At 34.6% G+C, this 144,179-nt stretch overlaps 5 protein-coding genes across 10 annotated transcripts; 2 read left to right on the top strand and 3 right to left on the bottom strand.

Moving 5' to 3' along the window:
• The first annotated feature begins 5,316 nt into the window (after positions 1–5,316).
• Positions 5,317–27,164, top strand: LOC105251674 (RB1-inducible coiled-coil protein 1). 2 transcript variants are annotated; one of them, XM_025413790.1, is made up of 10 exons: positions 5,317–7,359; positions 10,612–10,820; positions 16,119–16,407; positions 17,440–18,385; positions 18,476–18,687; positions 18,797–19,427; positions 20,400–21,149; positions 21,242–21,550; positions 22,057–22,917; positions 23,034–27,164. In XM_025413790.1, exons 1-10 carry the CDS (start codon positions 7,292–7,294, stop codon positions 23,151–23,153), a joined length of 4,395 nt encoding a protein of 1,464 aa, XP_025269575.1. In that variant the 5' UTR covers positions 5,317–7,291; the 3' UTR covers positions 23,154–27,164. The 2 variants fall into 2 exon arrangements, with proteins under 2 accessions (XP_025269575.1, XP_011256931.1); XM_011258629.3 differs by having other exon boundaries at positions 5,332–7,359; positions 18,797–18,917.
• Positions 27,165–27,378: 214 nt separating this feature from the next.
• LOC105251675 (transcription factor glial cells missing) lies at positions 27,379–38,051 on the bottom strand. 2 transcript variants are annotated; one of them, XM_025413791.1, is made up of 6 exons: positions 37,642–38,051; positions 32,325–32,412; positions 31,927–32,157; positions 31,316–31,585; positions 30,841–30,934; positions 27,379–29,283 (listed from the first exon to the last, which is right to left on the bottom strand). In XM_025413791.1, exons 1-6 carry the CDS (start codon positions 37,650–37,652, stop codon positions 27,935–27,937), a joined length of 2,043 nt encoding a protein of 680 aa, XP_025269576.1. In that variant the 5' UTR covers positions 37,653–38,051; the 3' UTR covers positions 27,379–27,934. The 2 variants fall into 2 exon arrangements, with proteins under 2 accessions (XP_025269576.1, XP_025269577.1); XM_025413792.1 differs by lacking the exon at positions 37,642–38,051 and adding an exon at positions 33,670–33,708.
• A 30,179-nt stretch (positions 38,052–68,230) lies between these two features.
• On the top strand, positions 68,231–69,919 carry LOC105251719 (meiotic recombination protein W68). The gene is made up of 4 exons (XM_020027653.2): positions 68,231–68,346; positions 68,488–68,981; positions 69,158–69,515; positions 69,622–69,919. The coding sequence occupies exons 1-4, from the start codon at positions 68,231–68,233 to the stop codon at positions 69,917–69,919; spliced, it is 1,266 nt and encodes a 421-aa protein (XP_019883212.2).
• A 4,177-nt stretch (positions 69,920–74,096) lies between these two features.
• LOC105251676 (dipeptidyl aminopeptidase-like protein 6) lies at positions 74,097–124,492 on the bottom strand. Of its 4 annotated transcripts, none has more exons than XM_011258633.3 (13): positions 123,779–124,492; positions 87,929–88,164; positions 80,647–80,753; positions 79,586–79,784; positions 78,949–79,023; positions 78,654–78,706; positions 77,466–78,011; positions 76,927–77,245; positions 76,578–76,756; positions 76,268–76,490; positions 75,743–76,187; positions 75,395–75,600; positions 74,097–75,316 (listed from the first exon to the last, which is right to left on the bottom strand). In XM_011258633.3, exons 2-13 carry the CDS (start codon positions 88,019–88,021, stop codon positions 75,215–75,217), a joined length of 2,547 nt encoding a protein of 848 aa, XP_011256935.1. In that variant the 5' UTR covers positions 88,022–88,164; positions 123,779–124,492; the 3' UTR covers positions 74,097–75,214. The 4 variants fall into 4 exon arrangements, with proteins under 4 accessions (XP_011256935.1, XP_025269401.1, XP_025269402.1 ...); XM_011258632.3 differs by having other exon boundaries at positions 75,215–75,316; positions 87,920–88,164; XM_025413616.1 differs by lacking the exon at positions 123,779–124,492 and having other exon boundaries at positions 87,920–88,021.
• A 7,539-nt stretch (positions 124,493–132,031) lies between these two features.
• Positions 132,032–141,281, bottom strand: LOC105251678 (venom dipeptidyl peptidase 4). Its single transcript, XM_011258635.3, has 14 exons — positions 141,049–141,281; positions 139,180–139,237; positions 138,779–139,008; positions 138,387–138,461; positions 138,265–138,317; positions 137,486–137,682; positions 137,136–137,305; positions 136,925–137,025; positions 136,546–136,794; positions 136,092–136,306; positions 134,497–134,779; positions 133,484–133,678; positions 133,224–133,384; positions 132,032–133,084 (listed from the first exon to the last, which is right to left on the bottom strand). Exons 1-14 carry the CDS (start codon positions 141,070–141,072, stop codon positions 132,768–132,770), a joined length of 2,328 nt encoding a protein of 775 aa, XP_011256937.1. The 5' UTR covers positions 141,073–141,281; the 3' UTR covers positions 132,032–132,767.
• Between the last annotated feature and the right edge of the window lie 2,898 nt (positions 141,282–144,179).

Below are 144,179 nucleotides of genomic sequence, written 5' to 3'. Positions count from 1 at the left end.
CACTTTTGTGTCACGTATCAAATCGGCATTGCGATTGCGATGTGTCTAATACATGCTGTCTATTACCGGTGTCAATGTCATTCAAGGAGTGAATGTCAAACGAAAGATGATTAGATTAGCGGGCAATAATGCGGTCGCATCGTATGCTCATAAAAAATTATTTCAATGAAAAATACGACAAGTCGACTACAAGTAACATATGTAAATATGGACACTTTTGTTTCGTTTAATCCAATCGACAAAAAGGTACAAAAACGTCAAAACATTTAATGCTTATTAGAGGCACAACGTGTACATAAGATTTATCGATTATTATTAACATAACATTGGTAGTTATTAATATATAATGTCAGTCAGGTATTTTTAAGATTACTAACATTTTTGTCACATCATGTCCAGATCGCGCATGTCAAGACTTACTCAAAACTTAATGTCTGATAGATAATTTGTAATTTGTGTTTGATATGCGAGCAAAAAATTAATTATGAGATTATAAAGTAACAATTTAATATATATAATATTCAATCAATCGAGATAAAGACATAGTTTTGAAATCTGTAACCAACAATCGATGCACAAATATTTAGACATGATGCGAAAGTGCGTAGTAACTTTAGATATTGAAAGATATGAATCTTTTAATGAAACTCGATGTACGTTAATATTGGTGAGATTTGTTGATTTTTATCGGTTCCTCTTTTACATTATATTTATTTATAAATTTTATAGATTTTTGAGATTTAAAAATCCTACCTCTTTAAGTGAATCTATAAAAAAAACTGAATACATTTTGTAGGTATCGTATTCGAAATGTACTAAAACGCATGCGAATAAATATTGATCGAAATTCACGATCCGTCATATGTCGGCGAATCGCGACTAATAAAAAAGTGAATGGCATTAATTAAGCAACGTTTCTGTACTTTGTATTTGCGACTCGACAAATCAATCGTTCAGCAATCGCTCAGCCGTTTTATCATGATGCTACGATCGGCGAGCAGATAATAATGTCGAGTGCCGAAAAGAGGAGCGCGCTTTAATTTTAGCAGATGGTAAAGTACCGCGTTCGTCATCGACCAAAGAATATTGTTGAATGATTGTGACGAAACGCAACTGAAGGAAACCAGTTCCGATCTTAACATCGTCTTAATTAGAGCGTCTAAATCTTACGTGAGATGACAAATGGCATATTAAATATATATATATATATATATATATATATATATATATATATATATCTTAAATAAATGTAGTTTTATACAACAGCACTTTTTTATAGTGCAGTTCATCATATTATAGATTCAAAATGTGCGTTTCGATCAAAGAAGGATGAAAAATCGTCTCTGCTAGAAATTGGCTCGATAAAACACGAGCGTAAGCGTAAGATTCGCCCGCAATTGTCTAATATCAATTTGAAAATTATCGAGATCGTCTCTCTGTTCCCCCCCCCCCTTTTCCCCCCACTTGTTCCCGAAAAAATAATCTCCGTATCCGCACGCTGCTTCTCAAATAAATTTGGCACGACGATCAGGAACGCAATTTACGAGTCGTATCAAATCGTAATCGCAATTCGGAGAAATGGGTTTAAAAGTGAGATATCGACGCTATGCGACATTCGTTATCTTTTATCTCTTTTAATTTTCCTTTTCTTTTTTCGCTACGGGAATCAACGATAAAAGACGCGGCCGATAAATTCAAACAAAAGTCGCTACGAGATAATGGCGTAATGAGAGAATCCAATAAGAAAGAGAGGCTAAAATATAAATTTAGATAGATAAAGAATGTACGTATTTTTGCAATCGTAATTGTAAATCGAATGTTGTTACAGAGACAAAATCTCAAATTACGAATTTCGACCGTTTTCTTTCTATAATGAAATGATTGCGCGATAAAAATATCACGTAGCACGTCGTCTATCATTGACTGTTGTTTTTTCGTTCTATTTCTTTTCGTACATATTTGTATAACACTATTTACAGAATAAAAAAGTAATCTTGCATTTTCTGGGTCATTAACCGCGCGATATCGATCGCGTCGATATCTCGTCTCGAGGAAACACCAGACAAGATATCGACCCCATTGCTCAATTTTTTTATCAAATTCATTTTTAATCTAAAGAGTAGAAACAACTTGTGCGTATAATTGTAAAATTTACGTATATATGTGCGTATATGTGTATTTACTATGTATCTATAGTATATGTATGTACCTAACTGTAAATTTGTATATAATTGTGCATAAAAAGGAAGCGAAATGTCAATTTTAATTACATTCTTGGGTGATTGCTACCAAAAGAAATGTCATCGAATACCTGTGTATGTGTGTGCATTACAATCGATAATACGATAAATTGTTGAAAGCCGAAATGTAGCACGTGTCAGAAAACAATTTTTATTTCAGCGACAACAATTGTCATATTCTCTAAAATGTTTGTAAATGTAAATTTACATTTTTCTTTGTCGAGTGGATTCCGATCTCTCTGTATACGATACAACTGTGTACATACGTCCAATCGTAAGATTTCGAGACGGTGATGGACAATTAGATAATATCTCGCAGCATATATACATATACGCACGCACACATATACAATACATGTACGCAATGACGCGTACGACGATGATGAAACGAGAGGGCGGCATGCGAGAGCGGCTACATACGTATTCGTATGTGTATATGTATAATATGAGCGCCACGCACGACGTGCACGTGCGTGATCTGACCTCGGTTTGTTCACGCACCTCCCGCATGACTCGCGTGCTACAAAAGCTGATGCGAGTCGAGACCTTCGTTCGGGAGGGGCAGAGAAAAAAGATAGAAGCGTGAAATCTCACCATGTATATACTTATCGTGTATGCGATCGCGTATCGCTGCCGTACTGATTTCGCGAGAACTGCTTTCATTTCCATCAGCGTAAAAGACGAGAAAACGCTCTTCTTCCATATGCGTCTTCTTTATCCTTCTTTTTCTCAATGACAAAAACAACCGAATCAATCGTGCGATCCGTTCGTTCGGATTCCTTATTTTTTCAAATTGCGATCCCCAAACAAAATAAAACATTATCAAATTTGTCTGTAAATTTTGCCTCGTTTTTGTCTTATCTCTCTCTATTTAATTGGACGAAAATTACTTACTTACTTAAAGAGAAGAAAGCATATTTACATTTATATTGGATTTCGCCTGTCAATTTACTCGCGTACAACTATCTTGATAAGAGTACTTGTACTTTAATGTAAAAATAGGCGAAATCATTATAAAGAGCCGAATAAAAGAACATTACATTTATAGGGACATAATCTAATTAATCCATTTCTTCTCTCGGCTCTTGAATTATTTCGCCTAGTTTCAAGTTTGTTCTTATCAACATTTGCTAAAGGAAATTTGATAATTCTATTATATGCCGAAACCTGTTTGGCTCCTGGCCAACCTTGATTTTTGAAGCAATCTTTCTCTACTTTTTCGTTACGGTGCCAACAATGTGCGTAAATATTCGTCATTACGCATACGTATATTCTTGGGCATCTAGAGAAACGATAAATTTTAAAGAGCGTTACGCATCTCCCCTTCCACGATCCAGCTGTATACATAAATCATCCGAATACATACATCTTGGTTTTTGAAGCAATCTTTCTCCACTTTTTTATTACGGTGCCAATGATGTATGCAAATATTCGTTATTGTATACGCATATTCTTCTCGGGCATCTAGAGAGATGACGATGAATTTTAAAGAGCGTTACGCATCTCCTTCCACGATCAATCTGTCAACATGATTCGAATACATGTATACATCTTTAGCCGAGAGAAAATTGATCGCATCAGAAATGTTGATATATTTACTATCGAGCGAGTTTTCTGTCGCCTCGACAGAATGCTCCGATGTCGTCAACCGTGCGATTGTGGAATTCATCATTCGGGGATGACGAAACATGACGGTTCGTTGCGAATAGATTGGTTTTGCGTTTTTTGTTTCAGTCAACGCACTAGCCGGGACATGCCTCTAAACTTGAAACTGATTCTACGCGAGGCGAGAGAAACTGAGAAACTGAATTCAAATCAAACGAAACGTATCGTATATAAATATATATATAAGAATATAAGAGATGGATGGAGAAGGAAAGTCTTTTACATATATATTTTTAATCAATTTATAATTTCTTGTAAATTCTGTCTGTAATGTGAAATCCAACATGCGAGAACGCTCTCCTTCTCAAAAGGGGGAAATGCTCGTTGACGATGACGGAAAATTACGGCGCGCTCTCCCTCGAGGACGAATCGATCGAAATTGATATCGCTCCTGGAGGGGCCAATCTTGATTCGACACATTTACGCGCCGGATAAAAAATTCGCGGCTCGATCACGCTTATCTGCTATTCCGGCGTAGAATGGCATCGCCAAAATATAACGACTCACCTTGGGGGAATTTTACGAAACGCGCGATCAGTGCGAGTATACCTGTGCGCGTGTGTTTAAAAGTCTGACAGTGAGTCATAACTTTATCGATGACCCTTGTCGCGAAACTCGCGTCGCTTATACCAAATAATTGTCTATCGAATTTACGCGCCCCTTTTACGCATCGTAAATCGTAAATCTTTTCGGAAGCATCCGGAACACGCGTTGCAAACGCGTCGCGTAATCTCCGACGTATGGACGGACAAGTTATACAAACTGATAAATCATTCGTCCGTATTTTACTTTCTCGAAAAGAAAATGATGTCGCTACGTCGGCGAGAGAATCGTTCTCTCGACGTCTCGACAGGATTGCACTTTTACATGCGCAGTTCTTCTAATACGCACACATTTAGCACAAGCTCGACATCCTTATCAGCTGCCACGTGCTGCATGTGCAATTACAACGCCAAGTCCATCAAGATCGGCCTCTACTGCGTCGCTCGACTATTCGCGACGCAATAAACTACATTTACAGATTCGAATTAAAATTCGAATGTGCGTCTAGACTCATTGTATTCTAATTAGTCGCGGCATCGAGTGCGTCGCGATCGCTAAATTCTGCCGCATTAATCCAATAATATACATATATATGTATATATATATATATATATATACATATATATGTATATTATTATATATATATAGTATATATATATATATATATACTATATATATATATATATAGTATATATATATATATATATATATATATATATATATATATATACGTTTTACCCGAGGTAATTTCATCTCGGTCGTCCTTGACTCGCGTGTAAAAAAATAACTATTTTCGTGTAAATTTGCGGAATACCCTCTCTCGGTTTTTTCAAGTCGGAAATAGAAGGTCTTTTATCGTTGGAAAGATGTAATCTGATGTAATAAATAGTCATACGGAAAAACCGCGATCGCGCGCTCATTTCTCGTGCAAAGTCTCGCAGCGTTTGTCGTCGTTTATAAATCGAGCGTGCACGTGTTGGCTTTTTGATATCAAACTTGGAAAATGAGAGAAATGGTATATTTACGTAAAAGAGCGAAAAGAGATGTGATGGAACGAGAGAAAATTTCGTCCAATATCATACGTTCGCCGTCACTGGCGAAGCGCTCGCGCTTCGTCAAACGTCAAGAACACCGCGATGTGGCACGTGCGCGCGTGCGCGATCGGGATCTCTCTCCCCACCATTGGCCGTTCCGTCCGCCGTGCTCGGCTGTGTTCGGCTCGCCGCTCGACGGTAAACAGCTGGCGACGCTCCGCGTTAGTTGGTGCGCAACGTCGAACGGGGCTGCGCGGAGTTGGGCCGTCTCTCTCTCTCCTACCTGCTCTAATCTTTCCTTTTCGCGTCTAATTATATATTCTCGACCGACGCATTCTTGGCCGCTGTCCAACTACTAGTCTCTGGCCGTTCGCCTATATCGACGAGAGGAAACGGAGCGAGCTGCGTCGTTGTGGAAAGCGGAGTCTCTTTGTTCGGTGCGACGCGAAGGTTCTGCGCATAGACTGTGCGACGACGGAGGCGCAGCATCGTAGCATCGTTTGTGCGTCGTGGGTGCGCGTGTGTGTGCGTGTGCGTGTCGCTCGAGGTACTTTCGTCGCCCCTCGTGCGTAAGACGGGACGGGATAGCCAAGAATAGGCGGCTATTAATATTAAATCTACATTGTGCATCGTCCTATAAATCGTAGCGTAAATTTGCCACCAACGTCTTTGTGATCGTCGCCAACGTGAACGACAGTGTCGCTCGTGTCGAGGAAAGAGGAAGACGGAGAAGCGCGAGCGCGAGTGCGAGAGCGAGAGAGCGGGATCGCAGTCGCAGTCGTGGAACGCGGCGCGCGAGTGCTTTGTTTTGTCGAGCAGCTGATTCGAGGCGGCTACGTGACGGTAAACGCGATACGCACGGCGTTCGCCGCGACCCGCGACGCCAGAGGAATCGGCCGCCAGGCGCGCGCGCGTTTTCCGGAAAAGTTACGTCGCGTCGACGCTGGGAAAAGCGCGTCGTCGATCGAGTCGATACGTCGTCCTGGCTCCGCTGTCACGAATCGATCGTCGACGACGGCTCCACGGACTCGGAGGACGAGAGGAGGCGGTCGAGGAGGTAAAAAACGAAACGTATCGATATTTGTTCGATGGATCTAACCTAACCTCGTAAGCCCCGAAACTCGCTTTCTCTCTCGAACTTTCGCTCTCTTTTCGAGGAGATGCGAAGGATTTTGCACGCCTGCCGCGATGTTAAATGTCCGATGCGTTTGTAGAACGATCGTGCTCGATAAAGACGACGCGATTCGCAAGCTGCATCGCGCCAAGATTATAACCTGAGGTACGTACGAGGTCTACGAGGCGACGCGATCGACCGGTGTTTCTCGCCTCTGTAGGTAGAAGCGGGAGCGAGTTTGGAACAAAGAACAAGGTCCCGTTTTTTACTCCGACCCGCACTTTTTCCAAGAATCTTCCGCGATCGTAAAGGGGAGCAAAGGGGAGACGGAATTTCTCTCTCGACGATCGAGAGTCGAAACCTTGAAAAAGATTCTCGGGCAGTTACGAAAGCTAGGAAAGCCCGATTAAAATTTCAAGTCGTCGAGAAATCTGGATGATATCGCGCGACCCGGGACGTAGCGGGATTTCGTCTCGAGAGCAACGTCGAGAATCGCGTTGATCGATGCGGCATAGTCTCGGGGGGGCCGTCCTCGCGAACGATCAAGAACGTGGGGTACGGCCCCGATCGAGCTGACTAGGGGAACCGTCGAGGCCGCGGGCCTCCCCTGCCGCTGACGGGGCCCGTGCCGAGAAGGAAGGCGAATACATCGAGATAAACACACTTCTGTCGTTGGCTACTTGACCGGCTCCACGATGCTCTACATCTTCCACGTTGATACCGGCACTACCATCACCTTCGACATCAAGCTGGCTCTAGAAAGGTAATTTATACTGTAGATTTTATCATGTTACAGATTGTTTGACAATGTATTTCTCATTATCTAATAGCGTAGTTTGAAATGAATAGAGAGAGAGAGAGAGAGAGAGAGAGAGAGAGAGAGAGAGAGAGGAGAGAGAGAGAGAGAGAGAGAGAGAGAGAGAGAGAGAAGAAAGACCAATGTATAAATCTGAAAGATACATTTACAAAGTATGCGTGCGTGTATGCATGTACGATTTATTACTTTTGCTTGTCTCTTTTTCGGTCGCATCTTTGAGGTAAGAAATTATTTTGCTTTAGCGCGAATCCAAGAGAATCCGCCAAAAGTCAACAAGTTGCAAAAATGTGACACGTTGCGTTGAATTGTGCGCGCTTCTCCGAAAGTTTTTCGGAATTACGAGTAGCACCTCGTCCTAAATGACTGCATACTCGCGCCGAAAATAACATGTACGCACGCACACGTATATGTTGAAAGAAATGCGCGCGCGCAGTACACGTGGGTGTGAGTTGACGCGCACGAGTTTGACCCGATGATCGGAACTCGGCCAAGCTCTCCCTCTAATGCGTACGTAACACGCGCACATGATGCAAACTCTTTCGGCACCTTTGTTGCATTTTTAGTTGTCGATGCCGATTATAATGGTATTTCTTTTTAATAGACAATTAAATTTGACGTTTTGTTAGCAGGAATGTAAAATAATCGTAACTAGTTAAAAAAGAAAAAAAAATACATTGTTCATCTACGAGAAAGGATTATCACCATCGTTATCGATTGAGATCATTGACGAGAGGAATAACGAGGAGGAAAATAATCTTCAGCGGATGTAATGAAGAACAGATAAAATGATTGTATCGGCACATTAAATGCATCGGAAACGTTAAATCTCATTTCCGATAACGGTGCAACGCGCCACTTTTCTCTTTCTCTCTCTCTTTCTATATATATATATATATATATATATATATATATATATATATATATATACATGCATATATACTTTTGAGAATTATTCCCACGCGATTATGAAAATAATATTGGCCGGATGCACCGTCCGTTTTGTAACGTATCACGCATGCCGAATCAGGTTGCATGTACAAGCTCGGCCAAGCTTTTAATGCGCAGCGTTCCAAGAAAGACGGATTACGTTGCTCTCTCTTCATATTCTATCAACGTCCGAGATAAATTGAGCAAAAAATTGTCGACTAGATCCGAGAGAGGGAGAGGGGAGAAATTATGTCATGTACAATATAATTTAAACTAATGTCGCTTCCGACCGATAATTGCTACAGTTTCCAGCACTTGTGCTTTTATCGCGCAATTTCTCCGTCCTACTATTCCATCCAAGTCTCAATGTTTACTCCCGAGTTTATTTCGGATATGCTATTTGTGGATTAAGATAGAGAGACGGTCAACGGCCCCGTTTGTGTCGCAGCAATTAACGATCTGTGTCAATTCGCGAGGGCGCTCCTGCCCCCGACCCCGCCCCCGCTCTCGCCTCCCTTGCTTTTATTCATCGCGCCTGCTTAGTAATCGCGGCTGCGCGGCTAAGCGTGAATGAGTAAATACGCTGCGGCCTAATTGCAGCGTCACGATTAAACGCAAAACTAGATAATCCCGTCGTGAGATCGGTAATACGATGATCGGTACGGCAGCATTTATTTCGCTCGATTACGTCCGCTCTTGCTTCGCGTAATTAATAATATAAGGATACCGCGCGAAAGGAAATCAGACGCGCCAATAATCGACAACTTTTTATTATTAGCGCGACACGCAATTGGTGTAAATATCGGTATTTATTTTATTGATACAATCTCGGGAATGCGCGGGCGTTTTCTCCCGCTTGAGTCAAATATATTTGCAATTAGTATAATAGTAAAATTAATTAACAACAGCTACTTAACGATATATATGCGTGTATTATTTGCACAGTCGTTATAATTTTTCGTTGTAGTTTTACGCCCTATTACGCGAAATATAATCTCGTATATTGATTTTTTCGTTAGAAAGTTTTCTACCAATTTGCGCAATTTTCATAACAATGGGATTCTTTACATTACGTTCTCATCAATTATTGCGAAAAATGACTAAGGACTTTTTTTTTCTCTACTCGGTTTAATCTCGCTCTACTTGTAACTCTACACTTGAGAAATGATACGATATTACGTGGATGGACTATATAGGATAATCGATGTTGTAAAAGTTGAAAAGAGAACGATTGTACATGCAAGAAGGAAAAGAAATAAGATATAAAACTTGCTTTTCGTAATATAATGCTTTTTTAAATTTGATCCGACTCGAACGATGTATAACTGTTGATATCAAAATACGTCTCCGCATACGTAAAAGGAGAAAAATATGACGAGTGAATGTCGATCCGCGTTAACAAAATTGCAACAACGAACGTGTCGCGTGAAATTTGAGTCGCGGCACGAGCCATGACGTGCCCAGCTCGACGACACGCAGTCTCGAGAATCGGCGCGACGTGACGCGCGCGCGCGCGCGCAACTGAACGTATCGTAATCAGCTGTAGCGCAACTGCAAATGTGACTGGCGATATACCGCTCTTGCTCTTGCGCCTGTTCTCTCGCGCCAACGCGAAGCATTTGATCGATATATGGCGTGGCATAATCCGAAAACTTTAAATCGTTCGTTAACCGATGTTCGATTTATAGCGAGAAAAAGAATAGAATTACGAGAAATTGGAGGAAAGAGATATATTAGTATTGCGTGCTAGAAACATCAATTATTTCGAGAACACTCTCTACACACACAACTAATGGACATTTTACATCTCGAATAACGCGTTACGAAGAGCAGAATTTCGCTCCTCAATTTTAATCTTGGCAATGTAATGGAATCATTTTCATTCTTTTATAATTAATACGCATATTTCCTTTTACTCCGATGAAAAATATTCCTTCTTCATCCGTCAATTGACCTTGTGCGGGATATTAACGAGTAGCGCCAGTTTAAATATTCGCATGTATTGTCCGAGCATTGTGTCACTTGTTGAAATAAAACTAAACGCAATCGTTTCGCGAATTAACGACAATCTTTTATCGCGTTACACGAGAATAGCGAAAAATCTTGAAAAAAGTTGAAACTCTTTGACTTGAGAGAGATAATTATTTCGACAAAAAATATCTCAGCTGTATAAAGTTGAAAGAAAAAGTTTCTTTAAATCGTTATTTCGCGCATTTAAGAGCATAAATTATTACGCTTGTATTGGTGCGTAATTAATATTTTTCTGTGTAGCGTGAGCCAGCTGATGGAGGCGATCGAGAGGGAATGCGGCGTAGTAGCGACGCATCAGGTACTGCTTATGAGCGGAGGCGAGTGCCTAGAACCCAATGCACGTGTATGCTCTTACTCGGCTGGAACCGACACGAATCCGATCTATCTGTTTAGCAAGGCTGCCATTGAGAGTAGTCTTCCGCCTACACCGAGTATAGATTACGGTTCCGGTAAGTAACGAAAAAAAATCTCTTTTACTAGCGCATATATAAAAGTGATTTCACAATATTGCGCGCTGAAGCATCAGCTTGTGTAATTTTTACATGTATCGGTAACGACATGTTTGTTATGACAATCAAATTTTATTTTCAAATGTTATAGCATACATAATATTTTTTTCTCATTATTTTGTGCAATTCTTTATTATCGTCATTTTTGTAGACAAATTGTTTCAATAATAATGACATATATATTATCGCTCGTATAATATTTGTGATAATATTTAAATTAGCATCTATCTTGCATCAAATTAATTCTTATCGTAACGCAATTTTGTGAATTCACTCGAGATGCCCGATGATGACGTAAACTTAATTTTTAACATTATTATAAATGCGGATAATTAATTTTTTTAAGCCGAAAATTGTGGAATATCAGCTTCTCTCGTTGACAGTTGACATTGCTCGCTTCATCGACAGAAAATCATACGATAAAATGATAAATGATGAAAGTCTTTGTCTACTCGAAAAAGAAGAAATCGGAAATTATTATTAAAGAAATATCAAGAATTTAAGATCCAAAGTTAATTTTTTTTATGTATCGACATATGTCATCTTTTTTTTCGCAGTTTCTTCAAGTCTTTGTCATATAATGGAGAAAGAATGACCGACGCGATATATTTTTTTTTCCGATAGAAACGCATTTTTCCTCTCGTATTGATAATTATCTTTAATTTCTCAAAATTGGGTTTCGTAAAATATGCATTTATTTTATACTTTCTTTCGTTTATTCTTCTTTGTCTTGTACCGTTAGATTACCGTGTGCGCGCGAGTCGCTATATTACTGTACTCGTTCTCTCTTTTTCTCTAATTGCGCATATGTATCACAAGACACGAGAGATGCGATTTACAATTAATAGTAAATTATATAAACAATTATACTTGCATACTTGTCGCAAATTTCTACACTCGTGATTCGAGCGTAAATTAGACTCGCGCGAAACCAATGTGTAAAACGGTAACAGATACGCATTATGCATCTGGTAGAATCTTTACATCATCTTGTAAGCGAAGACTTGGCGCGATTGTCCGAGTTAGGTCATAGATGTTGCCACTGCGAAACTTTGACCCGTGGTGTTAACGAGTCCCATAATCAACTGTCTGACCTGATTCTATTATTTATTGGATAATCATCCGGTTCTCCTTTCCGGTTGAGCGTGAGTAATTGCATCTCGACGACTCGTGACAACACCAGCTCCCGTTGCATACAACACTAGAAACTAGGCCGGCTAAATAGACGGCATGACGCTTTTTCGCGAGTCGCAAAAATTAAATGTCATATTTGCCCAAGTTGCGACGAGTCGTGTCGAGAAAGTACTCGAAGCAACTTTAGTTCTACAGATCGTACTTCAAAATTTCTTCTCGTCGCGATATTGTGCGTTTGTCTCTGTCAAGAAGCGAAAACATAAGAGAGGTGAGATTGCAAAAAAAAGGTCTGTGAAATTATAGCCAAAATTTCTATAGTCGATTGCATTATGTCATGTAGACGGATGTGTAGTATGACATGTAAAAATTTATTAGATGCAAAGGTACAATTTTATAGACAAACAGATTCGATGATTGTGACTTTTTTATATCGAATTGTTGGCGTTTTTTGAACGAATACACACGATATAGATCATAGGTAGATTGTAATGTTTAAATATATACTTGTAAAAAATATTGAAATCATTAAAATTTATTATACAAAAAAAGTATCTCGAGAGATATTCAACTTTAAAAATTTAAAATTAAATTGAATTTAGAATTGTCAGTCTTTTCTCTACAAAGATGACATTGAGGCGGTCGTTGTTTTGAAATATCGCGTTACACTAAGCCCCTCGAATAGAATGGTTTATCGAGAATCGAAGATACCTCGTGACACATTGGAGTGGTCAGCTGACTAGAGGACTTTATAAGAGTGCTTCCGTCATCGATCGTAAAACATGACAAAAGTATCAGAATAGCTGCTTATCGTTGAATAGGCTTTGAACGTTATCTTTTCAATGTTGATGAATGATAGATTCTCGAACCAAATGATAGATTCTCGACCGTGACACAAAAACAAAACAAAAGACATAAAACGATTGTTTGTTTACGTAGCGATTTGTCAGTAATTCATAATTTGTGCGTGTGTGTGTGTGTGGGGTTCGCGCGCGATGAAAGGAATTTCTCTTACTGGCGCATCTTAATCAATCGCGATTAGATTTAATCCGAGAGTAATTTTTTCTTATCAATTATTAAATTATTAAATTCCCAATTAGCTGATTCTCGTTGGCAGGCGAATGAGATGCGAACAAAATTGCATTTTTCGCAATATGACTTTTATAATACTTTTGTAATGTAATATTTTACGAGCTCCATCTCTTCTAGCATTATAATTATCCTCAATTTTTCTCGATAAATTTCAATAAACAAAGTTTATTTTTCTCAACATTTATCTTTAATCAAACTTTATTTCTGATAAAACGCGATCCGCGCAAATTTACGAAACCTTGGATAGTATTTTGGCGAACTAATCAAAACTATCAAAAAATAAATAACATATGATTGAGTCGATGCCTACATTAAGCTATATATGTGCGCGTGTATATGAGTGTGCATGCGAGCAAGTGCATGAATAATGATCTAAATATCATAACGTTATAACAATATAGTCGATATATCCTTGCAGCTTTTGTACTTGTGTAACAAATATATTATTAAGACACGTAGCTTTTTTTTTTAATTTAGAAATATATTGCTAAATATACGTGCATTTAATGTAATTATCTGCGTGTGTGACGCGATATTTTCTTTTACAATTATACGATATGCACGTCTCGTTGCGATAGATAAGCCAAGGTTTTCTTGAAGATACTACTATTGCGTTGTACGGAAGCAATGCGAAAACAGTAATGCCCGATAGATGAACTTATGTTTTTAGTGTCAACATCTTGTCATGCTCCAACATGTTATGTAAATAATAATTACTATTTAGATTAAATAAGTTTTGTCAATAAATAAAAAGAGATCATTTGCAATCGTATGCTATGCGTTGGATAGATTGCACAGAATTATTCGACTTTTTTGTCTTTGATTATTTGTCACGTTCTTATTGTCTCGTATCATATATTATATTTTTATCATCGAGCAATATGCTCCTTGAAAATAGCGTCGTGATATTTCGCAATGGCACATCGATATAGCACAGCAGTAGCAGGATTAGAAAAATTATTGAATCTTTTTTTTTTTTATATCAAAATATATAAATAAAAGTGCGCTAATATTGTTTTGCGAAATATATTACACCTGCTCACATAGAAAGTTATAAAAACATTAAAATGTAATTGCAAATCTTACAATTAGTTCAAATATTGATGATATTAATGTGTTTATATTTAATGTTGACAAGAAATTCAAATATTGAATTTTTTTTCACTATTGATTTTTACTACGTAAGAAAATGGAAGATGATGAATGAGCATATTTTGTAATATGTATTATTTCTATTAAGAAATGAAGAAGAAAATTGTTAATGCATTTAAAATTTTTAAAAATTTATTTAAAAAAGATACGAAAAGAAAATATTATTATGCTATTATCGTGCTTATAATATTTTTTGTTACATTATATAATAAAAAGAAATACGAAGAAATATAATATAATGAAAATGAATACGAAAGGAATAGGAATTGTCAAAGTTATCCTTATAAATGATGCACAAATGATGAGCAAAATTGTAATAGATATTTTAACTGTCATACGCGAGATCAAAGAAATACATTGAGTGCTTTTTCATGTTTCTAATACGTCGTAAATCCGCCGCATTGTGCTCAGGGAGGAAATAGAAAAATGAATATGTGTATAAAGAATAATTAATCACCGTTAGGAATTATAATAAATTATAACTTTCAATTTCATATCCAAAAGATTCCTGATTATTAATCTGCACATTGCGCGTGTGCTTTATGAATAGTGCAAACGTTTCGATAAACACAATATAATAATTACATCCGGCATATATTTGTTCCTTGTTCGCGATATCCGTCGATGGCGATTCAACTTTCGAGTTTGATAATATTGCGGCATCTCGTGCTGATTGTTCAATTGTGCATAATGATATTTTTGCATTTGCAAATCAGTAGGGTCACTCGAACGGCGATATAGAGTTCGGCATCGGTCATACATAAGTATGTATGTGCATTATCATAGAATATGTGCGATAGAATATGCAAACTATGATCTAAATCTAGATATCATAAATGCATCGCAATTTTTTTCTCCTATTTTATAATATTTTTTATTCCGTTTATTCTGTCTGACGATAAATTTTTTTTGCGCTTTCTCCTGCGACTTTTTGCACGTGAATTAATCTCGCTCGTAATCTCGTTCTTATAATTCGCCTCTTAGATCTAACAGAATGACGTAAGATTACTGTAAAATATCGAAGCGATACACATCGCATCGACCTTGGAGTTTCATCGCGTGCCAAGATTACGCTCTTTGGCAAACTTCGTCGATCAATTATACACCTGCTACTCGATTTGCTTTTTGATTTCCGATTCAGTGCACCAAATTCCCGTTTTGTTGCGACAGACTCGTCAATTTCGCGTTATTATTGCGTAAGACATTTTTTTTTGTTTTTGACGCTTATAATGTATAATCAACAACAAGTTCGAATTTAAATTTACAGCCACTTGTACCTTTGTTTTACAAACCAGATATAGAGTCATGATGAATATCTCAATTTTATTTACGACTTGCCAAGTTGCACGCATCTCCAGATATTTAACAGATATTATGCGTCGATTCTCATTCAAGAATAGTATGTGATATATAACGTTAAGAAAAAAGAGAAAATTTTTGTTTCCGAAATTTAAACGGTTAATATATTGTATAATATATTAGGGGGGAGGGGACGGGAGACAAGCATAACTTTTTTTTAACATTCTCTCTTAAAAGGAATTGGATTAAAACGCGAAAAAATGTGTATTTTATTAGATACCTATAAATATAGATACCAATTTTTTATGCATATAATGTTTGCAATTTTTTCAAAAAAGTAGTGCATTATTTTATAAAATATAACGTATAATGCTTTGTGCTATTATTAAATTTTGCAAAATGTTAAAAAAACTTTCAAAAAGTGGAACCATTTATAACTTTTTATATTAATTGTAATAATAATAATTTCGTATATATTCCACAATTACAATTTCCATATATATTAATTACAATTTCAATATATATTATTAATTATAATTTACACACGTTAATTTTTTTTATCAGATGTGGATCTTCAGACCCAGATCGATGCTTCGCTGGCAATGCCGGCCACCTATCAGACTCTTTGTGCACGTGCCCATCTGGCTCAACAATGTTGTGGTCTGGCACGAGAACAGACAAGAATCTGCGAGAAGCTAGTTCATGATCAGCATCTTCAACAGCAGGGTTGGGCTGCGGTAGTTGCAAATCTCGAAGATATCACACAAATGTTTCAATCGCGAGCCGAGCAATTCCAACAAGCCTTTGTTTTGTATCTCGCTGAGAGGCAGCAACATACGGATCTCCTCGACAAGTAAGATTTTTCTATCGCATCTATCTCATTAATGCGAAGGCGAAGATGGTGAATGGGGGGAGAATCCTATATTTTATTCTTAATCCTGTGATTAAGTTTTTCATATCAATAAGTTGTAATTAATATATAGAAATTTCTCAATAGGTGTATTAATTAATCAACAAATTAAATGATAGATTAAATTATTATTATTTTATAACACGATGAGCATTATGAAATGCGATATACATATAAATTAAGATTCATTAAAGTCATTAAATCCAACATGTAGATGTTATAAAAGAATCTTCTTCTTTGAGATAAATTTATAGAAATAATGTCTTACGTTTATTTTGATTATCGTGCTATATAATAATTTATAATTTATAATCGCAAAATTCCAAATCCGACATTTATTGTAATTGACACAGTTACATTGAATGCTACGAATAAGTTGCAAAAATAAGTTGAAAAAATTTGTTGGTCTCTTTTATCCGATTTAGATTTAGTGCCGAATAAAATTGAGAGGGAGGAAAATACGATGAATAAAAATTAACAATAATAGAGGAGATTAACAATAGAGGAGATTAACAGATTTAGGGTGCATTACAAAGTGAATCAATTTTTCTCAATAAGAAGTTAAGTTAATGTAATAACATTGCTCTAAACAATTATTTTAGTTATAATGGGATATAATTGGTATTGAATCCACGCCTTAATTATCATAACTTTGATTATCATTATTAATCATCGCCATTTCAATTATCATTATTTATTGCTAATCGGTAATTAAATGTGACTACCACTTTAATTTTATTCAAAAATATGTGCATCGGAGTTGATAGTTTATATATGTGTTTGCCAAACATATATATATAGCCAAAAATACTCCTCATGACAATATCCCAATTTGTAAGCACATTGATTCAAGTTTTTAAATTCTTCTCTGAAAATGTTGTGCCTTCGCATGAATAAAATCAGATATTTAAATTGATGTTCTCCATATTATTAAGTGACAAAGATTAATGCGTGAAAAAACGAATTGTATTGCAGTTTTAGTGCCGATCTTGGTACTCTCGCAAAAATTCCTATTCTGCCGGCTTTGAGAGCCCAAGCGGAGGGCCTATTGAGTCCGGATGATCAACCCAGTCAATCTTCTGAGCCCGCTTCGGAGAATCCCGGGGAAATGCTTAGTCTGCTTCGATGGATCTCGGCTAAGGACAATCAGAGCAGCCTAGAACAAGTGGCGGATCAATGTTCGCGTGGTTTAGAGCAATTCGATGAACGATTGATGGAAGCTTTGAAAGCCGAAGTAAACGCGGCCATCGACAATGCCAACAAGCAAGACATGAAAGAAATTAAGGGCTTGGGCGAGAGACTGTTCGCCTTAGAACAGCTAATGGTGCAGACCAAGAGACTCGTTCACGAACAAGGCGAATTGGCTCAGGGTTTTTTACAGAATCAGAATCGCGCGAGTAATCTGGGCGATGCAAGCGTCCTACCCGATCTTTGCACTTCCCATCGGCGACAATTGCTCGTCATGTTGCAGAATCACAACCAGTTGCGCGATATCCGTCGCAGATGTACCAAGGCGAAGGAGGAGCTCTCGGTGAACATCTATCATCGTCTCAAATGGATAATGTATGTGGAAAATAAGATGGTAGAAGTGGGCAACAAGTTGATCATATATCACGAAAGCCTGAAACGATTGAGGAGACATCTGGAAGTACTCCAGCAGATTCATTTGGCTCCGGAAATGTATATAAGCGCGGTAATTGAAGTGGTAAGAAGGCGCACGTTCTCGCAAGCTTTTCTCGTATGGGCCAGCAATTTGGCTTGCCAGTTGTTGACAGTTCACAGCGAAGAGCTAGCACGTAGACGAGAGTTTCAGAGCAAATTCAACGGTCACTTTTTGAACACCCTCTTTCCGGGCCTGGAGGATACGCCGCCGCCTTTCGCGACGCAAGCACCTTCCGTTTTTGACAACGGACTGCCCAAGGTAAACTAAACTAGAATCTTTTCATTAATCATCGTTGAAATATATCGTACGCCTATCGTACAGTTTTTATTCTTTTTAATGCTTGATTAGCTGACCGCGGATGACATGGAATCATTGAGGTCACAGCTTCCGGACTTGGCATTAACCATCTCTACGCCCGATTTAAACAACATCACACATTTCTTTTTATCCAAAAGCTTTACCGAGGGCAGCAGCGACGATATTAAGGGAAAGGATGCTACATCGGTGAGCATTCCAGCGAAGGAACAAGAACGCGGTAGAGCGCCAATGTTGTCCGACAGGTAACAATCTTTGATAAAAAAAAAACGTTACGTTGCGTCATAGATAAAATATTAGATAGATAGATTATGTAAATATCGCAAGCATCACGATTATGCTATTGACTTTCAGAGGGGACTTTGAATCCGAAACAGATACAGAGGAGTTTGAAAAGATCGGTCAGGCCGGCGCTGACGCGACCAAGCCCGGCGTGTTCGAGAGTGCGAAACAGAAGCGGCAAAAGCAATTGGAGGTTGGTGCTTCACGAAGCGTGTCCCCCGCTTCGTCGACCTCGACTAACGTCTCCCCGTTAAATTCAAAAGTCGCGGATCTAACGACCCGTTCGTCCACGTCAAGCGAACCTGGTTCTTTCCAATTTCCCAGCCTGTCCGCCGTGAGTGAGCGCCCAGTGCAACTGAGTCCGCTGACTGAGTGCGTGGAGAATGGCGCTGTTGATTCCTCTGTCTGTTTGTTCCGTAACGGCGCGAGTGGCTTCTCAAACTATCGCGACGCTTTACCACTCGAGGAGCAGCATTCCTTGAGTCCGAATCCCTCCTCCTTGCCACGGTCCTCCGTCATGTGCGACGACCAGCAGCATCATTATCATCATCCGTTGTCCGGTAGCGGTGGTAGCAGTCCCTCTGTCGGCGTAGGCGCTACCGATTTTATGGGTACTGAGTTTTACATGGACGAATCTCTGCCGAGCAGTCTCAGTGAGCATCCTGCCGACGGCCAGCATCAGGCTATCATGTCCCTCCTTCAGGTACTGGACGACTTACAGCTCGCTAACAGACAACTCTTGTAGTCGTAAAACGTTCCATCAAGTACTGTCTTCGTCCTTTACCATTACCCCTATCATGCCTCTAAAATGTACAAATGTATGTTTTCTCTTTCTCTATCCTATCTCTGTTTATTCTTTTTTTCCTCCGTTCTGCATCGAAATATCGAAAATATTGTTCGATATTCCATTTACATGGATGTTCATGTTTATTCGCTTTTGTACTCGTGTTTATCTCTTATAATTTCCACATATTTTTTAATCGTTATCCTTATATTTGTTAGTGAGCTATTAAAATTGACTATATGCAATTTGATTCGTGATGGATGACATGAATATCGTATGTATCGCTTCTTGTATTTTGTAATCGCTCAAACCAATCGAATTAAATCTTAATGCGCTTTCAACTGATTTCTCTGTATCGCTTGCACAAATATAGTGGATTCAAATTTTAGACACGTGTGCGTCAAGTACGTGCATGCGCATATATATATATATATATATATATATATATATATATATGTATATGTGTGTGTGTGTGTGTGTGTGTATGTATGTATGTATGTATGTATATATATATATATATATATATATATATATATATATATATATATATATGCGTGCATCTTGATTTTTTACAGGATAGCTGGCGTCGCACTCGTTTCCTGATTCCTTGATCCACACGTGATTCCTTCAAAATTCCATTAAACTCATCTACGCAATCGCTTTCACAAAGACATTCGTTTTAAATTAAAATGATTGCAATTTTGCGTAATATTTGCAAATTTATACAAATCTAGTGTGAGTCAAAATTTAAAAGAAAGGATGAAATGTTTCTGCATTGCATAAATTTTTCTCGACTATGTGTGCACGCGCGTATACATAGTCGCGAATAATTCTATGAAATGTGAATTCTTGGATGTGTTTATTGGAATATCTCTGATATCGACATTTCAGGAAAATCTCGGTAATACTCGCGAGGAAGTGGAAAGGTTGCAATCCATTCTAAAAACTATGAAGATAGTTGTATGCGAAGAATTGAATTTCGTTCGGAAGGAATTGACGAGTCTGCGAGAGCGATCCAACAAGGACAAGAGCGGTTTCGCCGAGATGACGGAGCGCATGCGAGTGGCATTATCTTTATACTCGCGAGAATGCGATCGACGTCTTCAAGAGCGCGAGCAAGAATTGACGCTCGAGCATGAGTTTGAAATAACGGATGTCAAGAAGCTGATACAGAGCCACGAGGAAGAAATTTGCACGCTTAAGCATAATCTTCTAGAAAAGGAGACAGAATTAACGGAGCACGAACGACTGGTGGCCACAATGCGTCAAAAGCTGGAGGACGAACAGATTGAAAGAGGGAACTTACAGACTCGTCTACACCAGCAACTTGAGGATTATTCGAGAATATTGGAACAAGCGCGTATAGATAAGGAAGAGGCTATGAAGAAGGCGAATGATGAGAAGTTTCTCGAGATTACCTCTCTGACGAATTCCTTGACACAATGTCAGAAACGAATTCAAGAATTGGAAGAGAATCTAATCACTGCTCGCAACGATCAGGAGAGAATAATGAAAGAGGTGACTGATAAGTTCCAAATAGAATATAAGACGGAATTGGAAACCATTCGAAGTCGCTTCAAATTAATGGCCGCTTCCACCATGGAAAGGAGTCCTAGTGATTCTAGTTTAGAAAGGATCGAGGTAAATAATCAATCGTCATTTTATACTTATGCTATTGTTATGGAAAATAAAGCGGAGAAAAGTGCAAAAGATTATTATTTTGATTTTTTCAGCGGACAGATGTTATCGAGCTGGCGAATCACGAGGCGATTTTAGAGCAAGCAAAGGAAGATATGAAGGTAGAAAACGCCATGGCAGTTCGTACTGCTATAGAAAAGGAGAGGGCTGATTGCATGACAAAATTGGATAACGAATTAAAATTGGCAAAGGAAGTAGTTGAAGAGAAAAATAGAGAGATTGAGATGTACAGAGTAAGAACAGTTGCGTTGATCGAACAGGGCAAACGTTACAAGAATATGATGGATCGATTAATTGGAGAATTTGGATTGACATCGGATATACAGCAAACGATAAAAGAGAAGGTATCGTATCACGTAATTTGTACATGCGTCAAGTATAATTTTCAAAACGTGTTGAAGAATATAGGAAAAAATATATACTACTCACGAAAAAATGCGACAAAAAATTATCCATATTAATATATCTCCATCAGATTTATAATCCTCTAACAGGACACACATTTATTTTATTTATAGAGGAAAGAATTTTTGCATAAATGAATTTTACCTTTAAATGAATTTCATACGTACAAACAATATTATGATATACAAGTTAATTTGCAATATTTCTCTCGTTGGAAGTTTTGGCATAGTACTTAGATTTTCAGTTTTTAGAATATCGACAAGATTAATTTATATATCTTTATTTCGTACGTTTTCGTACATTTGTCTATTTTCTACGAGTGACTAATATAATCCAAGTTTTTCAATACTTGTTTTAAATTATTTTACATATTTTTATTTTGAATACTATATCTTTATATTTTTTCTTTTTACGATATCTTGATCTCTTATTTATGAAAACGTAGGTGAAAAATCTTGAAACAGACAAAACATGGTTGGAAAACAAAGAGACCGCGGAGAAGACAATGCAAACGGTCATGGAACAAAACAAAGATACCCTATACCCTCTGGAATCTGAAGCATGCAAGGATTTGACCTACAATCGGTTAGATGGCAGTCAAGTCGATCTGGAGAAAGTTTTCAAGGATCTAGAATCCGAAAAGTATGAAGATGAGGTCTCGGAATCAAAGAAAGTACGATTAGAGGCTAATGACGATGATTTGGCTCATCTATCGAGACGACTTGAGATTCTCGAGAACGATAACAAGAGACTGTCTTGCGAACTGAGTTCAATACGTGCGAGTAAAATGGTAGTCGAAGCTAAAGTAGAAGCGTTAATGACGGATAAAATTCGTTTAGAAATTGAGTTGCTGAAGGAACGAGCCAAGAGATTATTTAGTATCGACTCGTCATTGTTACCCTCCGAAAATCGTGATAGAGACATGAATGCATCGGTCGCGGTAGTTTCAGATTCTAATTCGAGTCGAGATGCAGCTACGAGTCCAGAACCAAGTCGACGATCATCTTCCAAATCCATATGCTTCCATCCTTCCCTTCCCTCTTATATACATAAAAAGGTCGCGGAAAAAGTGGCCAAGATGGTGCAACAGGGGATCGTCACCATTACCAGTTGCAATCCAGGTGATGTGGTACTCGTAGTCTGGGACACTGTTCATGGCAATTATGCAGTGTATCAGGAATCCTCGACTCTTTATTTTCTTCATTCAGACTACGTAGACGCACTGGACGCAGGAATGAATTCAAGCGGCTCTCGGAAATGCATTCTCGCCGAAGTGATCGATAAGGAATATTGTCACGCGAGAAAGGTAAGACTGCTATTAAATTCAATTCATGACAAGTTTACAGTCTGTATCGCCATGATATGGAACGAAGGATGTAATAATAGGGGGAAAAAAAAAACATTTTCTTGTTTTATTTTCAGCATGAAAATCGGTATCATGTCCCACGTGGCACGAAATTTTACAGAGTGCGCGCTAAACCGCGAGATGTACGCGCATTGACAGAGGAAACGGGTTCATTGTCAAAGAGTCAACTACCGTAAATTTCAGACTAAACGTCGAGAATCCCTTTGATTCTTGCCTAGTACAAGCGCTGTGATCGAGGATTTGCATCGGCAGGTCGCGTTTGTTACGAGACCAATTACCCGGGACGCAAATCCCGAACTTACGTCTCTGTAAACCATCCGGAAACCTCTAGGCTAAAACCTGCCAGAGCCTTTAGACGCATCCTTGACATCGATAAACATTGGGGTGATTATCCATAATGAAAGAGGAGGAGGTGTGTGCAAATTGGATAAACGTGAATTGAAGCAGAAGGATGCGCCGGCGTTTTTTATTGTGATATAAGTAATTTTTAAACGAGTGAAACATATTTGCCGAATGCTGTGGTTAACTGTGAAGCGTAAACGATATTTGTATTCTTTGACTTTTCTTTTTCTATAAATGAGAAAACAAAGAGATGTGAATGCCGTCAACGATTCTCTTTCAATAATTTAATAGGCTGACCAATAGAATGAAAGACAGAAAGAGAGAGAGAGAGAGAGAGAGAGAGAGAGAGAGAGAGAGAGAGAGAGAGAGAGAGAGAGAGAGAGATTGTTTAACTTCAATATTAAATGTACGATGCGAAAAGACGAAAGCAAGTCCCTCAGGCAACGTTCAGCTTTCTCTTTCCGCACTCCGATAATTATCTTTGCATTATACGAAACGAAAAAAACGTAATTGTAAGTTTTACAAAACCAGTATAGGAGAATGTGCGGTTTATGTATTATAAATACATGTATAATCGCATTAGGTAAATAATATATACATATGTAAACGTGTGTGTGCCCGCGCGCGTGTGTGTGTTGTGTGTATAAAATTATATATATAAAGATCACATAGTAAATACATACACACAACACACACCTACATATACACATTATTGTACGAAGCGTGCAATATCGAATATCTCACAGGTTCTAAAAGTGGGGCTAAAATTTTGTAAGGAAAAATTGTGTCTCGCGACTGTGTGTTGTGCAATTTCGCAACTATACCTAATATGTTAGGATATTTATACAAAGAGACCGTGCTATGCAACATTGTATATTTCCGACGATTCTTTTAACAATGCCTTGCGTAGTTTTTGTCGTGCGAGAATCGTCCTTTCACTTTTTTATATATTTTCAGATATATTCACTTTCACATTTCTCCCTCTTCTCTCATTATTCACTTTCGCAGTCTCTTAGTAAATATCAACGAGGTTAAGAGATACGTAAACGTAAGCCAATGTTTCTAACGAAATAAACAAAGGCTGCACAGTGTCGTTTCCAATTTACTTACTTTATAAGAAAATGTTAGTTTATAAGCAATGCCCGTCGGAAACTCGACTCCGAAAAAGAGACATGCTTTACGTAGGACAAATTTTAAAACTGTACACACGTAAGTGTATATGTATATATATATACCTTTTTCAATTGTTTGACCGGTGTCCACGCGAGTATACTCATCGCTTTTACATCAAGAGTCGCTTGCGCGGAGGATCGTTCGATTCGTAAAAGCTCTTTTAGTTGTATTATTTTGTATCGTTATAAATATTGTTAACTACTATTGTTTCTCGTGACGCGTAACTCATAGTACAGTACAGTACAATAGCTGTGATTGTTAGCTTCATGTTCTACTTCACTTCTACTTAGTCACTTCTACTTAATTAAATTAAATAATTCCTCACGAATGGCATCGAGCAACGATCCGTTCTTCGTAACCGAGAATACATAAGGGTGTATAAACGATATATTATTTTCCTTTTCATGAAAAGGAATGCAAATCTAATTTTGTCCATCTTCGAAGGGCGACGATCATTGTTCGCGACGATTTCAAATTGATGCAAATTCGGAATGTCCAGTTTGCAAACGGTTTGCAAAATATGCTGATACGTAAGATAAACTGTTCGATAGGATATTAAGTTATCTATGGAACTCCTCTTGAGAAAAGGACGTTTAGCGAATGCATAAAATAGTAGCTAATAATATTACTCTTTCGTCTTCAGTTCGCACGCGCATTCTACTCTGCACACATGTGCATAAGACAATGGGTTTTTAATACCTAGGAGACGGATGGATGAAGCTTCCTTCCTTTCTCAGAAACATCATTTCTCTCTTCACTATCGTTATTTGTCGTCCGAAATCGCATACGAAGGAAAAAGAATCTTCTACATTGAAATAATACCACTGTCACGTGTAGAAAAGGAAAATAATGACAATAGTAACACGTTTTACTGCCACCACGATGATGAAAAGTTCTTAAAATTTGAATTGTCGTACAATTGATCTTCGTATGTGATTTCCGCGTTAATTTAGCTACGATTCCTATTAGACCAAACTTGTATGCAAATTTGATAGCGGCAAAAAAATGATGATGCACTGAAACTCCAGACACGAGGCTCAAATATCACAATGCTTTCGACTGAATATTTTTCGGTTAAACTTTTGGGAGAGCGGGAGCGTTCTCTCTCTCTATTTTTTTTTTGTAAATATATTTTTATAAATTTACATTTATCAAAGACGTGTCTGTTAAAAACAAGCGAAAATTAATGATTTATTGCAATATATTTAGAAATACATAGCGACTTTATCGATATAAAAAACGAACACGGAGAAAAAGAGTAGATTGTGTTTTCCTTTTTTGCATGTACATATATATGCGACTCTATTATACTTTCAAATAGCTACATTTTGCTATTAAGATTTAAATTTAAATATATTCACATTTGAAGATTGACGAAAAACAAAATTATTCAAAAAGATACTCATCACTTTGAATGGAAAGAATGTTCTATTGCTATAAATATTTTGCTGTATAGATGTGTCCGCGCGTACGATATCGTGATTTTTTACTTGTACTGGACTTGCAACTCGAAGAGTGGCGAGAAACATTTAATATCAACAGACCGTCTTTCGACTCGTATTGTTTATTTTCACTAAGAATCTCAAAGCTCTATCTGTGTGCAACTTTGATGTAATTTTTTTGCATCATGTGAGATATAAGATAAAGCGCGATAGTGCTTTAAAATGCAATCGATTAACTTTAATTTCTTACTTTTAAAAGATATTAAACGAATTCTTTTTCCCAAAATGTGATTGTGCACGATTGCGTTAACTCTGACGAGATATCAATTAGTTTCAAAAATTATTATCTTATTTTGCTTTTATTAAATTAAGAATCTAAATCTATATCAAAGCGGTGCGCCAGTGTATCATGTAAATGTATTATTTATTGAAATATTTATATGCTCGATTAGAGAGTAATCGATTTTGCTTCATTGAAAGTTCTATTTTCAATCAATATTGAATGGCATTGATTAATATTGGTTAACTTGTAAAAAAAAGTAATCGAGTATCCAAAAGGAAAGGTTTCCAAGATACAAAATTGGCTATTATTAAGAACAAACATTCGAAAAAAACACAAGTATCAAATAGCATAAAGATGTCGCTTTTACATTTATAACGATTCCAATTTTTAACGAGATTTGTTTTTCTTGTATGCCTAAATATATAGCGGAAGATCTTTGATTTGGCTAAGTTTTTTAAATAATTGAAATTAATTAATAAGATAAATGTTTTAAAATTAAATTAAATTAAGGTTGTATTACGTGCGCGTGTGTGTGAACGCACATTCATCATGTGAAAGGGAGGGAGAGGGAGAGAATGCGTGCATACGTGTGTGTAAATAATATACGGAGGATTGTTTTAGAGGTAAATTTTAAGAAGACAAGAACGCGCGAGATCAGTTCGCGGCATCTCCGTTGATTTGCGACTAAAATTGACTTTAATTACTGAATTAGATTAAATTGGCGAAAAGATGCGAATGGAGTACGTGGTTGGATATTTAATTGAATATTTGATACTTTCGTAAAATTGAAAGAACTGCAGAAGAGCGAAATTAATTGTCGACTGGGGTAGATTTCGATGAAATTTAAGGATCATATAATAACTATAACTGTGTATAAAATAAATTCGGTTTCTTTATTCTGGTACTTTATTCGGGTACTTTATTCGGCTACTTTATCGGCTACTTAATTTAAACGGCAGGTTTAGATGCGATAGCAAATCATGTCCTTGGCATTTCGATTCTCGATGTCGAAGAGAATCGTTAGATTCCCATCAATACGTGCACAATTTCTCTCTCTTTTCTACTCATTTTTTTCCTCTCCCTCTCTCTCTCTCTCTTTCTCTCTCTCTGTCTCTCTCTTCCTAACTTTTTTTCCAACGACGCATCATTCAAAATTCTCGCTCTAACCAGCCTATAATCGCGCGGACAAGCGCTTTCCTTCCGTTATAACATCCGTTCCATTCGTGTATTCGTACCGTTACGTTTGCCGCTCGCGAACATTCTCATATTAATAATATTCTTCGTAAAAGTAAAAAAGGTATTGCGCATGTATAACGAAGAAAGTGTAACACATAAGTATCAATGATAGCAAAATAATACTGCATAATACATACACATAACAATGCGATCGTGAGAGTATCTGTTGCGAATAAATCAGTTGCAAATAAAGTCATGTGATCTTTTTTTAAATTGCGTTTTAATTTTGCTCTTTTTATTTTCCTGAAATCCTAGAAATTTGTATTTAAACTAATCAAAGACAATTCTTTAGGAAATATTTTGAAATGTAAATTGATTACAAGAAGCAAGTGACCGAGTCTACCATCTCCAAGAGAGAAAGAGCGAGAGAGAGAGAGAGAGAGAGAGAAAGACTGGCAACGCTATGTTTCATATTTATTTGTACAATTATTTGTACAAATATGTATAATATATCGAGTAGCGGCAGCGGATGTACTGTATTTTAATGATGAGTATAGCTGTGCGAGTCTTGGAGACATCCCGAAGGTAACAGATTCGACGTATCCTCATCCGCGGAACTGCACAGCATCCCGACTAGGGTGTAATCCACGAAAGGTGGCAAATCTAAGTCAGCGGCAATCTGATCGCCGTAATTGTTGACGGTCCCATGAGTGACTGGTCCGGCACTCGTCATCTGCGGCATCCGCTCAACGATCTCGCAAGTATAATGGCAACGATCGTTACTGGGATAGAAGTAAGTCTCGGGACTGTTTTGAGAGCGGACGGACGTTTCCGTCACGCCGGAATTATGGAATAGCCTCTCTACGATTTCCGGAGCCTCCTGATTGTCATAGTTACCTTGAAGTTTCTCATCCAAATTTAGTCTAGACGAGTTCTGATGAACGACGCGATTGTGCGATTGATTCTTGCTATCAGCGTGCTCAAACATATGATGATATCCATCGAAGGCATACGGTTTATCTTGTTCGGAATTGCAATTACGTCGTGCCGCATCGTGCTGATCCTCGTTCTTGGGCCTCTGATAGAGATTATATTCCATTCTACTTATAATCGGGGCTTGACCATTGTTCTTGTAGCATTCGACTTCTCTGCGCGAGGCCAACAGATCTTCATCCTTGACTTCAAAACCTTCCAAATGTAATCTGTTGTCTTGTTGATTCTGAGACCAATAAGACTGTTCTTGCTCGTCCTTTGCGCTTCCTTCGATGAAATTTTTTTGGCTTTGCGATCTAGAATAGCTCTGATAATTTAGAGTATCGTTTATAGATTGATTTTGACTCTTTTCTTGCAGAACGTAATGATGCATCGTTTTTTTAGACGAAAATTCATTGGAAACTTTCTCAGGTTCGAAACCGGTAAAATAAAATCCTGGGACCCTTTCATCCTGGGACAAACTTAGATGGCTGCTGCTGGAATCTTCGCTAAGAAACTGATTCCAATAAGTTTGATCGTGCTGCTTTATTTCGTATTTGATGGTACCGCTGCCGAGGTCGAGTAGAGTCGGTGGTGAACGAGCCGTATCCTGGGGATTTGCAGAAAAATCCGGTCTTAATGGTTGATCCAATTGAAAGATCTCTTCCGGTTGGAAAAGATCGCCTGTAAAGGGATCGCGTGGAAAATCGCCGTAAATCTCCTGGGAAACCTGATTCGGCAGACAGTAACCGACAATGTCCTCCTGCGGCGGAGCGTTCTGCATCCAGTAGGATCCGTCTGTAGAGGACAATTGTTGAGAATATACCGTTGTCTGATGATGATGAGACTGCGGGTAGGATGGTACGTTGGTTTGTAGCGAACATATGCACTCGAAGGGTGGACAGGAGCATGAATATCCTACAATGGAAGAAAGAAAAGTTTATATGATTTTTGCTATATATTCCTCGCAATTATTGGTAACTGGCAAAAGGATACTTCATTTCTCGCGCATTGGTAAAAATATTCTTATTACACTCAACGAAAATTTAACGGATCCTAGCGAATTTAATGTGGATCGTTATAGTGAGAAAAATTACAGAAAATCAAGTAAAGAAGGATTGTGATTTTTTTTTACATTTCTAGCAGTAATTTTTGAAATACATCAGAGCTAGCCAATCATAAGCTGTAGTTGAGGGTGCGTTTCAAAATTCTACCGTGGAGTAGACTAGTATTGACTAATCAGAACACAAGAAGCAAAAATCTCTTTATTTTGATTGGTCGATTAAACGTTACTTTACTTTGCGAGTAAGATTTCCGAACATACTTGAAATGGCGGCTCGTACGTGACGTAGTATTTGACGTGATATTCGCGCGCTTCACATATTCGCTAACGTTCGGAAAAATGCAGTGATTTTTAAAGTTTATTTTCTCCCGTTATATAAAATAAACAAATTGTGATTTGCACAAATAATAAAAAATTCCATTCGGTAGTGAAATGTGTTACATAGTCTAATAGTTTTTCAACGATATATATATGCATACTTAATTTTCGTAAAAATTAACTCCATTCGCTAGTGACGTAAATATCGAGGTTACAAGTTTCGAATATCATATTCATATTTGATATCGTACAAGTGTAACAAGTGTCAAAAGTGTCGCAAATCAAGTATCGAACAATTTTAAAATTAACATTTACATCTACACGAAACGATATATCTTGCATCTTTAATGCGAACATAAGTCATCAATCTGCTGTTGGCGGAATGGAGTCATTAAGAAAGCGACAACATTTGGTAATTGATTATTTGCTTGCAAAATTCAAATGTAAAGTTTTACATGTACATATATATATATATATATACCCTAGCGAAAATAAATATTCGGAGCGCAAGCCGAATGTAAGAAAGTGTAAAGGGCCGTCTACAATGGCCGTAGCATAAAGTTGTAAGGTTGTAAGCGAAATGAACCAAATTTATTTCCTAAGGCTACTATGTATGTTCTACGGCGGACGCGCAATCAGAATTCATTTCGCTTACAATCTTACAATCTTATGCTACGGCCATTGTAGACGATCCTTAATAGAAGCATGACCGAAGCTCCTAAGAAGCATAAATTAAAACGCCGAAGCTTAAACGAAGCGTTAAACGCCTAAGCTTCAAGCTTCGTTTAAGCTTCAGCGTTTCAATTTATGCTTCTTAGGAGCTTCGTTTACGCTTCTATTACACTTGCATACATTCGCTCCGAATATTCATTTTCGCTAGGGTATATATACATATATATGTAATAAATGTATTTTTTTAATTCTATATTTTTAATTATATTTCAATGTGTGATGGTTGATGCCATCTTGCGAGCATGCATCCTACTTTGTGAAAGTTTCCTGCCTTTTATATATATATATTTACACATCTAAATTAATGGCGCCAATGTCATGTACATTCTTCACTTTTGATTAAAAGTTATTGAAATAGTAACCTTTGTCAGAAATTAATGGTGGTGGCTGCGTTGTTCTCGATGGCTGCTCAAGTGTATCCGTGCTCGGTCTTTTAGTTCCTTTTAGTGACATTAACTGGAATGAAACATGTATATAATTAATGTGATATAATTCGCTTATATATATTTTAATTATAATTTATCTTTTTTTTTGTTGATTGTAGGAAGGTGTGGCCGGTGATTGCGGTATGCGAACGGAATCTCTTTGTTGCAGTAAGTCATTTTTTTCGTTTGTAGTTAAATTATTTTCAAATGTAACTAATGTTTCGTATATATACCGATTGTGTTGTAAATTAAACGACAACCCAAGTCGGAATAATTATTTACCGCCCGATATAATTAAAGAAAATATCATCGTCCGCGAGATTTTATTCATATATTGATAAAAAGAAATTACGAATTTTTCTACTTTTGGATTAATTTCGCGATCAAACGCGCGAAATGTCTTACAAATTACCTTGGTGCTTAGGGCGGTCTCTTTAGCCAAAAAAATCGCCAGCCCTCTGACTCTTCTGCCGGCACCCACGCTTCTTCTCGCCTCAGATGTGGACTTGGCTTCCGGTCGCGGATGATCGTGCTGTCCCTTGGCTTGAAAAAAAATCGCGTGGTCCGTGTGTCGCCAAAAATGCGTCACGGGATAACCGCAATGTCCACGACACGACAATATTTCTAAACGACCGGTACACTGTCTATTGGGGCACGGTTTGCCCTGTTGTTTCTTCCTCGCCTAGAAGAATCAAAGTAAATTACGAGGATATCAAAAATTCGATATTTTATATGTATATATTATTATTATATTCTCTCGATGCGCACTTAATACTTTAATTGAAAAATTTTGATGCATAGTGCTGTTCAATCATGCGAAATAGAGCCGCGCAAATAAATTATAGATACAATATATTTCCTCAGACATTTGTAAACATGATGAGTCGCGAACGAGCGGGTAAAGTTTTGAATCGCGAAATAAAATAAGAATAATAGCGCGCGAACTCGTGCAACTATCGCGCGACACATTGTACATCTATTATCGGATCGAGATTGAAATTTATCGTTCCGTCCGTTTTTTACCTTATCGCAAATCGCCGGTCGGAGGTGAACCCTTCCACCACCGGGCAGTACGCACTCCTGAGAGCATACCAGAACGCCCAAGCAACTCTTCTTAAGGATGCTCACATTATGATTGTTGGTGTTTCTCATTGCCCAGCCAGAGGCGTGTTTTCTCGCTTCTTCGCAATCTGGTCCGTAGACTCTCCTCACGTGTCCATCCGCCCATTCGCACCAAGGATCGTATTCTACTACCTGACGTAAAATTTCATTTTTGATATTTTAAGGATACTACTTGATTTTTATCCAATTTTCTTTGAATTTTCCAATTCGAGCGTTTGTCTTAAAAAATGAATATTTCGCGCGACGCGACTCATCTCGATCATGAACACCACATTGAAATATTGAAAAAAGAGATTTACCCTCGGTACATTCGAATCGTTTATGTCCCATTCTTGATGAGGATGTTGTTGTTGATTGCCGGCGACAGGCGGCGACCCCACGCGACTTCTACAAAGATAAAATGAAATTTATACCCCTGAAGGTGAAGATGAAGCACTTGTATGTTTTGTAATTTCATTTCTTTAAACTTTAAAATTTTTTTATATCGACTACTATCGTATTACTTTAGCAAATTGACATTTTTTACAAATGCGAATTGAACTGTTGCGACCGATCTTGAAATTCTACAGTTCTTTTTGCTTTTTAAGATTAAATTGTGATTTAATTGTTGTTCTATAATCCAAGAATTAATTTAACATTACGCAATTGTGATTGTGGCTGCCAACTGCAGGATAAAATCTTGACTTGTGGTATGTATATAGCCGTATCTAACAATGTGAAACTTGTGGAAGTTCATGGATAGCATAACGTGACATGAAGCGTTCTTTCAGAACTCATATCTTTATATTACTTTATATTACTTGAAAAGATCGATTTTTGACATAAAATTATTTCTAAAATTTCAATTTGTATGCGATCATGCATCTATTTTTGCCAGGAATTCATTCAGAAGATTTATTGCATCCGATATGTTCTATCTAATACAGATATTGTATTTATTAAATTTATATGTTCCAATCGATAATAATAGGGAATTGCGAACAAAAATTTTCTTCTTTATTTGTAAATTTCTTATTTCATCTTTATTCAAAAAGTCATTCTTTTAATACTAATTTTTTTACAAAGATTTAACATTAATCGTGAAAAGAATAGTGTGAAAAAGTATCGGCAGGAAATTAACTCCATCGCGTATATTAATAATAATGAATATTCGGTTAATTCGTCGCTTTTGTTATCCGATTTTGCAAACGATGCCAAATAAAAAAAATATATATATATACATACATATGAAACTGTTTATAAATTCTCTTGAAGAAGTTTACAAAATTGCACAAAGTAACAGCATGGTTAATGAGAGATAGATAGCGATTATCGTAAATAGTTTGAATGGTATTGATGAAATCGTTTGTGTCGCTTTTTCGCAAAAATATGTATTTACTAAGATTTAAAATACTATGCAAAAATAGAATAATTTAATTACAACAAATAATATTCACTTTACTTTGAGTAATAAAAGACATATTGACATGTACACATAACGAGTGTGATCGAATCTTTCGGCATTAGTTTGTCGATCCCCAAATTTGCAATTGAATTAATTTACTTGTCACGTATATTTATCGGGGATTACGAGACATTGCGTATTGGTTTTCGCGAATTTTTTCTATGGGATTACCACAGGTTACGCGTCGGATGTATACATACATTGTTTCCATCGCAAATCACGTTTGGACGTTAATAATCCTGAAACATCTACTCGGGAACGCTTGATCGCTCGGAGGTCCTGTCCTCAACAACGCGAACCATCTCGCGAACCATCTCTTTTTTACGTTGATGCGATGAGTGCTAGAAAACCGCGGTTTTAATTACCACAATTATAGCGATCGCTAATTGCGTAAAGCATGTGTTTATTAATATACTTTTTAACTCGATATGACAACGTGTCAGTTCGATGTTTGATATATATTATTGAAATATTTCATTCAGATTTTCAATAGCAAGTACTCGCATCACTATCCATGTTGATATAGAAACAACTAGGAATTGACTTTTTTTTATTATATATTATCGCACGCTTGTCTATATATATTTTACATATCTTTAATATTAACTCTCTCTTTTATTCACGCGCGCGTATTCTATTTATATAAAAAGTTTTACACAAATGTCACATTTTTATGTATATCAAGCATGCATGAAATATTTCACCTAAATAAATTTAAAGAGAAGAGTATCGATTTTAATTAATTATTATAGAAAAATAATTTAAAATAATGTGCAGTGACAGTTGCATACATCTCACGATTAGTTCAAAATGATATATCAATTCTCATAATTTATTAATCGATGATTATTGCTTAAAAAAAAGCGGTAGCTTTTTATTATAATTCCAACATTCTTTATCGATGTTTCGTTATGCATAGCGAGGAAAAGCAAACGCGTGTTTATTGTACATTACGTCAACACTTGTTTCTCTCTCTCTCTCTTTCGGTTTTGCTCTCGGAACGGTGTAAAATTGAGCTAAAGGGCACGAGAGGGAGGATGAGGACAGCGCTAACGGAGAAAAGAGCGAGCTTAGGTGAATGATTGCCCGGATCGGTGATAAAGTCATCGCCTTTAGCTCCAAGTAAGATGATACATCGGCGGACGATGGTGCGCCAAGATTGTCCAGAGTCGAAGACGTACGCACACGCGCGTGAACATACGCGTGCATCCTGGAGTACCGTGATCCCCGAGAGAAAGAGATAAAAAGAGGCGAAAGAGAATAAGAGAGGGAAAGAAAAAACGTCTTCGTCGCTCTTTCTCGATGGTATGGGTGCGTTGAGAATTTCAGATATTAAAGCAGATACGCGTCACGACAAGGCCACTAAAATATCACGAAGGGCATACTGAAGGAAGAAATTTCTCGGTCCGTCTTCGTTCGTTCTTCTTTCCTTCTTTACCTCTCTCATTTCTCGTTTCCTCCTATCTCTCCTGATTTCTCTCTCATTTTCTGTCTCTCCTCTCTTTTCTTCGTTCGTTACTGTCTGTGTTTCTGTCTTCTCGCTGCGTTTGGATCTTTCCGCGAGATTAGCTTGCGAGTTAATCTCGCGTTTCTAAACGAGTTAATTCTCCGTTTTTTTATTCGAGTTATTACTCTTGTCGTTATCCGAAAACATCACGTCGATACTTGTATTATATTATAAATAAAAAATTAACAAAATATTTTCTCGCGCCATTTTATCCAAGAATAAGAACAGTTAATTATTACGATAATTCTTAAATGAACCTTCAGGAACATACAAATATTGCATATATAGCTCATCGCTAAGAAAAAGAATAAAACTTTTTCTCGTCTGAATCAAAAATGAAAAATAGAAATAACAATGTTTGGTAAGCGATATAATTTCAATCGGTTTTTTAATCGTGTTTTTTATTTTAATTTCTCATTTTTGTTTTTCAGTTTTTCTTTGCTTTTCATAAAATATATTTTTGAGAAGATTGTTTAATCCAACTATAGACTACTCGAGAAAAATCACGTAGTGTTAAGAATGTCATAGTAATTTTTCCCATTAAAATCAAAATTCTACTTACTTGAATTAATTTTATCCTTATTTTTTTTTAATGTTTGTTTAGCTCAGACGATAGGATATGTAAAATAGATCGTATTTAAATTTACATTGTTTGATATACTCATGATATAATAAGATAGAAAATCAAAAGACGAAAATGAGGCGAAAAATATTTTTTAACCGATTTAAGAAGTATGTATAAAAGATCTATGTGTATATATTGTATACATATATGTGTTTGTGTGAAAAACTTATAATGACTCGTAATTAAACTTAAAATATTCTACAATTTCTTTAAAAATAGAAATATATATATATATGTAATTCGAAGAAAATATTTATAACAACTTTTTAAAATCCATTAAGAATTAATCAATCAGATTGATAAAACCAGTTAATGCGCTAATTACGTTTAGTTTTTTTATTTATACAATATCAAATCTAGTAGTATTTATTTATTAACACAAAGTCTTTACGCATAATTTTGAATAATAGAATTGCGAGAGATAGTGCAAAAAGCTTAATAAAATGCGTCGCAATTCAATGAAATGCGATAGAACTAAAGAAAACCGGTCGGGTTGAATTTTTGCAAATCTGTCTTTTTGCCAATTCCCATGCATCATTCCAGAGCAAACCACGCTGATTCTGAGAGAAAAGGCGAACAAATGGCCGACAAGAGCAAGAACGACGTAAATAAAATCAGTTTGACGCCAAATTTAGGGAAACACGTGAGTCGTTTTATGACCGTAGGATATTTATTCGCAATTAGTTTGCAATACTAAGTTTACAATGTTACATTATTGATGAATATATTAAAGTTATAACATTAAGCTCGCAAATTTTTGAGAACGTCACGCAAAAATTTAAAATAAGATTTTGATGAAATAAGATTTTTGATCTTTTAATCCGATATCGAGAGAGATTAATTATATATTTTTCATACATTTCTTATGATGATATCAGCCATAATAAATCATGAGATTCCTTCCAGAAGTACATAGCAAAAAATTTGACATTCGAAATCTGACATTCGAAATTGTTCCTTGTTAGCTAATATCGTTGAATTATACTACCGCGAATAAACTGTCAGCTTCCATTCGGCTGCCGCTGAATAAAAGGATTCACAAGAAGGAGCTCGCGAAGGGTACCGCAGGTTCAAAGGGTCCTTCTTTCGAAGCAGCGGACAGGAAGAGAACGTTCTTGAGATTTGAGATAAAAGGGGATCGCGTTTTACATTCGTTTAATCTGTCTTTGAGGTGTTGGTCTGTGATCAATGGCGAGGCGGCAATACATTCTTAATCGAGTATAATAGTTTTCACGAAGACGACTATCTTCTCTCTGATTTAGAATCCTTGACTATTCGTTTTACCTTGACTAGTAGAATAAACGTAGGGCTCGGAAGCCTATCTTAGACAATTTATTACTAATAATTATTCAATTAAGAATATTTTATTTGTTTTGGGAAATAGTATCCTTGTATTTTTATTACATCAATTTTCTAACCATTATTTCTAAAATATTTTAAAGACTTTTGTTGTTTAATCATCCTTATATTTTTCGAAAATATGAGTTATTTAAAGTGAAAGAGTATTAAAATTATTATTATTAAAAATTATTATAAAGGAAACTTTTAGTAAAATGATAAGCATCGAAGAAGCGCAACTTTTGCGCATTCGTACATGATTTGATAAAACGCGCATGTGTAAACGAGAAGGTTTATAGAACACCTTGCGTCCAATCAAGTTTCCGTGATACGCCCACGCTACCAATAGGAGATTCGCAAAACTCGCAAAACACTCATTGATTAGATACTAGCTCTCTCTCTCGCTATTTCTCTCTCTCTCTCTCTCTCTCTCTCTCTCTCCCCCCCTCTTCCCGAAATAAAAAAAAATTAATAACAAAATACGATCATTATCGATTCTTTATATTTGTCAAACTATTACAAAACATTTAATATCTCATTAGCTTTAGTCTTAATTTAAATTGTGAAAAAGTATAACCCAACATATATTTTACAATTATAACCATAATTTTATTATACAACAAATATAAATTTAAAATACATTGTTACCTTCATGTGATTAATAAAATCTCTTAATCTATAAGACCAATTATGGATACTTACAAAACTACCATAGTCGATGCTCTTTCGTATAATTGATGTCTCGGTGCTTTGATGCCGGTCACACGATAAATTATTCGCCGGTCGCCGGTCCCAGTCACACGATAAACTATTCGCGATCACTTACGAACGTTTCTTTATCACAATCGCGGAATACACCACCTTTCGATCACGGATGAAGCACGAGTTAATTCTGCATTTCACTATGATCTAGACACAATTTTTTGGAGCGAATCAAAGTCTTTGAACAAATTTCGATCTTCATGGAAAACAATCAGTTGTTCAAAATCTATCATGTTGACAGTCGACAGGTTCGTGTTGCCGCTTCTTAGGATAATGTTCAAACTGTCTTAGTGAAAAGTAAATCAGTCGAGATTTTTGTGGATGTTCGCGAAATAATTGATAGATTTTGACGTTTGCTCTAAGATGAACGGGACGACGCCGATGCGTACAGCGCAACGTTGCTGTATGAACTGGTGAGGTAAGCGTGCGAACTAGCTGGACACCAGGCATATTGTACCCAGCAAAATGCGAGTATATCTTGGTTGCCCCCATATGTCGGCAGGCACCGCCTATGGGAGTGGTCGTGGCTAACCAATCGCCGGCTGTTTCCCTTTCGAGGGTGCCTAATTGACGATATAACAACCCCTCTCGCAACCTACGGAGGAATCGATCACTAGAGGTTTCTCCCTGTGGCAACGAGATTTCTACCAAACATCGTGGTCCAAAATTCCACCGTTCAGTGATATATCGAAATTATTATTGAAAGTAATCGAAATTAATCGTTTTAAAAACTATTAAAAACTATTCCATTTCTGTTATATTTCTGATTTGGAATCCGAGAGAAATCTTAAATATTTAGAAGACAGAATTATTTTTGAGAAAATGAAAAGATTGATAAATATCATGTTTAAAATTTGAGAAATATATATTTCATGTTTAAATAATCTATTATTAGACAATATATATTAGACAATATTTATTTTTTAATATAGATGTTGAAAATTACCGATATCGTAGACTTTTCTTTACGTATTCATATTATATTATACTATATTTAAGTTTACGGATATATATGACAAGTGTGACGATGATTACGAATTGATTAATAATTACTATTACGAGTTATTAATTACGGAAAAATTATTTTTGATAAATGTTATGTGTTTTAATAGCTTATTATTAATACTTATTTTTTAATATAAGTATATGAAATTATCGATATCATGAAAAAATTACATGTTAATTGATTAATTGTATGATGATGGCTTAGTTCATCGATAATCAGCTGGCAAGAGGGTGTTCCTCCCAGGTACCTCCTATTTTCTACCTTCCCTTTGCCTCTTCCAACCCGAGGTACCCGCATCCAAGAAACGGCCCGTTACGCTTCGATCGAACTCGAACCACGACGCAAACATATCTGTCGAGGTGAACGCGTCCTCGGAATTGTAAAGTTGCGATTTCAACCCGGAAAGAGAACTTACGATAGACATACTCTATGCGAATGTATCGCTGCAACTTTTCCAAAGATAGTTGTTTAGTTTTCCTATGCATTGCGCAAGCATGCATTCTTCATTTTGCATTTGTTGATAGTTTTATGTAAATTACATAATGATATAATCATGTCAAGTTGCTTTCAGAATCTTTGTTTCACAGTTAGATGATATAAAAAGAAATTTTTTAAATTTCTATTCTTCTCGATTAAATTTTCGGCATGCTTTATAACAATGTCCCTTTTTTTATACTCTATTTTATTCGTATAAACGAGGTTTATCATATGCGACAATCGACTTCCGCACTTTGCTCGCACGTGCGATTTGATCGCATATTCTGACACGTGTGTATAGCGATGTATTTAGCTTTACTTCCTACCACGTGCACACAGATGCATATTGAGTTTCTATTTGAGCTTACGCTCTTTAGTTTTTTATATAATTTTTTTTTTATACTAGGCTAAAAGTGAGCAAGTTTGTCGCCGAGTTTTTAATGATCTTATTTTTTTCGATATTACCTATTAATGAATATAAGGAGATATTATATTAATATCGAAAGATACGAAAGAAGGTAAAATCAGTCGTAAAACGTAAAAAAATATAAATTTTTAGGAGGAATTTGCAGTAAGCTTTTTAAGATTGATTTCTGAAGATTGTAAAATCCTAAAACTTATATTTTATACCGAATGACGGTTCCTTATTTCCTCCCCTCTCTCTCTCTCTCTCTCTTTTGTAGATCCATTAAACATGGAAGGACCGGGAAATCAGACGAGGAGAAACGGCAGAGGGTAGTGACGGGGTTAGAGGGAGAAAGAGAGACAGTTCGAGGCTGTTTAAATACAGAGAGTGTGCAATCAGGAATGTTTGCTGCGAGTGAGTGAGCGAGCGAGCGAGCAAACGACTGAGCGGATCAAAGGATAAACGTTGATGGGTTGGGGTGGCTGATAGCGGACTGATTTGATTGTCGGCCTCCGCTATTGTCCCGAAACTGGCCTATTGTACGCCACCGGGACAGTACACTCTGGTTACTTGCACACAGGTACTGAGCGTGTACCGGCGAATGCGTTCCTGTGCATGACACTATCTCTCCGACGTTATGTTATGCTCCCTAGTTTCTACGTAATAAACGCGCCGTGAGATCGCGCGACCGCCCTTCCTCTCTCTTCTCTCGTCAAGTTTCCCGAGACAATTATTGTGAATTATTATGAAAGAAAGAAAAGATCGTGCCCATTAGTATTTTTACCAGTTCTTTCTGACAAGCTATTAATTCGCCTTGTCACTTTGTGAAATGTTCTTTATTGCGTGGAAGAAGAATGAGTTTTTAATACCTTCTACCTTCTCAAATATATAGACATACATACGTATGTACGAATATTTATGAATACACTCGTTACACGCACGCATATTCATATATATTTAAATATTTATGTTTAATAAAAATACAATGTCAATTCATTTAGCAAGTCGACAAGACACACAGTATAAGTAATAAGTTATTAAATTTTTATTTCTTTATTTTTCTCTTTATATTTTCTCCTTTGCTCAGTTTTTATACTTTTCATACTCGAGTTAATTTTGTAAGTAATTGCCAAATGGCAGTTTGTAGAATAATATGAAAAAGGACAAATTTTCGGGCTTATCCGTACATCTGCCTCGCATTTGCATACAATGCGAGTCGCGTGTTCTAGCCAGCAACATGTAGGAGGAGAGATTTCCCCTCTTTTAGACTTTTAAATATTCCGTCACCTGTCAACTGTAACATACGTACACACTTAAATATAATATTTATATTCAACGGTTTCTAATTCTTCAATATATTTACACGAATAATTTTGATCGGTTAAATAGAATATATATTTATTACTTTTTCATAAAACTAAACAATTTCGTTCATATATAAGATTTTTTTACATCTTTCTGACAAACTCGCACTTTGATGTACTTTCATTTACATTTCCGACGATCGCTCTTTTCAGCTCAGACTCTGAAAGCCAGATGATGAGAACAACGTCGGCAACCAGCTCACGTCTCTAGGCTCGTGCCGGCTGCTTCCGGTTTTTCAAAGCGATGCTGCCTTCTGGGATCGAGATCTGATCTGACGTGAACTCCATAATCCATTCAGCATGAGTCAATCCGCCTGCTGCTTTGTAAATCGGTTAGGATTACAAATTCATCCGGCAGTCGAGATTGCATTTCTACATTATACACAGACGCGAAATCATGTTTATTATATTTCCCGAGTCTCGATCAGAGACTTATGAGGGACTCTTAAGGCCATTCTACAATGGCCGTAGCATAAGGTTGTAAGGCGTAAGACTCAAGAAATTGACCAATCACAGTCAAGTATTAAGAGAATACTCGACTGTGATTGGTCAATTTCTTGAGTCTTACGTCTTACAACCTTATGCTACGGCCATTGTAGAATGGCCTTTAGGAGTTGAGGGGAAAAAGCAGTGTGCATGCTCGTTTTCATCCCACCACGAGACAAAAGAGAAAGACAGAGATACCCGGAATCATCTCTCTGTCCTTTAGATCTTTCAGGCTGCGTTCGCTTTGTACGCTTACGCGCTGTGAGCATCATTCTGTCTTTATTGCACATCGAATATCAAACGAAGATAGAGCGATGCTTTCAGCACTAAAAACCGTCAAAACGAACGCAGCCTCAACGTTGCCTCTTACGGTAGGGGGGTCAGCCTATTCTATGGCCGGTATTCATAGTCCGATCTTATATTTAAGATCATTTTAAGTTCATTTTTAGATAATCTGTAGCCAATAGAATAATACATACAATATTTAAAGATGAACTTAAGATGATCTTAAATATAAGAACGGACTATAAATACCGGCCTATAAATCTATGATCGAGACTCGCTCGTTCCCAAGCCTCTATTCTTGATAAGCGCTCCCGATGATCTAGAGTCTCGAGATCCAGTCTCGCTGTCGGGAACGAGCGGGAGTGAGAGCAGATTTGCACGCCTCTAATGAACACAATACTTGCTTATCGCTTACTTTGCATTTTGTTTTTGTCTTGGACAGCGATTTCCGCCGACGGAAGCTATGAAAACATTGTAGTCTTCATAATGTATTCTCAAAAAAAGCTGATATCTATTGTACTCGCGTTCAACCGATGTCACCCCTGAAAACGCGGTCTTCAGATTGAGAAAAAACTATCCCTCCTAATGTATCCCTATTGTTTCGTGACATATTCTTAGGTCCTCGAGTCACAGCGAGGAATTTTCATAATCGTTAGTTTATAATCATTTTTCACATTAGCAAGAAATGCGTGAAAAAGAATTAAGAAAGGGTTCTCTCGTTACAATTGAAGACAAATTGCTAAAAAACTTTCATAATTTTTTGAACATTGCACAACATTTTTATAAAGTGTCTGGAATGGTTTATATATAAAAAATTATCCTTAATTCGTGAGCTCTGCTTCCATTTAATTACGTAATTGATATAAACAGGTCTATGGTTCACACGGATAATACCTGCACCCCTCATCGTAATCTCTTTGTTTTCCCACATTTATTACATTGTATCGGAAATCTTATCTAGTATCGATGGGAATAAGATTCTAGTATGACAAACATATCTCGACATAAATAGTATATACTTAATTAACAAATACTTAATAACTTAAGTTAGTACAATTGAAAAGAAGAGAATAATGTCATATCGTATATAATAAATCAAATGTCATTTGGATTGTTATTTCAAATATAATATTTTCTTGAGTTTGCTTTTTGGACGATGTAGAAGAGATGTAGGGAGTTTTAAGATTTAAATGCCGCGTGTTAGGCGTTAGTTAGACCTTCCATCCAAGGATTCTCATTGTGTGCCAATTGAACCTTGTTTATAAGCCAGGGGGGGTGAGGTTTATAAGCCAGGAGGTAGTAGGTCTAATTGATTTAAATTAGAAGACCGAATAACGCACAGAGCGACGTGAAAAATTGTTATCGTCCAGTCGAATCTTTCCACTATACGGGAGCATTTATACATTTTTTACCTGTCTCTCGTCTCACATAAGTCACCATTCTACATTTTTTTAGATGAATTTCATCGTGCCCCACAGACTTTCATTAGGGCACCCGTATGCACTCAGCTGCAAATTCACGATTCATGATAGACATGTACATGTTATTTCATGGTTATAAGGCTATTTTATAGGTCAACTATCGTGCCTAGGATCTTTGATTTTTCGATTCCGATTGTGTGTGTTTTTCTTTTTCTTTATTCCTTGGTTTATTTTTTTGAAGAAAAAGAGAAAGAGTGGAAGGGCGGGAAAGAATAGACGTAGAGGTAAAGCAGATCAAAATATGTCTAATGTAAATACATGCAAATCTATGCAAAAATGTCATGATACAATTAATTCTCTAATACTTATGATATAATAATAATCAATGATAACTCAATATTTATTTATGGACTAGCTTCATTAAGTTTTAATTAGTAAACTGTATTAGTAATAATTTGTGCATAAATTAAAAACATTCTTCGATCCTTTACATTGTGTGATATAAATGATCTGATCTTGAGTATGAATTACACAATAAAGTAACATAATATTAAGCAACATTATAGAGATATTATTACATTATATATAATATAATATTCTTGTATAATAAATATAATGATTTAAGATAGGCCATTCATAAAATACTAATCCTACTATTAAAAATAGTCTCTTTCGTCGTTTTATTCGGATGCACGAGGACATTACGACGCAATAGTTTGCGCATAAATTAAAACGTTGTTCGACCCTTTATGTTGGTATCCTACGGGGAAGATCCGCCGCAACCGAAGCCAGGCACGCGCAGTTGATATAAATTTCAAAATTTTTAAAAATCACCCCTTTTGCGAGGTCTTTTTGGAGGCCAACGATCGCTACTCGTCAGTTTTATTAAATACGTGGACACATCGTGGAATATCGAAATGTTAAATATATTAGCTAGAATATATTATTCCACAAAATTGCATTCCAAAGTCTCGGAGCCGGCAGAAGGTACTTCTTCTATTTGTACTTTGTAAATCCCTGTAACTTTATACGATGGGTATCGCAAAAGGGGTTATCAACAAATGTGTTCAAACATATAGGGTGTCACCAGACGCGAAAGGGGAGCCAACTAAGACTAACCAACCCCTAGTGTCAATAATCAATTTTGTAATCCTTTCAGCGCGAGGGATCCGATCGATGATGTGCTTGTAACCGTTGAGAATCGATTTACAAATGACTTCTTAATTTAATAATCATAATCGGAATTTTACAAATTGGCATGTCCGATGCGAGAGAGTCATTAATATCTTTAATTCTACTTCAACTAATTGCCCAAGCACATTTATAATTTTACATTAAAATCTACATTTTATCTATATTTAATTGAGAAATTAAAAATTATTAAAACGCTTGCTGGTAAACACAATAATTATTAATGATACATTGAGTGCAGCACAATCAAATCAAATGTGCAAGAGTGCAACATTTGTATTTGTAACATTCCTTGAGAACGACAATAGCCTCTAACAAGCATTCTCATGATGGATCGTGGGCATTCTTCCTTTAAATGTAGGCACGAGCTACATTTCGACAAAGAAAAGCAGGAAACGTGCGATCATACGAAAAGATTCGAAATTTTGACACAAACCGATTTGAAAGTTACACCCACGATATTCGCGATAGACATTAAATTCAAACTGAAAGGTTACTGGCCAAACCAAACAAACATTGAGTTTTCAAAAATTATTGTCACCGCATCATCGCACATCTCGGAATGGGAAGTCCTGAAAATGATTGGTTCTCGAAAAGCTGAAATATCTCTAAAGAACCATCGAAGCCTTTTATTTTTCCATCGCTTTTGGCACGCGCTCTTTTTGAATAGGAACGCTTGACTTGATTCGCATCAGCTCTATGAATAGTCGATCGCAGTCTATTAAAGTGAAATGATTATCTTCCGCATTGACAGATCGAGCAGATTTCTGTAGAGAAGACGTGTGGCAAATACGGTTGCCTGTAATTCTATACGGGAGTAAGTCTAGCGAAAAAAGCACGATATAAAGATTTTTTCAATTCTTTTGTTAGTCAATATATACATATACATAAATTTTTAAAATATAAAAATTTACCTATATATAATATAATTTAATATAAATTAATTTTTAAACGAGTTATTGAGAACGTGAAATGTTTATAAAATCTAAGCCGAGAAAGAGAAACGGAGAGAGAGCATATTACATGTTATAAAAATTGTGATAAGTTATCGACGAGATATATATTAACAAAATATGTGAGATTTAAGGCATCTTCTTCTTAATGCAATAAAATATTGATTATTTATTTTTGAAATTAATTATTTATTCTATATCAATCAACATCTACACATTGTGAAAATATGTGTGAATGATGAAAAATTATACAGTATATATAGTCTGGAAGTATCCCATTATTTATGATTACTTGGCATTTTTAGCGTTAAGCATACGAAAAGAAAGACAAAAGATGTAAAATGAATTTCTTTTTTTTTTTTAATGCCAGAGCACTTCTCCTCATCTCCTCGCCCCTCGATGACGAACCGGCGCGAGGAGATGTGAAAAATTGCTTAACGCTTATACAATGGATGCTCGATTAATACTTACTATGTCTATGTGTATAATAATGTAATAATATTTAAAATATCATAGCGATTGGAAGAGTTCAACCGCTGTTACCGCGAAACCCGATCTCTATTAGAGATGTATTAAAAGCATCATAAAGAGGCTTGTCAAATGGCAATCATCCCCTATTATGTAACGTATCGCTCCCTTTCCTACGCTCCGTTGCCGTCGTGTGACTCGTGTGAACTCTGCGGAAAAGATAGGAAGATAGGTAGTGGAAATCTGGTCGAGAAATAATGCAGTGTGCGTGTATGTGTCGCGGCTTACGAAGAAGAGGTAAACTGATCAGTCATGTCATGCCTTATTGGCTCGTCAAGCTGCCCACATCGTACAATTAAAGCATTCGTTTTCACGTGGTGACCTTCTTGTCGCAGCCTCTCACGATATTTTTTCCAAATCCCCGGATTGATTCTAAACAATTTCTGATTCTTGTAATTTATAATTATTGTGCATTCGCAATGTGATAATTACAAAGGGAGAGAGAATTTAAGAGAATTAAGACAATTAATAAGAATTTATATTTTGTAAACTTATAAATTTCATTTCGCATTTTATAATTCTATGAAATTATTTGTAAGGAAGCGACGGAAGAAAAAATTTAGATTTAATTTTAATTTAATTTTAAATCGAAGGAGGGGTTTTTATAAACTCTAAGCGATATGAAAATCATATATCTGCTAAATAATAATTTGCGAGAAAGTGTCACTTCGCTGAACGGTGCTCATCGGTGTACAGCCTGTTATCAGGATATCGCCGTTTAACAGCGTAATGCATGACGGCGGAAAGACCACCTGGCGCACGCGACCACGTGTCGGACGTAGTGGACACGTGTCCGCCATGCATGTCCTTCGAAAAGCATCGCTCGTGCCATTCGCATATCTAGCCGTGGAAACGTCACTTTATGGCGTACTCCCTCAAAAATACGTATTATCGCCACGTATGTATGTATGCTATTGTCCCTCAACAATTAATTATCGTTGTTTTCCTGACTAATCTTAACGACAATTTCATTATAGTTATCGAAATCGCTCGGTAATTAGAATATTGCAGTCGTATACTAGATGCGATGCAAAATTTCGAAAACAAAATTTTTGAAAGGAGAAACGTCTTAATTCTAATTTAAAACGCGAAGAAAATAATCTGACGGATAATTGGACGTATATTATGAGCGATGGGGCTTAACGGCAAGCCTACGTTATAAGCGAACGCATCTTTCGGAGCGTCCAAATAAACCAATATTTTTCCCATGGATATACATAAGCGATTCTTACGGCGAGGGTGCACTTCACTGACAGCATGGGGATACGGGTGCGCCGCGTACATACCCCATGCTGCGCGGAGCAATACGCTACCAGTCCGAAAGCAACCCCATAAACATCCTGCGCTCTCTTTACTCGGACCTCGAGTGCGCTCGTGTGAATGTACTACTCGAGTGTCTCGCGAATCGAATCGTTACTGCTTTAACAAACTGTTAACAGCCGTACGGGACAATTTATGGAATAGCAAACAGCGCGATTAATCCGTCCGGCTCGCATCATGCAAATAATTGCCAATTTTACTTTTTCTTTTAACATTCTTTGACGATAAACTATTTTTAATGCCACTCGATTTTTTCGGGATAAATATAATTACGCGTGCCTCTTTCCGTGCAATTGTTAAATATGTACAATATATTTCAAGCGTTTAGGTTCGATTTTTGAGAGATAGTTGACGGGATTACAGAGGAAAAGTCAATAGTCAACGAAGGACAAGCAGATTAGTGACGGATTGATTCGCAGGGAGACGACTGGTGGGGGACATCGCGACTGAAATTCTCCGACTGACCTTCGATACGGATGCCAGCGGTACAAATGAACGGAATTAAGGGGCTTTTAGAGGCGTACGCGCGCGCACACCCGCTCGTCGCATTTAGCAGGGGTAGATAACTCCCGAGAGAATCACGAGGGGGCGAGAACGGAGCGGGAACGTTCGAGGGGTGCCCTTTGATTGGTGTGGGAAGATTCACCGCCAGTTAAGCTCTGCCACTGACTGCTCCTGCTAGGGAATTTCCCGACACGTAACACCCACAAAGGAAACGCAAAGGGTGGTCGTGTATACTATTCTCTAATTGACGATTACTATCCTACCGCTGCTATTTACCGACGTTGCTTTCCTAAAATTATTCCGCGAAACTTGGAGCTTCTACGACAGCGTGTCGATTTTCCGCAGTATCGCGAAGAAAAATTTCGCCGTTTAAAAATCTCATCATTTTTTTAAACTCTGCATTTGATCGTATTCTGCTTTTCCTGTTATTCGCGATACGATCTTTCGATTTGTCGATCATCACCAGGTCCGCAGCATTACCGATTCATTGGAGGTTAAATAATCGAGGGTTGCGCATCAAGTAGCGTTTATCCGGCGGGTGTCATAAACACGCCCCCTTCCGCCGTGGTCGTCTCCGTCGTAGTTCTCCATTGTCTTCTCGGTACAAAGCCACAAAGCGATCCCTGATGATGCAACGGTTCGGCTGAGAAATTGCAGCAAGTCGGACGGTCGCGGTTTAAGATGTTTGTCTTGCGGTAGCCAGGCCGAAATGACGTACTATTATTCTATACGTATCTATCTCAAGAGCAAGAACCCCTTTTGCGAACGAATGCGCGTTTCGGCGGATCTAATTGTAAGACTTCCACGTGGAGATGAGCGCTACTTGCTGAAGTTGAAAGACGTACCCACAAATTTAGAGCAAGGTCTTTAAAATACGATTCGATCCGGCGACGAACCATTCTTTCTCAATTCGTTTATTCTTCTTATTATTAAGTTGTTGTATATGTATCGCTATTATTAAGTTATGTATAGAGGCGTGCAAATCTGCTCCCGCTCGTTCCCGACTCGATGCTATATTAGATGGAGTGGGGGTAGAAATCTAGCAACATCCATCCATCTAATATCATCGAGCTCGCTCGTTCCCGAACCTCTATTCTCGATAGTGCAATGCTCTAATCTAGAGCCCGATAATCTAGAGTCTTGAGAATCCAGTCTCGCTGTCAGGAACGAGCGGAAGTGAGAGATTTGCACGCCTTACGTATACCCATCGCTTCACACGCTGACAATGAGATTCCTTTCTTCGACGAATTTAATTCGATGATTCCAATCCCGCATCGCGCAATATTCGATGCTCTATGACGTCGAATATCAGCAGCTGTTTAGACGACAGATTGCCATGCGATTTGAACGAATTTGGCAGAAACGCGATAGCCTTTCTCTATAATTGCTCGCTAATAATACTCGTATATCCCTGCTACGTTATTTTGTCGCGTCTGACCTCACGAGCGAGATATGACGCTCGATGTTCCGGAATTTGGCCGGCCATATGTGAATACGGGAGGTATCGTGAAGTGGCAAGCAGTTCGATTCATTCACCGTGAAGAATTTATTCACTGCCCGGTGGCTAATTGCTTAACCGTCACGATGTGCTCCGTGCTCGATGCGCTCTTTGAGGTTTCGTCGCCGCCTCTTCGCCTCTTCTTAGGTTCTTGTTCCTCCGTTACCGCCACTTCCGATCATTGGGATCGTGCTCGTCGTCAAACAATATCCTCTTTTGTTCCACCCTTTCGGTAGTTTCGAGAGCGCTCTCTTGAAAATTTGTTTCTCCTTCTTGCTTTTTTCTTATGATTTTAAGTATAAAACGATACTGGCATTATATCACTCGTTTTAATTGCGTGTAAGCGCGCACATATTACATACATGTACTTTATATAATATGAATAAAGTGTATAATTATAACAAATTTTTGTAGTAATAAGTACATCGTTGAAATGGACTACATCTAAAGATAAGAGACTAGCGACTCATCTCTAATGAAAGCAAATTAAGTTAGAAATTAAATCGAGTTTCATATCGTGTACATATTCATTTAATTCGTGCCTCTAATCGAACAGAAGGAGCCGCATTAAGAGGAGATGAATCATAGAGGTTAACGCGTCCACATCTCATTTTGCCTCTCTTCGCACCGTGAAGTAATTGCAGCCTGGATCAGGGAACGGCAATAGAGTGAGGAGGACGGGGCGGGGCAGAAGGGAAGAATAGATCCGGCGCGATACGTTTATTCCCTCGTGCCATGACGCAATTTGTGGAAATAACGATTGTACATAATTGCTCTTTTTTAGGGATGGCCTAAAAATTGCGTGCCGCGTAAAGCGGCGTTTTCACGCTACCGATGTAACTGAGGCCCCGACGGTTTTTCGAGAAATTAATTGTCTCATTCCGCTTATTCGTTCTCTGTTTGGAGCTATTTCTAATTACGTGATTTCGAATTAAATAATTTTGACCGGAATTTGCAAACGTGATTAAATTGGCGAGCGAATATTCTTTCGAACAATATCTCTCGCGAGGAATCACATTGGATGTGGTTTCTCCATGAAACCATATTGCCACCTCCGCATCTGCCGTAAATACCTCTCTAATTTATATCGTTTTAAACGCTCGAGACCCCCTTTGATGATGTGCGTAAAGCATCCGAAAAAAAATGGAATGAGAAACTGTGGCATACGTTTTCGTCGAGCTATGCGTAGGGTAAGTAGGGACGGCGCGATGGCACCAGTTGCTCGCAGCCATAATCGCTGCAATTACGTATGGAAATTCCTGATTCATCCCATCATGTTTGATAACAATCCTACTTTTCATGCGAATTACCAACGCTTCGCTGCTCACGAGCTAATTATCGTGTCTTCTAATTTCTTAAATCGTCGCACGACAAATTCGCGAAACGATAAATGTCGTTTACGTTTAAATCAAATAATCGATTAATTTATTATTCAATTACTAAGCGAAAGTACTGATCAATTTTTTAAATTTTCAATCCCTAATATACATACAATAAATATTGCGTGTGTGTACGCGCAGATTTTTCGCAGTGTATTTATCGTCGTAATTTTGTGTGCGTTTCGAGATAGAAACGATGCATCAATAGAAAGATGATCTTGAACGAGGCCTGAAAAGGGACCCCTCTCTCGAGGGATCTTTTATGCAAAGACATGTCTGTCGCGATGCTGCACGAGGCAGGGTTGAAAGTTTTAGGTTACCGCCGTGTGTGGCGCCTCAGGTGTCTTTGATCCTTTTCATAGGTAAATACGCGATTCGTAGCTTTCACAGTTGTGCGGTTTATCGCGAGAAATAGGACGTATATATTTTCGAGAAAAATTACTCGCAACATTTTCTACCGTTAAAGAATTAAAGTTTGTACAAACAATATATATAGTATCGGTATAATGTAATTTATTCTTTTTTGTTTATATTATTTTGTATATTTATTATTTATTTATTTATCTATTATTTATTATATATTTATTCTTTTTTGTTTACATATGTATATTTATCATTTTATAAACTTTATTTGGAGAAAGTCACCAATGGCCAGTATAAAGGCGAACGATCTCATTTATGTTAAAGGAACCAATGAATAATTATCAACTAGCAACACGCGAGGAAAATATCGCGTACTACAAAAGTTATAATTACAAATGTGCACGCGTTTCAGTTTCAACCGAGCAGGTGATGCACGAGGCGAAATAGATAATGGTTAAAGCAAATACGCGATAATTATAACATACGGGCTGATTATCTACCGCGAACTTTCCGTATTTAGCTTTTACCGCGCGAACGTTTCAGTATCGCTTATTTATTGGCAATATTTGTCTTGGCAATTCATCTTTGTGCTTTTCTCATATACAACGATAATATTAAATATATCCTTTTGGTATCCTTTGGTAAAAAAATGTATCAGTTTTATATCGCATAAAAATATATAAAATGTAATTTATTTGATTTCTCGGACGCATTTTTTATGCGTGAAACCGTTTTATGAATTGTACTAAAAATTTCAAACGACTCAATAATATAACTTTACGGAATAAAAAACATTAACTCTCGCATTTTGAGCGTCATCGAAATATCGTTTGGAAGCATAAACGTATCGAATATCATCGTGTATGGTGTGCATCTTTGTATTTGTGAATGATTGTACGCATCCACCCTTAGTTCATTAGCGTCAATAGAAAGCGATGGGACTTTCCTGCATATTTCGCGGCACGAGTTTACTTACATCTACGCCTGCTTCTCCGTATTAACGCAATATGCCTCGGAATACATTCGTTATGCTCTTGCAACATCATCCTCGTTTATTTTAGGGATCGCGTCCAATATACAGACGGAAACTACCCATATTCGATAATCCACATATGAGAGTAGTAATTTAATCGTCGTTGAAACGTTTCGATGCATTTTGAATTTAATGCGTTATATTTCAGTACCAATCGATCGACTTTCTATTTAGACCATCGTCATCGCACAATAATATACACCGAAATAAAATGTGGATCTTAGGGATGCGTACAGAGAATAAAATTTTTATAGCATTTATTACATTATCAAGAACATTTCTAACGTTTTCATCTCTTAATGATAATATTGCAAAAAATATTTCGAAATTATTAAGAATCAACGTCGAGTAATGTGACATGGATGTGATTTTCTTGGCATCAATTGATATTAAATTACGAAAAATTGCACTCGTCATTAACATTAGAATTGCAATTGTAATTAATGATTACTTACCGTAATTTTTTGTGCCAGAAAGACTTTAACGACTTTGCTAAATAATAGTCAACAGAACGATTATAATGTCGTGCTAGATATTATGTTATTACATTGTTGTATATTTTGCAGCGTTCATTTAATTGGGCGAGTGTGTGAAATAGTTATCACGTACGAATGTAAATGGTAATGGTAAAGCACATGAAAATCCGCTACTTTCTCGAATGCTAGATACAGCAGATGCAATGACGAATACTTTATCTCTGCAGCACCTGTCCGTACATTATAAGCTCAAGTAGATAGCTGCCTTTTTGCTTATAATGCGATTTTCTCGCGTCAACATCTGCCAAAGTTCTAGTCGACTCAATTGTTCGATTTTTAAGTTAGATTTTAAAAATTTGAATAATTGCATATTTTATTATATCACTTTAATTTTAATTTAATCTTGCAGTTGAAATTGTGTTGAAGGTTATCACATAATATTTTCTCACAGTTTTTATTTAATGCTCAAGTTATATATATTTAATTTTATCTTCTAATATATAAATTCTATAATATCTATAGAAATGTAATTATTGTATACACGTAACTGCAAAAATAATGTACGTGTATGTAGATTATCGCGTGTTTAATTTGAGAATCCTATCAAGTTGTTGGCTCTTTGTTAAAAGACGCGCGGGGAAATATATAAACGAGAAAGCAGGCACGTCTCTTTTAGCGTATTTAGCGCTGATATTCAATTTCGCACAATAAAGCGCTTTATGGGATATCCACTTACTCGAGGTACGTCGCGCGCGTGCCAAAATGAAAAAAACCACAAAATGGTGCCGCGAGCTCTTTGTACGGCCTTGTGACCCCCGACTTTTTTTTCGAAGACTTTTTTTCGATCAAATAGAACGTTGCTTCATTACGCTTCTTTCGTTTCCCATTCTTTTAATTTAAAGCGCGTTTTTTTGCAAATCAACGACGACGTCAAAGTGACACGAAATCATCAAAGCTTTACTAATATTTTCTCTAATCGCAGATCCAATCGTACGCATTTGTTGCTTTTTCCAAAAAGATGAATTCAACATTTAATAGTGATGAGAAGAGATGAAATCTTCCTTCTAACATCTCTTTCGCGAATAAGCGAAGGTGCAGGGCGCTCCTCAAGATTTATCTTGAGACGCGCATCATTCACGGCGCAAGGCGCGAGAGAACATTGCGGCGAACCGCGAGAGTCGTAAGGGCGAATCATTTGACGAGCGAAGCGCGCGCGCGGTCGTCATCGCCAAGTGGAAGCTCGTCGCGGCGGGAAAGCTTCTCATCTGACCCGTTCCGCATCCTTCTCCTCCTTCCTTTTTTCCCTTCGAGACCGTCTCGCGCCTCGGTTTTACGGTTTTCATATTTTTATATCCGTCGCGGCGATGGTGCCGGTGACACCGTGAGCAGGTGTCACCGGTACCGAGCAGGCTAGGCCCAGTGTGGTAGTCTATTTGCGTTGTCTGTCCCAGCCGCTTGCATACCCTGCGAGTTCGCGCGCGCGCGCGGGCGCGCGCGAGCATAAACGTCGTTTTGTGTATTTGAGACACGTCGGTGGAGAATCGCTCGATGCGGGCTCATTACCGGCACGAGCCAAAGCGCGCCATCGAGCTATCGCTCGCCTCGACGTGACAAGCTACCGTCTAGCAAATTGTTTCTAACTGACAGCGGACGCGTTCACCAACAGGCTAGGTGATGGTATCGCGTCGTATCGCGTCCTCGATGCGCGGACGCGCAATCTCCCGATATCTCTTCCCCCTTTCCGCGGTATCGTTCTTATAACGAATTCACGCAATGTCTCCGTGTAATCCGGGTCGATCGATCGGAAGAAACGGAAAGAAAAAGGTGGCATTCATTGATGTTTTAGAGCTCTAGAGAATGTAGCGTAATCGCGCTCATTCGTGATCGATTTTTATTCCACGAAGCAATCCACGTTTTGGAGCAAGCTCCAAATTCTTTGTTGTATAATCTGAGTGAGAGGATATTTTAAAGTTTATCGACAGGTAAATCGTGCTGTTTATCTCGTCAGTTTGCTGATGATCTAAAAACATCCCAAAGAACGGTAACCACAATTCGATAATAAATCTCGCAGATTTAATCGCCATCGTCGTGTTACAAGCGAATCGTAATGCAATTAAATACGATGAAACGTATATATACATATCGCAAAAATTTCTTTTACGAATTAAGACACATATAATTTATTTACGTATATCGTAACGATAATCTTTTTATTACGTATCTAGCACTATAATATTTATGTTATTTTCATTTCTACTTGTTATTTGCGCCGCGCTTCATCATTTATTATTTATTCCATTTTTTAATTACACGTTGTAAATTACTATAATAATTGTAATGACGCGGGTATCGACGATATGCGAAACCGGTTTGCGAATTAGATGTGGGTTAGGGATTCCAAGGCCGCCGCGCGACTAATTCCTCTCGATCCTTTGCTTTCGCGCATCTTTTTCTTCTCATTGTGCTTCGTCACGGCCGGCGTGCATTCACCATCTCCATCCCATCCCTCGTCCTCGGATCCGCGTGCGATCTCTCGATGTTTCTGCTACAACACCGGTTTGTGATGGTCGCGTGCCGAGGTACCCTCCGTATAAAGCGGATTCGACACTTTGAGCATTTTCCAGCTAGCGACACAGAGGACACAGTGTATCATTTCATCCTTGTTGGTTGCCGAATGTAAACAAGGATGAAATGATTCACTGTGTTAGACTGTGTCGCTAGCTGGAAAACGCCTTTTAATATTCATCTCTCGAAGGCGGCGAGGCAATCTTGTCGATAAACGACTTCGAATTTTTATACAAACAAATTTTCGGGCACGTAAAAGCAATTCTCATTGTATAGCATTAATTTTTCCTATAAACTGCATAGAGAGAGGTCTATATCTTTTTTCTTAAATGCATATTTTTTCAGCAATTTAATTTCATCATTTACCTGCAGATATAATATTACATCACACACATACACACACATATATTCGTGTCGTACACGCTGTCAAAAAGCTGCACGCATGTCGGAGGGATGTTTGATTATCTGATCAGGTTGAACCGCGGGAGGCGACCACCATCGTCTTTTCGGTTAACGCGCGATCGCAACCCCTTAGAAAATAAATAACGTGTAATCATTGGTGCCATCTGCGGCCGCTGTCGATCTAGAAGACACTCGCATCTGCTCGATTGAAAATTGATAGTGACATGATAACTTTGTCCTTGGACCATCAGTTTCTCGAGAGATAAGCCAATTCAATTTTTTCTTAATAAGAAGCAAGTAACTGAAATTAATGATACATTTTCAAGCCAATTTCATACGAATTTGTAATCATCTACGAGGTATAATGATCGAGAGAAATATAGGAGAAACAAGTAAATCAAGTAAAAACAAGTAAATCAATCAGGAACGACGAAATTCGAATCAATTGCATTTTAATAAAGCTATCTCAGAAGCCGAATAGTCATTCGACTTGAGCAGTTTAATTTAACTTTTAAATCGCGACGGTCGGCGTGATCATAAAAAATTTGTGTAATTATCGTTGATTGTATTTCGCAATTAAACGTCAATATCTTAATTACTAGTACTCGCAAACGATGCCCATAAAAAAGCAAAACTGGTTTTTACGTTGGCAAACGCGAAAATTTTATCAAAGATTGTCGTTACGGGCGTCTTCGTGCGTTCTGGAAATATTATAGGTCTCCAAATCATAGCTCCCGTGGATTTCGGATAATCGACGAACCATTTTGTACGGGTGACCACTAGATGGAATTTCATCAAAGGAGCCATGTAGAATCCGTGCAAGGAGATTCCCGCGGAGATATCGAGCGTCGAGATTGCAATAAATCAAACGCGCTAGTCGGACCTATCTTAGGGAGAAGAAGAAGAGAGGAAGATGGCGAGAGAAAGAGTCGGGAAGAGACAGAAAAGGCACGCTCTGTTGTGACGTTGGATGATAATTTGTCCGGGTGTTCCGGCAGTTTGCGAGATTTAGACACAAAGATTTTTCTACCTTTCACGCAATAGTTTCTCTGTGGGCTTCGGGGCAGGTTCTCTCAATAGTGGCAGGTTCTTTTTCGGAAATAATAAGTTTTGCATTTGTTTCTTTTCTAGTTTCTCTCTCTTTTTCTCTTTCTTTCTTTCTCATTTCGTTAAATATAATTACTATTCAAGGTAAAAATAATAATATGTAGAAACGACTCAAACTAGCGCAAATTAATTTTTTATTATTCAAACATACAACGTTTCGACCATTTGGTTGTAGTCCTTTTAAAGTATAACTGTAATCAAATAACGGTTTGAGTGAAAAAAGTAAAAAGGGAGAAGAAAATGATGAAAAAACAAAAAATAAAATAAAATAAAAAATAAAAAACTACATACATTTCAATAAAGATGGTCGATATTGTAGATAAGGAATGCAAGAAACTAGCACATGTCAAAAATTATTAGTTAAATTTGAAAGAGAGAAACGAAAGAGAACTGAAAACATTGTATCAGAGTCAAAATTCACATTACTAGATCTTTTATTATTTTGTTATATATGCTGTGTAGATTAGGTCAGTGTCTTTCTGTAGGTTAATAATATTGTTAAATTTCTTGATATAGAACATCTCAGCTATCTCTCTCTTTCGTACATTTTTCTCATTGTGTAAAATGTTGGGTTTCATCCAATCACAATCATGTCCCGAATCTGATTTATGTTTACTCACTACTGAGTGATTCGTGTTATGCAATTTAATATTGTTGCAATGTTCTTTAACTCTAGTACGCAAATGTCTTTTTGTCTGCCCAATATAAGACACATTACAGTCTTTATAATTCAATTTATGTACAACATTTGTTGTGTCCTCAATATGCAAGCTATCTACTGTGTCTTATATCTTATCGTTGTATGTTTGAATAATAAAGAATTAATTTGCGCTAGTTTGAGTCGTTTCTACATATTATTATTTTTTACCTTGAATTAATTTACTAGCGAGTTTTTAACATTGAGAATTTGATAATTACTATTATTACTATTTAATATAATCTACTATTATTGTAATTTTTTATTTATATAACTATTAGAATAAAAAGAATACTGTATTTGGCGGTTTATAGATTATTCAACAAGAAATTATTCGATAATGTTTTAACTATTATTCAATGACTTTTATCAAAAAAAATATATACTTGTGTATATAAATATATTTTAAATAGACAACGCAGATGAAAGTATCTCGAATATATATTTAATGTTTAATCTAACTAATTTACAACAGCTGGAAAGATGAATTCGCGATAATAAAGCAATAGCACGATATTATATTTATAGCTTCCTAACGCAATTATTAAATAACACCAGGTGAATCCTTACGCTTTATAAAAATGCTTGCAGACTGTGCTTGCGTGCATTTATTCTGCTCGCAGCACTTACCAGCGCGTGCACAAATGTGTCTAGAAAAATGTCGCAGCTGCAAAACGGACTTTAAAAAGAAAATTATGAAGAAGAGAAAAAGCGAAAGAGGAAGAAGAAGAGCATAAAGGTAGTCGTTCAAGACTGTCATGTTTATCATAAATAAAATGCAATTACAGCAATTAAATCTTGCATTATGAATTATTATATAATTATATGATTTGTGTTAGAGTTAGGTTTGTTATCCAATGTTTATTCATATTTGTTCCAACTGATTGCATATCAATTGCACTTTTACTTGTAGAAGAACACACTTAATTGTTTATAAGAGTACTACGAGATGTCTAATATAATTAATATTGTATATGTACAAATTATATATATATATATATATATATATATATATATATATACACATTATATTTAAAAAAATTATCTAAAACTTTACTAGGAAAAAAATTGACATATCTCCGGACTGAAAAATATCTCTTTTAGCAACGACGACTGTCATCGTGCTACGAAATCGAGTTGGCGAGAGAAGCTCTGTGTCGCGCTCGCTATCGTTTCGTTTTCATAGACCCAGTAATACTACCCCCATCGTTTCTTATCACGAGACTTCACGGATACCCGCGTGGCAGTAACTCGCGCGTAAAAAAAAAAAGATAAAGAGCAAGAGAGAGAGAGAAAGAGAGGGGGGGGGAGAAAGAGAGAAAAGCCATGCACTTGCCTTATCTGATTCCACGTTTCACGACAGATTAATGTGGGATCGAGCTGCGATCAAGCGAAGAAGTCACTATGCCTTTTATTGCTCGCGTGATGGATCACTAATATGGGATCCGCGCCACACGCACAAGGGACCAAACGACATTGTCCAAAATTCTTTCGATGCACACGACGCGACTTTCGATATCCTTTTCTCCGTTATCCCCACCTCCAAATCAAAAGAAATCTGAAAGAAGTGTCGTTGCTCTTTTTCGAACTCGCGGATTCCCAGGCGATTATATCTAGTACGAAGAGTTAGATGTAGACATCAGATGATTCATTCATTGTCCCTTACCCTATATTGGAGAATTTCTTTTTTCCCCTACTCCTTCTGTATCTTTCCGCTCTTCTTTATCGAAAGGACTTCCCTTTCGCTCCTCCCCTTCTCGTTGCGAAAGGTCAATGGCTTCAATTACAAAGCCCGAACTGAGGTTCTGAATGGAGATTTCAAGTTGAAACTAAAAAAGAGATAGACAGTCCTTCTCTTGGATATAAAAGTTGAATCTAAAAAAGAGATAGACAGTCCTTCTCTTGGATAGGTGGGCCAGCACGACCGCACTCTGAAAACTGGCTACAAAATGTTTTATTGTATCGAGAAAAGAGAAAAGAGAAAAGGGGATCGTTCTGGTGACTCTTTTTCTCACATTTGGTTCATCTTTGTTTTGATTGGTAGATGTTTTTCGCATTGCCACAATGGAATGTGAGGTGCTACACGAACGACCTGATTTCAGCACAAGTGTTATTGTGTGATTAGCGGCTGCTCTATCTTTATGAGTAATCTGAAATTTAGTTTAAAGATAAAGGAATTCTTATACATATTTTTACATTTATTTATTATTATTTACATTTTACTTTACGAAAATAATTTTTGGTAAATGTCTACTTTACGTCACAGCTCGAAAAATTTTTATTTTCAGATATGTTGTAGAGGACACATTCCTAAGTAATAGATCGTTTGAATTTTGCGGCGCTCTTTTTTTCTTTTCGTTCCTGAGATATGCAATTTTGAAGTTTTTTAATTACTTGTATTATCTTCTTGTTACTTTGTAAATATGTTTATATTTTTGTGTTTACATTTTCCGAGGTTATCTTTCTGAATAACTTCCAGAAGGTTTTAGCCGCTTATTGTTATTTATTAAATAGTTATTAACAAAAAAGTTTCAAGAATAGAATATAATTTTACTACATCATGTGTGTTTAAGAAGAAATATAGGCATACACACACACACACATACACACGCACACGGGAGTACAAGGAGGGACCTTCGGGGACCCCCCCTCCCGCAACCATCCTGCCGATAGGGGACGCACTGCAAAGAGTTTAATCATATATGAACATTCATGAATATATGCTGTAAGTTGTCCACCTGCGAGGTCCTAAACTATCGGCGGGGTGGTTGCGGGAGGAGAAGTCGAAGACCCCCCTTTGCACCCCCTGCGCGTGCGCGCGCGCGCGCGCGTGTGTGTACACATACATTTGTGATACTTTTTAATTGTATTAAATTGTATTATTAAATTCTTAGCGTCGTTGAAGTCACAACGAGCAAACGTAAATAAAAAAATATAAACACAACGGAAATATAATTTCAAACCGTGATGAGCAAATGTAAACAGAAAATGAATGAACACATAAATAGGATATAACGAAAAATATTACACAAATATGAAACTTCAAAATTGCATATCTCTAGGAACGAAAAGACTGCACCACAAAATTCAAACGGTGTATTATTTAGGAATGTATCCTTTACAACATATGAAAATAAAAATTTTTCGAGCTGTATGACGTAAAGTAAACATTCACCTAATTTTTGTTTCCATTATAAAAATAATTGAGAATTATAACAATTTTTGTTTGATACACAAGATCGATATACAATAGAAATAAAAATTTAAACATTTTATTACATTTGATTAATTTCTCAATGTAATGATGAAGAAACACATTAATAATATTTAAATTTTTACACATAAATACAATTATAAAAACTACATTTATTTGTGATATTGTAAGAAGAATGCATTTATTCATATTATTGAGTTAGTTAAGCCAATTATATATATAATGTATATTGATAAATGTGCATTATAAAGGAACGAATTGCACGCAATAGCAAAACGTAGAAATAAAGTAAATATAGTACAAAGAAATAAAAATTTCAAATGCTCAAATAAATTTGCTTTTCGTTCAAAACAACAGCAATAACATTTGTGAGCATAAATATTCCTTGGCAATCTGTTTATGCCACCTTGAGACAGTATCCACTTTTATAAACAATTTTTCGTCCATGCTTCCAAATCAAATGACTTTGTAATACAATTAGAGAATATATGATTTAGAAAAAGAATTCATGATGATATTTAATTCTAATTATTTTTTAAACTAAATTATGCATTTTAAATCAATTCTTTAATCTCGTGAGTAAAAGTTTTTAAATTTTAAAACGATAATTGCTTTTCTACCAGTACTACAATTTGCGATTGTTATTTCGTGTGTACACGAAAGACAAAATAAAAGAAAGACGAAATAAAAAGTCAAAGAAAAAGGTCAATAAGAGGCGCGATCATTACGAGCGTCAATGACATATATAAGTACACGCATATACGAATATGATCGAGATACAAAAATCAGCGAGGTCAGCCAAATGACGCTCAATCAATTGTTTATTCGTATAATTAATAATATAATGATAATTTGTATAATGAAACATTGCTATTATTACTAGTCTCTTTATAAATTTATATAAAATTCTTTAAAATCCTTTCGGTAAATTTTTATCTTTACAATTTATTTATCTCAATAAAAGGAGAAATATTAAGAAAATATTAATACTTCTTTTCTTATTTTATTTTAATAAATATTTGCTTTTGTGCAATCAAGCCCAACAGACTTTCGGCTGATTATCAAAATCTCGAGTGAATAATTTAAAAAAATGTTAATCATCGCTTTCATTGTTTATTAAAATATTATTAAGAAATAAAAATTAAGTTATTTGCATATTCTTTAACGAGTAAAAAAGATGAAAGGAAAAATTATGACTTTAACAATAAGCAAAAATCTTGCGGTTCTAACGATATATAAATATAAAAATTTATTTTTCTGTTTTATTACAAAGTGTATAAAATGATCTTCTTTGATTGTGGATATTGTCTATTCAAAAAACAGTCAGAAATGCAATATAGAATTTCTCGCATAAATTTGTTTTTTTTTTTTTCGAGAAAACACACAAAGATATTTGTCCCTTGTATTCCTTATAAATTGTATCCTTATACTTACGTCACGATGATGGCATGATACGAGAGTGACGTTGTTTGCGGCGCAATTTCGAAACTAGGAAAAATATCCTTTTGTGAAGTGAATCCAAACGACGTAGGCTTGCGCGTTTAAAAGGATTTTCATTGCGAATTGAAGGGTTCTGAACGGACCGTTTTTCACGGCCGTGAGTGCGGGCAGGTCACGCTTCCATTGTGTGAGAACTTAATGTCGTTACGTGGAGTCGCGATGTTATACGAGCGCATTATGCGCCGTTCGACAGGCAGCCTCGTGACCACAATACGTACGTTGCATCGATATTCATAGGGATAGACATTCTACCCCCTCCTCTCGAGCCTCCTGCTGAAGGCGCGTGCTCGTCCAGGTGATGCCAGACTAGCTGCCAGATCGCCGCTGTTGTTCATCCGTTTTTCTGTGTCGTCCGCTTCCTCTCGTTTATTTCTTCGTGCACGCCTACGAGAACATATGTTTATGAACAATGCTATTCTCCAACAGAGGAGCGTACTCTTGAAAAGCCAACAAATCTCGACGATTCGCGATTCGACAGCTCATCACCGTCAAATTCATCCTCGCTTTACCCCACATTTTGCCGTTTATCTCAATAATATTTTCAAAGTTTATATAATTTACTTCTAAATTTATTTAAATAAATTTAGGAAGGAATAGATAAATAGATACACAGGTACCTCTCTCGTTATATTTTTTTCTAGAATGTTAAATTTAAGTGGAAAAGAAGCGATCTGCAGCCACACGTGTGACAAAAGATTGCTGTTTCATTATCGTCATGTCGTTAGAGACAATCGAGAATTGGGATACTTCGCTGGTTTATCGGTGAATATACGCTCGTTATCGAGGTGCCAATGATCCGGAGGGTCGAACACCGATAGCTCTTTATCCCTCATCGTTAATCCCTTCTTAGGTCACGGTAAAGACCACCGCCCTTACAGATCGAGCGATCGCGACTCAATGGCCTTCGCGTTGCTCTTAATTGTTGGAAATTCCGAATTTCCTTATTGAGACGATTTTCTGATATATCAATAATTTAATTTCTCAGATACTCTGCATAAAATCTTACTAATCATGGATTACACGCTGCAAGTTGAAGATTAAAATAACATTTCCAGTATCGTGTAGCGCTTACGTGCTAATTTGAAAGATGAATAATTTCGCGAACGCGGAGATGATAGTGATACGAAGAAAATAAAACACACTGCGAAGAGTTACAAGTTGTTTTTAATCTTCATTAATCCGATGAAAAGTGCCGAAGCTCGGAACCTGCCCGAACGGTGAATGATAAGAATATATATATATATATATATATATATATATATATATATAAAATCTCGTGAGAGGTATGCAAGGCCGAAGAGATCGCGAACGAATCGGGCATTCCTTGAGGACGCATCTGCTCGCTTGGTAATCGCGAAAAATTCTGCGCGCGGAAAAAAGCCAGCAGCTGCAAACTGCCTCATCATGTGGCACATACATTGAACTTTTATTAGCTCGCGAACGGGACGCATAAACGTGCACTTTTACGCCTATTTTATACCTTTATATTAAAGCGTTGCATAATTGCATAATTGTTTTTTATATATAATTACAAATCATCAGCATTACAATGCATTGGGAGAATAAATCATTATAATATAATCCACAAAAAAATTACATAAATTGAAAACTGTCCAAATAAGTACATTTTAAATTAATTATGTAACGCCTTTTTATTATTCTGTAATAAATGTATATGCGTGCATAAATTGCACGCGCGTGCTCATATGTGTTTTTTTTATGTATATAATTAAGCATGTTTTTTATACCTGTATAATTAAGCATAATCCTCGTATAACGATATCAATGTTTAAATGATGCAAATAAAAATTGCAAGATTTAACGTCACAGTTTTTGTACAGCAAGGCGCGGATTCCAATAATTTGAATATGATATAAATGAAAATAATATAAATATAATTTCTAAACTGACCTGCAATTGACTAACTACTTTGCCATTACATATAAAATAATTGAATGCTTTATTAGCGCGTAGACAAGTCTCGATCGTAGGCGACGGAAGATGAACGGAAAGCGAGTCGATCGTGTGATCGATGATTTCTTTGTAAATTAAATTTTTTTTTCTGCCAAGAAATTTGCCAAAAAAATTGGAATAAAATTTATTTCAATTAATGAGGCGCACATATGACATAACAATCGCCATTTCACCGCAAATAGTATCAGTCAATAATTAATTTATGAACCAATTATTTTATTTTTTGATAAAAAAAATCTTATAAAATACATGTAGATTTTTTGATACACATGTGCATCAATATAATATTTTTCGGAAAATATCTTTAAAAATTATTTCTTTTGCAATTTTATTTATAGCATTATATATTATACCATTAATTGGTGATTGACTGATCAAATCACTTTCTCTCGTACAACTGATCTATAATTAACAGTCCAGTGACTGACACACATAAACACAGCTTGGACAACTTCGGTCCAAAACACATTACTGTCAAGTCGTTAACTTTTCATGATAACCTTCTGTTATTTTTTTCCATCCTTTGACATCCTTGAGATGTTACATTCGTTTCTTTTTCTTTTCAGAACGATCGTGAAAACATTTGACATATAATAAAGCATCGAATACACGCAAAGGTCTTACTTAGCCGGTTGATTAATAAATGTTACATTTAAAAAACAACAGTGTTCGTGTTAAGTGATTATTAACATCAAACTGACATGTGATATCTTTGGATGAAATTATTTTCTTTATCCACTGATTGGCTTGTAATCGGCGCATCTTTTCGAAAGATTTTAATTGACTCGAAAAGCCTTGCCGCGAAAAACGTAATTTCAAAGATATTTTATTCACGCATAGCTTTTAGAAAATAGTAGTTTAGAGAAAACAAATGAAATTCAAAGTTTTTGATGGGGCAGATCATTTAAATAGTGTCGCGTGATGGGAGACAATCATTTAAGTGAAAAACTTTCCCAAGCTCACATTTAAGTCAAGTACTTATCGCACATCAACCCTCTTTATAGTGTGTGAAACAGCGGTTGCTACAATAACGTCGTTAGATCCCTCGAAAACCGCGGCGCATTCAAGTAGTCTTTTCAAGTATACTTAGAATCAATCGACCATTCGCATCTGTGTTAGGAAAATTGGAAAATTACGCCAAATACCTCCAATCTGCAAAATTTAAGATTTTGTTCTGGTCTGCGCGCGCTCGGTAAAATTAAAATAAATATGAAAATACTTTTAAAATATTTTTTACTAATTTTCAAATAATGTAAATATGTTAAATATTGAAGGGAAATAAAAATTTGACTTATAGTCACCCTTCGAGTTTTACTGCTTCTAAATTTGTACGTTAGTCAATCCCTATTGCTTCGCAGTCGCGATCCCTCCTGTTTGGACAAATTCGATGTTATCTTTAAAAATCTGCCTTGTACACATGAAGAAGCAAATAAAGAAGAGATTCGATCTCTCCCGACGTCTTGATCAAAAACTTCGGTTACAATTTTCTGAATAGACTGGAGTTTTCTAAACATTGTCGATTCACTGCTCATCCGTAGCATTTACACGTAATCTTACATTTTTAAATAATATTCAAAAGGTATTTCAGGGATTTATGCTTTATTGAAGGTCAGGGATGTTCGAAATACGTCAAGCATTTATGCTTGATGCATTGAATTTCAAACATCCCTTCAATAAACCTTCAATAAACCTTCAATAAAAAGAAACTAGTTGACATGCGACAGGTATGTGACACATCAATCGATATTTAGATCGAATATTTTATTCAAATTCACCTAAATTCAAACCGAAGAAAGCTTTTAAAATCGAGAAAATTACCAGTATTGAAATTCATACAATTCCATATTTACCCATCTATGATTTCACCTCTTTCTTTTCTTCCATATATTTGTACCATTTAATGTATCGAAGTTCAATTAAGGAATTTTTGCACGGAAAGTTTCAATGCTCCCATCATATGCAATGAAACATTCCTATGTCTCTTTTTGAAAAAGTCTTGGACAATCTTTTGTACATTATTCTACTTATTAATCTGACGAAATACGTTTGTGTATTCAAAGATTTATAATTATTATAATTATATATCATATTTTTCATAATCTCTTTTCCGTCTTCAACTAACATTTGAAAAACATGCCAACGACGCGTGTTGGTTATATACGGGCTATTTGAGAGCTAGCGAGAGGGCATTCTTAGGGGTGTTTCTCCACTGTGCTCGTTGCACAATGTAACACTATCCCCTTTTGTAACAGCGCAACCTTGAAGTGTCTTTAATGCAAAACCGAGTGTGAGCATGCTTGCCGCCTTCTATTATTTTTTTTCATGAATATTCTCGTTATGAGCATCTAAGAGGCCGGAACTTTAAGATGGTATTTCACTTTTGTTCGCGTATATGGCTGACGCTTATTAATTTACATCGATATTCTTTAATTTAGCCAAAACTGTATTTCTGCAAGTTTATTATAAATTTATTCAAATTATAGTCAATTTATTTTCGTCAGATTATTTGTTATGAGTCTGGAAATATTTTGAATGTATCATCTCACAGTCGCTCGTTAGTATTCATTGTTCCCCATTTGCACAAACGTTTGCATCGACGCATGTCATAGACTAGGGAAATTTATATGGGATAGGGCTCTTCTAATGCTCATTATTTCATTTTATTTTACTTTCATCGCAGCTTTTTACCTAAATCGGTTTTTCATATAGACACTTTTTAAATATATTCCATTTGACGTTTAGTTAAAATAATAATGTAGACTGAATACTAATATTATCACACACGCGCGCGCGCGCGCGCGTGTGTGTGTGTGTGTGAGTGCATTCATGTATTAAATTTTTTCAAATATAATTATCGTTGTAATAAATTTCAAAGATTTCTCTTATAGATTTCAAAAACGTGAATCTTGTAACTTGAACTGTGGCTAATTGCCACGATCGTTCTCTTGTGCGGTTTTCCAGCCAAATGACGACGGATTCGCTAAATTTCGTTACAATCGAACGTTTTGCAGTAAGGGATGTATTTCGTACTCACAATAAGTCTCTGAAGTATCTTTAACGCGTACAGTAGCGCGCCATTCAATGGTCGGTGCTCACAAATACGCAGCGGGGTGTCCGGGCTCTCTCGAGATTCGCCACTTTGATATGAATGTCGGTGATCGAGAGAAAAATTAATGTCTACATGGCTACAAGCTCGAACGAGTCCTTGCAGCCAATACTTTACCTCACGTATCGGGACTTAATATGTTTATTGCTGTGAGAATGTCAGCCTCGGATAGGTACTAGATTTCTATCTGCCATCGCACCTTTTAACTCGGTCTCGTAACAACGACGAATGAGTGAAAAACGAATTCTCCTCTTTCATCTCTAACTGTAATGATGTATTTTTTTTCAGTGTCACCATTTTTTATACCGCCTTGTTACACTAGATGTTTGATATTTCCATTTATTTTATGCGACTTTATGCAAATTATATAAATGCTTCTTATGCAAAGCAAACAAAATCGATAAAAATTAATTGTTTGACAATAGATATTTCTTACTAATGGAATTAATTAAATTACTAAATGATTTTTTTTCGTAAAAATATTATATACATATAATTTACGCATATTTTTTATTACATCATGATAATATTTGAACACTTTAATTTAAATTTTAAATTAATTAATATCATAATCATCATCGGCATTTGTTATTCACTTTTTGTAAACTCACTTCATTTTCTTCTTGTATTTTCTTATCTTGTCATTTTACTGTAAAGAAACTTTGTAAGTCGTTTATGATCTTAAACTCACAAAAATAGTAATCTTTAAAAGCTAAGAATTTAATCTTTATCTTTTATATATTTATGTAAAACTATAATCTGTAAAGCTGCAAAAATGCAGCTTTGAAATATTTTTTTTAATAGTTGAATAGCAAATGTGACTGCAATAATAATAATTATTATTATAATTGTTAATAATAATAACAATAATTTATTATTGTTATTATTATTATTATTATTATTATTATTATTGTTATATTATAATAATAATTATTATTATTATTACTATACCTATAAGAAAAATTGTTTTTCTTTCTAGTTGTATCGATAGGAACGATTTCTGTACAAGTCTGTTGTGTACAAGCTAAAGTCATCTGTTAACAGAAAGAAGAACTAAAATTGAATTAATGAATCTGTAAAAGATATTACAGTTTCAATATCAGATAAATAATAATTTCATATACTTATCTCTTTTGCATTTTCTATTATTTATTTTTCTATAGAGCAATCCTGTACAAAAGAGTTGGATGATTTATTCTAAACTGTATGAAATATAATTTCGTTACTTAATTTGTTTAATTTATTTAAAGAGTATTTTTTTAAATTTAGATAAAATGCAAAACGCAAGTGAAATATTTCAGAGGCAAACAATTATATCAACTACCAAAAAATATATGAGTCTCGAGGAAATACGTATTGATATACCGATAGTCGACAATAAAGAATTCAGGTGAATCATCTTTTTTTCTAGCTGCTATTATTATATTTATATTCTATATATTATATATATTTGCAAATATATAAACTTAAATTCACATACATATAAACTTAAAACACATCATATCTGGCATTTCTTACATGCAACTTGCAGAATGGATTTAATCGCGCGCATCGAAACTGTTACATTAAAAATAATAAAGCAGATATCTGCTGGACAACTACCGTGTATATCGTTCTGCAGCAATCGAAACTCTGCTACAGAATCCAGTTTACTGAAAAAAAACGTTGGCGCAATATGCCAATCCAATCTTCAATCTAATGTATTGCCGAATGATTGTTTGTTTGACTTTATCGATAAACAAAACGCAGAAAACAGGGAACAGAGAAAAGAAAATAACTTTCAAAATTTAAAAAAGATGATTGTCGATTTTGCGATGAAAAACAGCAGAAATAAGTTTATTCTAATGATGATGATAATGTCCGAGGCCCATCGTTTGTTGTTAACAAACACAACCAAGACGAAACGATCATTTTACTATGATTTGAAGAATGAAATAACCAAACGTTTGATGCCTCATCAAAGATCTATCGATTGTGCAGTAAATAGTGTTGCTAATTTATTAGAATGCGCCCCATGGGATTTGAGTAAGTTTGTGAAATTGTATTTGCGTTTATTATTTAATTAAAAATTTAAGTGAAAAACCTCGCATAAATATTTACTAATATATAAATTAAAAAATATAAAAATTGTTTATATTAAATAATTTAATAATAAATACAAAAGGAAATGAAGAGAGATCGGTAACCAAAAATCTTTTCAGGATTGTTAGCAACGCCTAAAGGATTAGTGGCAGGAAATATGACGATCACCCTACTCGACAATCGAGTTATCGATTGTGCGATAGTAGGTGGTGTGCAGATCCCACAGATTACTTTAAATGTAACTTCAATTTGCGTGAAAGCCAACTTTGTGTTAGTTATTGAGAAAGATGCGATTTTTCAAAAATTACTTGAAGAAGACTGCTCTCGTATCTTAAAATGTATTCTAGTGACAGGAAAGGGCTATCCAGATTTAAATACCAGAATGTTGGTTAATATCCTATCTGAAAAGATGAGTCTACCGGTTTATATAATCGTAGACGCGGATCCTTTTGGCGTGGATATTATGTTACTTTATCGGTAATTTAATTCAAATCATTGTCGCTTTTTAGCGGAATTTTTTTCGGAAAATGTACATTCTTTATATAATTTTTTATTTTTGCAATGTTATATTGATTTGTTATAGCTTTGGCTCGTCGATACTTTGTAGACAAAATGAAAGCTTGGCTTGCCCTAATGCACGCTGGCTCGGAATCCATCCCTCGGAATCAATTATTTTCGGAGTGAAGACAATTTCGCTTACTAAGGTCGATTTCGTGAAATTGAAATCCATTGAAACCCGGACTTGCGTAAATGATACTATATTGAAGGAGTTGAATATATTGCGAAAAGGCAAGGCAGATATAGAGGCATTTTCCTTTACACAAAACTTTCTTACGACAACATATTTGCCTTACAAAATAAATAGCGAGAAATATATATAAAATAAAATATCCTTCTTTTTAATATTATCTAATATATTTAAAATAATCGTTCTTTCTTTCTATATAATTAGAAATTTTGTTATAAGCTTGACACAAAAATGTCTAGCTGAGATTAATTCTATAAAGTTATTATTGTTTCTTTTTATCAAAAAAAAAGAGAGAAAAAATTGTTAAATCTTTTATAATAAAAATATGTGTTATATATTTCAAACAGTATTCTCGCTTTAAATGTTGACTAATGCCTTTTCTGAAAAAAGTTTCATTGCTATTTCATGGCATCACAAACTATAGATATACGCACACTGTTATAAAACAAACTCATATATACTATATCTTTTTTTGTTAAAAAAAGTTATAATTTCTTAAATCTGCAATCTTTCGATATTTTAATTTTAACTTTTTGTGCTATTAAAAGTTGTCCATCAAAACTGTAACAAAAAGAAAGTAAATGATAAATAAATCAAGACTATTTTTCAGATAATATATATATATATAATGTAACAGTTTATTGAAAACACTTTATCCGCCCAATGTCCGGGCCGAGCCTCGCTGATATTAAAAAACGCAGAATCTTAATAACATGATTACTTCGTAGGTATTACGTGGTAAGATAACTTGGATATTATCCGCGAAATCGACGACATGTTATAAATTTATAAACAAATTAATTTTAATTATTCGAAAATTGTAATAAGAGAAAGAGAGATTTGAATTTTCTCTCGCTTTTTTTTCCAAATTTTGATCAATATTGTAATATCTAATTGTATCAAATGAAAGAAATAGCCATGAATACACACACACTTTACAAATATAAAAATATTACAAATATCGGAATAATACGTCTCTCCGATACCTGTTATATATAAGCATGCCAAAAAAATTATGCAAATAAACTACAATATACAATATCAAATCTCCTTGAAACATTTTATTAATTACCTTTTCCTTTGATATATTAACAAATTTTGTTTTTTTTAACAGATCAAAAGAGATATTTTTATTATAGTTTTTGCATATTATCACTTATTTTTTGACATCATCAAGTACATTGATATAAATTACTGATTAGTCGATTTCGTGGATAATTTTGGTGCAGTGAGGAGGGGGAGTCCGTGCGAATATCGCCAAAAATCTAATATAAATTACTTTCGTATCCATTCCGAGTCGAAAGCGAGAATCGATCAAGCACTCCAAACTACATCCATGACTATCATATCGAATGTAAATCGAGCATTTTGATGAAATAGATATAAAAAACAACCTTTCTAAACATTTCGAATTTCACACACGATTTCGAGCGGGCAATTCGTTTGGAATCATAAATCGTTGGAAAAAAAAGTCACTCGTCATCAAAAGGTCAATTTGTTTTCTGTCGCTAGTATGATCGATTGTCAAATGACGAAAATTTAATACTTATTAAAAAGAACTTCGATATAATCTCGAATATTGATAAAAATTCCAAAGTTATCTAGAATTTAAATTCGGAAAAAGCACCGAGACTATTCATTTTTTTCATTTTTTTTATGAGGAATCAGTGAAAACATGATTTAACGTTTTTTTTATATAGTCTAATTTCTAAATTATCGGAGATTGATGTATTTTGTTTGACAATCGACATTAGATCGATATATATATATATATATATATATATATATATATATATATATATAACGAATGTATATAATTCGCATGAATTTATTCATGCATTCGCACGGGCCCAATTCTTATATTTATTTCCGCATGAACTACCTGTTTTTTGTTTTTTTTTTGTTTTTTTTTTAATATGTTGCGTTGTGTGTAGATGTATGTGTATGTATTTTTGTGTACGCCCAATGATTATGAGTATATTTTTCTTTATCTTTATGCTTTTTTCCTCTTTAGCCTAATGGCGATAATATGTTTTACCAAAAGCTATGGATATTCTTACGCGCTGCTACCAAGGTTTTTTGTTGCGATTAATTTCATAACTCGCATGCTTGTTGCGTGTCTCTTTTTATGATAATATTTTTTCCATTGCCTTATGCTTATATTTAATTTGCCTCTCACTTTCTTCTGCCATTATTATGTTTAATAATTGATTGTAATTTTTTACATACGCACATACTCTCCCGCTTTCAATCATCTCATTCTCTCCATCTTTATTTCTTTTTTCCTCCTCCTTCCCTATTTCATTTCAATTTCAGTTAGTCGCTCTCTTTCTCACTCTCTCTCTCACACACATACACACACACTCACTCTCTCTCTCTCTCTCTCTCTCTCTCTCTCTCTCTCTCTCTCCCTCCCTCCCTCCCTCCCTCCCTTCCTCTTGCATTCAACAATTTGTATTTCAATCGCTCGTGTATATATTTATTCCGGAATAAATGGAAGCGATATTTAACGACAAACTTTTTCTTGCACTACAAACGGCCCTTCATTTGTCGCGAAATGGAGGAGTTTCGTCGAATAATGCTTGTTATATATTGTATGCAGTATTGCCCATTGATTTGAAAATTTATTACAAATATTTGTTAAAAAAGGAGATAGTGAAACAAACAAATTTAAACAAATTTTCGCTGACGACATTTTAAACTTGTCCAGCGAAGCAACAGAGAATTTTCCGAAGCCTCCATTAGGCGATATATTTTTGTACTTTCTACAGTCGACAGCGAGCACTTCATCTCGATCTCTCTAACGACCCTTTGCGTCTACTTTTATTCTCGCAAAATCTTTTCGGCCACGATAATTTGGTATACTAGACTTCGCACACACATCGCGATTTACGTTACACACAAACCATTGCGATCATTCACGAGTATTCATTAAAATTATTAAGTAGCTTTCTTTTCTCTCCATTTTTCTCTATTTATTATCGTTTGATTAGTTGCACTAGCCTTGATTGTCGGCATTTAAGGGCTGCTGATCATGCAGCATACATATAGCGACGTGCGACTCTTCCTTATTCGAACGCGCCTCTTCTCTAATTAACATTTATAAGGACTCGCAAAATTTTTTTTTTTCAAACGATTCGAAATTAGATGTACAAACGTGTCGTTTGAAATTAAATATATACATTGGTGTCTCGAACATTATCTACGATTTGATAAAGTTTCCACAAAATGAAACGTCAACGTGACGTCAAGAGGCAATGAAAGGTTTCGATTTTTGCATTCCAATTTCTGAAATATATATACGTGAAAGATATAATCTTAATAGTAAAGACCGGAAAGAAATATTTTCGAAACGTTTACGAATCCTGTTTAGTTTTCGACATTACGGTCAGATTTTTTTCCGAGTATTCGCTTCTCACAATAGATGGAACAGTAGTAGAAATGATTTATACATGTGACAATAAGCGTACGACGTCTCGTCATATTTCGTCTTCTGCAGTTCTGTCCAAAAACATGGCGAGGAAACGATACAATACTCGGAAGTCGCGTCCAATGTCGCGTCTGACCAATGATCAACAGCTAATCATGACGATTCCACGAGTAGATATATAATCGGCTGTTTAATACCTCATCGTTCATCCATTCGGGATCGATTAATTTATCTCGAAAAGATATACAACGAGTCTAACATCTGCACCTTCGATAAGATTCGAATTCACATATATGCTCTAAGTATATTTTTATAAATCTTGTCGAGAGAATTTCGGAGAAACAAACGTACGCACCGTACCGATTATACCGTTTGTTTCGTCTTTGAATCTCTCGCGACTTCTCTTAGGTATCAGCGCAAGACCTCGTCGAAGGAGCCTCACATTTCTCATAGGTGTATACGTATGTACAAATATCCAAAATTCAAATGGATTAGAGGGAAGGAGGAGGGGCGGGTCGAGATGGGAGGACGTAATGGTGGAACAACTTCTTCTCACGCGTCGGGATACGTATAGAACTAGGCGCCAAGCTGTACAACACAAAATTTACAGTAGCCCTCTGTCCGGATCCTATATATATATAATGGTAAATATGTCGATGCCTGTGGACGAACGTCACCGCATAGGCTTAGATACTTTTTTTTTTCCTCGTTTAAAATCGAGGAGGCACCAGTGACGTAGCTAAAAAGAAGAACATGAGACGCGGAAGCTTGCAAACTCTTTTCGAACAAACGTAATTTGATTTGAAACTTTCAATCCGGGTTTTCAATTCCGCCGTAAAAGTGTCGATTGCAGTTTGCGGAAGAATTTTTCCTCTTATCGAGATACGTTTTTCGCGCGTGTATACGTACTATAATTTGACAAACTCCGTGCAAAAATGAGATACAAAAAAGAAATGCAAGTTTGCAGACTTCCAATAAGCTCTGTACGTTAAAATCTTATTCGAATCGTAATAATCGCGTCTTTAGTCGCTCTATGAAATCTCAGGCTCTTTCTATATGAACGCCCTTAGGACTTGGAACACAGCAAAACGTTAATGACGAGCTTGCAAATTGCTCGACGTCGATTTCGCGACCTCATTCCTGTCGTTGCTGTGCTGTCGTTACGTCCAGGAATTTGCAAGCCGTCGATAAGCTCCGCACATAGTAATTCGGTCTGCACTTTTCGAACACGCATTTCGTCTTTTTCTTTCGCTTTTCGGAATTTGCCCAAAATCGATTTCACGGCAAATACGCGCGCTTATCTCTTCGACGTCACGACGATACATTATTATCGAACAAATCGCTCGCGCGAAACTGCAAATCTTTGCAAATGAGAGATTCATGTTCGATAACAATTTACATTATTTCACGAATTATCGAACTATATCGAATATCGAATCTACGTGAAAAGCGCGAGAGACGTCGTTCGATAATATACAAAAATACTGCCAAGCAGAAAAGAGGATTTATCGTTTCTCGTTTTCCTCAAATATCTTTCAGGATTCCTAAATTTCCTCGCGACTTGGCGATGCATATATATATCACTGAGGACTGCGCGTCCCGAGAGAAAAATGGATGAGTTCTCCAAGAGAAATCCCTAGATGAATGAAATACACACATTATAACGATATTGCTCGGTTACAAATGCCACTTTCTCCTTAATCTTTCAATGGAGTCGATTCCCATCTTTCTTCCGCGTAAATTCGCATATACGCCATTGCTTTTATCTCTTACGGATAGTCTTCTCGGATAAACGACCGCGTTTCTGCTTTTCTCTCGCTTCACGTTTTTATTCAGCGGCCTGATTTATTTTACGATTCAGGCTTTTTTTCAGGATGTCATCCTGCTCACGAGTGTAATTGCCGTGATTTCGAAAACAAGTGTTCGTTTCAACGTTCGTTTTGGATGTATCGGAAGTAGGCGCACTAGAGACAACAAAGAATTTTTCGGCTTGAGGCACTAGGAGGCATCCAGGGCGAGGCACTCGGCGAGGAAGTCCTCCATGGAACGATAAGCGTGTTCGAGCACCCCCGTCAGGGCGTGATCTTCGTCCGCGTAACTCTGTTTCCCAAAGAAGCGGCAAATTGAGCGATAATTATATTATAGCGTACGAAAATATTCCGCATTTCTTTCCCGTACCTGATATCTAAAGATGACTCCCGCTTCGGACAGAGCCTTAGCGAAGGCAACGCCGTGCATGTAAGGCGCAGTGAGGTCAGCTAGACCATGAAGGACATAAAGGCTGTGACTAGGTACTAATTTCGCTCGTTGCGTTAGATCAGCTTCCACGTAACCCTTATAGTTCTCAGCCGGAGCGCCGAGGACTCGTTCCGTAAATGCAGAATCTGCAGTCAAAGGGAGCGATTAGCGATTTACTAATTTTCTCTCTAAATCGAGCGTAACAATTTTTTAATTTGAGAGAGCATATTATAAATATTATATTTGGCATACAATTTATTTTTAACGAATTGTAAATCTTAAACGTACTGTAATACATCCAATCGGCAATTGGATTTACCGCAACGCCACACTTGAAGACATTCTCCTGATTTCCGAGCACCATAGCGGTCACGTATCCACCGTAGCCCCATCCCCAGACGCCGACTCTGGTGACGTCGAGATATTTATGCGTCTTCAAAAGATGTTTTAACACGGTAAGCTGATCCTGTACCTCGACACCGCCTATTTTTCTAAACAAATCCTTCTTCCCCTGACCTCGGGCGCCGCGTACGTCCAGTCTCACGTAGACAATGTCATTATGACTCGACATGTACGTTCCCCAATCTATCCGGAATTTATCGGTGACCGCCTCGCTACCGGGACGGCCGTTTACTTCAACGAGCACGGGGAACGCCGCATCCCTCAGCTCCTCCCGCCACGACGGAGGTAACAATAGCTGCACTTGCGCCCGCCAACCTTGAGGTAATGGCACCTGTAAATTATTTCGCGAATCAAATATACATGTATAGAATCAATGATGATTCAAGACTCGAGACATAGGCAGATATCCACCTCAAAGTTCCTTCTGGTAGGCAGTGCCAGTTCTGAAAGTTTGCCCGCACGTTGGATTCTCGTGTCGTATAACACGCGGACCATTCTGTGCGACGACGTCATGTGCACGCCAGCAAGAGGAAGGCCGGGACCCTCGCAATACAGCACGTAGTAACCTTGCCCATCGACATCCATCGGTGGACTGACAGAAGCACCGAAATGCGTGCAATTCGTGTAATAAAACCTGCAATCGATGTATTCGTATAAACATGCGCGATAAATTGTATCGATTTGGCACGTCGTATCTTTGGAACGAAAGAATCAAACTTGCCTACTGCTCCAAAGAGCTTCCCCAAGATCACACGTGACGCACAACGGCTCGAAATGACGAGGATCATCCGCAGTGGGATCTCGTACCACGTAAAGATGTCTCTGACCAGGTCTTTTCTCTCTGGTGCCTAAATAGTACACGAGATGCTTCTTGGTGTCCCATGCTAAGATCTCGCTTACCTGTTTTTTTTTTAATTTCTTTTTTTAGAAAAGGTTTTTGCTAAATTCTTATATACACATCTTATGTACGCATCTTTATATAATATTTTTATAATTATCTTTTATATATGTATATCTTTTTTTTCTTTTCCTCTCGTCTTTCTCATCGCGACAACCTCAAAATTGCTCACCTCGTAACGACCGTGAGAGAGTACCGCTATTCTCTGTTGCGTGAGTGTGATGTGCTTTATATGTGTGAAATGCTCCTTGTCGCCTTCCTGTACCGTGGCCAGCAATAAGAAGCTATCGCCATCCGGAGCAAAGAGAGGATGCGGTTGAGCATCCAGCCACAACCCTTCGGGCGCTCTTTCCGAGTGGGTTTCTTCGCATTCCCACGTAGGAGCGCGGCAGGCCGATATCAACGACAAATTTTGCATCCTTGTCATCCAGACGACAGCAATTTGCGAAGCGTTATCGCCGACCCAACCGGCTGATATCAGATAATAATCTCTGAAAATATTCCGCAGAAACGGATTTCATCAACATACATGGGATTGCAAAATAAAATTGGCAACATACATGGCATTGCAAAATAAAATTGGCTGCGATACACTCTGCCATATTTTTCAATCTTTATTAAATTTATTTCAGAGCGAACATTTAATTACTTCCTTACTTACTTATTGAGCAATTGACATAAGAAATTCTACAATTAAATAATTTAACATACTGTCCGTTCAAAGTCGACGGCGGCTTCAGTCTCGTTTTCGCTGATGTTGTGATGTTTCCGATGCCACTATAATTCGAACTCATATTCCCGAGATCCATCACCCACAATTCGACTTCTGGATTGGGCGAACCCGGTCTCGGATATCTAATTGATCTGGAAGGCGGGAAGGATTTGGATACGCCGAGAGTACTCGAACCGGTTCCGTCTTGACCTGGCTGCGTACCAAACCAAGGAAATTCCAATGCGCTCACTCTGGTATCGTTGAATGTGGCGTAAAGAATATGCGTGCCATCTGAACTGGGCCATGTCGCTTGCGGTTTCGGCAACACTTCTTCCTGATACAACCAGTCGGGGACGCCGTTGTAAATCACTCCGGGTACACCCGTATCGGTCAGACGAATGTCCTCTGTCGCAGGCCCCATTCTAAGATAAATGTCGTTTTCGGAGATCATGAGGAGACTCGATGTGTTGCCCAACCAAGTGGCATGTTGCAGTCGCGTTTGTGGTATACGTCGCGATGCTTGCAAATGAAGTGGCGTATGATGGCTATCGAGTGAGGGATCATAAAAACGAATTCATGATATTAATTGTATGCAAATATCCAAATTTTAATAGTGCGTTTTTAATACATATGAATATCATTTTTTAAAGATTAATTCAAAATATGATAATAAAAAGGTTTAAAAATTTTTTATAAAACATATGTTTTATCCGACTTTATTTTTAAATTTGTTCCGTTTGTGTGTAGTTCAATACTTGTCCTTACAAATTAAATTATTGTATCCAATATTATTCTATCACTAGTCTTATTTCAATTGCTAAATTTAATTTTCTTGTAATTTTACTTATATTGTCGTGTAAAGAGTTTACGGGGGGGGGAGGTGAAAACAATTTAAAGATTTACCAATTTATCAATAATCTATTAATTAATAACAGATTTGATAATGAGATTTGTATTCAAAATGATCAAGTATTTTTTTATATAAGCAAATAAGCGATTGTAATATAATTTATAAAAGAACAGATAAAACAAGACACAATTTTTTGATATACTCATATTCTTTACATTATATCTTTTTTAACTTTTAAAATATATATCGTGTATATCTCTGTACATATCTCTCTCTCAAAAAAACTTGAGAAATTAAGAACAATATCTCATACATTTTAATCATGATATGCACTTACTCATTTGTAACATCGTAAACGGTGTAGTGAGCAGTGAAAGTATTCCGAAAGACCTGCATAATAAATCACTAATTAATTATTTGTATCATATAAAATACAATAATCATATAAAAGTTTATAGCGTAAAAGATTAATGTTTCCTCGATAGCGATAATCGATCGCTAACTGCAACTAAACTGCGCTACACCGTATTACACGGCTGAACATTGCTGATAAGCAGATCGTAAAGTTAGAGTGCAGCTGCCGTCCGAAAAACTTTCCCCGAGAAGCTTCTGCGTAGCTCTAAGCTACTTACCGGTTTGACATTGTGCCTGAACAGTACATAACGTAGATCAGAACTGCACTCGTAACCTTGAACATTTAGTTGTCTCTGAAAGAAAGTTAAAAACATTTAGTTGTCTCTGAAAGAAAGTTAAAAAATTGATTATTATAAATAATTCTCCTGATTCTCCGAACCATAAATAAAATTTCCTTCCTTTTAATAATTCTACATGTTTTTTTAAATTATTAGCTTTATATTAATAGAAATTTAATATAAAAATTTAATCTGGAAAAGATGTATAGTAAATCAGTGCTATAAGAATTCATCTTTTGGTCATTAACTCGTTTGTTTGCCTCACAATTTATATTTTTAAAGTCTGATTTGCGAAAAATTTTATTGCAATTTCATTTATTGCATTTTATACCAAATTTTAACATATAAAATAAACATAGATTAATTAACGTATATAATTGTTTTATAATCTTTGCCTTTTATCTTAACGAGATAAATTTATAAAAGAAATTTATTACTATAGTGATATAATATCAGTTTGCATCTATATTAAATTTGTGGCTAGCATGTCGCCACAAATACCATGAGCAAGTTTATCGTTATGTAATTCAAGTGTAAAGGCCATGCAAACAGACTGTATGTGTACATATATACGTACAAGTGTATGATTAGAGACTAAAAGGGTCACGTTATTGTAGCGAGTGTCCAAGAGAGTAAGGGAACCATCATCAGCTTGGTAGACAAACTTTTCGTGAGATATCCAGGTTGGTGGTAACCTGTGTGGTGTCAGGTCATCACGAAGGCACTCGTCCAACGTAAGACGCCTGCCGCTCCAATATAAGAGCTCATCAACGTATCTGTAATTTTATTAATGAATAATTATCTGTTTCAAATTGTTACATATATAAACAAAAGTCATTATTGTAACTTTATGTATTTTCGGTATGGAATTATCACGGATAGGACAGAAGACGAAGGAATATTAAAAACGAATGATAATTAATGTATCTTGAGTAATAATTAGTGTGTATCTGAATAATTATTATATTGCGTGAGAGAGAAAAAGAGAAAAATTGAAAATATACATTTTTAAACATTATTGCGAAAAAAGATTATCTCTTTATACTCTGCATTATACTATCTGCTATGTAGAATAATAATTTGGTTCACTTTGTGTTAAAAGCATTATAACAAAAAATGTTTCGTAACTATCTTTTAAGATTCTTTCAAGAATCTTTTAAGATTGGAAAAAACAAATAGAACTGTATGTGCTATATATATTTAATTATGAGAAAAATTATCATTATATTATATGGGTAATGTAAGAAACAGTTCAAGAAAATCAAAATCAATAAAATGAGTGTAATCTAAATTTTGTACACAGTTACAGGAAGCATAACAAAATAATAAATAAAATATGTAAAAATCTTGTAATTGTCAAAACAAGTTTATTAATAAAGCAATTTATCAATTATTTATAAATTGATTGAATTATTTAGCTAGTTTTGACAAATAACTTTCCAATACTGTAAACTATCAGTATATTGTATAGACGCATAATATAGAAAATATGTATTTAAATTCCATATTATCAACACACATCAAATTTTGTAGCACTTTGAATTTGATTACGTATATATTCTCTAATTGACAATAACGTACAATAAATATATGAAATTAAAATATAAAAGAAAGAACCACCAAATATTATGAACTCACCCGAGGAGATAAATTGCCGTGACGATGCCAGCGATAACGAAGCCGATGACCAACAATGAGAAAATTATGCTCCGCCAATTGTGACCGCCCTCCGCATACGTTAAATCCTGTGGAAGAAGACATTCTCCTACGTAATTATCAGACGAACGATGAAATCGATCGACGAGTTATAATGCAGAAGCATACTAGTACAAGAGAGCATGCAGGTCACGAATACGGAGAGGAGACTTAGAGAATAATTAGGAAGATTTAACACATCGATGAAAAACCAGCAATCAAGATCAGAAGATCATACATTTATAATATCTTTATATACTGTGTTTTGCGCTACATTTATCGCGAGAAAAAAATGTAACGAGACTATACATATATATTGAAATCAAGATATTTTTATACATGTAAATATTCTCTACATATTTAGGATGTGATATTATATAATCGTATAATATTATTTATTATCGTAAAGCATATTAAGTTATATAACTTTAGAAAAAATATATGAGACTTTTTTTGTGTTTGATATATTGTTATATATTGTCATATATTACGTATTTCTTTCATTATAAAATGGATCGTTGTACGTGTTGCATAGTTTTTTTTGTTAATCAGCAATAGCAGCAACTATGTTGAAGTATGTCAGATGTATATAATGCTACTTGCTGTAGAATTCAATGTATTACGGACCTTGCAAGAAACACGTCAAAGTTTTGCTCGCGTAGCTGCGGCTTGGCTAGAATGCAAAGAAATTTTTTCATCGCCATCGAAATTTTGCGCACGAAACTTTATCGCGTGGATCACAATTTCCGGAGTAGAAATTCCTGTTTCTTTTTCCCCCCACGCACAATTCTTTCCCGTATCGACAACAATTTTTTTCGAGTAAATTATTTATTCGATCAGACCTTTTACATCAAAATTTGCCCGAAGTCTTATCAAATTGTAACAAAAATAATCGTGAATGATAACAATTCTACGTGAATTATTTTGCGACACAATTGCTGATACATTATAATCCCGAGATACAATTACTCGCGTATTTATACATATTTCATATGTCAACATTTTGCGAATTATGAGTATTATCGACAATGAAAATGTTTGTCACAGCCTATTATGAAGCTTCGCTTGTAAATTAATTAAAAAATTAATGCGGCACAGTTATTTATTCAGCTTGAAATTGTCCTTGCGAACCAGCGAAAATACAGTGTTCGACGTTACAGGAACAGATTTTATTCTCGTAGATTGTAAAAACGCTTTTGGGGTCGCGAAGTTCGATCGCGCTACCGTCCAGAATATCGCGGTTTTTGTTCGCTTTCATGAAATACGTCACTGGTTGCGTTATGCATATTGCATACGAATTATGCGCTTGCACAGTCCTTCTCTTGTCCACCAGTTATCGGTCCGGATAACACGTGCAGGCCGTGTAAATGAGAGTTGCGCATCAATTTCGTATTACGTGAGCTGTATAACGGACGGATCGTTATATATACCTTACCTGTTAGAATAGTTCGACGCGTGTTCTAAGCGAATGCAAACTCACTTTAGATAAACATAGAAACGCTACTTGCAATATCCATCGATGAGACTATTCTTAACTTTTGATCGACCCAATATCATCTTTCGAAACAAAAAAAAAATAAAGGATAATGCTTTGAGATGATTTTGATTTGATTATTGAATAATTAAATCATGTTGAAGTATTTTTGTCTAATTAATTTTCATTATAATTTACAGATTATCAACTTTATGTTAGAAAAAAATGCGTGTGCGTAAATATTTAGATTACAATAAACCTGATAAAATAATAATTGTTGCGCGTTCAATTTTCACACATTATCATCAATAGCGTCACGAAAATGGGAAAATATCTGCGATTGCCTAAGCTACCAATGGCGAAGCAAGGCATTTTCTATCTGGAATATAAAATGATATAATTTAAAATGATCATCTCGAAATAATCTTCCATCTTCCCTCGGATATCTGTCTTCGATAATGACTTTACTTTATACAACTGGAAACGATCGACTGCCGCTCCGATTGGCTGCCGTTATGCTACCATAATCGTTTTTGGACGACCTGTTTATCCGGATAAATAATTGTCGATCTCTTGTTCGAATAATTCCCCATTTCCTCGCAAATATCTTTTTCGAAATACGACTCATTCTTTTCTTCTTTTTGTTCCGTCGATCGATTTGTCGCTGCTTTGCATTCAAAACGCAGCGTGCACGCGAGTTATATGGAATGACTATATAAATTCGCCTCGAAACATTAGACTTTGCGAGTTGATATCTACATTTACATTATAATCTCGCTAACACATTATTTGACAAATACTCACACCATTTCGTACAATAATACTTTACAGACAAAGATATGTTTAATTTTTATGACACATGACTTTTGCACACATTTTCCCGTGTGAAAGAAATATCTGCAAAAATTTAGAAATATTAAAGAAACTATTATATACACGCGCAATTAATCGCAATTTATCGCATAATATGTCCCTGTTGCAAACGAAATTCGAAATTTGTTAAACAAAATGTACTCGTTTGCATATCGAATATACAACTAGACAAATCGAATACAACTGCAATTAATTCAAAGGAAATGTCTATGGAAACGATCGCGATAATTCGGCATGAGGATTTTTGAACATTCTATCGTGCTGTGTAGTGAGCTGCAACAATACGATAAATAAAGTTGTCACATACGAACTCGTTGAAATAGCCCATTTATCGCTGCACGTGTTTGCGGTTACAATATTTTCAATTTTGTTTCTCGAAATTTCACGTAGCATACGAGAAACATGCAGATTTGCTTTCGCATATAAAATTTTGACGACATATTTTTATCGTAATGCTTTTATATCCATAAAGCATTATATTTGTATCGGAGATATAGCGTATCATTGTCGACGCGATCAAACAATAATGTTTGCTTCTTTCCTCTGGCAATAAGCTGTCAATGGCAGTAACGAAATTTTTACAGTCTCCAGTTGCCGATGATCAAATGGCGTAAATTCCTTCGGGCTTTTTCAATATTTGTCGTGAGATCTGTACGATCGGTTACGAACTAAGGCGTCTCTGAAAATTTAATATGCCTCGGCGTGATTTTATCGTTTTGAATCTACCGCTTTGTCATCGGATAGCTAGATAGGTACATGTAGAGGTACATATAGACATGGAATATGAGCGTTATTACTGTTACAGCTTCGATAATGCTATACGATACTATCGATACAAAGTTTCGCCGCGACGTTTTCAATAAAGCTGTGCAATTACATGCGGACTGTGTGTGTGGGGTGCGGTTTTATATAAAATTGTACAATTTTTGCACAACGTATCATTAATAATTAACGGTTAACAATTTGTCATATTATTACAAAATGTCATTAATAACGGTTAACAATTTGTCATATTATTGCAAAATGTCATTAATAATTGAGTTGCAAATTTCGCGGCAAACAATTGGTACAATTATTAATAATAATGCAATTAGTACAACACAGTTATAAAAGTGAGAAAATTGGAACGTTGCGAGAAGCTCTATCAGTGCCAAATATCACATCGTTTTTACAAAAGTTGTCCGCACATTTATTATTCTACTTATTATATTCTGTTGAAGAATATTTTAAATATACTTGAAAATATTACAAACCCTTTAAATTATATAACGCGAAAGCTATTGCGAATTTTGTGCATATGTGTATGCGTGTAAGCAATTGCTCATATATGGACACAATTGTAATAGTAGAGAAAATTTGAAGCATAGCCGGGCAGTGACCAAATTGTTGATTAAAGCCCAAGTTTTAAAAGCGATAAAACTGATTGCGCTTATCTTCCGAAAGATTAACGGGGGTGTTAGCCATGGCTGCTTCTTCCTGTTTTTCGGTCCGTCGCGAAAGCAAAATCCGAAATTGGTTCCGTTACAGACAATTATCGATCACTATTTTGAATTCACAGCGGCACAAATAATAAATACGTTACACTCGACACTTATAATTAATTCATCCGTTTAGGAGACACAGATACGCTGACCGGACTGCTGAGCGCATTTCTGCCAAGAGTATTTCAGCCTATTGCCGCCCACATTTCAACTCTCCTTCTCTCTGTATATATTCTTCCTCTATATGTATATCTATATATTAATATACATACATATATATATAAAATAGTGAACGCTAATGCGCGCACGTCATATGCATATGCGTCAGTGCACCACGTGTCAAAATATCGCGCGGCTGATCGGCGACGACTGATGTTTCTCGCAATCGATCCGCGCCTCGCGAGAAACGATCGATGATGCGATAACGCGCGAACAATTCCGATTGGCAAATGTAAAGCGGGGACCACAGACTTTTGCCTAAGCCACATAAGCATAAGAAAATTGGTTGGTTCATTTTCTTATGTGTACACTTGTGGATCAATCAATTTCCTTATAGTTGTGTGCCTATGCAAAAGCTTGTGTCCCTGGCTTAATTCCGCAGATCGAATTTATGCGAACCTGACAATTTGTCCATTTTCCGAGACTAACAACGTTCGAAATTGTACCGAGGTTTTTTTAAAAGCAGGAGAGGATGTTTCTGTCATGTTCTTTTCACCCTTTTTATCTTACTCGAACAGGAAATTTAAATAGATGACATACACTATCCACCTAACAATTATCTGTTTTTAAATTATCAAATTATTAAAGTGGACATTAATTCTAAATGCATGTATTTGGTTGGAAATAATTTCGCGAAAGTTTTGACGTAATGACAAATGGAGCAAAGCGGTTTTAGATGTGACCGCAGTCTGAGAAACGGCAACTGCGAAACGGAAGTCAAAGGGAGGATTTCCCTACGTGTTGGCCGCGATACAATAACGGATCTAGAAAGTAGTATGTGTACTAAACTTACGGAAACTAGAGCCAGTTTCAACGCGGTGGTTTTCCTCAAGAGTATAATGGTTTTCCACCACGAGCGTCCATTCAAATTAAAGTGACGCCGAGCGTATTTTAACCGTTAAATATTTCAGGGAAACTCGTTTTCACATTTATCTTTGAGAATTTGCATTATCCTTCCTTTAGAATGACAACGCGCGCATTAATATATGTGGAGCGTTTCATAGTAGTTAGGTAACCATCGAAACGCTGAATATCGCCATTGATCGCAAAATGTTTCGGTACGTTGGACAAAGCGTCTTTAATCAAGACTCGAGTGACGTTTAATTCGAGTAACGTTTATTGAAGGTGACAGTTCGAGAGCCAATATCATACCCGAGTAGATAACGATGACTATTCGTAGAAATGAGCGAATAAAATGACATTGCTGGCATTTTACAGCAATGGTTTGCTAAGAATTGGCTAGATATGCTTTTTTTTTTATACGTATAGCATATGTGTGCACGTGCATGCGCATATCAAAAAGATAAAATGTAGTCGTTTCATTTTCTGTCCTTCTCACTCGTTAGCTACGGATTCGAGGCGCGTGTTATCAGATAATTCAATAATCAAGTTACTCTATGTTTGTGTATGTCGTTAGCTAACAGGAGTTTCCCGATTCTGTCGTCAGAGTCCCTCTGTTGCTATGTGCTTCTTGTTCTTGTCAATTCTGTCTTTCTATTTTTCGTTCGCCAACATGGCGAATGATAAATTTGTTTACTCTTAGGTATCGGCTGAATTCTACGAAAATCGCATACAAAACGAAACGATCGATGTATAATTTCTTATTAAAAAATTGTTGACGAATCAACTGATTAAAACTAGTTATCGATTAAATAAACTTTTTTTGTTTCTCATTAAGAATGAAACGTAATAGTTTTAATGAACGTAAACAGTCGTTTCGTGAAAATCATAGAATCAACTTTGTTCAACTTTGAGGGAATAGCCGGTTAATTTGAATATAATTAAACTATACACATTTTGCATGTTAACGTGAAGATAAAGAAAAGTAGATGAAATTTTAATAACATTTTGTTAGGACTCGTAAGTGCTCATAAACTAGAAGGAAAAAGCCATCAAACGGATAAAGAAAGTGTTTTACGTAACAAGACGGAACGTGCTTCGAAGAGACACTCATGCAGATTTTTCGGGGCATCATAAACACAATTCACTGTACGAGGAAAAATGTGACTTATATCTCTTTTATAATCACACAATTAATGAGCACACACTCTACATTTAATTCTCACTCTGTTATTTCGAATGATTGGGTTGATGTACGTTATTGCATGCCATGTTTCATGCTTGTGGAAACGTTGACGTCAACTTAATGAGACTTGATCATTTATTTAAACTCTAGTCAAGATGTTTTTTCGCATTTCATCATGGACAAACAACAAACATAACTGACGTTTCCTTTAACGTGGTCATTTGCAATTCAAAGTCCGAGTATCGATCGGATAATTATTCAAATATTACATGAATGTCGCAAGATAATTGTAAATTTCATCTTTTTCTAATTTTATCACAATTTTTTCTACAAAAAGACAGCAAGAAGATTAAATTTGTTACAAAAAAAAAACTGAATTTATAGAAACCTAACAGCGTAAATGTCTAGCGTCTATTGGCTCGCTATCTTATTATCGCACGATATTCGTTATAATACCGCGTATAGTTTGTGCACGACGTAACTACGCTATTTGAACTATTATACCGAGTGGTCGCTTATACAAGTACTGATACTCAACGACAAATAATTCTACTACACCTGTGGACATGTGCGCGAAGAGCTTTAATCTTCATACAGTCCTATATTAATATTATTAATATTTATTACACTTCTACCAAATGTCATTTTGAAACTTCTGTGGATGTTTGTGATTATTAAACCAAGTGCAACATACATGTCCACACATACATTTCACACTTGAACATTTATTACATTTCTATATTGAAGACACATTACATCTAAATGTGTCTACATCACATCTAATAAAGCTACTCTTGGGTACTCTATGAAAAGATTATCACAGGGGGCTTGGTATTAAACAGTCTAGTACATTGATAATTACTAACATTAACATTCAATTTTATCTAGATTTTTTTCAATCTAGCGTAAGAGATAGTGTCCAAAAATATTAACACACAGTGCAAGATGTTAATTCCTTTTTTTCTGTCGAAATCAACTTCAACTTTTTGTAAATGTTTAAATTAATAGCCGATACCACACTAGGGTGATTATTGACTTCCATCAAACATATATTTACATGCATTTAAACCTGATCGTAGTCCACGGAAGAAATATTCGACGATTGGGAAAGGGATCACTTATTGAGCCGGTTGAGCGATTTACCTCTTTTACCTGGGCTGATTTTGAACGGGGATCGGCGACCTGGACGGTCTCATCGGGAGGCAGCCGCCAGGAGTTCCTCTCAACGTTAACGCTGGCGTTCATAGCGGCCTCCTCCTCCGCCTCCCGTATCCTTCGTCGGTCTCAGCCACTTCGTCCTCGCGCGATCGCTTCCCCAAGGTCCCCGGGGTAACCCCCGGGCTACTCCTGGGGCCGAGGTTTTATTACACCAATCCACAGTTCTTCACCTAGCAAGGAAATGAGACTTAATAAATTTTTATGTACACGTTGTACGGTAAAATGTAAAGAAGCGAAAAAAATATATACGTTAAATCAATCTAACGATAAAATTACCGAATGAACTGATAAAAGTGGAATATTAAATTCAAGGAGATGGAATATTGAAGAATAATAGAGAGGAATGAAAAAGATAGGTCCTAAGTTCAAGAGTAGCAATTCAATCTGAGGTGAAACTCAATCTGAACTTTGGTACCGCGAGTTAAGCACTATATACAGAGCTAATAGCAAATTGATGAATTAAAACCGCGATCAAATTTTATTAAAATGTTGAAAGGATGAATTGCAGGAACGCTTTTATATTTGCAAATTAAAAATTGAAAAACGTAACAGGAAATTTTCAAATTTTTAAAAACAATCTGTGATTAATAAATATTTTACTCGAATTGAATTGAATTTTCTTCGATTCTTTCTTTATTCGAGAAAAGGGCAAATTAACGATCGCTTCAACGATCGATGACGTAATTTTTCCAAGGAATTTAATATCTTCCGCGATATGATTAGTCAACGCCCCAAATTCCACGAGAAAGTTGCAGCGTTTAACTCACGATTTGTGCAGAGAAAAAGAAACTTGATAATCTTGCTATTCCAGTTATTGTACACTTTTTTGTGCAACTAAGTTGCAGCGAGTATGTGTTCGGTAACTGGAACGAGATGAAGACGATAGAAACAGAAAGAGAAAGAAAGAAGTACCGATTTCGGTTACCGCAAATTTATGGGGCGTAAAAGAAATACAAAGACGTGGGAAGTAACGAGCAATATATAGAGGACAACCGATTAAAGTTTTCGCGTTCTTGCATTTCTATCGTTATGCGAATAATGTGCTAGAAATTGAGAAGAAAACTATCTGTGAAATTGTAACTGTCGTAGAATCTTATTCTAATGAGCAATAAAAATCATTTTATATCTTATCGTTAAATTTGAATTTTAATGATCATTTATTTACTCGTGAAAAATTAAGCACGAGTCAACATGATGATTGTCATAATCACTTTCGTTCATTTTCATGCGACTATTATTATTTAGAAATTAAAAACAAAATTATCTGTGAAATTGTAACTGTCGTAGAATCTTATTCTAATGAGCAGTAAAAATCATTTTATATCTTATCGGTAAATTAGAATTTTAATGATCATTTATTTACTCGTGAAAAATTAAGCACGAGTCAACATGACTTTGTCTCTCATTTTCATCCGACAATATTTAGAAATAATTTCTCTAAAAATTATAGACGATGCATACCTATTTCATCAAACAATCGTTAACATGTTTTTGACATAATGTAATTAATATATCGAATATATGTCGTCATATTTATATGCCATCAATCTTTTAAGTGTGTCTTTCTGTTCAATAATAACCTTAATTTAAACAAGACGTTTTCTCGATCATCAAAAATAAACAAGAATTATTAGCAAACATCGGTGCTCCAATAGGAGTGCGAAAAAAAGAAACAAGAAACTCCCGCAAGAAGAAGCGAAACAAAGGACATTGTCCCCGTCGTGGGTGATGCAGGGGTAGCATGCACCGTGCTAACTCCACGTGTGACGTCAGAAGAGTTACGTCAATGGTGCGGCGGACTGTGTTGTACAGCCTCGCAGCAATGGTGGAGATGGCTGCGTTGCAGAAGGGAGGTTGTCGACTAGTTGAAAGGTCGTGGAGGCAAAGGGGGTACGCGAGTATGATCGAGGAGGATTCGTGGGTGCTGCGCTGGACGGGGCTGACGTGAAATAAGGCCGATCACCCCGGATCCATCCCCGGATTTCATTCATCAGTCACAGTCGAGCGTGGCTCGTGCGAGCTATCGGGATTAATTTTCCGCGGTTGTGTCTGCATAGCGGAAAGGATAAAATCGAGCACGGCGCATCGATATCCGCGAACTTTCCAATTTGCCAAACTGGAACAAAATTTCTAAAAATGGCAATTACAGTGTGACGCAGTGGTCGCGCCAAGTGTATATTGATTATTGTGGGTAACGCGCTAAATTAATGGCTGTACAGTTAATAGTACGGAAAGGAAAATTATGCTTTATCCTCTACGAGAGACAGACGATATTTTGAACAGTCATGGAATAATACAATATGTATCTGAGATAAAAAAAAATTGTAATCAATCTTTTATATAATCATATATTTATTTTAATATAATTTGATTGAGCTTTGAGCCATGTGGATCGTCCTATATTTTTTTATTCCATTTATTTTATCGATATATATATGTTTATATCAAGTTATTATAAATCAATACTAGTTTTGCAATTATAAGAAATGCGCATCGAATCAAATTCTCTCTCGACGAGAGCCGTAATAGATCCGCAATTTCGCTAACAATAAGTTTATTTCTTTTAAACTTTTTACAGATATATCCTCTTTCGCTTACGAGCTACGTAACGTTAAATTGGCTCGTTAAATATTTCATACAATGTCCTTGAAATTTTCATTATTTGAGCGATTGACTATATATCGACCAAGTTTCGCACAATTGATTATCGAAACATAATTTATATTTCTCTGAAAAAAAAATTTAAAGTTTCTCGTATACGAAAATTTTTTTTCATAATAATTATATTGTTGTGCTAGATTATTAAATAACGAACGAAAGAGATGTATTAGATTGATGTATATTAGATTTAACAGTTTAATCGGCTTACAAATGAATGGGTGATTTCAGATTTTTCAATCCAATTGACATTATTCTTCTTTATGTATACCTGTAATATATAAATTTGCTTACTACGAAACATAAATATAGCGATTTTAATTTTGTTAATGACGCAAAATTTTGCAGTTTTTTTTGGTCGAGTGTATTACACTTTTTGAGGATGGGATCTATCTTTTCTTGCTACTGTTTGAAGCAGAATGATTATCCTCGAGCCGGAAGATCGAGCAATTACGCTTCTTCGTTCCTCAGGAAATTCTAAGCTCGGCAGTTCCTTTAATTTTGTCTCTTTGTCTGTTACATTTTTTGTAAGAAACGTAGATAGCGACGCTTTCATGAAGAAAATAACAGATGTTGCAAAAATCAATATGACCTGATCTCTCCAATAGCTTCTCTCTATTCTTTCCATATCATGTCGTTAATATCAAGTATTCTTCTCTCGAGACTCGCGAAAGAAGCAAAGTGTCAATCTATAAACTATCAACTAACAGGTAGTTTCTATATCGCATGACTCAACTATTTATCTATGCGTGTTTTAATTTTATCAAATTTTACGACGCAAAATTTATTCGATTAATTATTCTACAGCATTACTTTTATATTATTATTCATTCTTTTGTAGAAATTTACATGACATTATAACTAGACACAAACATTTTTTTTAATCTTTAATTTTATGTAAAATTGAGACACAATTAAAAAATTTAACTGTATATATTGTAAAGCTCATATTTTTTCAAATTTTTCATTATACGAAAAATGTATAGAGAGAATTATATAATTACATTGTAATGGGATCATGAAAAAATATTTTATTTCTTCTGTGTGTAAAATGATAATTCGGATAACATAATATCACACACAGTGTATGCGCGAATTAATATTTAATGATATAGTATTTTATATTTATCAGAAAAAAGCCGTGTGTTTATTTGTACAAGATATTACATGTATAAGCATAGAGAAAATTAGATCGAAATAAGATATTTGAATATAACGTCTTATTTGCGCCGCTTAAGATATTTCATTTTTTTATAAAGGTGGAATAAGATAGTACATTTTTTTTTAATTTTTCCTTATTTGAAAAGTTTTATTATATTAAGTTATATTTTTTTATTACATATTAATTTTTTTACCATTATATACTTCTATAAGTTCAAATATGTCCAAACTATTTCTCTTATTTCCATTCTTTTTCTTATTATTAATTTTAGTAAGTTTATTTCACACAATTACAGATTACATATCTCACATTCACGAGAAGAAATGTGTTTTTAGATAATAGTTTTACCATTCAATTTAATGTTTTTAATGTGTATAGTTTTATCATTAAATTTAATGTGTTTATAATGTGTGAAAATGTGCGTCCACTGGAGCTATATTTACAGTTTAGCGGTAGTAGAAACGTAATGCGTTTTTTAAATTAATATATGTATCGAAGCGTGCACGTAAATTAAATGAACTTATGAATACGAATATTATCTGCAAAAACGTATAAAAATTTCGATTTCATTTAGAGCTTGCCATTTTACTTATTTCGATAAACAGTTGCTATTGCTATCCATTTAGAGCTTGCCATTTTACTTATTTCGATAAACAGTTAATATATTTTATTCTGTTATTTAAAAAAACAATTTGAGAAACAACGTGTTTATTTCTAGAAGGGCTTGAGTCAATTTCGTCTCAAAGCAGTCTTGCTCGCTTGAATAGTAGAGATACGAAGGTACACATTTGCTTATGTGAATTACACGCATATGCTCTACCATGAACGACTGATATTATACGGCTCCGAAGTGTGTGTCATGAAATTGCTTTTGCAACCGCGAGCAAATATCTGACATGAGTTTAAGTACTGGAATTAAACACATGTATTTGCATAATTATAGTTTACATTTAGTCGTTAAAATTATTGATTTTAGCTTCATTTAAAGGCGGGATATGGTAACGTTTCATTATTGTTATTATTATCGATGCTTGAAAATTATATGTGATACGATACTATCATTAACTAAACATTATTATAAGGCCAAAGATGAAGATATTCAAAGATTCACTTTTTCTATAACAAGAATTCGTCACAAAAATTATGATCGAATCAAGATCGCAAACAAAATTTCTCGATTATATTGATCGCTGAATATCTATAATTTTATTCTAATTAAGTTGAATGAGGAGGATTTGCTATTATTTTCTCAAGGAAATCGAAGTCTCGTAAATAATATTGCACTCCTCGCGATACACGTGCATACGCATAGCGCATGTCGATTCCTCAAGCATAAAGTGAACTCTCTCAACTGCCAGTAATCAATGTCTGCTTACGCGGAAATGCAGTTTGAAAACAAAGCCATTTGTCTGTCCCTGAGCGAAAGGGATGAGCATCGCCAGCGCAAAAAACGATGACGAATGCGGTGGAATGAAGCTAGCTTGCACTTTGACGTCGATGATGATCCTGGATTCGCTCTTTTTTCCGCTAGAGGAAAAAGATGAACCGCACTGACAAATTGATGGTTCAATACCATCTGTATATTTCGTATATGTATGATGAATATTTTAATTAAAATTGGGCTCAAACTTTAGCAGCGAATTATCTGATGAATGATTTCTCTTCGATGAAAATTTCATTTCGCTCATGTCTCTTAGATATATCGCGGTATTAAATATCTCGGGTAATTCGAATTAAATTTTATAGCCCTTGTACATTAGAATATTGTTGGAGGAAAACCTACCTTAAATAAATGAAAATTATCAATTTACAATGTTAATTATCTTTATAGTTTCTTTTTCCTAAAGATAGGAAATTTTCACGTTTGAAAAAAACGATCTTATAGTTTGATGTGATTCTTACGAAGCATCTTGCACGTGTATACTATACATGGAACTCGTTCATCATACGCGATCAATCAATATGATGCATGCAACGATGTATCTTGAGTGCAGTTCGTGCAATAGATTGAGGAATAAGTTAAAAAAAAAACAACTACAAGGACACTGAAACGAGATCTCCAAGGTTGTGCAGAAGAATGACATTGATAAATGGCAAATAATGCCGTAATAAGTATCAATTTACATAATATAAATGCATTGAAATAATTGCGAAATACATTATACAATTATAAATCTTCTTATAATTACGACGAGGATGACGAATATTGTACATAATTTTATATTCTCTTAATTTTTTTACTATAATTATAAATTTGTTCGACTATTTTTTGCTGAAAATTATTTGATGATAAACAAAAGTTTAATCAGATGTTTTTAGATGAATTTAAAAATTAAAATAAATAAAAATAAAATAGGCAATAGAAGCTAACATTAAAGTTAAAATTTAAAAGTTAATGTAACATGTATAATAATAATTATGAATGAATGATAAAATAATCGACGTTAAGTGTACTTTTTATATATATAGAAGATATATACATAGAAGAATAAGCACAGAATTCTTTTTATTATCTTACAGTCGATTATGTACATAGAACGAAAGATTTATCGTTCGGTCTCGGAATCGAATCTAAAAAGGACAATTACTTAAGTATAATAGCTTTAGCTAATCGTTGCAAACAAAGCAAGGGTTGTACTGCAAAACATTTTAACCAATTGCTACGTAGAATTCATTACGATAAAATTATCTGATTTTGTTTCCGTTTCTGTGTCCATTTCCGTTTCCAATCTCGTCAACGAAGATGAATAGATTTTCCTATACACGTATTTTTCAAAAATCCACGTATATAAGACGGATGGAGGTATAAATCTGCAGTAATCGCGTTATTGAAGCTACCTGTTGTATCCATATTCGATGTAGCCGATCGATTTGCTTGAGAGCGATTTGCTCAACAAATACCGTATTAAGGCCTAGCATGATCCGATACCAATATATCGACATTCATCGGATACTCAATATTTGAATATATATATAAATATAGAGATAAATTTCTCGAATTTATATATATATATATACACAGGGTGTCAGGACAATCTCTTCCCAAAAAAGCTCTTGTAGCTCACTTCGAGAGCTTTTCACACTATAATAAAGTTCAACACTATAATAAAGTATTTTGAAGAATTCTCGAGGTGAGCTACAAGAGCTTTTTTTGGAAGAGATTGCCTTGACGCCCTATACTTGAGAGATTATTAGCGTATTTAGATAATGTAAACAATTCAAATCATTATTCAAATTTTTGAATAATACGCTAAATTCATAAGGGATTGGATATATAATCTAGATACAAGAAAATACTTGCGTATTCTTAGGATTCTGCGAACTCCGCCAAACTTAAGATTGTTATTCGTGTCAGGAAGGTCGACAAGAAGCAGAAACGCGCAAAGACGGCGACGCGCGTCTTTACGCGCGACACAGAAATAAAACGAGAGATGACCTGGCTCGTAACCAAGATGGTTAATCTCGCGCATCATGCCGAACCGATCCGTTCGATGCTTATACAAATCCGTGGAATATCTCGCCGTATATGTTGCATACATAGCTGCGTGCTGCAGCATGCAGCCATGTTTACAAATCGATTTTCTTTACATGCGTACGATATCTTTTTATCTCGTGTAGAATCAAACTTGCGATTTTATCTTATTGAGTGAGTTATTTTGAGGAATGTTTTAGTATAATGATTAGACAGAGAGGATTTTTCTCATAATCTATAATAATGTGAAAGATATTAATTCATTATTATTTTAATTATATATAATTATTTCATATATTTAATTATAATTAATTATTATAATATAAAGTACGATATCATGATTTCTAAAGTCAAGATGCTTCTTGTAACATAAATTAGGTAAATATGAAGGGATGAACCATAAATTATTCTTGCCGAAAGTTTAATTTCAGGAATAAATTTTCTACAGGTAAATACACGTACAAATTTGTGATAAATTTTATTAACTAATAATATTCAAATTTCTGAAATGACTGGCTTTTAAAATTGCATGATATAGTATGATACGTACGTCAACTCAAAACATCAAATTAATCGAAGCACTCTCAGCAATTGGGACGCATTAATTAAGCGTGAAATTTTAAGTCAGTAAAGAGAGTATCTAATGTAGAGAGAATATCTAACTGTGCATTATAACAATGAATCCCGTAAGACGCATTTTTTTCTCGAATTACATTATTTTCGGAGTTTCCAGAAAGAAATTGAAACAATTGCATTTTCGCTTACATATGTTCACCTTGCGGTTTATTATCGTTATTATTTTTTACCACGAAAAGATTTGGACAAATAAATTGGTACGATGTTTTTTGTCGTCATGTCCAGATAATTTAATCTCTTGCGCAATCACTCTTTGCAGGATTTTAACTTGAGCTCCTTGTGAAGCATCTATATTTCGAAAATGGTGATATTAGCTCGCGCGGCTCCTGTAGAAATCCATCTTAGTTTCGTTGCAGTTTAAATGTTTCGCGTTTTCGATAGACCGCCTACACGCGTAATTTATTCGCGATAACGCATCATGCAAAGTTTCATTCTTTCCCACAACGAGAGTTTGATCCTTTCTCAGAAACTTTGCGCTGTTCGTTTCCCAAAATCTTTCTCTTTATATTGCTTTCACTGAATGATCTTTTCCGGACATGACAGATAAGTTGATATTTTATATTTCTTTTCTTCAATTATCTCTATTACTTTATAATTATAGCTCAACTTTATGATACATACACAGTTTCTACAATGTGTGCGGGATACGGCAAATAAACATTTTGTTGGAACGGAATGCGCTATACAATATTTATGAATGTCTCTTAATTTAACCCTTTTTTTTATTCTACGCTGTTATGCCATATAATTGTAACAATAAATATCAGGGTATTCGGCCACGTAACAATTAAAACTGTTTATCATGTTTTTAACATGGCTGGTATTTAGTTTCTGCTCTTTAAAGTTAAATTATGCCGCATATACAGGACTGTTGTAGAAACGCATTCTTTTTTTAAAATTTGTTTTATCTTTCTTTTATTTTGATGTATTTAATTTTTCAAATATTATCAAAGAATAGTTTATATAACATTAATATTATATATGCGTGTATGCAACAATCTAATATATTTTGTCATTCAACAGCGGATATCGAATATTTTAGCCGACTTAAAACACATGATGTAATATGATGTTTATAGCTCCGTCGCATATATTTTATGACGACAGTCTTTTCCGTTTGTATTGGCCTGGGCAGAGATAGTCCTACCGTAACCCACCCTACATATTTACGATGTTTGACTTTTATAAGCACACGAAGTACGATGAATACGATCACGGAGGATTAAAGTTTCTTTCGATTTTAAATATGGCTTTTTGCCAGAGATCGTATCAGACATTGAAGGTCTTCCTTCTTTTTGTGGTCTTTCCATTTTGTCGACGAAAATCACGACCATAAGAAAATTAAAAATTTAGCAAAAATACACCCAATATAATGTGGAAATGACAAAGGTAGCAACAAAAATTAATTAGAGAAAATGCACGGTGTAATCCGCACGTAAATTCAGGAATAACTTCAAAAACTAGTTCAGGAATCTCTTTTTCACACACACGCACACACACTTATAGAATTCATCAAAACGGCGGATGTCTTTTTTCATGTTTCTTTTTCTAAATTTTCGAATCTTTTCAATAGCTGTGTCTATATCTCTGTGAGTTTATTCACGTAGAACGCATTTTTGGCTCGAAAATCAGTGCAAAATATATTTTGAATGAAATTGTCGAAATTGACTAAAGTAACTTCTTAATTGTCCTATTTTTCGATAAAATGCAATTTATTTTGCCAATAATGAGATTTACAAATTATGCCAAAATAATTGTTATATTGTGTAAAATATTATACTGACGTAGCATCCCAAAAGTTAATTCGAAAGAATAAATGAATTCTGTTCTTTGCATATTAATTAATTATAGAAATAAGCTTCGAATCGTTGCGATAATGAATATTCTTTTTGTAATAAATTTACCATTAAATACACGAATTTATATATTTGATTTTTGGAAATATAATTTAAAAGTAAAAATTAAATATTCTTTCTAAAAATGTATGTATCATCATTATTTTTAAAACAATTTAATTAATTTTTTTATTTTAGGATTAATTTTCCATAAAAAAGTTATTATTTCAATAATAAAGACAGAGAAAGTTTGGGCAATTAAATATTAATAAGTTAATTATATAAATTCCTTTTTGAATATGATGATATATCGAGGAGGAAAATGGAGAAAGCTAAAATTGCGAGAAAAAGGTTGTCGAGAAGAATACAAGCTTTCATATAAAATTTTGCTCTTTTGCATTCTTTTATTATCGTACTGCATAGAATATGAGCAAAGAAATGATAGTGAGAACCGGAGAAAGAGAGAGTGCAATGTACGAAAATGCACGCGATACAATGCCAGCAATGCTGAGGATTCTCAGATTTCCGCGGAATGCATCCCGCAAAACTCTTCGCTTGTGTGGAATTTTCTAAGCTCGCATACACACATGGTACTTGAGTGCCCATAATTTCGCGTCTGGAATTAATTTGTGATTTAAAAGGCGAGAAAACATGTACTAATGGAATGGATTTAGCTATTTACAATGTCTTTACCGGACAACAAGAGAATAGAGGATCCAAAATTGAATTAACATTGATTTAACTCAAAACTTATCATACATGCTAATTTCATGGAAAATATAATTGTTAATAATTATTATATTTGAACAATATTCAACAAAATAGAATAATTTGTTTATAACACAAAAAGATGATAACAACATTATATTTTCATATTTTCTATTTACACAATAATACGTTTTAGATAATCTCTTTGAAGATAAAAATATAAGATATATCTAAAAATTGAATAATTTTCTCTTTCTTTCTTTTTTTCTTGACGATAACATTTAAGGTCTATGCATGCAAAATTTTCTCGCAAAATGTTCCAAGAAAATAACATCATTTACATCAGAACAAAGTTACTTTCGGATAATAATTAATTTCTTTGTTTCGCAGCATATTCTGCAGGCAATAACGGACATTAGCACAAAATGTTTTTCTCTCATTTTTCTATTATTTAAAGTCTTTTGTGTTGCCTTTATGTACATTAATCTATAAAATTTTATTTATGCGAAAAAATTTATTAGTAATAAACAGATCTTTTTTTCTTATTCGCGAATTTTGATTGCTTAGATTAAGCATTGAACAAAACATTCAACAAGACAAAATTTAAAAAATTGATGAAATCAGAAGCGTTAATCTAATGTTGATCACAGATAATCGACCGTCTTTGATTGTCCTTTTCATTTTTCGATATTTCAAAAGCTATTTTTTTTGTAATGAGAAAACATTTTAAGTTTCCTGTACGTTATATTTAAGCGATCGATTAAAGAGTGGATGTCATCTTGTGCGCTGGAGAGTCCTCATTTATAATCGCTTTTATCATCTCAAGCTATTATGTATTTTCCAGTGCGATAGAATAATAATCTACAATTTATTGTCGACATTTATTATCCATATTTACGATAAAAATCAACGTCGTATGATTATCACGCTGTTATCAGAGATAGACTTATAATTGAATTGTCAAGATTAATTATTACGATATATATATTTACATATGTGTGTACGCGCTCTTCAAATTATTTGAGATAATTACAAGGAATTTATCTCACCGCTACCGTTTTCTATTTACCTCACAAAGTTGTCGCCAAAATTTACGCAATTCACGCTGAAATTTGCGTATGAATAAGATTTGCTTTTGATGATTTAAAATTCTTATAAAGTGTTGTTCTTCTTTCTTTCTGGCGCCTTTAGCCTTTTATTCTCGATGCCAATAATAGTATTGTCTTCATGAATATTAAAAAAATAAGAAGAGAAAGAGGGAGAGAAAGAGAGAATGGCAAAAGAAATAGAATGGCTAGCTTTATATATTTCCAAAAGAGAATACGCTGCATGCTAAATCAGTATTCTATATAAATTTACAGATCCGCTTGAGAAGTTGAGATTTATGGCTCCGGCATTTCTCGCGACGTAGCTATTCCGTTAGCGAAATCTGTGTGGATCGGATATTCCCTCGTGATTAGTAGGACTGATCGAATATGTCGCGCGACGTAATGAAGTGCCATATCGGTAACGGAAGACGTCGGTGGTTACGGGACAGCGAGCGAAGGATAATATCTGCGTTCGGAGTTTGAGCGCGGTCAGACGCGTGATTAATTGCCCGAGTCTCGAAACGCTGACTAAAGGCCAGTTCCGCAGGTTTGGCACGTCGACCGGCTCGCGAAATTAATAACGAGCAATGTAGATGAAAGGTAGGCTTAAGGAATTTCCTTCCGATACCACGCCCTCTACCTCTGTCCCCTGTTCACCCCGCCAACTGCAACCCCGATCTCCGAAGACTCGTCATCTGTCACGACTATGTGTCAGCGATTTCTACGGGGAATTATAATCTGATGCCTCGTTTCCCGGGACGAGAACACGAGAAAAGCGATTTTTTTCATCAATCATTTCACAAGCGATTACGCTAATAGTTAGTTAAAATATATATGTTAAAAAAAGTAAGATAAGTTTTCTGGAGAGAATTGTCTCAATTATATATTAAGATATTTTAAAATGTATCAATCTTATTATTTTATTTATGTCGAAAGCTAGCAGATATTTTAAATATAAAATTTTAATATAAATAAATATAAAAAAATATAAAATTAATATAAAAATTAAACAAATATAAAATTTCAATATACACATGTGGAAAGGCATAGCAGCCATGGATTTTGGATTTTTTTTTTGAGCAACTCATTATATTTTTAAAAGAAAACAGACTTACCAAAAAATTTTCTAATACTCTTGATAACTCGCATTGTACAATCTATATCTCTTCGACCGAGAAATAAACGATTTGATAATAATCTTCTTACAACGAATTTGTGTGCGAATTTTACCATCACCAGCTTATTCTCGAAATAACACAATAGCATGAACATGATAAAACCATTATTGGAGAAGAACGACGAGAAGTGGAATAATATTGAATCAAAAATTGTGAAATATAGTTAAATCGCACTAGCACTCACTTAACATAACACAATTTTAAAAACATATAAAAGACTTGAAGTATTCAAGAAAGAGTTAAAAGATAATTGGCTGTCATGCCAAGAACTAACACGTAATAAAACGAGTCATGAGTTTATCCTAACGATTCATAGTTAAATCTGACGACACATTGATCGATACATATTTATTATTCATTAAAACGTGGCTCGAATGATGTTTATCTTCGCGAAAAGCGATTAAGCAGATCTCACAGCCAGATATTAATAACTCAGATCGCATTCGTCGTCACGTGCTCTTGGGCTCTTCTAATAATATCTTGTCTATTCTTATCAAAATGCATTGCGGCAGGTTTACGAGCTTTCGCGACACTAAATATTATTAAACTATTAAACTAATTGCAAAATTATATTATTACTCGAGTTATAGCAACAGTAATACGACAGGAATAATAATATGTATCAATGTATACATATGTGTATGTAATAATGTAGAGTGTATTCATAAAATTCCTTTGTGGTTTTGAATGAATATAGTTTTTGAATAAATTGCGTTAGATGCAGGCATTATATTTCAATTTTTGTTGTGTATATGCGCGCACGTGTGTATGTGTCTGTGTGATTATACACATATATATATACACTAAACTAATAATGTATAAATTGATTGGAAATGATCCAATTGTTAGATAAACATTAGAACGTTCCAAGTTTCTTGCCATGCAGCAAACTCGTTTGCATACTTCCACCATATCTATGGCTGCTCTCAGATGCTATTTAAACTTTAAGTGACTTTGTGTTGAAGAGCTTTAAGCACGCTAATTGAAAACAACGAGTCACCAAAGCGCGGCCAAAACGCGGCCACAGGCGGGCTAACTATATGGCCGAGATGATTCGCATGTGGCCCATTTAAGCAGATCAGAATAGCATGAAAACGGCGATAAAAATTTTCAGAGGATTCTCCTCTATTCCACGCCATGTAAATCGCGAAAAAATTCCTCGTGATAAAAACATTAGACTGATGTCCCAAGGAGCAACTTTAAGTAAAATTTGTCCCACACGCAAACTCACACAAATTATTATTGTTAGGTAGATGCGCACAATCCAAAACTGCAATCCTTTTCTTTCTCCTTCATTATTAAACACTGATACGTCCGATCATCCACTGTTCTGAAAGCTCGATAGCTGAATCATTCGCTCGTAAAACTATATTGGATCGCATAAAAATACGCGCGCGTAAAAAATAATCTCACAATCAACATCGTTGGCAAGAGCAACACGATATCGTTGATATTTAAGATATTGTGTCGGAGAAAATATTCTCGAAGAAAACACAAAGCGCTCTCTCTTTTTAGCGTAACGAATCATAGACCGGAACTATAGAATATCGGCATGTTTCGTAAATTTTATAAATCGCAAATTTGTAAACCATTTCACTTGTGCAAAAATTGCATCTAAACGTTCGCAATAGATATTTTATTCTTTACGGAATCTCGATATAAATTCAACTTTGACGTACATTATAAAAGCATAGCAATGAACAGATTGAAAACTGATTCAATCATCCGTGTATTCAAACATTTTGAATATTTGTATCCGTTTTGAACGTCCATCCGCGATATATTCGAGCGAGTGATACAGTAGAAATAATCGTTGTAAGTCAGCCACAGGGCAGATCGCGAAGCATTGACTGATTGCAATTGCAACTGCATTGAAATTTCTCACGGTCGAGCACGTTCAGATCGACCCGAACAACATCGTCTTGACTTTTTGCGAAACTTGACCGATCGAAAGAATTCCCGGCTCCATGAAATTCATCGTTGTTACACATTTCCCTCTCATATTACTCCACTTTTATCAACTTAAAGCCACCCGAAAGTGGCTCTCACGCGCTGTGTGCAGAATTTTACAGATGTTTCTCACGATATTATATATCACGAATACATATAAAAATGTTATTTATAAAATTTCACATAAATTTTAATGCATATGTTTGTGTAATGATTCAATTTATGATAAAATTGTCAAACAATTATTTAAGTAATCGATTATTCGCAATTATTAATATTAATTTTTAATGTTTAATTTAATGTTTGCTTAATTGCTTTAATTACGTTGCAATCCCACAGTCCTATTAGAAAATGCATAAGTATATTATAATTTATATTAAATTTTATTAATATACTTTCATTTGCATTACATTGAGCATTTAACACATTAATAGCATGTTATCATCATTAATGATTTGATTATACTTGTTAATATCATTTATTGATATTAAAGCAGATTTATTTTCACACTATATTATAAAGATATAAATTTCAAGCAAATTTGTAACTTCTTGTTGAGAATGATAATTACATTAATATTGAAAAACTATTTCTAAGTGACTGTCCTCCAATATATATATTCTATATTGATTTAAATTTTTTTTCTTAAAAATCATAATGTACAGCTTTGATTTCCGTGCTAAATTATTTTTTTAGCAGATATTTTCGAAAATGAAACTTACATTAAGGAAAGGAAGAGCACACAATTTTTGCAATGTAATTAGAAGAACGTTGGTCTGATTCATTCGTTACTTCTTTTCGAATAGAATTCTAAAAGTGGCTTCGATATTGCGATTGAATAAACATTCCGTCTAGATTTTCCGTCTCATTTTCCGTTTCCTCTCTTTGCGTCGCTTTGTTTTTTCCTTTATTTTCTTTTTCTCTTCCTCTCTTTCCGATTTCTCATCTTAATCTCGAAAGCATAGAAAAATAAAAATTTGGAATGTTAAATTAAAAAAAAAGAAAAGAAAAGGAAAAGCATTAAACTTATTAAAAAAAAGCATTAAATAATTGGAATAAAATCTCTTTCTCTTTCATTTCTATTTTCTCTCTCATAAATTAGAACTGATCTACTGCGCATTCTACTTAATGTAGCATACCATTATTAGAAAATCAGCATCGTAAAACAAGTATATTTATGTAGCTGATATTCCTCAATTACACAAGATGCATTTCGCATCTCACGATTTTTGCAAAATAATGGATTGTAATGTAACAAATAACGTTCCGACATGTTTGTTTATTTTATTGACTTTGATCATTATAGCACATTATAAACTGTACAATTATTTACATATCTAAATAATAATAGAAACAAATAATAACGCTGTTAATCATTCAAACGTCAAATGCAAAATCAATCAAATTTATTGATCGCTTATCGGATAACGGATGACAATCGAAAACTTTTTATCCCGATTAGCGCGATTAACTAGCTAATTCGAATATATAATCTGAAGATATAATAGCAATGTAATAGAATATTTACAATTTTAATGAGATAATAATTTATATATCAATGTATCTTATTGGAACTTTACTTTTATTCTAATAGGATATAACATCAAATTTTATTCGTATAGAAGACAATGGATGTTTTGTGTTCTCATCGCTTTGGGATTTATCGAAACACCTCTAAAGCGCATCAAGAATTCAGCTGTGTACATGCTTTGATCGATAATTATTTTCCAAAATTAATGAAATTCATTATAATTAATGAAATTTGTGCTTATATAATTCATTGAAACATAATCTTTTAAACAATACAATATTATTTCAGAGAAATATTAAGCAACAATGGTATTGTTGAATATTTGTATATATTATACATTTCGATATTTTTAACATTAATATTTTTGGTCGAATTTTATTCAAGCGTATAGAGAGCAATAAATATATGTAGTAAAAGTAATAAAAAATATTTTTTTTTTATTTTACTACTAATACGAACAAGACAGGATTCCAAAATTTATTTCCGCAGAATATATCTAGCGATGTAATTGATCGCGAAAAATCTTTATTAAATTTAAGCAGCAAATTTTTTTAATAATATTAAATATCCGCTATATCCGCTATATCACGCAGGTACATGCGACATATATCGAGATAAAAAGTCCTCGCAATGCAATATCCTTCGATGTAACATCCATGATGTAGGCCAAGTGCCGAGCGACGTATATACTCTCAAGTTAATTTCAAGACATCTCGAAGATGGGCTTCATCTTTGCCACATGACGTCAGTTCTAATTCTCGCCTTCGTGCAATGTCGTTTTGAAATCGGATTTATCTTCCTTATCCTCTTTGTATTCTAAAGGAGATGCATTTATTCTGCGGTTGAGATGTGCGTGCCTCTCGAGAAGATCAATATATAAAGGAATCTCTTCTTTTTTCTCTTCTTCTTTTCCTTTTTCCTTTCTCGCATGACATATTTACTTAATTTAATTTAATTATTTATTTAAATATTCTGTTTAATCTTCAATCAATTTTACAAAATTTTATTTTATATTTTATTTGGAAAGGGAATATTTTTCTTCTCCTTTTGATTATCATTCCATTTCTCTATCGTATACACAATCTAAAAATTCTTTAAACGAATAGTTACTAATCTCTTCCTTAAAAGCAATTGCGTTGTTCTTCTTTCATTTTCTTCTAATTCAGAGTACGAAAAGATTAAAAAAAGAAAGAAAGCGAGCATTACATTTTTCATAATCATCAGCTGATCAATTAATGCTGCTCATAAAAGATTTATTTCTAATGTTTCTTCTTGAAATAATTTAAATATAATTTTGTTAAGTAAATAGGCTTTGTATAATAAATTGCTGGATGAAAAATACATCATCTTTTAATCCTATTTTTAGCTGATCCTTTTTTCTCTTTTTACAGTACATACATCTAGACAAAGGCTACACACGTATACACAGACAACGACTCCAAGAAGATAGTGACGATATCAAAATGGCAATCTCAACATGCAGATGACGAAGATAGAACGAGAACTCAGGTCAATCATGGCAGAGATCTTTCTTTCTCTTCCCTTCTCTTGTAACGCTCTATTCATTCCTTCTTCCTGCTCTTCTTCATTCTTCTGCGTAGAATATTCAATCGCTCATCCTCTCAACCAAGCGTGAATCCGAAATTTAAGCGAGCTCCTTCACAAAGTTTCACCCATTTGATTCAACTAAAAGCCATCCCTTTCTTTCGTTCTTTTCGGACCGGGTTTCAAATGTCGAATATTCTCATTCTTGACTTCAGGGAATCAACACACTTGGCTGATATTGCAGGCTAACTGCATTTTTTTTACGGTCTTTATTCAGATCGTTAACGATTCCACTTGGACTTAAAATCTGATATGCAAATCTCGTGCAATTAAAATGTCATAGTCTAATGGATAAAGAATAAAAACGTACTTCGTTATATTTATAATGGCCGAAAATTGAAGAGCGTAGTTTCATTAAAACTGAAAATTGAAACACGCGTGCATTCACTATTAAATTCTTGATAAAATTTCTCAGAAATTTTATCAATTTATATTACACAATCAGCAGCGACGAAAATTTAATTACAATATTCATAATCTTGAAAGTAATAACTGCCTAATCTTTCTTTTTATCTAAGTCTTTCTTAATAATTATTAACAACGTTATATATTTTGTCGAATATTTGTCGAGCTTTTCGATCAATTTTGCATCTGTGATTATTCAGTAAGCCAACAATTGGCAACATAAAACAATTATAGTACAGCGTGAGCAAATAATCGCTCTGATTATACGCATGATCGCATAGAGCATGCCTCGTTACACTAATAACTACATTATAGTGTATATGTATATTTAATCGAATATGAAAAATATGAAAAAAATTCCAAGAGCTGTACTCTCGCGTGAGACAATACGGCCGTCGGCTTTATAGTCGTCGGCAAAATGCTAATTATGCGACTGCCTTGCGCACGTCGGTATTGTTAATTGAAAACGTCGTTTTAACTCTGTTTACGAAACCACGATTATCGTTGCGCGTATTTTTTAATGACCCTCTCAAATATAAATTAGCCTTTTTTTTTCGAAAAATTTTGTCGTCGGGTTAATTACTTGTAGCATCTGCGCGCATATTTTAATACTCACATTATGTTTACCTATATAAATGCTAATGAAGAGTGCACGTTCATTCTTTTAAAATTATCTTCTAAAATTATGTTATTTGCGATAATTAAAGGTGCAAATGCGATAATTTTTCTCTCTTCCATTTTAGCTGAGGTCGCGTAATTTCGAAGTAGTTTTAATCCCTTTGAATAGAGCTATGCAATCAGCTTTCTCTACAGATCCTCGCCAGTCCTGTTGAATTTTTCTTCCAGCAATTGCGGATTTTCGTGGCTTGATGAAAAAGCGAATTCAGCACGATCGACCGAAGCTAGGCGAAAAAGGGGACAAGTGTTGATAAAACACATATTACGAGTATAGGCTAAAGGAATTTTGACCTAAATGTTCTTATCAAAAGGTATATTTCGTATGGATCACATCATCGGTGATATATAGCATCCTCTCTAATCACGGACGTTTTTTACGAATTATACCTCGATTCGTTTCGATAAAATCGTTTCGATCATCAAAAGTGCCCGAGGTACGATGAAAAAGGACCGTTCTAAAGGGATTTTTCGCCCAAAGATCCCTTTAGAATCTATTATTGATTTAAAGTTGACTATCTTGTAATATCAGTCATTTTTCCGATAACAAAATTATAATAGTTTAGTTACAAGAGATATAAAAAGTTCTCCTTTCAACAAAATATCTATTTCAAGGAATATTTCTTTGTTTTATATTTTTGCTCTTCTCTTTTTGAACTGATCTGTGTTCAGAAAATTGGCGAAAGTTCTCGAAAACAGATCACGAACAAATAAAATTGACAAGGTTTTCACAAAGTAGATATAAACAAAAATATTTTAGTAGTCAGACAAATAAAATTCGTGATGTTCTTTATATCTCATGACTCAGCATTGTGTTGTAATTTAACTGCTGACATAATTTTACTTCTCTCTTAATTATAGCTTTCGTATATATTTTACGCTGGTAATTTTTCCTTCGTAATAAGAACGCGAAACTGCGAGAATGAAGAAAGTACAGCACGCACAATTGCAACTGCTATTACTATTTTTCAATCTAAAAATATTATATTTGAAGCAAAATAATGAAAAATTTTTTCGTGTTGAGTTTTTCTCGCTTTTGTAACAACTTTTCAGTCTCTTTACATCATTCCTTGGATAATTTTCATTCTTGTCTCCCACTTTTTATTTAATACACCTTTTACACTTTGTTAAAATTGTCATCGTATTGAGTTTGAGTAGAAAAAGAATCTGTTTATTAATTTTTATGACTGGCAGCGACATGCGTATCACTAACATTTTATTTTTATTAACAAAATATATCGATACATTTATTCGTAATAATTTATTCAAGATTTGCTCTCAACGTGTCTCTCAACGTATAATTAGCTTATAAAATCTCTTCTACTCCAATCGCATAAGATTCTTGGATTTAATTCAAATCTGTTCATGATAAATGCAACTAATCGAATCAGAGAGTGTATAGAGTCGACTAAACAGAATTTCTCGTTGACATTGTCTGTCTTGACTCTCGCGCGTACGTTGTCGTGCATTAACAGAGTGGGTGGAAGAGTAGGTCGTTGGAAATGCGGCAAGCTTTCCGCATTAACGTATAGATACAAATTCACATAGCTTTTGAGAATGGAAGTGTAAGTAACTGAATAATGTGCATTTGCATCTGGTGGCGTGAACTCGGCACAAGGACCTCTCAGAAGCAGATGACTGCCGCTGCACCGCGTCCGACTTCTTGCGAATCCTATTTAATCATTCACAAGCGTGATATTACATGGCGATATTGCTTCTTTGCGGCTCATAATTTTGCACCTGAGTGCTTTTGGGGCACGAACATTTCCCAACGATAGAAACTGAATTTAAATTTATCTCCGACGTCTATTTTCACTTAAATCAATGATGTTGTCCACGGTACAAGTAGAGAAGAGTCCCAATGTCCAGCTACGAGATTCGAATTAAAAACGTAACGACTCGCTTGAAGCGAGAGATTAATGGATTCCTGCATGAATGAAACACCGAGTAGCTTTCGGCATTATTGGCTAACGCTACAATTGGTTTTATTTGGATGTATCGATACGCTCTTCTACGCCTCTACACGGGATTCTTTTCATCATCGAAAATTTCAATTTGTCGTGAAATTAACGAGAACTCCCCGAAAGGATTGATTGAGATTTGTGCCGAAAGTTTGCGCGAAATCCAGAGAGGCAACCATATTCCCTGTCTCTAAATGTATGAGGTAATATCGGATGTCACATTCGCTTACTATAGCTTACACGATATTGCTTACACTTTATTTACGTTGCGATTATCATTCGTTGCAACAGGCGTTTCTCATTATAAAAAAAAGAGAGGACGTGTCAAAAGTGTCATGAATAAATTCTTTTCATGAAGAAAAGAAAATTATAGATTTTTCTGCCTTAAATAATACAAAATAAACTGTTTTAATTTGACAACATGATTATTTATAAAACTAATGATTATTCAAAGCAAGTTTGACATAATATAAATCGTTGACATCGAGTTGCATGTACATTTAATCTAAAGTGTTTATATATCTTTATGGACAAGCGATATAAAGCGCGAGTTGTTTTTATATAATTTTATTTTTGTATTCCATAGTGTAGAGAGAGAAAAAGACATTACAGTAAAAAATTATCAAGTTATAAGGCCATGTGACATCGTTTCCATGAAAAGAGCTAAACCAAACTTTAATGGCACCTACAGTTAAAGATTAACGTAAGTACGTAGCGCTCGAAAACTTGGCTTTATATTCGCTATTTATGCAAATGTTCGCTAAAACGCGGAGAATGCAAAACTTAGCAAAACAGCTCCAGTAAAGCCACTTTCCGCATCTTATTGCAAGAACAAAAGTTCAATAGTTATTATAATTAAGAAATATATAAAGAGCAATGATTTCTCGTAAAAGGATAACAAGATATTAATATGATTTACGTAACATATTGGTTCCCCTTATTTGTAATACATTCTCTTGAATTATATTAATTATATGAATTATATTGTTTTTCTATTTATATATGTATTGAAAGTTATAAACTCTTGTTAGCCTCAAATCTTCGTTATATCTTAATATGTACATAAAATAGAAAAAAAAACAAAAGATTTTTCCGTTTTTCCATTTTTTCGTATTATAATTAATATAATCAAAGTCCAAATTAATATCATGGAATAAATACATGTACGTCTAGCATTATATACTGATGAATAATAATAAGAAGAAAGGGGAAAAGAAGGAAAGAAAGAGAGAGGAGACATGAAATGTTGAATGAATGAATGAGTAATCGATGAATGATGAATTTTTTAAATTTTTTGTTGCAAATTTTTTAACATCATGCGTATCTAAATATCAAATAAAACATACTTTTGGAAAACGTGGATAAAAGCAAAGTTATTTGAAATAAGATTTTGCTTCAGCCTTTGAACTTTATAATCAGGCAGCTATTGATGAGGCAAAGAACGAGGGGAGCCGACAAAATAAACTCATAGTTGAGTTCGGCGGCCAAATAGAGTAACTTAATTGTTTCTAACGTGCTGGTAATGGCTTAGCCGACGGCGTATTTTGCTAACTAAAGTTTCTCAAGCGCAGTTGAAGCCCGTTAGAGTAAGGATGTTAGTTTATTCACTGCGCGAGATATCAAAAGCCTATTAGTTTTCTCATATACCAATCTATTATATAATAACTAAATCAATTGCCTAGATATTATCAAGATGCCAAAAACTATCTATTCTATTTAATCTAAATTTTCGGGATAAAACAGTAATATTTCTACGATAAAAACAACTTTTTTTTAAATTTATTTCATAAATGTAAACAAAAATATTCGATAATCGTAAAATCGCAGATATCATAATCATCACTTTAGTTGTAGCACAAAATTTAAAGATAAAATTGCAATTCCACCTTCATATTGATATTCAAATTGATTATTAATGTAAAAAAGAATAAAGAAAGAAAGCAGAAAAAATACGATACATACATCATAGGCCATGTCTGCGCATGTGTAAGTGAGAAATGTATGAGTTAGTTTTAAAATAAATGTGTACATGTATGTGCGTGTGCTCGAAAAAATGATTGAGCCATAGTAGATGATGATTGAATTTTTGGTGGTCATATAAAACGATATAGCTGTAAGAAATGAAAAGAGATAAGTGTAATACTGTTAAAGTTTTAACAATTCTCTCCGAGTGAATCAAATCTAGTTAAAGACGAAAGAATACTTTTGCGCAAGTTTAATGAGTTCGTTTTGTGTTCGGGTGATATCGACGAATGCCACAGGTGCTCGCGCTCGCTGCGTCGAGATATTTCATCGTTGCATCCGCATCGAAAATTGCGAATATTTTTGCGGGACAAACACAGATAGGCACATAGAAATAAATGTTGTCGTAATGAATAATCTCCCTTGTGGAAAATGTTTAACGTTAATTCCCTTGAGTGCTCACTCATTTGAATCTTGAGTTTCGAATTTTGATGCGGTGTGTTTCATAATGTAGCTTTTCATTGAAAATGCAATCCTATTTTCCATAACAAAGAACTAACAATGAGAGCTATATTTAAAAAATCACATTGTATATAAATAATGGTGCAAAATAGCGAATTGTTTGTTTTGAATAAAGACTATATTTTTGACTAAAATTAACTATAATTGCTTTAAATTTTTGTTTATTTGGCATTTCAAAGAGCCAGCTTGCAGCAATGTTTTATGCATTGTGAAAATATCTCGGAATGTTTTGATCTCAATTTTATATGAATTTAAAATTGATATAAAATGTATATAAATTAGATGATAAATTATAGAAAGCATTTATGCGTATAGGTATATACAATTGATTGCTTCTAAATATGGTATCAAGGGAAAAATTCACTCGCGTATATATAATTATTAAAAATAACGCGATAATTTTGATGTTTAATATTAAGCTAAACATTTTTCGCGACGCTTCAGAGAGTCGTGTTTTCCAAATATATGAATATTAATTTATAATAAAATATAACGGAATGTTGTTTTCCGGACTGTAAATTTTTATTTGATGATTAAATTATAAAATTTTAAATAATAAATAATAAAAAAATATCGCGCTCTGGTAATCGGGTCAAAAAATGATATTAATGCCAGGAATATTAATGCCGCTCTTTCACATCGCATTGTAAATCACTGTATTCTTTTTACCATAATGTTGCGTGAAATTCTCTCCTCTTTCGTTAAAGTTCTCTGCTTTAGTATACATCGAGAGACCCTTTAGAGGAATGAATGTTTGTATAGGAAAGGCCTCTTTTTACTGTGCCCTGTTTTTGATGTTGAAAAGGTGTTTTTAACCATCGCTACCACCGCGCCAACCAATCTCGTAAGAGGCCGAGCTGTATGCTAATACAGCTTCCAGAAACTGTCGAAGAATTCACTTTAGGATTCATCGTAACTTTACATCGGGAATTGTCGTGCATGAATATATTTTCTTTCAATATCTTGGAAAATCAGCTCAATTGAACTCGCTTCCTTCGAAGCAATTCGTTTTGCACAATGTTGAAAAGATAACGGCTTATGAGATTGCATTATATAACGAAATGACATTGTGTTTTGAGAGAGACGCTCTCCTCGTATTTCTGCAATATTTGATTAATTTTATTTTAGAACAATTTTTATTTTAAGACAATTTTTTCATCTACTTATCTCTACTTTTTAATTTTGATATTTGCTTTTTTAGTGACATAGAATCTTAATTTGAATATCTCTCTCTCGTGAAAACATTCAAATTGATTCAATCGGATTCATAAGCTGCCACAATATTATAACGCAGCGAGTATCACGCATACGATCGATACTGCTGCGTTCGTGTCAGCTGACTTCACTAACTAATTCTCGATGCATATATCTCGATGCGGTATATACATGTATGGAAGATACGTATTCACGTAGGACAATTCGGGAAAAAATCTCAAAGGTCAAACTCGAAGTGAAATATTTCCGAATGTCAGCGGCATCGCTCGTTTAATGCGGTCCATATCGGGAAGCACGATTGAGACGCTTCGAAACTTTGGGATTAAGGGAAATATCGAATTAGCGATACATGTACAAGTCCCAACTACCACGTCGTTCTAACCATCGTCGTTTCTCTTGTTGTACCGCAACGCCGTTCAAACGAGCGGACTACTAATTATTCGGAAGCATTGTTGGAAGCAGTCTGCAGGTCTGTCGGTCTGTCCGTGAATACGCGGCAATACAACCGGCTAATTCGCGTCATGAATGTTAATCACTCGGGATTAATACGGAATAATGTGCCCAGGACTTCCTCCTTCGACCTTGCCCGTTTGTTCGGACAAGCTTACACGACGATAAACGCCACGGCTGACATTATTTTAACAGCTGTACCGGGAAAGCAAACTTTATTATGCAAGAGATGCCAACACGTGTGTGTCTTTCTCGATAACACAAGTTATGCTGGGGAAAAAATAATTGAAATAAGTGCATCACGATGCAGAAAATTGAAATATTAAAATCGTGATTAATAAAACATTGTATATATAAAGAAATATTATAATCGAGAGTACACCCATATTTTTAACGCGATATATATGATATTGTAAAGATACGAGGATAATATTTCAAGTTACAAAATTTCTTTTAACAAATGTATATAAAGAAATTAAAATTTTACACACTTTATTTGTGATAACATATAATGATGTATGCTTTTTCTTTCTAGTGCAAAATTACTAAAAGTCTCTATAATCTATCTTTTTTATAATTCTCAATTTTTTTAATTTTTTTATTCTCTTTTTTTTAGTTTATTATGAAAAGAAAAATTAGATATTTATGTGACATAATTCGTAAAATTTCTCCATCTCCAAATTATAAGTCAAAAATGATTAAAATGTTAACACTCACTTTGGTACAGTTAATGTAATACGCGCAACACGTTGATTGCAAAATATAATTATGTACTAATTATATCCATATAGAAATATAATATTGAAAATAGCAATATTGAAAATAACGAATAGCTGACATAATAATTATCGTTTGCTGATCTGACTAGATGTAATAAATCGTTAATTGAAAAATAATCATGGAAAAGAATCGCAGAATCAAACGTTTAAAGGTGACGAAAAACTGTGACGCGTTAACGTCGTTTATTAATGATCAATTTAAAATTTTTAGACCGTGCGAAATATATTCCACGTTTATTTTGTAGCGCGTCACATGAATATTTCGTAGTGACAACAAACTATCTGCCACGCGGCGCTCGTATTTTGCGGAGTCTAGCGACGCTGTTGTTTACATGCCGTGATCTTGTTGTCATTCGCACGGCAACGCTCGAACGGCAAGGTAGCGCGATTCGTGTGTGTATTTATACGTCGTGTGGTTATACGTATTGCGCACTCGTCTCACAATATGTTCAATATTTCGCGAATTAATATATCGCAACGAATCATTACGACACTGCATTTGACGCTCGTATTTTATAATATTTGCATTCCTTATGTTAGTCGCACGAGCGGCTCTAATCTCTTTATATTTGTTTTCGAGGAAAACGCGAAAAGTAGTATTTTTACACTCGATGTCCAATGACAATCACAATTAGCGATTATTATGCGCGTAATTGATTAACTCCCGCGATAAATGAGACGTAAGAGTATCCCAGCGACGGTTTCGAGTAACAAAAAGATGTAATATATATATATATATATATATATATATATATATATTCGACTATTTATCAATGACATACATGTTTTCCCGATTTAATTCTATCAATTATAAGCTGTCAACTCGACTCGCCGATAATAACCGATGTCGTTCTCGTGCTCTTTATATTCGTATTCTTCGAATCATTAACAGAACATGGTGAGTACGGTATAAATTGACCCCAAGTCGAGCGATGTTGCAACGCGTTTAATTACTAAGTCGTTTAATTACAGCCGTTATTAATCCCATAATTTTCAACCACACATCACGTAAATTCGCTGTTAAAATACATCGTTGTAATTTGTCAAGACGCATAATTTGCGGATTTATTCAAAGCTTACATCACGAGCGAATAGTGAGTAAATCTAATTATATTTTTTTGTAATATTATAATGAGCAATATTTATTTCTTTAATGTCGTTTTCAACTTACACATTTATTCGCTTATAACGTAAATATGATAAAGTTATCCTAAAATACGAGCGTATATCATTCGCGAGTTAGTAACAGAAATTAGCACTGCCGAGATGGGTAAGGGGTTGAAAGTTGACCGTGCGATTTTCAAATGAGCAAGTTGTAGTTTCATGCAAATGTAACTTTTATCCTCGTTCTATCAGTTTGAATAAAGTGCGTGTCGCGTGTGATTACCATCGGAAATGTCATACACAAAGTGCCGTCGATATTTTACTCATTGATATGTGCGCGATCGTTTTCGTGAACAGTGAATAATGAGTGTGAATATTGTAAAAGAACAATGACCACAAAAGAAGGTGATCACCTGAGAAAGCATCGGGCAATCATGAGGTAAGCAACTTTTATAATTTTTTTAATTTGTTACTTTTTATTCGTGAAATTAATTATTTGTTCATCTCGTATGTGTGATGTTGATCCGTTTTTTCCTCAACAATAGTTTTAAAATATTTATTATTTTTATATAGATACACGAGAAATATATTTCAATATTGTGCTTAAAGATTCATAATATATATTATTAATCTAAAAAATTTTAGATTTTTATTTATCACATTTTATAAAAATTATTTTTCGTAAATTATGCAATGTTTTTTTAGTAAAAAAAGTTTGTTAAAAACCAAATGCAAAATTTAATTACGTGGATTAACTACTTTTAGAAATATTCATTAATTCATTTGCCATTGTTTTATATATATGTATATAATTTGAATATATTTATATTTCAGATCCACATGAGGTCCACATTCAGCCCAACCGGTGAGTTAAATTATTTTTTCACTTTTTTGTACATTTATATAATTTATATATGCATATAATGTCTCGTGTAGACATATATATAAGACGTTATACAAACACACATATATAAGATAAATAATCTTCTTAATTAATTAAGATAAATAATATAAAAAAGAAAAAGAGAGAAAGGATTAATCTTTTTTCGATGCACAAAGCCTCAGTTAAAAAAAATAAATATAAAATTATAACGAATGCAGTTTAAAAAATATAAAATTATAATGATACCGAATGTAATAATAAGGAAAAAATGCTAATATTATTTGTCCTTATATATAATATTGCTTAATTTTATTTATCTTCTATTAAGTGAATATTGAAGCATTATCCAAAAGATATTAAGTGAAATAAGTAGACAACACTGCGAACACGAATAGAGAGAAGTGTAATAGGATTTGTGATTGCTTTGGTTAGTTTGCGGCTATGTATCGCCGAGATAGGCAACAACAAACTCGCTTAAAACGTAACGATAAAACTTCTCTCTTTCATTTTCTCCATTATAAAACCGAAATTAGTCTTGTGTAAATTTTTAAACATCAGACAATCTACACATATGAGAGAGAGAGAGAGAGAGAGAGAGAGAGAATCACTGCAAATGCTAAAATTTTATCGTGTGAGATTAAAGTAATCAAATGCGGCGAAGAAATAGCATTATATTCAATAATTCCTCAGGATGCTGTAAGAGAGAGAGAGTGCGATTAATTTGTCACGTGATTGTTTTTTCATCGCAGCAACGTAGAGACCGTCAAATCGATAAAATATCAATGTATATGTATGATGTATGTATATATGAATGATTATTTTATAACTCTAAATTTGATCTTTGAAACGACTTCTTCATTGCTCGTGAAACACAGTAATATATTATAATTATACATATACTGACTGACATATGACATGATGACACACACGTGACTGTTGCTTAGGAAATTGCGCTAGACATGCTGCTCTCTTAACGACTCTTTTCATAGTAAAACCTAACAATTTATATACATATCTTGATATATTAATGTTTTATAGATTTGATGATTTTGTCAAAATGAGACAGCACGTAGAAAAGACGCGTATAGAAGAAGTAGGCGCATGTAAACGGCACAAAAACGGTTGTCAAAAGATGTAGAATGGACATTCTGAATCCTTTTCACGACCGGGATGAAACTGTCGGACGGATCGATCGGAACGGGCGGTTGCCTTCTAGATTGCCGCTATTCCGCAGAGAAAATGATTTCCGGCATTGAAGCGCATCGTCACTTCGCAAGCGTGTCAACAAGGATCAGTATCGGTGAGAAGCGATTTCGCTCGAGGATAGACAGTGGTAAACTAGAATTTCTTGTCAAGGATACAATCGTGCGTACACATACAATGCTTTATTTTTCGACTTATTCTTCGCGATATAACGCAAAAAATTACGAAGACGCGTCATTTTATTTCTCTTAAATAATATTATAGTTTAGAGAAAGATTGCGGCTCGCATGAATATATTTCTCGTTGCATAAATATAGTAAACGTCAAACGATAAATGCAACAACTCGTGCTGGTATGTAATACATTGAAACTACGTGAAAGCGATAGGATATAAATTCCTTGTTCGGTCTCATATATAAAGGATGAAACCGTCGTGTCGTCGGCAGAATTCATTTACCTACCGCCTGAGCGTCGTGCATTCAACGCGAGAGTTTGCCGTAAACAAAACCATCCTTTCGCAATACTGAGACGGCACGTTTTGTTGGTCGTTGCTCTCTTTTTTTCTTTTTTCGTAAAATTGAAAGCAGCTTGGAGGACCGGGATCCGTTCGAATCCGGATCTCCGAGTTTTCGGCAATCTCGCAGAAATGCTCCAATTCGATTCATTTTCATTTATCTCTTTGGATTTCTCACAAAAACTTTTACTCTATCTTATCGAGTACATTTGTTTACTTTGCAGACGGAAAGATACTCAACGAATACAAATCGTTAATTCGTATATTTGGTTATAGAATTACTCTGATTAATGTTACATCAAATTGATAAACAGTATAGTTTGTCCATTTGTGATGAATTGGGATAAATGCAGTGGGAATACGCGAAAAATTATAGCCATCTGTTTGTCAATAAATATATCAAACATTATTCGAAAGAGTCATTTAATTTTACAAATTTATAAATTTGTTCGCCGATAGTAACAAGATAAATATCATGATGATAAAAAATAAAAGTTACGGAATATTTTCTCCCTTAGTAGCGAGAAATTTGACAAAAATGCGAAATATTGTATAAGCTTGTTTATCTCCCAACTTGTTTTTAATAATTCATTCAATATTGTCAAAAAAACAACATTAATAAAGCGGTAATAATTTATATTTCGTGTCGCGACGGAGAGTGCAAATGTTCGTTTGTTGCAAATAAAAATTCGATATTTTAATAAATTTGTTCCATATATGTGTACTCACACACGCTCTTTTAATTTTTACTTATTTTAATTATAAGAGGAAGAGAATACTATCGAGATATTATCCACGCAGATTAACGCGTTTAATTTGTCAATCGCGTTCAAGAAAGACTTATTTAATCGTTAGTAAGAAATGTGAGACAGAATTCAAATATTTCGAGCTCAATTATTTCGCAACATTGCATCCAATATATTTATTTCGTCGTTTAGAGGACAAAAATAATTTGCATTTTCATTAAAAAAATTCATGTATGCACAATCGAATCGCAATTGAGTCTAACTAATGAAGAGAAGTTTTCGCTTCATATCGTGTACGAGATGCATCATTACATAAAGGTATTCCGATAAAATGTCGCATTGCATTTCAAATATTAACGATCGCAGCGCAATTCTGGCAATTTTACATTTTAGCAATAACAGAATGAAGATTAATTTCTTTTAATACACGCACGTGGATTCTCGCGTATATAATTTAATATGTAAATGTACCTGGAGATTTTTCGTGTCACGATATGTACGATGTTTTCAAAGTTGAATTACAATGTAATACAATAAAGTGAGATTGCATGAAAAATATATCGATATAAACTACACTTGTTGGAAATCATAAAATAATGACCTAGATGAATGACAAAAAGGAATTGTTTCAATTAAAAAAGAATTGTTTCAAATAGGGCTTGGCTTTCGATCATGAAAAGATATAATTGACGATAATAATGCACATCATTAATATTTTAAATATATATTTGAACGAGAGAAGATTAATATGCGTGATATGTCGCGGCAATTTGCAGTAAATCATCGATAATTAAACGGTATTATGTTTTCGCGGATAGATTAACAGGACATGAATGATCGTTGTTGGTTTTCAAAAGGCAGTGCTTTATTCGGCTATCTGATTGGATATTTTCTCATCTCTTAACTTATCTCTATATTGCTCCTGCTCGAACATCCGGAAATATCCGTTTTCCCAGTTATCAATAGCTCTGAGATTTCGTCTCCATCCGATATCGGACTCCAAACCGCACTGATAATAATGATAATAATGATAATAATAATGATAATAATAATAATAATAATAATAATAATAATGATAATAATAATAATGATGATGATGATGATGATGATGATGATGATGATGATGATGATAATAATAATAAGAATAATAATACAAGAACACAGAGAAATGAGAGACTAGAGAATGCGCCATTTCCACGCTAAAATTATATCAGACCCAAGAAATAAAAATTAAAATTTACATTGAAATTATATCAAGTTAAAAAAAACAAAGTTATCATAAAAATAATATTTCTAAATATACTAAATTTGCAATAAAATTCTTGATACACAATTCAACAATCTTGTATCATGCTGTCGAAAATTTTATCGATTATTAATTCAAAAATTGAAAGAATTTATTTAATTAAATTAATTATTTATTTTTTTACCGGATCGCGGTTTCATAACGGCAAATTATTGTTCGCTCTTTTTTCGCGGTAAGTTTTTGCGCGTGTTTTAGATATTTCTGGGAGTTTTAATTCACTACGATTTCACCGTAGAAATTCCGTACTCCACGAATTTAAAATTAGTAAAAGAAAAACTCTTTCGGCCTGTTCGCTCGATATAGTGGTAAGGTCAGAATTTATATCTCCTGACATATTCGCGTGCATCTATCCTCAAATTTTAATTTGACCCATTGGCCCACTTCGTGATAAAAAATAGCGGCTAATTCAGTTAAATCGCTAAATCGAATATATTGACTCATGAAATTGAAATTAAAGATTTCTGCTTCTTGATATTCATGAAATTTCTATTTATTATTAGAAGTACATACCGCATTATTAGAGTACATACCGCTCCAAATTATCATTTGCACGAAAATACGTGAAAATTCCTAATATATACCGAGATATTTTTTGTAATGTGTAATATTAGCGATGCGATATCATTTTAGTAATTCTTTTTTTATTTACTTTATTTAAGAAATCCATTTTCATGACAAATGCAAAATTATTCCGGAATAAAAATAATAGAAATAATTTATTTTTACGTTATCCTTTACGGAAAATTGTGAAAAGTTAGGAAATACTCTTATAACGGGAAATTAATACATGTATAGATCGGAAATGACTGCCCGTACTTTATCGTTAGAAACGGCCAAATTCGCGAAAACGATTCTGTTAAAGGAAATTAGCGTGCCGCCGCGAGAAATTATGGCTCGGCAGTATTGGAATCTGACATTTTGATTCAATGTCCGATACGAAAGTAACTTTGTCAACCACACGCGGTTACTGAAGTTGAAAACTCGTGTCATTCGATTAACTGGGAATTTTAACGTAAGGCATTGTTATAATTTAGAGAGAATCAGATAGTTTATTAAATATATACGTGTATCTATAACATGATTATCAAAACATTATTATGATAAATTGATACATTCGTTACGAATTAACCAAATTTGCATTCGTAATTTTACATAAGTATCAATAAAACGGAACACACGTAATTTAATTCACTTGTATTAAAAACTTGTATAGAAAAAAAATAAAGTTTAAAAAGTAAAAATATATACTAAAATATTAATAAAGAAAAACAAAAAAGAAAGAAAGAAAGATAAAAGAAAATGAAGATTAATACAAAATTGGCGATATAAATATCTTGTGACAACAATCTTCACAATTTCATCTTTTGTTCGTAAGATACAAACAACCATTGTTTTAAATGAATAGGAAAAGAATAAAACATGCCTATCTGTGCAATCTCTTGGGAATCGCAAATTACAATGAAACTAGCAGATATTTTCTATTTTAAAAAGTCTTTTAAATACTCGTTTTATATCTCGACAAATGATACTTATACTACTCATGAATCTAAAATATTTACACCAACTATCAAGTGAAAACTCTTAAAGCATATAGGCAAAAAAAAATTGTAGGAAAAATTATTTTAATGTCACAAATAAAATGAACTATTTTTATATATTTTTTTACATATTTATATATTTATATATTTTATATATTTTATATATTTTTAACATATTTTAATTATTCATTTATTTCTTGTATAAAGAAAAATGGAGAACAAGATTTTTCCACTTATATTCCAAAATATTTCCTTTTTATAATGGCGAAATAAATCCTCGATATAGGGGAATCCAAATATATCGAGGAGAAGAAGAGTATATATTTTACGGATATTTATTTTGTTTCCTAAAATGTGTTATGCATTTGGAAAAATTCTAATTTACATGGCCACATTTTTCATGTTTCCGGAGATGTATAACTGTAGCATCATGTAATACGCGCGCGTTACATCCTATCAACGAAAATTCATCGATATTGAAACTATAGTATACCACCCAAAATTCCTAGAGTACACGGTAATAACGAACGGTTGACGTTCATGTTCTCGCACATTGTGTACGTTACATCGTGATTCATGCTTGGATTTCCAGTAATTAATGCGGTTCTCGTTGTTGCAAAAGCACCGTCGAGATGTATAAGCTGCACGTCAGCACTGCAAGAAGTTCGAAATTACACATTTTTCCACATTAATTGATTAAAATCAATCGTAAATTTTCTCAATTTTCAAATCTTGCAAAATACACAATAAAGAGAAAAAATATATAAAAGATAAATAAAATCGATGCTCTGTAGAATATCGTTTTAACATAGCATTTTAAATAATAGTCAAGATGCTCTTTTAACAGATTTTAAAAATATTTTGAGCTTAAAAATATTATGAGCTTTGGAAAATACACATAAAATAAAAAAAGTTACAAACGTGAACTTTTTTCAGAAGATACCTTGAAATATTTTGTAATCAATTTGTTTTTAATAATCGTCTTATATTTTTTTTACTTTTTAAAATATGTAAACAAAATACAAGATGTAACCAGATACAATTAAAATATTGTAGGAGCAAATTATTAATTAATGGAAATTTTTATTTTCTTTAGAATCACACATCTCTAAATTTATACATCAGTGCCAGAGTTTCTTTCGAAAGAATTAAAAAATGAATGTATTCTTCTTTTTCCCACAGATATCTTTTTTAAAGGAGAAAGAAAATCATTTTAAATAAATTTTATGTAAACTATTTAAAAAAAGAAAAGAGTAAAAAATGAAATCTCTAAAATTCTTTATTGAACATATAAGCGATTCCTTAATATTATATTTCTTCTACTAATTATATCGACAGATGCATTGGATTTTTGATTATTTGAAAAATTTATTCGTTTCTCGCAAAGAGAAAAAACTAATATATTGTATATTAAAGTAGAAAAATATTACAAAATGACATTCTTCCATAGATTCTTTCACATAATAATAATTATTTTAACTTTTATGGAGAATTTTTTTTAAATTTCTATGAAATTATAGATTAACCATCGATAATTTTCATGTAATTTTATATGAGTAGGATCGGGTTAGACATTAAGTCATCGAATATTTTCATCAGAAGATGGTAGTCGACAAAATGATCAAATTATGACATTTGACGAAAAAAACAAACTAGCAAGGAATTGATATTTGTAGTTGAGCAGTTTAGGATTGAATGTATGACACGTTACATATACAAAAAAAAATTATATATCATTGATATACTCCGAATATCAAAACAATCAGCAACGGTTATAGGAACATAAAATTAAATTATCTTGTAAATGTTTAATAATTACAAAAAATCTTGAAGGAAGAGAATTGGCGAGTCTATCAATTTTACGATCGTTTTATGTAATCGGATAGAAATATCTTGCGAGAATGTAACTCATCAAACGATTTCTATAAGAAGCCACGTATACGTCGGGACCAAGTTTTAAAGTAATCCGCTTGACTTTTCTCTTACGGCAAAGCTAGCACCTTCTAATCAGCAGCCGCGTGGAATCTGCTGCTTGAGTTGTCTTACGAGTAATCACGACTAAAGATCAACGAAAGTTATTAATTATGAAATAGATTTATTAAATAATGATAAATTAAGATTCCATAAATATACAACTCTAATAAGAGGATTCGTATTTATTTATTTTTTTATATAAAAATGAAGATGATGTCTCTTAAAGTACACATTATCTAAAGTATTTTTTTTAAATGCAAATTTTCGTTATTGGATAGGAAAGAGAGCCAACCATATTTGTTACAAATATTTTCATGGCATAAATAGCGATCGTTTTTATTTATTTATTTAAAGAAATAAATAAAAGCTTCTTACATCTGCAAAGAATCTCAAATTATCGTTGATAAGCATTATTACCGGGATAGATTTATTCGAGAAGATGATACAGGTGTTTATAAAATTTGTAAGTAATTCTCAAGCTACTTACAATTTTTAAAGGACGTCAGTTCTAAATCATTCATCGAATTCTTTACATCTATGCGGGCCAATGCCTGCTTGCGAGTACTTATTCCATTCAAGCAGTGTGGCCTACGTTGATTAGAGAGACACGTTCTCAATCTCTCAAAGAGAACCACTGTGATTTGGATCATGTCAATCCTAGATAATTGTATTTCCATCCCGTGTCAGAGTTTAGAAATCTTGCGAGTCCTATCGGGCTTCTTACCTCAACAAAAACCGACACGAGCAGGCAGCCTCGAAGGATAGGGAAACGGTAGCTGAACGATCCTGCTGGCTGCCTCGAGGGAAGCTCGCCCGGGCGGCATGGCTCCCACCTCTTCACCTCGATCCTCCTGGCCGCTGTTGCCCGGTGAAGGATGTCCTCCGTTCGTTAATTCCGAGCAACTTGTATCGTTCCACTATCACCCCCGTAGTGTACACCTTATGCGATACTCCTTTGTAGCCGCGCACCCCGCGTATCGTTCGTAACGCGAATAATTGTACCGACACTCTCCCGCGCCAGCGAGTCAAGCCGCGTTTTTCGAGAAGGCGACTTGACCGGATGTCGCACCACGTCGCGACGCGCCGGCTCTCATCGGATACGCGGATACGCCGTTCGTCGTTCCGCGATTCGTTCGATCCTCGACTCGACGAGAAGAGAAGACCGAGAAAGGGGAAGAAAGAGAGACGGAGATAGGGAAAGAAAGAGGGATGAAGAAGAGAGATACGCGCGACAGGACACGGTACGGAAGAAGAGCCTCGCGATCGGAAGAGACGTAATGTTGGATGATGACGGCGACGACGACGATATACCGTGCAGAGTCCGTATGACTGTCGACAGGATCAGAGACGGGGAGAGGAGAACACGGAGACCTGGGCACAGGCAGGACACGATGGCCCGGCCACTGCGCCGACACTGAGGCTACGCCGCAGCCTCGGCCTCCTGGTACTCCCTCTTCCTCGCTCTCTCGTTCGGTCTCATTCTTGCTCGAATCGTCTCTCTCTAGCTTCCCGTCTCTCTGTAACGCTCTTCCACCCCCGCCGCGAACCGCCCTCCCCTCCCTGCGTCGCCGTTGCTCGCGCGCTCTTTCTTTCGCAATCCCGCGGATGCGTGTGGATGGTGGATAAATTTGGAGAACCCTTTCAGCGTTTGTTTCGGGTTCTTTCTCCTTCCTCGTAACACATGTACACCCTCTCTTTTCGTGTTTACTTGTGTGCTCCGCGAGGATTTTCGAGAAATTATATTTTTTCTTCTTTTGAAGATCCTTCTTCCCTTTTTTCCTGTTGAGTTGTTCTCTTTTTATTTCACCCGACTTCTCCCTTTGCTGATTATATTTCTCATTTTCTCGCTTTTCCCTCAATCTCTCATTCCTCTTTGCATCCCTCTTTCGTCCCTCTCCTTCTCTTTCTCTCTCTCTCTCTCTTATACTCAATTCCCCCTCTTCTTCAATTCCTGTTCCTCTTCTGTCGTCTATTGAAAACTTTGTCGCGTATCTTCAGCCCCACCACTTTTGCGTCTACCATCTCTTTCTACTTCGCTCTTGCTTTTACCGATGCTTCCTCTCACTTTCTCTCAATTGATATCTACATCACTTTTTAGTCAGTATAGTCCTCTTTCTCTTTCTCTTTCTCTTTCTCTCTCGTATCGTTCATCCCCCTTTTCGTCGGATCTCTCGAATATTGCTCTCTGTCCATCCATCTCACACATCCTTTCTTCCGTAAATTTTCCATCTCTCTTTCTTTCTTTATCTTTGTCTGCTTTTCGTACATTCCTTTCCTCCCTCGCTCCTCCACTTGGATATCCCTTCGTCCCTCCGCGCTTTCCATCCTTCCCTTTCCTTCGCAACTCCCACTAGTTATATATGATTTCACCTCTTTCCCTTCCAGAATCTTCCATCCCTCTTCCATCTGTACCCCCACATTCTGAGTTTCATCCCTTTCGTTCACCCAGCGCGCTCCCCTCCATTCTTGCACTAGCGCGACGATCTCGCGTTCTTCACATCTGTCGCGTTCCACCACGAAAGTCAACCCTGTATCGTTAGAGGGTGCAGTTTTTCTTCATTCTATCGCTTACGATCTTATCGAGAAGCTTATATTCTTGAATCAAACAAAATAAAAACACTTGAACATTTATGTATACATGTTCTAAAACGAATTTGTTGGCGGGTGAGACAATAAATGCATTATTCGCAGCAAAGTAGCAAAAGCACGCGCATGTATAAGAAAGGGTGATGTGAGATTGTACATCTTCAAAGAAAAATAATAGATTATTAAAATATCGTACAATGACATCGTAATAATATGTCGCATAAATACCACTACATGTGAGGTAATTTTATTGAAGAATTACGCTGTGTAATTAGAATTGACGTGGAAAATTCGCATTATATGAAAGTGTTGGCGGTAATCGGGGAGCATATTTTCGCATGGACTTTAATGAATTAATTAAACGTAGTCGTGAACCAAACCCGGAAATAATATCGTCCAGTTTTTCACGTAACCGCAAATTGCGTTTCCTTGAAAATTGTAAAGTTTCAAGATGCAGGTCGACAAATGCTCTACCGTTCTTCATGCAGTCGCACCATCTTTCAGCATAAAATGTATCAAATCGCACGCCATTATTAATTCTTTTCCTTGCTCCTTCCCTTGTTTATTCCTTTCCTTCGCTTCATTATCGAATATTTTGAGTGCATATAGCTACACCCAACAATTAAAGATAAATATGTAATGCAATTCTGAGATTTATTTGATAATAACACTGAAAGAGACTCGATAATGAAAGTGTAAAGAGCAAATAGAATGAGTAAAAAGAGTAAAATTGCAGAAAGCGTTGATTTTAATCGATCATTAACCACGTTGTTTTATAATTTTCCAAATAACATGTTCATCGTTTCTGTTACATCGAGCGATCTCACAGTTTCATTTATACCGATTGTGAGTGATCCAATCTAGACAGCATTTTTATTTCGGACGAATCGACTTTCACGAGATTTATCTTATCCATCTTCTAGCTCAGAGATCTGTGCGCGATTTTCTCTTTTCTGCCCACCCTATTTCTTTCTTGTATTTTCCGCTTACCCCAAGCAACGCTGTGCTGAAGTAAACGTTTGCGGATAAGGGAAACAGAATTGAGTTCTCCGTGCTTATTTAACTGCAGAATGGGTGGAATTTTTCTAATAGAATTCGCATTACACGCTTCTCAGTGTATTTTATTTAAATAAATTGATAGAAACTGACGAGCAGCTCATATTCGAAAACGTCGCGATATCGCTTTCCTCTTTCCTACGTAAAAAGATAAACTATTGTTTAAAGATTCACGTTCGCAGAGATATAAAGAAGAGATTCGAATATAAGGCCGGGGCGTTATAAAATATTTCTCGTGATCTCGTCGTCGTACATCTTGTTATTCTACGCACCTTGTTCCCAAGGCTGCGCGCGGAGCTCGTATAAACGTCGCGTCTGTTCATTCCGTAAATTCATAAAGTAGCGAAGACAAACTCGACGTAGGGCGCACGCCATAAGTCGTGCGTACCAGTAATACCATAGTAAAAATGAGCCATGAAATTTTTGCGCGCTTCTAAAGAATTTAAACAATCTCGGAGCACGGAATTTCTTGTCGTCATCTTTTTCGGGTATCACCGACGAACGTTGGCAATCTTGGATAAATATACAGCGTTCGAAGGTCTTGACAACACGCGAGAACGTTATTATGATGCCATAATGGCGATGACGAAAATAGTAGAATGCATATTTCGGACGTATCCTTGCTGGTAGTCAGAAGGCTCGGCAAGATATTGCGTATTATCACGCGGTACCACCCAAGATCGTGTCGAGGTCGACGTAGTTTACAGTACGAGACCTCCCTTCATAGTCACGTAAAATGAAAAGCCACCGCAGTCTAACCTTATTCAAGGAATATCGATTGGCGGAACAAGAAACGTTGCATGCGCGTCCTTGACTCCGGAAACCTTTCCGTTTCAAGGGCCAGGGTCGGCAGGTAAGAGATTAATCGTTCAGGAAACTTTTCGCTCGCGATCATAAGACCTTGATTGTTTCTCGCAAGACACCTACTCGATCGTCAGATAAGTCACACGATAAGCTCTGCCAATTTTTCTTTCAAGAGAATTTTATTAATGCGCTTTATAACGACGCGAAATAACAGGCGACAGAATTTATTTGGATAAATTAAGCTAAAAGAGATGTTTCGAGTTTTCTGAAAATTAGGATAAAATCGAGTCTTCTGAAAATTAAGATAAAATGCGGATGAGAATACCTCTTAATTCTGTTTCCTTTATTTATTATTTGTTATTGCACATATACATGTACACATATGCGCGCACGGATACATGTATTTATCTCTCCTCCAAAAGTTTGCTTTAAAAAATAGTGTGTGTGTATGTACAGTCCAACCTGTGGTTAAGTGGGACCTGGATAAGAGGGAAATCTCTATTATTGAGACTATTTCTGAGATCCTAACATTTTTGCATCAAAAAACCTCTGTAAATAGGAATACCCAACCTCTTTAACCGAGGCTGATATTTAGCAATTCATAGCAATTATTATTTCTATAACTGAGACGATCCCCATAGAAAACCTCTGTAACTAAGATTATTATCGTTTTTCCATTGCAACGTTGTGTATGGCGTTATCGAAAATGACAGATATTTTTTGTGTAACGACATAGTGCTTATTTGCATAATAAGTTTATTTGAATACTTAATTTATGTACGTATTTTTATTTAATAATTACCTCTATAAGTGAAATATACGCGTTTCGAACCTAAATAATTGAGAAATTGGATAAGTGAGACACCTCTTTAAGTGGGGTCAAATGAGCTGTCCCTTGCGATCTCATTTAACCAGATTTGACTGTATATATTATTACTACTACACAATTTATTTCGGCGAGATAAAAAGTTTACCGTTTTCATCTCGATTTCGTGCATTTTGCAATCATAGAAATGATATCATAGATCGCTCTTGATAACGTTGCTATCCTCACGGGGTGAGTCTCACGTCCTACACGATAAATTTGAGAATGGCATCGAGCACACAAAGGACAATAACGAGCTCTCAAGAGGTCACACTGGCGGAAATTCGTCTCACGGGTTCGATCGAAATGCAGTTTCGATCTGCGGCAAATTCCAAGTAGATCCGGAACGGATGCGCGGTCGGTGAGAGAACTTTACCCCGGTGACATTTCAAGCGATGGCTGTAGGTCGATTATGCAACGATCATCGCGGTGGGAATTTCTGTATAAAATTTGAATTGTCTCGGGAATAACAGACATTTTAGGAAACATGTGTAACTACAATGAAAATGAAATATATTGATGCTGCAATAAACTAAATTATATTTTACCTCGATCTCCTTTATATGCAACAATGTAAAAAAATATAAAATCGGGGAAATAATTGACGAACAAATTGTAAATGTTATTATGGATAACTAATAATATGAAAAACCATTTAATACTACAGTAAACCTTTTAAAAAATAATTTGATAATTAATAATTTAAAAATTAAACTATATTGTACATCTTCTTCCTCTGTGTTACATAATCATATTTTTCCTTTTCGATTTAAATTAATAGTTTTTAATAATGTTTAATAATGGATACAAAATTTCAATAACGAAAATTTACACACCAAAACAATTTTTTTCAAAATCATATTGTCAATTTTTTTTCAAAATCGTATTGTTAAACGAAAAATAAACTGTACGCTATGTTTCGTTTTCCGAACGGCTTTGACACTTCCGCTTAACAATTGACTCTTTTCACAAAAGCCATTCGCACGCGTTACAGATAGGCAGAAATGGATTTTCTCCCCTCATTCTGTCTTCTCGCTTGTCAATCACATTTTTATTCAAAGGCGCATTAACGCAACATTTTCATAGTAACAAGAATCTTCAATAGCGAAACGAAGAGACATTCAATCGCTTACCATTTAAATCTGCATAGCTGTTCACTTTCTATGAATACCATTCGAAGGATAAATCGTATGGGCGCACTATTATTGATAATATTATCGATGAAGAAGAATAATTTTTCTTAAAGAAGAATAATTTTTCTTAGTTGATAAGTGCTGACATAAATTCGTTTAACATTCGGATTTGAATTAAATATCGCAATTTTTCGCGATTGTTATCGTCGTTATTTTTATTGTCGAAACACTTTCATCGGACTAAAATAGAGAAGAAAATTACTTTAAAGATATCAAATTAGATCATCGCTTCGTTCTCTTGTCGTTTCTCCCAGCCCACTTCTCGACTGCGCCACTTGTCTCCGTTCATTCCTTGCGAAACTTTTGGCGGGGGTAGGGTTGCATCTCATTATACTTGGACGGGTATACTCGCGCTCCATTTGTCTGGTGGTCGAAGATCGCTATCCGCGTCGCCGATAGCATTTACGGACCATGAAAAGCGGCTGGGCGGGATCGATGACGACGCGTGGCATTGTTTTTGCTCGCGAGAACTGCATGACCGCGACAATGGCTAGCACGCCAAACGCCTCCCACGCAACATCGTTTCTCTCCTACAGATTCCTCTAGTACGGAAAATAGGCTGCGTTCCTTTTGTTTAGGCTCTACTTGTCGCGAACCGAATGTAGTTTCCTCTGCTTCGGACTCGTCACAATTCAATCTTAAAAGCAAGTCTTACGAACTCTACTTTCGTGGGAATTTCTGCACTAGCGATAAATTTGCGATAAGTTTGTTCTCTTCTTCTTTTCTTTCATTTCAGTTATTTTATAATTTATTATGCAATTTCATCTTATTTCGTAATCTCTTTGAAATTATTTTATAATGAATTTCACAATCATAATTTTTTATCAATCGTTTAGAAAAGTTTAAAAACGTGACAAAATATTGTTAGTTAATCAATCAATCAGCATCTGAAGTTTGGATCGTTTCCAAGTATTTAAAATAGATGTAAGATTAAAAATTTCGACGAATCTATCTGACCATCACCATTCAAATGAAAAAGAATAATATCAAGACATATCTAAATAAATGGAATTGCTTATCATATTTTGTAGATTTGCGTGCCAAGGCAATCTCTCCAAAATGTTCTTCAGTTATTAAAGCACCATCGAAATCGGTATGCGTGCAAATGAGATATCATTTCATTTCACATCGAAATCAATGTTTTTGATATCTTTAATATTATCTCTTTAAAATCTCGGTGATTTGATTTGATCACATATGAGAGAATGAATGTCAATTTCGTGTTACGTCTGCCATTATTAACATTATTACGCGAGAGATACAAATTAACGTTGCATTAATATTGTGTATCGCGATAATAATAATAATATATTTCGTTTTATTATCTATATTTATCGATAATGAAATACTCGTTTTTAATCATCTTTATGCACACGCGCACACACGCACGCACAGACACACACACATTTACAAATGCTGCGGGAATAGTATAGTTAATAAAGATATTTATAAGAGAAAAATTGACGCATCAATGTTAATAAATTTAAGACTTCGATTAGGCAATGTCGAAAAAATAACGATTTGAAATTGACGATCCTCCATCGAATGTTCTTCTTAATCTTCACTGACCGAAAAGAGTCATGAACTCGGTGGAAACTCGCTTGGATGTTTGAACAAACATTTTTCTCCCAACTGTCGAACATTCCAGGTCAGCGAGCCAAGTTGCCTCGAAAATTCGCCCATCTTCGGCACACAAGATCCGCGGATACGATGGATAGGATGATTAAATTTTCCAAAAGTCCCTTTGCTCAGACTAACTGATCGAATTGGATAGGCGAACTACGTGAACAAAAACATGATTGTCAGAAGATGCAAGAGCAAAATGTGTATTGTGTATGGATATTCTGCCTTGTGCATAAAGGAATAACAGCAAAGAATAATTTGTTTTTTTTCTGATCGACAATATGAAAATCCAGGTCACTGGTATAACAAGATCGGTTTAAAATCTATAGGTGAAACCAGAAATGTAGCTGAATTTTGTCTAAAAAAAAATTGACAACGTTACATTATTTTGCTTACAGAATAATAATTATAACTATTACACTGAAAGATACATATACATCTAGTGAAATTTAATAATAAAACTTATATATATTTAATAATATTAAGAACAGATTCTCTTTGTATTTTTTGTATTCTATGAGGTTATAGATTTAATTTAATCTTCTTTAAAAACTTCTTCTTTAAACCAAATAAAAGGAACATATTTTAAACAATAAAAAATCGTGAAAGTATGATACGAGTAAAATTTACTCGTAAGCAGTAGAGTTTAAAGTCAGAAGCAATTAATAATTGTTAATTCTCTCTATTTATATTTGGCACTAATTTTAGGAACTTTGGCGTACTATTTACACGTAAAAAAGTTTTTAGATTTAGTTATCGAGGTTACGAAGAGTAGCGATTATATATGCTGGAATAAATTTAACAATATATATATATATATATATTAAATAAAATATAATATCGTTTCCTGTCATAAAAATGTTATATACAAACAAATTTAATCTTCTGACAAAGATATTGATGGCATCAATAAATAGTCGTTGCAAAAATGTAACTTTCTTTAAGACATTTATTTATATAATATAATTAAATAAATATATAACATATTTATACTACTATACAGGGTCTGATAAAACGTCCACCTTGTTTTTCTCGAAAACGGTAAGAGATAGGTAGAAGACATCCATTATAAAAGTTATAGGATAAGTAGGGGTACATACTTTGATGACCGTTCTCTTACCGTTTTCGAGAAAAAACACGGTGAACATTTTATCAGACTCACCCTGTATAATATGTTTCTACATGTTTATATAATATTTATTATATATGAATATAAAATTTTTCATTATTATTAAAACAAATCCTTTTTTTATATTTCGTCTATCTCAGACAAAAAAAATGATCAACACTCACTTTGCTCATAAATATACTTATTATCCCTTTTATTGCTGCCATCGATATCTTCAAGATTATATTGAAACAAGATCCGCCTTCAATTGTAACGACAAGCTCACATTATTAACATTAGTACAAGTATATTATGCGCTGTAAATTTTTCCACAAATTCGAATGTAATTATCTTAATAGATTTTAAATTCTCTCCTTCAACACTATTCTTCTTTTATATTACAAAAATCTGGCATTAGTACAATTGAATTTATTGCTACGAATAATTCTTTTCCAGTGAATCTAAAAACGAGTTTAGGTCAAGGAGCACTGCTCAAGCCAAAGCATTTGTTCCAAAATTTGTCCATCGTGTGATAGAAATGAGGGGACACGTGCTCGAGACTATGCGCCTCGTCCGTGTACGTGATCTGTTCGAACAGGATGTCATTATGTTCCAACGACTTGGCGAGCGCCATCGCTTGCTGGTAGTGCACGTTATCGTCCCCGGTACCATGTATTAACATATATTTTTTGCCTCTTATTCCTTCTACTTGTCGTGTGATGTCCGTGCGATTGTAACCGGCAAGATTGTCCTCGGGAGTCGGCAATCCCATAAATCGTTCCGTGTAAATAGAATCTGTAACAAATCAGATTTTGAAGAGATACGCCAATAATGCTCGATTATTAAATCAAAGAAAGATTGTTAAGATTAAAAGTTAGTAGATTATTTTTCCTCTCTCTTGTATTCATATTAAAAATGACGAATTTATAATAACCGTAATAAATCCATGAAGTTACAGGCGCAACAGATATGCCGCATTTGAACACAGAGGCTGTATCTGTTGCAAGTACCATGCCGCTGGTAAAACCACCGTAACTCCAACCCCATAAACCAGTCCTATTCGCATCGATCCACTTGTACTTGTTCTGTAGAGCTCTGAAACATGACGAAAAATATTTATGTCGGTGTTTGCAAAATGAAATTGCTCGAAAATGAAATAATAGCGTAATTACCAACAATGTATACATTACTCACTTAGTAACAGCGATTGTATCTTCGATCTCTACAGTTCCTATATTTCTATATATCTCGAAGAGCATCTTGCTGCCCTTGAAGGCTGAGCCTCGTCCGTCGATCCACGCGTAGATTACGTGTTTGTTAGTTGTTAGATAATACTCATAGTCGTATTTAACATTATCAGTGATCCTAACTGTGTTTGGACCGCCGTATCTGCGAAATAAATATTTTCAAATGATTATTTTTTTTTTAAACTAAAATTTTACACATACATATATATGTATATATTATTATACATAAGAAGCAAAGAGCTTCTTCGTGATAAATGACGCAATTTTATCCCACTTTATGCCACAAAGGAATAGTATAAATTTGTAAGTAAATTATGCACTCGATACGTGACAAATGCTTCTTAAAGAAAAAAAAGAGAAAAAATATAAGAGTCATTAAAGGTAATTGATCGTTGCGAAAGCAACTTTAACATGAATCGACCGAACAAACAGACTCGATCAAAGGTTATTCTAATTTTAAATGGAAATTGCGAATCGAGTCCTTTTGCATGCCGATCAATCATAGTATATGCCGGTGTAATTACACTGTTACGCCATTATTAACGATATGTATGTAGGCAGACATTGTTTTAATCAAACACTGTAATATCGATCTAATTTTTACAACTTTGCTCTTTTCAAAATTTATTATTTTTTATAAATAAAATTTTTCAAAATCTTGAAAATTAAACTTTTCACAATACGAAATATCATAAAGATTTTACATTCGAATTAAACGAAACGGAACATATAACATAATATTTATACACATATTTGATAATAAAATGATTTACTATTAAAATACATTTTTCCATAATATTGAATAATATATAATTACATTGAAAAAATTTAATTATTTTCACATTTTATGCGTAATATAGCAATAATAATTTAACGACAACGCTTTTATGTCCTCCGCGTAAAATCGAAATAATTGTAATTTTATTTTTTAAAAAAGTCAAAAAATCTGAGTATACTCACACATATACCAACAAGGGATATGATTTATTTTCATCGAAATTCGGCGGCAATAACAATCTGACTCTAGAATTATAGCCATTTACAGTTACACTGAAATCTCTTTGTTGCGGCATCAATCGTTGTGACAAAAGTTGTCTTATCAATGAATTAGTGTTCCAAGTCAAGATTGGCCGATGATTTCTGTCGTTAATTGTTATTGCAGTTGGATCAGGCCCGGAACAGGTGAAAGCATAATATGATCTGCGGCTTGAAAAAGCTGCAGTTGCATACGTGCATTTATTACCTGCAACATTTTAATCATTAGATTTTTTACCGGCATCTTTATAGCTAGTTATAGCTTCGTTATAGTTGCGAAAAATTTTTCGTTTTCTATTCGACATAATAAAAACATTCATTTACGGAAATCCTTTTCAATTCTCCTCATTTTGATGTTCACGTATTTAAAAATTTGGCTTTCATTTTCGGATAAATATATATAAGTATATACGTGCACATAAATAATAATGTGAGAGTAATATCGTAAACTAATATAAAACGTGCATAAAATTCTACTTACTGACACGATATAAACTCTATGAAACGAAAATATAAAAGGAGACATAAATTTCTGCACTTTCTATAATACTTTTCTCACTAGTAGTTGTAATAAATTTCAAACATCTATTTTAACGGATATATCGGCCGAACATATCGGATCTCTCATAGAGGTAGATTTTTCGGCCCAAATAGTCGAACGAATTAATCTCCTTTACGATAGCGCAGAGGAACGCAGATAACGCAGCTGCCGCCAATAGCCGGAAAAACTTGTGCAAAAAGTAATATTTCAGTCCCTCGTTTCACGCGACGTCTCGCGCATTAAGTTGAGATCTTCCAAATCTTCTCGCATAACAACGAGAAGATAAGTCGGTGCCAAGTTCATACGGGAAAATTTGAAAATTCTTATTTGAATTTGCAGACTTGGTGCATTTTCCGCGTGCTGTAGAAATATGAGAAGAGAATTGCGATCTTCGAAGGGAGTGTAGGGCGTAGGTCCTAAATTACATCATCGTCACTACTCGCGTTTGAAAGTTTTGCGTAAATCTTGCCGACACTATACATCCATGCACATATACGTTAAATATTCATGAGAGCGACTTGCAGCTTTCATCGGGTGAGATTACTCCCGATGGACTTTTGCGTTTTAATTGGAACATGTACCTACGTGCCTATGGAGAAATTATACGAGTGCTATCGATAATATGTTGCACAATTTCTCCTTCATCTATATCTGCTTAAACATTATTGATCTTGTTTAAAAATCGGACGCAAACTTAAATAAGAGGGACAATTGGAAATTAAAATTCACCAAGTCTCCGTGTTTTCCTTGTATATATGTAGGAAATATTTTACGAGAAATATCTTGAATAAAATATTCCCATGTTACTGAACGTTCTCGTGAAATATGTAAGGTTATCACATTGGCATATAGCGCAAGCTCATCACATTAAAAGCATGATGAGAAAAATGATAGACATCGCGTTTCTCCCCGTTTCCTCTCTCTTCCTCTCTCTCTCCACCCGATCGTATTCGCGACATTCGTGATTTCGAGTACTCACCTTCCGGCGTAAGTAGTTCGCAGGATATGCAAGTTGGTTTCTGGCTCGCATCCAAAGGTACCGAATACAAATTCCTCTGGGTCGGTTCACCCGGTGCTGTAGCGAGGTAGTAAACTTTGCCTCTAAGCGAATCGACGGCCAAAATGGAATGTACCTCGGAGGGACCGGGCGTTAGATCTACCGATGAAACGAATCGGCCACTTTCGAACTCATATCTGACGATATAACATAAATGTTGGATTACGAGAGAAAAATTGATAGAAATTGAATTGAAAAAATTTTTGATACATCTTCAAGTCAATAAAAATCATTAAAATCCAAATCATTTAAATTCCAGCAGATATCGAGGTGCATTAAAAATTTAAGTAATAAAAAATGGCACGAAATATTTTGAAAAAATTATATCTTTTCATTGACCCATGGAGATGGATTTGTCCAAGTTGTTTGGCTTTACCTGACTATATGTCGAAATTTACCGGCATTAGTGCCAGAATCCTTCCATTGTAACAGTAACGCATAATCACCGGCTCTTATGGGGCGATTTGGCTGAAGCCAACCCTCGATCTCCTCGTCGTGTAAAATCGGTTTACTAATACCCTGCGTATCATACATGATCAATAGAGATTGATTTTGCACGCGGTTTGTCCATGTCACGATTACATGTGTTGTGTCCCACCAACTTGCAGTAAATAAAATATTATCGCTGCGAAAGAAATTCAAGTAGAAATAAATTAATCAATCTCTTATCAATATAATATATGATTAATCTCTATTTAAAGATACGTGGACGAGAGAAACGCTCGTTATTAATATTAAAATTATTATAAACTTGCCTGCCAATCACATCAACGGGCGCTTCCAAAACAATTGCTTTCGATGATTGATTACTTAAATCGATTACTGACAAAAAAACTTCTGGATTAGGCGTACCTACCTGAAAATATATAGCTGAGAGATAATTGAATAATACTTTGAATATATAGATTTTAGAAAATTCTCCCCTTCCCCTTTCTCTCCCCCTTCTCTCTTGAAGTAAAATCTCACCTTGGGATATTTTAGCTTTACTTGAGTAGGATATTGATCCTCAAAAGAACCAGGAACACCGTAATAAAAGTATGCCATGTCTTTTACTACGGTATCGTTAAAAGTTGCAAAAGCTAGATACCGTCCATCCGGCGAATACCACATTGCGACTGCAGATCTAAGTACTTCCTCTGCAATTAACATTTACAATTACTCATGTTATTTATAATCTAGTGTTATTAATTATTTTATTAATATAGAAGCTCGTTTACTTCGTAATGCATAATTCTTTTTTTAACAAACATTATTTATTGTAAAGTATATTTATTTGTATATTTATGCTACATATTTATTTTTATTAAGATGATTACCTTCATATACCCAATCCGGAACTCCATTATAAATGACACCAAATTTACCGCTTTTCGTTAATCTACGAACTATAGTCTGCTCGTGATTGAAAATCATGTGATAGATATCGTTATCATGAACGTAAACCAAATCATTGCCGATCGGTGACCATAATGCCAATACGATAGGAGCTTCATCCGCGATTTCGCTATATGTACTGCAAATATATGGGAAATTTAATTAAAAATATTTCATTGTCGCAATAAAAAATAAAGAGCCGACAGGCGTAAGATGGAAAACAGGTGTAAGTGTTATATAAATTTTTATATTATTCTAACGTATAAACAGCTATGTCAACCCAACAGTTATGATTGCAAAGATAAATGTCTAAATTTTTCCATTTATTTTAATGACACACTTAAACTAAAAAATATACATTTAATATCGTATTGTTGTTTATGTATAATTTAAGACATCTTATATATTCTATACCGCGAAGAGAGAAGCAAATTAAAATTCTTAGATCCCAATAATGAGCGAATTATATTTAAAAGAGAAAGCGCCCAAAGACAAATATTAATGAATCTATTTATTATAAAGATAATTAAGTTGTCTCTATCTAAAATTTATGCATTTATTTTGTTATTTTTTTATTTAGAAGTATAAAATTTAAAAATTTGTCGTAAACCGCGCATTCAATTTTCATTCAATTTTCGCAATCAATTCGAAATTAATATTAATTATTAATATTTTCGCCAACATAAATATGTGTTATAAAAATATAAACGAATAAATTTACCTGCGGTTTACGTCGTATACTACATAATTTCTGACGGTCGTATGTCTGAATACCTGCGCAAATTATTTATCTTAGAATTATCCAAATTTAAACGAAAACATATTAAATAATTAATCACTCACTTGTTTAACATTGTAACCAAACAGAATGTATTGTTTGTCAGCCGAGAAGGTTGCCGACATAAATTTGTATGGTAGCTAAAACAGTTTTAACATTGAATTTTATTAAAAGCATGTATTATTTATAGATTATAGATATAAATATGGGGATAATATCCTGATCTATAATATAAATATAGCTGTTTTATTTTGAGAAGTATCAAAATAACATTATCTATATAAATTAATATAAAGAACTTGTTTCAAGTATTGAGAGAAAATTATATTTTTATAGCTAACTTTAGCAACTCGTAAAGTATATTTTATTCCATTTTTATCATAATATCTCGATGATAATGAAATATCAACAGGTTGAAGTCTCTCCGAGATTAAATTACATTATAAAACATCCTTACTGGCCATTTTGATCCATCAAAAATTCGTTTATTCTCCTTTGTTACTACATCATAAATAGTAATATTGCTGTTAACAATATCTGTAATCATAATTTCTCTATCGGAGATCCACGTGCCATTGAAGCCGAAGCTATAGTAAAGTTGAAGATAAATCTCTTCCAGAGTAAATGGTTTCTTAGTGACTTGATCATCATTTTTAGTGCGAATGTTGGTCCCATTGATATGTGCAACTAAACATATACGTTTAACAAAAAAAATCTAAACGATTAATATGATTAACATCATTAAAATTTATTGAAGTTCTCACAATATTTTTATCATTGATAATTAAAAATAATTGAAGATTTATCGAGTTAAAATAAATTGATTATGCAAAATATATATTATATGAATCGACCTACTTGTCCGTGATTGGCCGATGATGATTAGATAATTGCACAGTATAAGAAGTCCAAGAATCTAAAAAAATTTGAATTGTGTGTCAAGGATATAATACTATTAAAACTTTTATGATATTTTTGCATAGATATTTTCTATTGTGACTAGTCTCTAAAATGTAAATAAAAGAATAATACATACACATAAGAGAGATCTGAAAAATGACTCAACGACAAAAAGAAGATGTAGGGTAATAAAAACAAAGATGAAAGTGGATCAAACGATCGCGATATTTACAATTTTTAAATGCTGAATATATAAATCATCTTGATAATATTTAGACTAGAAATCAACAAAAAGTCACAAAATGATTATCATGAAATTAAATGATTATCGCACAAATTTCCAACTGCCTTTCATATCTTCACTTTCGAATTTTTAATTTTGATTTGCGATAATTAGGAAAAATTGCGCTATAGATTATTAACCTACATATCTTTTCCATAACATTATTTTGATGAAAAACGAAAAAAAGAGATAGAGAGAAAAATGAAAGGAGAAAGATTATTTTCTGCTTTTTTATCTTCTAAAATTGAAGTTTGAATTATGAATATAAAACATTGACCAATCTTTTTAATATTAAAAAAGATTCAATTTAGTAAATTACTCTTCTTTTTGATGTTAAAAAACAAACTGTCGATATTATTAATTAAATTAAAATTGGCAATTTTCTTTTTTCTATAATTACCAATCAGCTTTATTTAAAAAAAGGAAAAATTTAAAAATGGAAAAATTTATTTAAATAATAAAATTAAAATCAGTTAGTATTGATGTAACAAATCCATAGTGAAATTGATGGTCGGAATATCGGAAGGACAAAAATAACTTAATATTAGAATAAGTTAATACTTCGAACATATTATCGTATACTTCCTTAGACGAAGAAACGGAATGGGGAAAAGCTTAGATGGAAAGCGATAAATCTCTCTCTCTTTCTTGACAGTTCGAACCCTCGAAACTTTTCCATCCGTGGCTTACATCTGACGAAAAGTGCTCTTACGAACTTATCGATTTGATATATCAGGATACTCGCGCCTGTCCCATGAACAAAATCGAAACAAAAGTAAGTCGGATAAAAGCCACGTGGAAAATTGCAAAAATTTCGGTAGATCGATATTTATTTTATCAGTTACCTCTTAAACGCAAAAATGAATGAATTCAGCAATGGCTAAATTAAGTGCTTTGAAAATTTCAAAAAAAGATATCATAATATTTATATCTTTGATTTCTTACAACTATCGTTAATTCTAAGTAGCTATCGTTTCTCGCAATAATATTTACAGTTTAATAAAATAAATTTTAAATTTCTTTAGTAATCTGTAACTTGTAATTAGTATTATTTTTTTCAACTTTTCGAAATTCAAATTAATAAATTTCATTAAAAATTATATATTATATTCCGATATATATAGTCTAATATAGCATGGCAATTTTTAATTAATAATTCACAGGCATGGCATTTTAACCAATAATTAACAAGCATGGCATTTCAACCAATAATTCACAATCAAAGATCTTTTAGAGTGAAAGGAAGGAATAGCGGTGATATAATGAGGAAAATTGCCGCATTTATGTTACAAAGTGATTCATTTCGCGCTGTTTCGTCCATTTATTATGAATTTCCCTCTTTATATCTTTTGAAGAAAATCCGAAAGCATATTACAAGCATAAAGTTTTAGAAAAATTTCTCTATTTTATCTAAATGTACTTTATAAATTTCTCCATCTAACGATAATATGATGATCATAAAATGAACAAAAAAAACAAATCCATTTTATTGAGAATCTGAAAACGAGAAAACAATAGGCTTAATGTGCCATTGGACAACATACCGTGTGTCTTGCCATGACGACCATCAGCTGATTTATTAATCGTAGAGTCTGGACGATTGAAAAATCCGCTGCTGACGCGACGACCGATCTCGCGAGTCCGACAGAGACTAATATATCGTATGCTTTCTCGATGTGTTCGCAGCAATAGCACGTGCTCCCACCTCTTTCAACAAATCAGAGGCATACCAGTGCGTAAGCGCTTATGTATCTTCTGTCGTGCTTATAATTAACTTTTTCCGTTCTTTAATAATTTGCTGCAATATTTTATCGATGCCGATAAGATATTCCTTTTTTTACGTAAAATCAAATCAATCTATACAAAAACAAATAATTTGTTCCCCCAAATAATAATGCGAAAAATAAAAAAGAAAGAATCAATTTGTTTTCCTCTTTTAAATTACCATATTGCAAAATTGCAATTTTTTATTAAAAGAAAAATGGTTTTTTTAATTGATATTATTATTAATAATTGATAAACAAATGATTGATGATTTATTGTTACACACACACATATATGTTATATATATATATATATATATATATATATATATATATATATGTATATGTGTGTGTGTGTATGTGTGTATCATGTTATTATTTTTATGATTATCTCAAATCAATATTATTAAATTACTTTAGAAGATTTAAACAACCATTGTTTGAGCGGACAAAATAATATATATATATATATATATATATATATATATATATATTATTTTGTTTTTATAATTTTTTACATTTTGAAATTTATAAATCACATTGTATATAAAAAATGATAAAAATGAAGATATGATATCAAAGCTTTTAATCAAGTTTGGTGCGCATTTATATGCGATAAATATTATATGCATATATGTTATATATATAAATATTATATTACACGATATCTCTCTTTCTTTCTTAAACATAAGAAATTGAGGACATTGTTACAACGATAATTATACTATAAAATTGCAAAAGTTGTGACAAAAACTAAAAACAGCGAGTAACAAAACAGCGCGCTGTATTAAATGCCAACTGACTGTTACTGTTATCAAGGCCGCCTGTTATTATTTAACTATATGCGATAAGTCGTAATTATCTATTCTCGTGAAATACATAACTAATTTTTGTGCTATTTAACTAACACAATATTGTATAAATATGTCTGCCAAATAAATAAATTGAAAATCAATCAATTTTATCGATAGAGATTGTTTTTGTCAGTTGTTTAATTTTCAGAAGAAATTAAATTGATTAAAATAAATTCAAGCAAGCTATTATTTGAATAATTATGCTGAATTAATCATATTGAATAAATTATATATTATTTCTTTCGTGTAATTTGACGAATGATTTTAATTGAAACATTATTGTAGTGGCAAATATATTCTTCATGTATATTTGCAAAGCATCTAAAACTCTGCTATCAATGAATAAACAATTTTTAACGATTTTTGCTTGCCACGAAATATATCGTTTCAAATATATATTATATGGCACTCACATGTTGTACACAGCATTTTATTATTATGACGCATATACTAATATCCAAACTCGATTCTTTTCTAATATCTTTTTACATAAAACTTGCAATAAAAATATCGAGCTTTTTTTGCGTCTTCATATTACTTTGGAAAGAATAATTCATCCTAAATAATAATATCAACTGAAATAAAGCCTTTAATTTTTTTATATACTTTCCACTTTCCACTTCCACAATTCTGTGTTAATTACTTTAAAAATTTATTACAATAAATATAATTTAAAATACACAGATTTCACACGCTTTGTATTCTTCACAAATTTTAGTCGTCATATTTTTTCACGTTTACAAACGTTTATATTCACATCAACACTCGCAAGGTCGAAAATATATGTTTCGCCTCAATAAAAGTCATTTTAAGAAACACGATCGCTACGATCGCAGCTTGTATAGAATTCAACGGGTCAATGCCGTAGCTATTGAGGAAAAGAATCATTCCCAACCTTCCTCCTGATGTTACCAGCCATCATTTCATGGCATCGTGCGTGACACACTTATAAGAGGAGACATTGCTGTCATCAGCGTTATCATCGCGTCCGTATTCGTCGCAGTCATTTTGCACGTGGATCATTATCGAATCCCTAGCTCATGACAATCAGCCAATCTGATTGGATTGTAAGGTCGTTCTCGCTATCTATTATTATAACGATTAAATGAAGAAAACGAAAAACAGAAAAATTTTAATATCATAAACAAACAAGAATGGCAAGATTTATTTCTAGATTTATAGAGATTTTATATATAGTTTACTTGTCGTTTCAAAAGTTTGAAATAATATTTCTTTTATTGTTATCTTATTGCTGCTCTTAAATTTATAAAATGCAAATTATATTTTTGACGGTAAAATGTATTTTCAAGGAGTCAAATTCACTTTCAATTTCTCCATAAAATCTATACATCTTTACTTTTTTATATATTTTTTTATTTTTACTGTACTTTAAAATTTTGCACAAGTTAATATGAAAAGCAAAAGGAGAAAAATTTTCTATAAATGAACATTTTGGAAGCTATTGCGGTAATAATTTTAATCTGCGACATTTTATCTTTTTCAATGGCCGTAGTTTTCCTTATCAGAAGTCTGACTTTTGCACGGATATCTGAAGCTGCACTTTTTCATCTTAATGATATTTTCCGTTTTCCAAGCACATGAGGAAAGATATTATTTCTTGATAATGCTAAAGTCTTTGGAAAGAAAAATTTTAATTTTTTTTGAAAATGTAAAATTATAAGGAGCAATAACACTGGAGTAAATTGAAGCCACTCGCCATCTCGTCTTAATGACATGAAATACAGAAACGATGCAACTTGAGTTACCTACCGTTAAGCCTTACATTTGCTTTAAACATGCCTACCAGATGCTAACGTCGGAATTTTCTTTGGTCTGCGTTACTTGCTAGTAGATGGCTCTTAAACTATAATGACAAGTTTACAAAAAAGATTCCAATATCTTTTATATCATAATAGCATTATTCTTTATTATCACATTTATTACGTTAAAATAATGTGTGTAGAGAAACATTACACGTATCCACAAATCTTATATAAAATTTTTCAACTTGAATATAATTTAATTTTTGTGACATTTTTTAAGTAAAAGGAGAATGAA

Source organism: Camponotus floridanus, unplaced genomic scaffold (genome assembly GCF_003227725.1).
Source record: "Camponotus floridanus strain SB8 unplaced genomic scaffold, Cflo_v7.5 scaffold7, whole genome shotgun sequence".
Lineage (NCBI taxonomy): Eukaryota > Metazoa > Arthropoda > Insecta > Hymenoptera > Formicidae > Camponotus > Camponotus floridanus.
Note: the sequence above shows the minus strand (reverse complement) of the source record. Positions and strands in the feature narration are given on the sequence as shown.

Bases quoted from the DNA above. Each gene is read 5' to 3' on its own strand.
- LOC105251678 (XM_011258635.3), bottom strand. From the start codon at position 141,072: ATGGTCGTCATGGCAAGACACACG. The intron at 139,009-139,179 runs GTAGGTCGATTC...GTATATGTTTAG, and splicing joins CATCGGCCAATCACGGACAA to TTGCACATATCAATGGGACC. The intron at 137,683-138,264 runs GTAAATTTATTC...ATATATTTGCAG, and splicing joins GTATACGACGTAAACCGCAG to TACATATAGCGAAATCGCGG.
- LOC105251676 (XM_011258632.3), bottom strand. From the start codon at position 88,021: ATGAACGCCAGCGTTAACGTTGAGAGGAACTCCTGGCGGCTGCCTCCC. The intron at 80,754-87,919 runs GTAAATCGCTCA...CTTCTTCCACAG, and splicing joins AATCAGCCCAGGTAAAAGAG to GATTTAACGTATGCGGAGGG. The intron at 77,246-77,465 runs GTATGTTAAATT...GAATATTTTCAG, and splicing joins CCGTCGACTTTGAACGGACA to AGATTATTATCTGATATCAG.
- LOC105251719 (XM_020027653.2), top strand. From the start codon at position 68,231: ATGCAAAACGCAAGTGAAATATTTCAGAGGCAAACAATTATATCAACT. The intron at 68,347-68,487 runs GTGAATCATCTT...TGCAACTTGCAG, and splicing joins GTCGACAATAAAGAATTCAG to AATGGATTTAATCGCGCGCA. The intron at 68,982-69,157 runs GTAAGTTTGTGA...AAATCTTTTCAG, and splicing joins ATGCGCCCCATGGGATTTGA to GATTGTTAGCAACGCCTAAA.
- LOC105251674 (XM_025413790.1), top strand. From the start codon at position 7,292: ATGCTCTACATCTTCCACGTTGATACCGGCACTACCATCACCTTCGAC. The intron at 7,360-10,611 runs GTAATTTATACT...TTTTCTGTGTAG, and splicing joins ATCAAGCTGGCTCTAGAAAG to CGTGAGCCAGCTGATGGAGG. The intron at 21,150-21,241 runs GTAAATAATCAA...TGATTTTTTCAG, and splicing joins CTAGTTTAGAAAGGATCGAG to CGGACAGATGTTATCGAGCT.
- LOC105251675 (XM_025413791.1), bottom strand. The intron at 31,586-31,926 runs GTAAAAAACGGA...TGATTCTTCTAG, and splicing joins GACCGGCGATTTGCGATAAG to GCGAGGAAGAAACAACAGGG. The intron at 30,935-31,315 runs GTAATTTGTAAG...GTTTCATTCCAG, and splicing joins AGACCGCCCTAAGCACCAAG to TTAATGTCACTAAAAGGAAC.